General features: G+C 38.0%; 9 protein-coding genes and 1 long non-coding RNA gene across 17 annotated transcripts; 6 read left to right on the forward strand and 4 right to left on the reverse strand.

Annotated features, from left to right (window-relative positions):
- The first annotated feature begins 830 nt into the window (after positions 1–830).
- Positions 831–27386, forward strand: LOC122668011 (probable anion transporter 6, chloroplastic). 2 transcript variants are annotated; one of them, XM_043864531.1, is made up of 16 exons: positions 831–1266; positions 1407–1552; positions 1969–2068; positions 2315–2367; positions 3330–3404; positions 6903–6983; positions 7188–7249; positions 7824–7912; positions 10014–10129; positions 11690–11726; positions 17452–17547; positions 26266–26407; positions 26525–26577; positions 26762–26848; positions 26961–26998; positions 27077–27386. In XM_043864531.1, the coding sequence occupies exons 1-16, from the start codon at positions 874–876 to the stop codon at positions 27096–27098; spliced, it is 1590 nt and encodes a 529-aa protein (XP_043720466.1). In that variant the 5' UTR covers positions 831–873; the 3' UTR covers positions 27099–27386. The 2 variants fall into 2 exon arrangements, with proteins under 2 accessions (XP_043720466.1, XP_043720465.1); XM_043864530.1 differs by having other exon boundaries at positions 833–1266; positions 26961–27386.
- LOC122668012 lies at positions 4843–14780 on the reverse strand. The gene is made up of 3 exons (XR_006333888.1): positions 14721–14780; positions 12530–12671; positions 4843–4853 (listed from the first exon to the last, which is right to left on the reverse strand). It is a non-coding gene; the product is annotated as an uncharacterized LOC122668012 (long non-coding RNA).
- Positions 27387–36860: 9474 nt separating the features above from the next.
- LOC122668221 (TPD1 protein homolog 1-like) lies at positions 36861–37352 on the forward strand. Its single transcript, XM_043864813.1, has 2 exons — positions 36861–36924; positions 37003–37352. The coding sequence occupies exons 1-2, from the start codon at positions 36861–36863 to the stop codon at positions 37350–37352; spliced, it is 414 nt and encodes a 137-aa protein (XP_043720748.1).
- A 2030-nt stretch (positions 37353–39382) lies between these two features.
- Positions 39383–55892, forward strand: LOC122669272 (triphosphate tunnel metalloenzyme 3). Of its 2 annotated transcripts, XM_043866000.1 has the most exons (3): positions 39383–40057; positions 45584–45588; positions 55880–55892. In XM_043866000.1, the coding sequence occupies exon 1, from the start codon at positions 39438–39440 to the stop codon at positions 40041–40043; it is 606 nt and encodes a 201-aa protein (XP_043721935.1). In that variant the 5' UTR covers positions 39383–39437; the 3' UTR covers positions 40044–40057; positions 45584–45588; positions 55880–55892. The 2 variants fall into 2 exon arrangements, with proteins under 2 accessions (XP_043721935.1, XP_043721934.1); XM_043865999.1 differs by lacking the exons at positions 45584–45588; positions 55880–55892 and adding an exon at positions 43617–43717 and having other exon boundaries at positions 39383–40042.
- LOC122669269 (boron transporter 4-like) lies at positions 47716–49861 on the forward strand. The gene has a single exon (XM_043865995.1). The coding sequence runs from the start codon at positions 47723–47725 to the stop codon at positions 49772–49774; it is 2052 nt and encodes a 683-aa protein (XP_043721930.1). The 5' UTR covers positions 47716–47722; the 3' UTR covers positions 49775–49861.
- Positions 50671–53734, reverse strand: LOC122669273 (nucleolin-like). The gene is made up of 4 exons (XM_043866001.1): positions 53615–53734; positions 53280–53429; positions 51283–51341; positions 50671–51203 (listed from the first exon to the last, which is right to left on the reverse strand). The coding sequence occupies exons 2-4, from the start codon at positions 53403–53405 to the stop codon at positions 50864–50866; spliced, it is 525 nt and encodes a 174-aa protein (XP_043721936.1). The 5' UTR covers positions 53406–53429; positions 53615–53734; the 3' UTR covers positions 50671–50863.
- Positions 55893–56318: 426 nt separating the features above from the next.
- LOC122669271 (P-loop guanosine triphosphatase YjiA) lies at positions 56319–72209 on the reverse strand. Its single transcript, XM_043865997.1, has 11 exons — positions 72194–72209; positions 63375–63713; positions 62834–62899; positions 62415–62595; positions 61193–61389; positions 60846–60896; positions 60657–60748; positions 59828–59949; positions 57638–57723; positions 57272–57376; positions 56319–56666 (listed from the first exon to the last, which is right to left on the reverse strand). Exons 2-11 carry the CDS (start codon positions 63687–63689, stop codon positions 56529–56531), a joined length of 1353 nt encoding a protein of 450 aa, XP_043721932.1. The 5' UTR covers positions 63690–63713; positions 72194–72209; the 3' UTR covers positions 56319–56528.
- An 821-nt stretch (positions 72210–73030) lies between these two features.
- LOC122669270 (protein S-acyltransferase 24) lies at positions 73031–88703 on the forward strand. The gene is made up of 13 exons (XM_043865996.1): positions 73031–73528; positions 73907–74047; positions 78561–78673; positions 80505–80584; positions 80744–80907; positions 82328–82466; positions 82566–82665; positions 86254–86311; positions 86501–86578; positions 86688–86786; positions 87405–87483; positions 87616–87764; positions 88063–88703. The coding sequence occupies exons 1-13, from the start codon at positions 73259–73261 to the stop codon at positions 88450–88452; spliced, it is 1860 nt and encodes a 619-aa protein (XP_043721931.1). The 5' UTR covers positions 73031–73258; the 3' UTR covers positions 88453–88703.
- A 5929-nt stretch (positions 88704–94632) lies between these two features.
- Positions 94633–121314, forward strand: LOC122669243 (dynein regulatory complex subunit 6-like). 5 transcript variants are annotated; one of them, XM_043865959.1, is made up of 16 exons: positions 94633–94707; positions 95917–96232; positions 96317–96445; positions 96551–96758; positions 100612–100758; positions 101477–101551; positions 102074–102145; positions 104839–104910; positions 106810–106881; positions 107021–107092; positions 107878–107949; positions 108273–108344; positions 114703–114846; positions 119259–119330; positions 120256–120402; positions 120819–121314. In XM_043865959.1, the coding sequence occupies exons 2-16, from the start codon at positions 96035–96037 to the stop codon at positions 121001–121003; spliced, it is 1737 nt and encodes a 578-aa protein (XP_043721894.1). In that variant the 5' UTR covers positions 94633–94707; positions 95917–96034; the 3' UTR covers positions 121004–121314. The 5 variants fall into 5 exon arrangements, with proteins under 5 accessions (XP_043721894.1, XP_043721899.1, XP_043721895.1 ...); XM_043865960.1 differs by having other exon boundaries at positions 94675–94703; positions 95916–96232; XM_043865961.1 differs by having other exon boundaries at positions 94692–94729; positions 95929–96232.
- Positions 121315–126289: 4975 nt separating this feature from the next.
- LOC122669242 (protein TOPLESS-like) lies at positions 126290–135224 on the reverse strand. Of its 2 annotated transcripts, XM_043865958.1 has the most exons (27): positions 135113–135224; positions 134825–135004; positions 134608–134721; positions 134358–134516; positions 133887–134064; positions 133672–133795; positions 133424–133539; positions 133128–133293; positions 132845–132954; positions 132668–132737; positions 132492–132565; positions 132306–132401; positions 132134–132229; positions 131865–131992; positions 131524–131758; positions 131260–131424; positions 131087–131176; positions 130751–130897; positions 128719–128829; positions 128441–128620; positions 128233–128361; positions 128049–128144; positions 127733–127921; positions 127477–127643; positions 126813–127019; positions 126530–126592; positions 126290–126490 (listed from the first exon to the last, which is right to left on the reverse strand). In XM_043865958.1, the coding sequence occupies exons 1-26, from the start codon at positions 135190–135192 to the stop codon at positions 126532–126534; spliced, it is 3468 nt and encodes a 1155-aa protein (XP_043721893.1). In that variant the 5' UTR covers positions 135193–135224; the 3' UTR covers positions 126290–126490; positions 126530–126531. The 2 variants fall into 2 exon arrangements, 1 of the variants encoding a protein (XP_043721893.1); XR_006333985.1 differs by lacking the exon at positions 126290–126490 and having other exon boundaries at positions 126544–126592; positions 126711–127019.
- Between the last annotated feature and the right edge of the window lie 8955 nt (positions 135225–144179).

The following is a 144179-nucleotide window of genomic DNA, read 5'->3' on the forward strand; positions in this document are numbered from 1 at the left end:
CTGACAAAACATACTGGATTTTCATGATATTATTATCATGTGGCTAAGTTCTAGCCGAACTGGATTTTTCCATGTAGAACATCAGAATCAATATCTTTGAAAGCAGTCCAAAGCTGAAAATAAGAATAGATAAATCCAAAGCAAAAAGAGCATACCGAGTGCACTAGGTTTTTGCCACTGTGAGGTCTGGGAAGGGTCATAATGTATGCAATCACCTTACCCTCTTTTTTGCTGAGAGGCTCTTTGCCAACTCAAACCTACCACTAGTTCGCAATGGAACAATCCATTGCCATTCCATATGATACTATTCATCAATTAGTGATGTTTTCTTGATAAAACTGCCCAGTGATAGACCTCTTATTTGAGGAGTTGATGTTTTGCCAACTGAGCTGACCCCTTGGGGGTAGATGATTGATATTTCGTGAACTACACATGGCAATTTTCTGCTGGGCATGCTGTTAGGCTGTCCAACACGTATCTTCCTCTCTCCTCTACCCTTTTGGAAAAGACCCCCTTGCCCTTTATGTACGGCATTATGATTGATGTATGCTGTTAACCTACTGCTCTCCCTATTCTATTTTGGGGTGAGGGTTTCTCTGTTTATTGATTGGTTTCTCATCAGCATTCGGTAGCCATTGTTGCTCTCCACCTGGCTCAAATGATTCCAATCGAAAGGTGTTTACAAGGGCATCCGAAACCTGTTCTATACAAAATATTCCAATTGAATGGGAACCACACCAGAGTACAAACTCACGTGTCTCGCTCTGCTCCTCTAGGACACTTAACGAGTTTCCACAACTCGGTATCCAATGTCCTCAAAATATTTCAGGCAAAACCGAACTTCTTGTCCACTCAGCTCCGAAAAAGGAAAAAATGGCCAACTTCTCTCTTCGAACAGAGAACTACTGGTGTACTCTCCCTCACCATACGAAGTTCCAAAGTCCCATCATTAACACTTCTCTGAAACTGCCGCAGTTACATCTTCTGCCTTCAAAGCGAGGCTTCAAATTCACAGTTTCTTGTAGTATCAAGGAACAGAGAGATGTTGCAGAGAACGAAAGGATCGGAGTTGTTGGTGGTCTACGTCCAGTTGGAGAATCAGCTGAGAAGGTTGCCTCTTTGGTTTCTGAGGATCAAAACAGTACTGTTGGTAGTTCTGGAGGGGAAAGTTTTTACTGGAGATGGCCTCCGTGGAAAGACCTTCCTCTACGGTATAAGCTCATTGGCACTACGTCCTTGGCTTTTGTTATTTGTAACATGGATAAGGTACTGTTTATAGTTACCCTCTAGCGAAATTCGAAATTTTGCAAACTACTCTATGCTCATAACTATTAATTTTATGGTCGTCGTGTTTCAATTCCTGTTATCCTCATGTTCTTCTTCATCTTTAATGAATAATCGTTTAGGTGAATTTGAGTATCGCCATTATTCCAATGTCGCACCAGTTTGGGTGGAACTCGTCAATGGCTGGATTGGTGCAATCTTCTTTCTTTTGGGGTTATGCTCTAAGTCAATTGCCTGGTGGATGGTGTGCTAAGATATTTGGTGGAAGGTAAGTTTCTGATTGGCCTATCCTTATGTTTGCTCTTAATTTATTGGGTACTCAATGTTTCAATTTTTGAAGAAAATAAAAATTTATTCACCCAGAAAACAAAGATTATTGGGTAAATGATGATGCTTCGAAGGTTACACAATCTAAACCTGGCTTAGGTGGTTTCCTACTTAGTTGAAGTTCTGAGTAGAATGCGAAAAAGGTTCGGAGTTAAGGCCTACTTTGGAAAGCCTAACCGAACAGTAATTGTTTTGGTTAAAAACTGTTAAAGTGTAACCGAGTTTGGGTTTTATCCATCTTGATTTACATTTCAATTTCACACGCTGAAACCTAACTATCATTTTATTGGGGTCAATCAACAACTAAGTAGAGGGCTACCTGCTTCATGATTGTCACGTACCCTCTTTTTCATGCAGGCAAGTTCTTGAGATTGGAGTCTTCTCTTGGTCTTTGGCGACAATGCTTGTTCCTTCCGTAGCAGGATTTATGCCTGGACTTGTCTTGTCAAGGATTTTGGTATGTTGGTTTGCATCCAAGTCATTCATGTCGGAATATTTCTATGTAGGTTCTGATGTGGTTGTATGCTGGGTACTTTTTAGTAGTATATCTTCCCTTGCATGCATGAAGATTTGACACGTTCTGATCCTTGTATGATTTTCATGTACTTTGTATCTGTCTTTTTGCTTGTGTTTATGTTGCTTTTGCATGGTCTATGCTATATAAGGATCTGTGCTAACATTTACTTTCTTTTGAGAAGTCCAGGTTGGAATTGGAGAAGGTGTTTCTCCTTCAGCTGCAACTGACCTCATAGCCAGGTAAAGAAACGAGGATAACAGAATGGAGTTATGGGAACATTTTAATTTTTTGAATTATTTCAGGTTTAGCTTTTGCAAAACCCAGGTTGTAAGTTTTTTTGGTGTTTCCTCTGTTTCTCTCTTCTTCCAAGGTGATTTGAGCATTTTCAATGTTGTTGATAACTATTTAACTGATTTCCAACTCTAAATGGTGATGAAGAAAACATCACTTTTATGAATGGAGCTCTTACAGTCTCGTCTTCTCTCCCCTTTCTTGTCCTCTTTAGGAACTCATTTCCTTTATGTGTGTGCTAGTGCAAACTTCGCCTTTGGGTATTTTCCTGGTTTAATGCTTCACAGCTCAGAAAATTCTTTAATCCTTAATTTCTGAGTGTTGATTGCAGTAAATTTTTTTTTGCTACAGCTTCTTGCTTCTTCTTGTAGTTCCACTGTTCTTGTTTCTTAAGCTTCTTTATTTTCATCAGGACTACTGTTTCTGGTCCCTTTTCCCCCTTGTAATTGATATAAAAAAATTATTTAAATTGAATAAATAGAAGTCACCTTGCAAGAGAGGCAAGAACCCCACAAAGTCAGAAAAAAGCAGATGAAAATAACGGTCTCGAATCAACTGAACTCACTAAGCCTTATCTCAACTACTAGGGGTTTGCCACATGAATCTTCTCCTACCAATACACTCAATTTAATGCAATGCTGCGACTTTGGAAAAATAGTGGCGATGCTAAGGTGATCATTGAATAGATTATAAAGAAATCGATGGTTCAAATCCATGTGCAAGCATCTCTTTTGTTAAAAATCTACACCAGATATAAGGTTTTTGACTTTCACCTGGTTATTATGTGATCTTACTGGTCATGCTTTTGCCTTTTGATATTACATGCTGGGGGTAATGTTTTGTGTTATAGGGAGGCGATTATATATACCTTTTCTGTTCCCTTGACTTGACTGGTGCTTCATTTATGCAGGACAATTCCATTAGAAGAGAGATCACGTGCAGTAGCATTTGTTTTTGGTGGTTTGAGCGTAGGAAGTGTTTTAGGGTGAGTTTCTTACAAATATGATGGTGGAGGTGGTGCATGATGACACTTTTTTTGTCTTTTTGTACTGCATGGATGTCACCACTTGTACTTGATCCAAAATGTCCATGGTAAATGTATGAGAATGTTGGTGCTTCATACTGTTCACTACATGATTTTGTCTATAATGAAATCTGCTAACAAGGAAAGCAAGTGTAAGGGAATTATTTATGTATAGCATCCAAGTTACTATTGGTGCCATTTTTTGGCTAGTGAGTGTACTCATTTTTTTTTACTTCCCTATAATATGATCAAATGGGGGTGTCCATTCTGTGATCGGCTTCCTTAAATTAATCAACCAATATTTATAAGCTCTTTAAATCCGTTCATGGATTGCCTTCAAGAAGTTATTTCAATCACCATAGTGCTCATGAATTGGCCCTTAATTTTATTCCTCCTTGTAGTGGGCAGTATACTTTTTCTTTGTTTTAATCTGACACATTGATTGGAGTGAATACACAACAATTTTATTGAACGCTGAAAACTGCATTGATGGCCAGACCCAAGGAATCCTTTGGATGTTCATGAAAATTGAGCTAATATGAACTATTAATGGTTGCCTTGACTTTATAATCACTTCGGATGCTTGGTTTGCCATGAAAGTGTTTTAATCATGCAACTTGATAGCACATTATTTTGGTTGGAAGGTACAGTTGGCATATTTGTGGATTGGAAAATTTTCTGGAGTGCAAGTAGTTCATGTATAACTTGGTATGATCATTGAAGAATCTGCCAAATGATTCCTGTCTATATTGAAGTTTAATGTTACATACTGCTAAATTACATTTCTGATAGGGTTACTTGACTGGAGTTTGTATTTCCATGAATTAAAAATTTTGAATTCTTATATATTTATATAATAAATAAATAAATTAAAAAAAAAAAGCAATACTACTATTTTCTGACTTTTGAAGGTTATTAAATGTTCTTCTCCCTTTTAAAGCATGTATTTAGCATTGATGCGCTTTCGAGTTCTCTCATGTGCCCATTAGGTAAACCTTTCTTGACTGACCAGGAGGACATCAAGAGTTTATTTACAAGCAAATATTTGCTTGATGGTGTTGATGAAAGATTTGAATGAGATAATGCTTTAACAGGAGATACGGCCCTGAATAGACAGAAATTATTGAAACGGTTTCCTGTAGCCAACTGCTAATATTTTGCATGGGGCTGTTGACTGATGATGAACTTGGCTTGATAGAGGTTTTTGTTTCTGAGACTTGTTGCTTTTGTATCAAGGCATTTGCACTTTTCCCCTTCCTTTCAAGTACCTGTTTCTCTTGATATATATTACTTATTAATAACCTCACAGTGAGGAAGTAACCCTCACCTTACCCTTTTTTTTTTTTCTTCTATTAGTTGTTTCCTTGATTCAATATGGCTGTTGTCAAGAGCTGCACACCACAACAAATTCTAAAACTGAAGTCCCCCCCTCATTGCTCTCTTTAAAACCATATCCTCTATAAACTCTTTCATAACTTCTACAATCTCTTCCAACATGTCCATTTAAATCTCCCCTATAATAATCTTTTCTCCTTCACTAATTCCTTAAACTAATCTATCCATGTGTTTCCAAAATTGTTTCTTTATATTTTCATCCAATCTGACCCCATTAAGTTGGGATAAGACTGAGTTTGTTGTTGTTTTGGTAAGAACTAATTATACTGATTACTTCTTTTTTCTAAAACTAGTTTGATGGATATTATCCTATCACCAATTCTATTAACATCCACAACATCATTTTTTAAATCCTTATCTACTATTATTCCCACGCCACTTCTATTATATTAATTCCTAGTATACCAAAGTTTATAGTCATCTAATTCCTTAGCTTTTTTATCCTTCCATCTAGTCTCTTGTATATAAGTTATGTTAATTCCTCTTCTTCTCAGTATATCTAACAATTCTAAACTCTTTCCCATTAAAGTTCCTATGTTCCAAGATGCATAGTTGTCACGGTGACCAGGCGACCCTAGACATTGGAGGGAAAAAAATAAATCAAGGCGACACCAACAAGGCACCTAGGCGTCACCTATGCGAGTCCGCGACCAAGGCACCCTTCCAGCAAAGGATGCCTGGAGGCCTTGACAACAATGCCAAGATGCTAATCTAATCCTACGCTTTTGTACTAGCCTCCTTTACCCGCACTTGTCCGTGGTGTGAGAATCCTTGTCACTGCAACTGAGTGCCGAAGCGGTGCAGTGCTTACAGGGGATGCCCTAGCTAACCCTTGCTCACAATTCACGACACCCGGGTCATAGTGCAGCGTGTCGCTTCCGGGAGTACCCCCTAGCATAAGGTCGAAAATATAAAGTTCTAAGATCCATGTAAAAGGGTTTAGCTAATGTTTTTATAGTGCCAGCTGCCGACCTGTCTCATGGGTAAGTATCTATTAGGGACAAGCTTTAAACTTTTTTCCTTTAGCATCACACTTGACACTGGCCAAAATTTAAATAAAAGGCGTACCCAGTGCACGAGGCTACCGTCACTGCGGGGTCTGGGGAGGGTCATAATGTACGCAGCCTTACCCCTACTTTCGCAAAGAGGGGTAGGGCTAATGTTTTTATAGTACCCCTGCTGGCCAAAATTTAAATGAAATCCTTAAATTTTGAACTTCTCTCATATAATGATAATAACTTGGTCTTTTTTCAAACTTAAAAAAATCTCATTGTAGCTGCAGTCTTGAAAGATCGTTGAAATTTAAAAAAATTAAGAAGTGAGCATCCGGCCAGGACTAATAAGATGAACAAGAAACGGAAGTGGCATAGAGTAAAAATGCTAACAAATTTGAAAAGTCTATAGAACATAACATAAATATACAACAGGGTGAGGAGATATTGAGAAGTCTGGAAATGGGCAGTCCTATTTTTCTTTTTCCCTACCAACAATGATACTTTTATAAATAAAGAATAGAAGAATGCAGTCCTACTTATTGCATCGTTATCGACTTCAGAGAGATGAGTCTAGTTGTATTCTAATCAGTGTAATTTAAATTGATAAGATACTTTCTTTGACATTTTTGGTAGGTAAGTCAATAAAACATGTTAAGAAAAGGTTGATCCAATTAAATTGGAAGACAATTTCCTAGTTTGAGAAATACTTTGATGTTAATACAATCACTATCTTATTTGATTTGTATGGTCTAGTAAGTGTTGTATAAACATGGTGTTTGAAGTATTAAAGCTTAAATTCTGAAATTTGTCTTTCAAGCTGTCATATTGAACTCAGGTGCTCAATGGAAATGGCCTGCTAAGAATATGACAAGATTAATTCGTTGATCTCAAGACATTGTTATGTTCACTGTACTGCTGCTGAGTTTTCCTCTCTATTTTGAGTGCATAGTCCCAGACGTTTTCAATGTATTTGTTTCCTACAAGAGGAAAGTTGTGCTTATGTGTGTATGGATTTAATAAGATGATATTTTCCTCTTATGCTGATTTTTTGACACTTCAATTCTTGTAGGCTTCTCTTGGCTCCTCCTCTTATCCAAAATTTTGGCTGGGAATCTGTCTTTTACATATTTGGCATTTTGGGGTTACTTTGGTGAGTATTATTTCCATATAGTGCTTCTACCTGATGTTCTAGTATAGTCTGAGTCGCGATTATTCAAGCAGGAGGGATCCTTGCATCTGTAGAATTAAAAAGAGAAAATTAAGCGGTTTATGTGGAAAGCAGTGAACATTTTTGAAGTGTTGGAATTTAAATAGAATGAGTTTTAATTCATGTTGTTTCCAAACAATCATGAAGGTGTTTGGGATTTCAGTTTGTTAAAGAAGGGCAATCTTCATTTACTGGTCAAAACATATCACGTAAGTAACTGCTTCCTTATAGTTTTTCTGTTCTACTGTTGTAGCATTAGTGCTTTATCTCAGTCATTTGTGAGTGATTTCTGCTTAATCAGAAGGGGCCACATGAATAGTTTTGAACAGCGTTCAGTCACTGAATCTGCCATTGGAAATGCTAGTTTGAAATTCTCTGACTTTGTTAAATAAAACAAAGACTATTGCAGATACTATACTAGTAGTCACCTTACTATTGAGAAACACAATAAAATTGATATAGGATGGCTAGCAATTGCTCCACTCGAGAATTTGTAATTTTCTTGACGTATTTCTTTTTCTTCTTTCCCTCCCCATAGTTCATGCCTTAAATGATTTTCTTGCAATTCTATTTATCTTTAGTAACTTCTGCAGAGCTTATTATTATTAAAAAACAATATACATGCAGATTCTTATGGTAATGTTAATCTGTTTATGGCATGATTATTGACAGAAATTCATGGTTTGTTAGTTTAGGTTTTATCGGTGTACTTCTATTTCAAGATCCTTGTCCTCCTTGCAATAATTGATTCAGTTCATGGAACATGACTTGTATGTTTGGCAGGAAACTTCACAAGTATTGCTAGTTTTCCTTCTAACTGGGGGACAAAACCATGGAATGCATCCTTGAAAGAGTTGAGTGTCTCACTAAAGGTACACCACAATTTTCTGTACTCTTCTTGAAAAAAAAAAAAAACTGGTCATGATTGTTTATGATCTAGTGTGTTAGAAATGTATGATGAAATTTCTTACTGGATAACAGATACTTTGATTCCTTAAAATCCTTGAGGAAGCGATTGTTCACCCGAGAAGATGGGTCTAGGTAAGAGATCCAGTGTGGAAGACGGTTCCGTTGTACCTGAATAACATAATTATTTTATTTAATGGGTCATGATTCATGTAATAAAACTTGTTTTGGCAAACATGGGTAGCTCCATTCAATAGAGGATCCCACATCTATATCACTAATCAAATTTCAGCTAAAAAAAAAAAAGGGTTGGGGAAGCATAGTTGTCACAGCGTCTAGGCAACCCAAGGCGTTGAAAGGGGCCTGGATGCAAGGCAACACCAACAAGGCGACCAAGGGTCCAAGGCGCCCACCTAGACGACCAAGATGCTCGGATGCCTTGACAGCTATGACGAGAAGTGCCTTAAAAGTGATTTCAAAGTTGCACAATATTGCAGATATGCCATTAGATTCCATCAGTGAAATGGCATCCTTGTAACTTTATGAAACTTTAGCCCGCTCTTTGACAACTTTCAGTGATTGTTTTAGGTTGGCATTTGGTATTTGAGATGGGTGCAAGGTCCTCTACCAGAAGGACCCTCTTGCACCAACCTCAGTGTGTCATATGTGAGGGAAGAAAAAAAGGGTGACCTTGTGACTTGAGGCTTCCACAAAGTTTTGTGACATATAGTTTTCCTCTTAATTTCGACATATTCGAAAAAATTAGAGTTCTAATGTTGCAAAACTTCTTGTGAATTGTAATATTAAAACAAAATTTAATATTCTTGATCTTGTTTAAAGGTTGAAAAAAATTCGGAAAAAAAAAGAGTCATTTCTCACCTAATTCCTGTATCACCTCTTTTGTAACATACTTAAGGAATTCATGTAAACTAACTTTAGAAATGTTGTGGAAAATGGAAATATGAATCTGATTGTTTTGACTGGGTTTCTCTTTCTAAAAGGAACACATTATGTCATGCATTAAGTTGAACAATTCTCTTAATAGCCTGGTGCATATACTGTGTTTTCTGAGATGTGTGGCTTTGCAGACACATCATTATACCCCAAACCCACATTATGGTTTTATTAACCTTCTGGATTTCTTTAATAGAGTGCTAAAATAGTGATTTTAGTTTCCTTTAATACTCTCAATTGTTTGGATAGCCAAAAGGAAAGGTGGATGACAGTTGTAATGAAGTGGTAAGATGTATTGTTTCAAGTTAAGGCACTAATTGGAAGTTTGGGGTCCAAACAATCATTGGAACATATTCTTTTCCACAAAATTTGTAACACTTAAATTTGACCACCGATGTCAATGATAGTTCAACCATCCTGGTTCTCCAGTTCGACCATATGGGTCAGACAAGCCATTGGGAAATCAATGGTTTACTTGAAAAACAGGTTTGATGGCTGAACAACCCACTTTAAGGACCAGGTGTTGGGTCAATTGCTTTGACTGGCCAGGCCAGGTCATGGAACATGCTAGAGATGTATGAATATCACTGTTACATGGGTTTTGGGTGTGGTTCTGTCTTTTGGAGTTGGTTCCCTCTTACTGATAAATTTTTGGATATGGATGGATCTGCCTACTATGTTTTTTGGTAAATTCATACGGCACAAATTTTTTTTATATATATAAATCATACCTACCAATCGTATACAATTTCTAGGAAATTATTCTAGATGCACTTGATATTTATGTCCGAAATGAGAACAAATATATAAAAAGAAAAGTGTGCAATTGTAAAATGTTATCGTGTACTCAAAATTGTAGTGTTCAGGTAAAAAGAGCTTGGAACTTGCTTAACCTGCATGTGGCAGATATGGTACTGACTTGCCAAGCATGGAAAGGCTGCCAGTCTTGCCACCCACCCCTTCCCCTCTGAATACTCTCAAACTAGAATTTTTTGTAGAACACAAGAGTTTCCCATGCTGTCAAGAATTTATCTTCCGACCCCCCCCCCCAAGTTTTTGTGTATATAGTGTTTTATGGTAACCTCAATTGTCAAACTGGCTTATTATTTGCAGGATGTTCCTTGGAAGGAATTTTTCCAAAGCCGTGCTGTATGGGCGATGATATATGTTCATTTTTGTGGGAGTTGGGGCCACTATACTTGTCTTTCCTGGCTTCCTACTTATTTCAGGTATCTCTATATTATTAGCTATTTCTTACCATACAGTATTTAGTATAAGAAGTCTGTGTCCCGTTTGCTGGTGCAGAATTTCTCAAACCAGGCAGCAAACTCCCAATAAAAAGATTAAGGGGAAAGCAATATATTTAAAATTAGTAAATGCTTTAAATGGGAAAAGATTGGGAAACAATAAAGTAGTATATCTAGCTCAAAATAAGGCAAAAAGACATTGAAAAGAAAAGAATAGAGAATTTTAAATAATTAAACACGCTAAATTTATAACCATGGGGGCAGGACTTGCAATAGAAGAGACAGAGATTAGAAAGCCAGTATCAGAGAGCAAGTGAGCAAAAAGTATCAGAACATGGGATTTTTGGGGAAGGGAGAGCAATGCTTTACAAAAGGGGTGTCTCCCATATATCATTAGAAAACATGCTCAAATCATTACCTGTTTTATAGCTCTTTCATTGTTTCTTCTTTGGCTGTTTGCTCTTCATCTCTGCTGTTCATCATGGAGAACCCTTGTGGGTGTAAGCATCGTCTCCCACCTTTAAGGATCAAAGAAAGACCCTCAACTCCTATCCTTTATGGATGAGGAGAAAGAGGACGATCAATCTCCCCTTTCAAGATGACGTCTCTTGGGAATTTTTTCTATTATCTTTTTTACTCTGCATATTCTCCCCCATCTTTCTCTCTTTCCCTTCTGTGGATGGTTGCTGTGGCGGATCAGCTGGAGAAGGAGAGAAAAAAAAACCAAACATAATATCTAGGGAAATATTGAAAATATGAAAAAGAAGGTACCCCAAACATAACATTTATGAGACAGGAGGTACCTTAAAATAATATTTATGAAACCTGAGGTACCCCAAATATAATAAATCAAACGTGATGTACCCCAAACATAGTTTCTCTAAACATTAGGTACCCCAGGTGTAATTTACCTAAAATAAAAATAATCAACTCTGAAGTACAGAAATAGACCTGTAGCTTTTAGTCTTCATCTTGTACTATGGTCTATGGACGCCCAATTAGATTCTTTAAAGAGTTTCAGGGGGGTAAAATGTGTAAATGTTTTAGTTTTGAAATCCCTAATTTATGTAATCAGCACTTCTGGTTCTCTCTTTTATTAGGGGACTGGGCATGTCTCTTTTGTGTGTCTTGTCTGTCTCATAAAGTGATGGTCATCTGACATCCATTATATTTATATATATATATATATATATATATATATAAGGAAAGAAGGATGTAAGTTGAATTTATTAAGTCCACCAAAAATTTAAGTTATTCATTCCCAACTTTTGTGCATTAATATCAGCAGTAAATAGCTGAAAACTGTTCCTCAAATGGTGCTATCTTGTTCAATCAAAGTTGTCTGGATTGCTAGTTGTTCAAATATTTATGTATGGTTATTGGCGGTATAATCAGAACTTCTTAGTTCAACCTTTGGAACTCTTCTTACTAATGCATGTTTGAACACTTGACTGATCTTTTACTTGCAACACTTGGAATCTTTCGTTGATGTATTTTCCAGTGTCCTTGTTTTTTATTTAAGTTTCAATTGACATTCTGCAGTGAGGAGCTGGATCTAAATTTGACGGAAGCTGCAGGAGTAAGCCTTTGATATATCTTTTTTTTTTTTTTTTTTTTTTTGACATCTTGGTTCCTTGTAGCTTTTGGGTGAAGAATAAAATAATGCTTTATGCTCTTAGATACATATGAGGTGAAGCACGAGATGATCTTGTAATAGATCTGAGGAGTTGACATAATCTAGAAACAATCCAATCAGCAAAGAAGCGTGAGATAGTTATTCATTAAATTCCGAGTTATGCTGGATTAATGGTATTTTATGTACCTGGCTTTATTATAATTTATGAAATGTTACTTTGAGCAACACCTCACTTTGTCTGAATGTTCAACTTTTATCCAAATGGAATGCTGGAGATTTTGTGGACAACATAGCAATTATGGTGTTGATATGAATTAGTAGTTCATAGAATTTCAAAATACAGATCTTCTAGGAAGCAGAACTGTTGTAGGCCAGAAAAGGTTTTGATATAGATCTAAAACAAAATACATTGGATTTGGTATACAACCTTGCGATCTAGGATTTGAAGGGAATTAGAGCAAGGATGTCGTATAAGGACAGCAGTGGATTATAGTGTAATTAAAGAAAACATCAAAAGTAGTAGAAGAAGAAGAAGATAAACCTTAGGAAGTGACACCTTGGATAATCCTAAAATAGACACCCAGAGGTGAAATCATGGTTAGAATTTGAAAGCATCCCAGACTCATACCCCCACTGGTTATTGTACCATAACTTTCCCAAGAATTCAACTGAGAAATTGCAAAATCTTGGTCTCTGTGGAAGCATGACTAAATAACCTCCCTAATGAAACCAAAATCTATCAAAACAAGCAGGTTTTGTGATGCGGATCATAGGGAGGAGAGTTGGAGGATATTCTAGAAGATCTAGAGGAGATTTGAGTGGGGAATATTCTGTTAAAGATATTCCAGATACTATGAGAAATTTTGGGTTTCACTTTGTGGCTTCTTACTTTTTAGATATGCTACCATCTAGCCATAGTTTCTATTTTGTAATGTTCTCGATAGTTTCTATCTTGAAGGAAGACTTAAGTTGTAAGGGATCCTCCTACCATCATAGTTGTCACGGCGGCATGGCAGTCCAAGGCGGTGGAGGCCTGTCTAAGCGCTTAGGCGGTAGAGCGGCTCTCTACCGCCTAAGCGGAGCTTACGCGGTAAAGGCGGTCTAGTGTTAGTTTTCCCCCTCCCCCCCCCCCCCCCCAAACACTCAATACATGATGCATCATAGTATCATTCCTTCTTTTTTCTTCGTAATTTAATATTTATTCATCCAAAAAAAAAAAGTCATCAAAATGAAAAATCATACATGACACATAAAAATTCAGAATAATCAAACATCATAAATTAATTAAGAAACTAAAAGACATAGCACAAAATCACAAATGACTAATCAACATTCTCTTATTTAGTATAGATAGAGAAGAAGCATAGATAGAAGTTACCAAGCAAAAACAAAAAAAAACAGAGAAGAAGTTACCGTTACAGACTACACTAGTACACTCTACAGAGAAGAAGCATAGAACTATAGAAGTTAACAAGCAAAAAAAAAAAGAGAAGATCAGAAGAAGTTACCGTTACAGAGTGAGAGTACAGAGTCTACAGACTACAGAGAAGAAGCATAGGGAGTAGAAGACTTACCTTGCCGGAAAGGTAGGAGGAAGAGGAAGCTGACTTGCTGTTGCCGGAACTGGAACTCTGGAAGAGTCGAGTTGCTGTTGGGGGGAAGCAGTAGCAGTCGTTAAAATTTAAAAAAAAAAAAAAGGGGGGAGGGGGAACAGAGTTACAGAGAAGTAGAAGAAGAAGACTAGGTAGGGAGTACCGGAGTAGGGACTTACCTTGCTGGAAGACGGGAAGATTCGAGTTGCTGTTGCTGCCTTGCCGGAACTGGAAGAGACGAAGAGTTGCAGACTTGGAGTTGCGCAGAGGGAAGAGACGAAGAGTCGAGGATTTTCGTTTCACTTTTTAGGGATTTGACAATTTCACCTTTTACTTTTTAGGGATTAGATTTTTAAGTTTTTAGTTTTAAAGCTAATTTATCCCATGTAGCAGTGTACATTAGAATCCTTATACACAAACCAATAGAAATCAAACAAAAAGAATAAAAGAAAGAGCATGACAAAAAAAAAAAAACCATTAGTCATCAATGGCGGTCGACTTGACCATATGGCGTACCAAGGCGTCGCTTTAACTGCCTTGGCGACGCCTAGATGGTCAGAGCGAACGCCATTCATGACTCATAGTAAGCGTAGTCCCACTCAGTGCTCATAATTCTGCCAGGACGCCAAGGCGGTGCCTAGGCGACGCCTTGTTAACTATGCCTACCATATTAGAGGTTTCTTATTTTGTTGGTTTCTATGAAGTTATAAGAAAAGGAGAAAGGGTTTAAACTCTCTAACGATTGAAAAAAGTGAGTTTTGGCTTCAGCCTTGGTGGTGCAGTGGTGATGCTGTCCTTTGGACTATGGTGATGCAATTCTAGCCCTCTTGGTGATGTTTCCAAGAGCCTGAGATGGTGCTTCCAATAAGACCCTACTATGGTGATTAAGTAGGTTGGGTATGATGGTGATTCCATTCCGGCAGCCAGGTGTTGAACCTTGGTCATATCCTTTCTTGTTTCTTCTTTCATATGTTAAAAAAATAAATAAATAAAAGAATTGAATAAAATTTCAGTTGTCGATTTATGTTTGTCCCATATTGCTATCTTGTTGTGATTGATCTCTCACTGGTTCTTCCTTGGCTCGAGATTGATTCTGCATTATTTGGTCTCAGAGCCATGGAGGGATCACAGATGCAGGCGACAGTTGTTGAGTTATACTTTTGACTGAAGGTTGATCGTGCGGATCTGATTCCTCAACTTTTCAAAACTCGAGGATGAGTTCTTCCAAGCCAAGAAGAATTTATGCAGATCATAGGGAGGAGATTTGGAGGATATTCTAGAAGATGTAGAGGAGATTTGAGTGGGGGAATATTCTGTTAAGGATATTCACTTTGTGGCTTCTTACTTTCTATTTTGTAATGTTGGATAGATATGCTACAATCCAGCTGTAGTTTCTATTTTGTAATGTTCTAGACACAGTTTTCTAGGCAACGCCTAGGCGTCCAGGTGCCTTGGTCGCCTAGTAGGTGTCGTCTTGATTTTGGACCCTCTCCAACGCCTTGGGTCGCCTAGATGCCGTGACAACTATGGTTCTAGATAGTTTCTATCTGGAAGGAAGACTTAAGTTGTAAGGGATCTTCCTACCATGCTAGAGGTTTCCTGTTCTGTTGGTTTCTATGAAGTTATAAATAAAGGAGTAGGGGCTTAGACCCTCTAACAATTGAAAAAAAAGTGAGTTTTGGCTTCAGCCTTTTTGGTACAGTGGTGATGTTGTCCTTTTGGACTGTGGTGATGCAGTTCTAGGCCTCTTGGTGGTGATTCCAATCAGACCCTACTGTAGTAATTCAGCAGGTTGGGCATGGTGGTGATTCCATTTCCACATGCTAGATGGTGAAACCTTAGTCATATCTTTCTTGTTTCTTCTTTTATATGTAAAAAAGATAATAGAAATAGAGTTATACAAAAAATTCTTTATCTATTTATGTTTGTCCCGTATTACGATCTTGTTGTGATTGATGTCCCACTGGTTCTTCCCTAGTTCAAGATCAATTATGCATTATTTTGACTTGTCAAAATTAAGGTTTGAAGAAAAGTTAAGGGATTACTAATGACCCCCCCTGAAATGTCTAAGTTGAAAAGTCAAACTTCTGCTGAAATTAATGGGTGATGCAACTAAACTAGAATAAGACTTCCAAAATACCCTTCACCCCAAAATTCTGAAAACCAATGAAACCAAACTAGAAATATATGTGACCACTTCAGTGATATTGGTGAAGCCTGATCTCAGTTTAATCCAGAAGTACTGTTGATTCTTCCCCAATAATGGCACGAGACGCTATATATAGAGGTTTATACTGGGGGGCAGTTTTGTACTTTTGGGGATTAGGGTTTCTCTATATTGTACTGCGGGAGACGCTATATATAGGGGTTATCTTGTAATGAGGTAGTAGTGAGGGTTTTGTAATTTCTTCATCAAAATAGTGAAGCTCAGGTTATCGCTTGGCCGTGGACATAGCCTATCTTGGGTGAAACACGTAGATCTGTGTTCTCTGTCTGTGTGTGTGTGTGGGTTATCTCGTAATGGCGTAGTAGTGAGGGTTTTGTAATTTCTTTATCAAAATAGTGAAGCTCTGGTTATCGCTCGGCCGTGGATGTAGCCCATCCTTGTGTGTGTGTGTGAACATTCATAGTGGTCGTCTGGCTATTTTTTATTGTCAGCTCGGGTGTGTGAGAAAAGACAAATGAAGATGGCTGTTATAACATAACATACCAAGGATTTGATTAGGCAATATAAAACTCATACCCCAGATGTAGGGTTGCATTTTAGTGATCTGCCAATCTGTGCAAATGAGTGGTGCAACCATAAAAACTTGGTGGAAGTTTGAAGCCCTTCTTCTTTGACATTCTCAGGATGAATACTTTCTCAGTTTCTCTTCATTCTTGTTTGTAGTTGGCTACACCCTAGAGATTGATAGGTCAAGCTATGTACTTGATTTTGAAAACACCATCTACCTTCATAACACTTTAGAACAGCTTCCTTCGTACCATAGACAACTTCAAATCTCTAGTTAACATCTTCACTAAGATAACTGTTGTTTTAAAGATCGGCATGGGATCCTCTAATCAGTATTGGTATTGGACAGGACCCATTCTCGGTCCTAGTGGATTGGCCAATCAAGTGGTATTGTAATTATTTGGTCAGTGGATCCACCAATCCTTGTTCTGAGTGTCTGATCCAGATCAGAATTGGTGAGGGACAATCTGTTCTCATGGCACAAATCTTTAAATTCTTTAATACCACATAACTGTTTGCCCCAAGAATAATCTTGTACTTAGCAACATCAACATATTTTTCATTGTTTAAGTCAAGTTACAAATTGCTGTTTTGAAATTATATGACATTCTTAAGCTGGAATTTCCTTAACGTCCGAACAAGTCAACCAGTATTGTTATTTCTATCACAATGATTATCAATAACAACTTGCACCTTCTTTTCTGGTGACTGATGTAAAAACTATTTGGAATTCATGTGTGCCCTTCGACCTTTTGCAGGTATATGCAGTAGAACTAGGACAAATTTCCATAGTTTCTGTAATGAGATGGAACCAGAGAAAACTGGAACTGCCATAATTTTTTGTTCATTTTTTTTTTTCTCTTCTTTTTCCCGGTTTTCTCCTCAAAACCGGTAAAAAAAAGGGGGATAAAACCAGAACGAGTGTCTTTTCATTTGACCCTCCAGTCCAGTTTTTAAAACTATGCTAATTTCTTCTCCTCGACTCCCTGTTTGATGGATTCATATTTAGCATCTCTTAAGTGTTGCTACATTAGATACCCAATAATCTAGAAGTGCAGAACCTACAACATTGTGAAAAAAATTATGATGGAACCATGCTTCTGTACTAAATTTGACATAGGATAGCTAATGTTCTGTTATGGACTTAAACCAAAATATATTGGATGTGGCTGAGCTTTTGTGGTCATGACATTGCAATGAAGGGTTATCTTCTGCTTAAAATGTTTTCCTTCAATGTTGTCAGTAGTAATTTCATTGGCAATCAATTTCAATTTCTTTAATACATCTTAGTTTAAAGATTTTGTGAACTCTACTTAATGATCTTTTGAAATTCTCACTGCAGGTTTCTGTCCTTCCCCCACTGGCTTCAATTCTTGTGAGTGGTGTTGCAGCCCAGTTTGCAGACAACTTAATTGCCAGTGGCGTTGAAACCACAATGGTATGGACAGCATGCACAGGAGTCCTAAAATTGTTTTCCTACTTTCATATGAAAAGATCATGCAACTATTATTTTCTCGTTAGTTCCTGAACCCTAACATGTAGTCTTTAGGTTCTATGTCTATAAGATCCTCACCCATGGCTTATCATTACTGAACACTTCAACCTGTATCTATTTTCTGTAGCCACATTGAATCTATGAAATCAACCTTACTATGAGTTGAGAGGGAGAGAGAAGATTTTGGCTTGTCAAGATGACAGAGGCCACCCCTTTATTTATATTGTAGGATTATTACAAATATGGAAGATATACTCAGCACAATTAACATGTGCATAATGAATCTAGACACTCTAGTGTACTTAGTTACATTACACACTTCAACAAGGGATCTAAAGAGAACCGGACCGGACCAGACCGGGTCAATCCCAAATCATTCAACACTATGCAAGGCCAGTTAGAAGCCCATACAAAATATTTTCCTTCATTTTGGACCAACTTTGAATGTTAAGATGAGTCAAAATAACTAATGATAAAGAACGACATTTTAAATAATATGTTAAGGAAAAAGAGCAAAGTACATCACAAAAGCCAAAGTGGCAGGCCTGGGGCGACCCCAATCAAAGGATAAAAAACATCTATCAAAAAGGATGATACATCTAAAGCCGGGGAAGGGAAAAACAACTAACCAAAAGGATGATACATTAAAAAAGGAGAAAGGGGGGGGTAGTTGAAACTCAAAGGTAGATCGAATCTGGTAAGAGAAGAGTATACAGAAGAAGAAGAAGAAGGAGAGAAGAGATGAGAAGAAGAGAAGAGAATGGGAGAATCGATTGTGTGTGTTGAGAGTGATTCTCAACACACATATTAGCTTCATTCATTAAGTCTTCCAAATTACACAAGCCTCCCTAGGGAGGTAAGGAGAAATAAGACAATAAAGTAAAAATACAACTTAGTCATGTCTTATAACTAGACAATGACAGAACTACCCCTATACAAGATATTCTAACAACTCTAACACTCCCCCTCATGGAGAATAAATGTCATACATTCCACTTACAATAGAGTACTAAATAGACTAGAAGAGAGACCCTTGGTGAAGATATCGCTACTTGATCACTTGTTTTCACAAAGGGAGTACAAATGCACCCTTAATCCAACTCCTCTTTGATGAAGTGACGATCGACCTCAATATGCTTGGTTCGATCATGTTGAACCGGATTATGGGCAATGCTTATGCGCTTTGTTGTCACAATAAAGTCTCATTGGCCCTTCGTTTAAAGCTCAAATCGTGAAGAAGTCGTTTTAGCCATATAAGCTCACATACTCCATGGGCCATGGCCCTAAACTCGGCCTCAAGACTAGATCGAGCAACAACTGGTTGTTTCTTGCTCCTCCAGGTAACTAGATTACCACCCAAGAAGGTACAATACCCAGTAGATCTCTGTCGAGACTGAACCAGCCCAATCGCATCGTGTAGCCTTCAACTGTAAATGGTCATGCCTGGCAAATAAAGGCCCTTTCTGGACAGGATTTCAAGTATTTGATGATGCGATATCGCATCCAGGATGTCCACCCCGGGAGCATGCATGAACCGACTCACCACTCCAACGCATAAGAGATGTCGGTCGAGTTAGGGAGAGATAGATTAGTTTCCCAACTAACCTCCGGTACTTGCTTGCATCTATAAGAGAAGAACCACATTCATCACCAAGTTTATGATTCGGATCAATGGGGGAAGTAGTGGTTTGCACCCCATCATCCCTGTCTCTTTCGAAGATCCAAGACAAATTTCCTTTGGCAAATGTTGATCCCTTTCCTTGATCTAGATACCTCAATACCCAAGAAGTATTTTAAGATTCCAAGGTCTTTGATCTCAAACTGTTTAGCGAGATAAGACTTCAATCTATCTATCTCAAGAACATCATTCCCAGTCACCACAATGTCATCAACATAGACAATGAGCTGTAGAATCGTACCATTACCTCTCCCGATAAACAAGGTGTGGTCAGCTTGACTGGGAATACCCATTCTTCAGAATGGCTTGTCTAAATCTCTCAAACCAGGCCTTAGGAAACGCTTTAGGCCATAAAGAGCTTTCTTCAACAAACACACTTTCCCTTCGGTGAGGACACTTAAAACCAAGTGGAGGCTGCATGTACACAACTTCTGCTAAATCTCCATGAAGAAATGCATTCTTCACATCTAATTGGTACATAGGCCAATCTTTATTGGCTGCTCAAAGAAGAACCCTGATGGAGTTATGCTTGGCTACAGGGGCAAAAGTCTCTGGTAGTCAATGCCATACACGACTATACCTTTAGCAACCAGCCGAGCTTTGTACCTTTCCACTGTACCATCGGATCTATACTTGATTGTATAAACCCATCTACATCCAATCGAGTTCTCCCCTTGGGAAGATCAACAAGTGTCCAAGTATTGTTCTTCTCTAGAGCCACCATTTCGTCATTGCTTGCATCCATTTTGGATTGGATAAGGCCTCTGTGACATTTTTGGGAATAGAAGAAGACTCAAGAGCAGTGGAAAAGCAACACTGTAGGAGAAATGGAGTTATAGGAAACAAATGGGCTATGGGATTAGTACGAGGTTCTCTTCCCCTTTCTAATAGCAATGGGAAGATCTAATTCGAAGGAGAGGAATTACCGATGAAGAGGATGAGGCGAGGATGTGGATCCAAAGAGGGGTTTTGGCAGGTCGCTTGTACCATGGTTGCTTCCTTTTTCCTTCAACAAGCATTCACCTCTTGTGAATACACCATCTTCTTTAAATCTTATCCCCTTGTATTCCTTTTGTCGCTAGCATCACCATCACCAATACCATCAACATCGCATCATCCACAACATCCACTTCTTTATACTTTCCAATATCAAATAGAAATGGGGAAGTAGAGGTAGGTAAAGGAGATAGGAAGGGAATGACATCCGCATTCTTCATGCTAATACTCTCCCCCGAATGGAATGGCGAGGGAAGAAGAAAAAAAGGAATAGACTCAAAGAAGGTGACATCTTTGGAGAGAAATCGCCTTCGGGAAGAAGGATGGTAGCACTTATACCCTTTAGTGGAATCGAGTAGCCTAAGAAGATGCACTTGAGAGCTTTGGGATCAAGCTTGGTGCGGGCTGATTTGTTGACATGTACATAACAAACACAACCAAAGAGCGCGTGGAGACAAGGAAAAAGCGAGGATTGAGGAGAAAGAAGAGCGAGGGGATTTGGAGCCAAGGAGTGGACTTGGCATCCGGTTAATAAGAAAGGCAGCGGTAAGAAGGGCATCGGACGGAAGGTCTTAGGCAGCGTGCATACCAAAGAGAAGGCCCCTAGTGATTTCCGCAAATGGCGGTTTTTGCGTTCACCACCCCATTTTCTTTGTGGGGTGTCAACACAAGCGATTGATGGATGATGCCCTTATCGAGAAAGAATTGTTGGAGCCCCCATACATGTACTCACCCCCTTATCGGATCTAACAATTTTGATGTGAGTACCAAACTGAGATCGATAAAGTGATAAAACTCCTTAAAAGCATCACAAACATCACTCTTTTGTTTTAACAAAATAGTCCAAGTAGACCGAGAATAGTCATCCACAAATGAAACAAAATAACGAAAACCCGATAAGGAAGTAGTAGGAGAAGGCCCCCAAACATCAAGTATGAACAAGGGAAAAAGGTGCGGAGATCTATTACCACGATAAGGATAAGATGTGCGACAATGTTTAGCAAAAATACAAGATTCACACTGAAAAACATAAGATGCGGGAAAGGAAGTAAACAAGTGGGGTAAGTGTCTCCTCATAACAACAAAAGAGGGATGACCCAAACGTTGATGCCAAAGCATAAGAGACTCAAAGTACTCCGGTCGTGCCGACCACAAACATAAGCTGGCGAGAGATTGAGCGGTGGCGTGGCTCAAGAAGATAGAGTCCTCCTTTCTCGGCCCCACGCCAATAACCCTCTTTGTCTCCAAATCCCGAAAGACACAATAAGAAGGAAAGAAAGTGACACAACAATGTAAGGATTTGGTTAGGTGACTCATGATAATAGGTTAGTAGCAAAGTCGGGAACATGAAGGACGGACTCAAGGGAAATAGAAGGAGTAACCCGCACATTACCCTTACCAGAGACAGAGGAGAAAGGAACCATCAAGAACCCTTACCTTGTCCGGCGAGAACAAATGGAATAGGAATCATAGAACGGGACATACCGGTCATGTGATCGGAAGCTCGAGTCAATGATCCAAGTGGATGCGTAGGGGTAGCGAGATGAGACTGCAGAGTGAGGCGAAGTAGTCAACCCTCCGAGCTAGAACCGATGGTGACCCTCCAAGGTGAGACATCAACCGACGTAGGGCTGCAATATCATCCCGTGAGAGGGAATCGGGAGCGGTGCGGTCCAGTGGCTCGGACTCGGATGTCACGAGAATGAGCCTTAGCTCCCCCTCGCTTGCCTCCACGGGCATGAGATGAACTACCACGCATACCAGGGGCTGTCCATGAAGATCCCAAGACCGGTCCTTGGTATGTCCAAGCTTGCCACAATGGTCACATTTGTATCTCTCACGGCCTTTCCCCACTTTTCCGGTCTTTTTGGGAAGCTGGAAACAAGAGCAGAACCTCTCTATTGATGGTACAATATCCATAGTGGTCCTCCGGGTTTCCTCACTTTGCAAATAACACACATCATCCAGAGATGGAAATGGAGACCTCCCTAAGATTTCTTTGCGAAGGGGCTCATATTCGAGTTAAGACCACCAAGCAAAATAAGGATCCTTTCCTTTTCTTGGCTCCTGTAGACTTTTGCCTGATCCTCGCATTGGACAAGCGGAGATTGGTATAATGATCATACTCCTCCCACAAGCTAATAACGAGTTGTAGTACTCGGATATACTCCTATCACCCTGTTTCATATGAATGATTTTTGGAGAATTTGATACACTTTCGTGGAATCTCCAACTCTATCAAAAATTCTGGATACACCATCCCAAATATCTTTAGCAGTCTCCTTACTCATAAATCTCCGACCTATCTCAGGTTTCATGGAAAAAATCAGCCAAGTCATGACAGTGGAGTTTTCAGTCTCCCACTTGAGATAACTGCATCGATGTAGCGGGAGCCGTGATAGACCCGAATGTACCCCAACTTCCCCTACTACGTAGAGACAACTTCACGGAGCAGGACCAATCCAAATAGTTGGTATTGTCCAACTTCACAAGCGAGATCGGGTGTTGGGGTTATCAAAGGAAACCATGGTTGGGAAACCACCACTTGGGCTGCCGGATGTAATTGGTCCACGACCTCGAATCTTGTCCGACACAGTGGACATAATAGGCAAATACTTCAACAATCAATATAAATTGTTTTGCGCAAGTGGGAGTATACTCAACCCAAAACAAGGAGACAGACCAATACAAAATATGGTCCCAAATCAACCAAACCACAAGGCTGAGGCCAAGCCTAAAAAACAGCAAGCATATGAAGAGCAAAAACTTGTATAACTCAAACCAAATTCTGCTAGTAGCCAAGAACCTTTAGTCCATAATACCCAATAAGTGTATCAAGATGTAATACTATCACATTCAGCCATCCAATACAGCAGACCTCGGAGAAGACAAAAAACAGAGCAGCCGATACCTGTGTTAGCAGTAGAAAAAAACAGTAGCAGTCCTCGACCCTCCACCTTCAAGGGCAGGCTCTTAGGGCTTCAAAAAGCACTCCCATACGACACAAATGGGACAAGTTCCAAGGTCACCAGCTGCCAAAGGCAGAATCGAAACGAGACACTCCTAGGCTGGCGGAAAACAGAGCCTGGTTTCAAGTCTTCAAAAACATCTAGCAGCAAGGCAGCATTTCTTTTTCAACAACCAAGAGCTTTGGGGTCTGAAACAACACCCTAGGCGATGCAACTCCAATAGGTCTCATGCCAAGATGTGGAGAAGAGAAGGAGAACCAAGAAGAAGCTTCACAAGCTGGCGGTAACTTGCGATCTTCCTCCATTGCTTCAAGGCACCTTCACAGCTCGAAACTCTCTCCAACTTAGGAATACCACTCCCAAGACTGTAAGGAGTATAGGTTTCACATATACAGCCTCAATGGAACCCCTTTACATTTATAGGGTTCCAAAGAGAGGAGAAGATGAGGACGAGCTCAGCCGACTCTCAAACCAGAGATGTTGGCTTTGATACCAAGTTGAAACTCAAAGGTAGATCGAATCTGGTAAGAGAAGAGTATACAAGAAGAAGAAGAAGAAGGAGAGAAGAGATGAGAAGAAGAGAAGAGAATGGGAGAATCGATTGTGTGTGTTGAGAGTGATTCTCAACACACATATTAGCTTCATTCATTAAGTCTTCCAAATTACACAAGCCTCCCTAGGGAGGTAAGGAGAAATAAGACAATAAAGTAAAAATACAACTTAGTCATGTCTTATAACTAGACAATGACAGAACTACCCCTATACAAGATATTCTAACAACTCTAACAGGGGTGGGGAGTGGGAAGAAACAGAATAGAAAAGGATGATACATCAAGAATCCGGGGATGGGGAGGAAATAAAAGAGAGGTTCCTAATCTACTATTAGTAAGATTCCATCAACACAGGACTAGGACTCTGATCAAGTCCACCACACAAGAATCGTGGGAAAAACTGAAAATGTTGGGACAGAGGAGCTTCCTGCTGTTTCCCTGAGTGCCAGCCATCCTGGCTGGTCTGAAGGGCTTGCCTCTCTCCTCCTGCTTTCCCTGGTGGGATGCCGTCATCCCCTAGGGTCTCTTCCTCTCCTTCACCTGCCCACCCATCTTCCTCTCCTTCAACCTCCCATGCTGCTCCACCTCCTCCCCGGTGGAGTGCTCTATTCAGTCCTGCCCCTGCTTCTTCGATTGAAAGTCTTCCTCTGCAATTCATTGCTCCCTCCATTGTTGGTTCCTCTAAAGTAGCTCTCTGTCCTCCAGGCTTCCTTGAAGATGAAGCAAAAATCTGGGAGAATTCTGTGGTAGGGCACTTTCTTGGTTCAAGACCCCCCTTCCATATTGTCAAACTCTCCCTCTTTAAACACTGAAGAGCCAATATTTTTCTTCTGGACAATGGGTTCTTTATCTTCAAATTCTCTGATGAGCTTGAGAAGGTTCGCGCTCTTGAAGGTGGCCCTTGTAAGTTGGGAAGACACCCATCTCTCTCCGTCAATGGCACCGCCAACTCCTACTCCGGCGAGTAGATCTATCCACCATCCCACTCTAGATTTCCTTACCAGGACTCCCTCTCCACTATTGAGTACGAATCATGGTGTGAAAAGATTGAAAACAATAAAAAGGCTCAGACTTAGTGCGAAGAAGAAACACCCAAGTCACGGGTACAGTTGTCAATGAAAGTAATAAACCATCTAAACCCACCCCGAGCAACAGTCCTGGATGGAACCTATAAGTCAGAGTGTGTCATAGAAAATGGAACACTACTTTTATTATCACTGGGAAAATAAGAGGATCTAGTTTGCTTTGCAAGTTCACAAATATCATGATTAAACTAGTCCAGATTACAGTGTTCAACTAAAGAAGGCAACAAACAACTTAAAATGTAAAAAGAGGGGTGACCGAGGCGACGGTGCCATTGATACAGTTGACTAAGAGCACTATCTTCCCGAGAGATATGTGTTGAAACTGGAGACGGAGCAGTAGTGAGACCTGGATCCAAGTGGTAAAGGTCATCCCGTACTCTGCCATATCCAATTGTTTCTCCCGTCATTAGATCCTGGAAAACACAATGGGTAGAATAGAAGTTAACACAGCAATTCAGATCAACGGTTAGTCTGTAAATAGAAGTAAATTTGCACAGAGGTTGGGGACATGCAAAACAGAGGACAAAGAGATAGTAGGAGTACAAGAGATAGAATCTTTACTAGAAATGGAAGAGAGGGAAACATCGGCTGTCTGGACCTTGTCCTCACCCGAACAAGGGTCATAAGTGTGGAACAAGTCTGAGGAACTAGTCATATGATCAGAGGCTCCAGAATCAAGGAGCCAAGCCAGAGTGGGAAGAAGCAAGAAATATACCTGATTGGGAAAGATGGGAGGCAGGTGCAGTGGAAGATGCCATGGTAGGGTTTGTAGTACCAAGTTTAGTCATCATACTCTGGAGAACAACCAACTGTGTTTCAGCTCAAATAGAGTTTGCCTATTGGCAAGTTAAAGCTTTGAAAATCTTGGGACTACAAGAGGGTGCATGGACATTAATTTGGGTCTGAAATTTGACATGTGGCTAACCAATAATATATATAACTATTCCAATGTCAGTTGGCCAAAACCAACTGCCCACGTGGCCCAAAATGGTGGACCGTCTTGAAAAGATTATTAGGACGGACCTTCTAAATGAATTTTTGCCTAATGATAAAATAATAAAAAATTGATATGAAGGAAGTTGGGTTTGCTCTTTACACTAATGTTAGTTCTTTTTATTTGAAAAATTACCCTAATATTAAATTTTGCATGAATTAGAAATGCCAAACAAAAAAATACTTTCAATGCCATCTCTTCTTGATTACTCCCCCATCTCTGTCTAATATTACAATATATACAAATTCACCAATAACTGAAAGATCAAATCTCTTTTGTTTGATTTTTCTGTTTGTTACCGACTTACTGTAGCAAATATTTAGTATACCTGGTTTGCTTTTAATTTCAGTTCTTACCAGTTCTAATTTTCTTATTTTTACCCATGTAGGTGCGAAAAATTTGCCAAACAATTGCCTTTTTGTCTCCTGCAGTTTGCATGACTCTTTCCTCTTTGAATCTAGGGTTGCCACACTGGGAAATTGTGGTGCTTCTGACAGGTGGCTTAGCCCTCTCAAGCTTTGCCTTATCAGGTAATGACCATTTCAACCATGATTCTATACTAATAGAGAAGTAGTTGAAGTTGCAAATCATTTGATCTTCTTACAATTAGAGGTTTTTACTTATGTCTACTCCTTGTTTCATGACAGGACTTTATTGTACACATCAGGATATATCTCCCGAGTATGCTAGTGTACTTTTAGTAAGTAACATTTCATTTTTTCGTACTCCTATTTTGAGCTTTTCTATTATGGGCATCTTATGCAGGGCTTCAATATTTTGCATAGAGTTAATTAATGTGGTGCTACTCTCCTCAAATCTTACTTCAGTTATAGCAAGGATCACGTCTCTTTAACTTTGCCTTCGTTCTTTTTTGCCCGGCGTAGGGTATTACCAACACGGTTGGGGCAGTACCTGGAATTGTTGGTGTTGCTCTCACAGGCTATCTTCTTGATTCAACCCATTCATGGAGTGTAAGTCATCTAACAAGCACGGTTTTTGATTCATTACATCTTTGTTTACCAGTAATATCCTACGAGTTTTGTCGAGATAATTCTATGATTTTTCTGTTTTAACATTATGTAGATATCATTATTTGCTCCATCAATCTTCTTCTACTTAACGGGTACGGCAGTATGGTTAAAGTTTGCAAGTAGTAAGCCTCAAAGCTTTTCCAAAAGAAATTGATTCTGTTCGCTTCTCGTGGACTTAAAACTACCATAAAAAATGACATTGAAGTTGGAGTGTTCTTCATTCTATTGCATTGGTGTCCCGAGTTCTTCAATGGAGCTGCAGAGGTTGACATCATTCACCTGTGACAATTGTTCTATGACCACATGGAGAAAAGCATATGTATATAATATGTACATTAGATCCTGTTGGATGATTGGAGTAGGTAGGAAAAGCCCAAATTTACCACTGTAATTGATTTGAAATGTTTGAAATTTCAAGAACACATTGTTGTAAGGATTTTAGTTCTTGTAAATTTATCCAGGGTAAGAATTTTCTACTGTAGTGATGTCTTTGGGATAGTTAGTGATACTCTTTCCCTTGTTTTTAACCAGCTGTCTCAGTTAGTAAAGACCTTAGCCTGTAACTGCCAGGTTTAGATTGAATCCTGCCTCATCAAGTACACTCCTCCACTAAGCACCAACCCCTCTCCCTCTGTGGCACTGGTAGAGTAAATCAATTACACCAGAGACCGTATTGATTTGGGTGATCCATATGCGTATCAGATATATTATATTAACTCTCTTTACTGTACTCACTCTTAATGCTATTATTATTAAGAAGAGAAATGAGAGTATGAAGTAGTGTTTCATGCTGTTCTAAATGCATTTCAAGTAAATCCTTTCATTGCTCCTGTTTACAAGCAAAGCCCTTTACCCTCTGCTGTGAAACAGTGGCTGATGCGAGTCCCTACAGAGGTTGGTGATGCCTCAATTGGATGTGGGATATGGGGCCACTTATGTGTTGATCCAGTTTGTTCTTGTCAACCGTTTACCAGATATTTGTTTTCTGAAATTCATGTCAAAAACCATATTTAGGGTGGGGGCTGGAGAATCACTTTAAATCTATAAATTTTTTAAGAGCAGAAGACTTCATAAATGACTCCATTAGTCCATTAAAATGTGCAGTCTGAGATTTTTTATTTTCTCCACATCATCTTTTCCAATTATTATTATCTTTTCATTTGAACACCTATAATCCTTGAGTGTTCTTTTTTTTTTTAACAGAAAATATATTAATCTAAGAAGACAAAACTTATTTTCTTAAAATACTGTACAAAATTTTGATAAACAACTTTCACTATAAATTCCTGGATATTGTTTTCCCAAAAAAAAGGCATCTTAGTCAAATAAAATTGCTACCCATAACTTTTTTCTTGTTTGATAAAGATTAATAGTTCCATTTGGTCCGACTACCTACAAGCCAAGAACATGAATATTAGGAAGGTGAGCAAATACAATTGAGAAAGGAGCAACTTGTATTGGCCCTGATGAATTTACACTTATAGGTTCCAAAGTAGGGAGATAAAAATTACAAGAATATATATTATTAATGGGATTAACAGTGTTAAATGGTGTTAAATTGTCCGGTTTCAGTTAAATTATTTAATTAAACCGTCTCAATTTTGAAATCATAATCAAATGGTTCGATTTCGATAAATGGTTTCTGTTTGTTTTTTGGCACATTTATGTACATTTAAGAGTGTTAAATGGTCTATTTCGGTTTAAACCGTTCAAGTAAACGGTCTCAATTTTAAAATCATAACTGAACCATTTATTAAACGTTTCGGATCAGTTTCGGTAAACGAATTTGATTTGATTTTGACACCCTTAGTTGGGATTGGACTGTGAGGCTTACATATCTATGAGGTTAGCATTTTCATATGAATTTTGTGAACCAGATCTTCCAATCAAACTCCCAATTCTTGCCTTATAATTACTCAAATTCCCAATTTCAGTCATCTCTGTGTATATGCACCCCCAACTCTTTTAGTCAATAGATTTTGACTTCTTAACTTTGCTACTCGAAAACTCTATTTGGACTGAAACTTAACACTTACGTTGGAAAGTGGTGGGTGCCTTGAGATTTACTTTTATCACCTGTGGTTCCCCTGTCCGGTACGGTTCCCTAATGCCTTTAATAAAAGGGGATAGAACTCACCCGAGCAATGTGTTCGGTCAAGGGGTAGAATGGTCATTTCAACTCTCCCTATGAGAGGAACCACACAATCGTACCGGTCAACGAACCTCAGGGGATAAAGGTCCCATCTAATCTACCACGTACCAAAAATTTTTAGGCCATCGTGACGAACTCAGTAATTTTTGGCCCAATTAAGAATTATTTTAAAGTAGTTTCACTAGTCCAGTTGTCCAAGCTAAACTGTGGCAGTTCAGAGCCCAATTAATAAATGTTTTTCCATAATTTGACTTGTTTGGTTGTCCTATTAGTAATGTTTAGCTATGAAATAAATGCTATCTAAATTTGTACTAGTAAGAGAACAATATAAATCAAAGAACTTCTTACATTTTCATGCAAGAGAAAGAAAAATTGAAAAGGTCATCCATTGATGAGGAGAGATTATCTGAAATGGAAGCCACCTTTTAAGACCTTCTTCTCTGCAATACTCCTCTTACTCCTACTTGCAAAGGGTGAGTTTTCTCCTTTGATGTCTTTAATTGGGTTCCTTATTTTGATTCTTTGTTTTATCTTGGTAGATTTTGTTTAATTTTTGTGTTTTTAAAAAAAAACAATTAAAATTACAGGTTCTATCCAGTGTTCATTGGATGACATCAAAGTTTCTCAATCTGAAGAAACAGGAGAAATAGTACAAGGGCTCTGTGTATGTGAGTAATAGGTGCATATGTCAACAGTCCAATCTGTACCTCAACTGCCCAGACTTCTAGACAGTGGAGAAGGTTGACCCTAAGATCTTAAGGGTAGATGGGAACATTTGCTTATTTAACAATGGTCAGCCATTTCATGGCTCAATCTATTTCACTTATGCCTGGGATACCCCTTCTTTCTTTGGTCCAAGGAGCTCTAATATTACATGTCCCTGAGAAGGAAGATTGACTATGGAGTTGGAAATGGAAATGCTTCAGTAGTATGTTCTTGTGGTGTTCTTATTTTCATTAAATAAAAACTGAAGATTGATGACAGTAGTTATTATATACTTTATAAAGGTGTTAAACGGTCCGGTTCGGTTTAAATCATTTAATTAAACGATCTTATTTTTTAAATCATTTGTTAATCAATTTTACGGTTTTGGTTTTAAATGGTTTGGTTCGATTTCGGTAAACGATTTCTGTTTGATTTTGACACATATATATGTACATTTTAGGGTGTTAAACGGTTTATTCGATTTAAACCGTTTAATTTAAAGGCCTCAATTTTGAAATCATAACTAAACAATTTATTAAACGGTTTCACGGTTTCGGTTTGATTTTGACACCCTTAATACCTTATATGGTGCTGGTAATCCTTATAAATTTTAAAAAAAAAAAACCGTTAACACGTGGAGGTGTTTAATTCCTGAAATGTTCATAATGCTTATCCATACATTCTTAGTTGATTTTGTATTTATTTCTTTTCTTTTTGTTTGTTGTTGTTGTTCTTTTCGTTTTGTTCTATGGGCTATGAATGTAATTGCAGATGCCTTGGCAAGGAAGGCCATGTCTATCATGTATATGACAGATTAGCCAATCTCTATTCTGTGACTTGACAATCTTTGTTTGTCTGAAGCCACCGGCTGTACATATGGTTCTCATCAGTAAATCATCGTCATACCAAAAAAAAAGAAAAAAGGTATAACTAAAAAATGAAATTTTAATTTTTGGGAAAAAGAAAGCTACTTGATCTCATGGACTACACTCAAACATATGAGTGTGCATATTTACTGCTAAGTACCTCTTGAAATAAAAAATTTCATCTGTGTTAATTAATGCCTATTGCATGCTCTCATTGGCCTCCACTCAGGGACAAGAGCTACATGACCAAGCAACAATCCCTTGCCTTTATTATTATTTTTTTTTAATAAGAAAACGTGTAAGATGGTAGATGGGTGTTGTAACACTAAAGAATTGAAATAAATAAATAATATATATATATATATATTGACTTGGCAATTGAGTCAAGATATGTGAGAACAAAGGGATGACGTTCGATCCCGAAGAAGGCCTAAAGTCTTAATGACAAAGAATCACTATCTAGATTATGGTCTACATTTGCTCTTCTATTGGGAGAAGATTCTGTTTCATTTGAATGGGATCCACAATGAAGTAGCTTCTATTGTCTACTATAATTCCTTATTGTCATATCAAGTTAAAGTATGTGAAATATAAAGAAAAAGGCAAGAGATCCTTGCTTAGTCGTATAGCCCCTGCACCAACATGGGGGCCAATGAGAACGTGTGCAAAGGCATAAACAAAGATAAAAATTTTTATTTCGAGAGGGGTTGGGCGCTAATTCCCTTTGCTCCTATGTTTGGGCGCAAGAGCCACATGACTAAGCAATATTCTTTTTTCCTAAGGCTCCGTTTGTTTTGACGTAAAATTTTATTTACATGACAAATTTTACATGTTGAAATTTTTTCTAATTATAATGTCAAAAGGGTTAGTTCTCTTTATAAACTACTCTTATTCCATTTTCCATGTGGGTTTTTTCATTGAGTACAGAAGAAGACTTCCTCACTTGAAGTGCACAAGTCTATTTGCATGTTCTAGTCTGAAATGCCTGAGGTTTTACTATTTCCAGCTAAAAGGGCTACAGAATAATTCTAGCAACCGTGGTCCTAAAACCAGCACCGGTGAACTGAAAGCCAGAACCATTCCTTTTTTGTTTGGTTTTATCAATTTTTTGAATTCTATTTTTCATTATTTTTTCAGAATTTAGATTTGGTCAGTCAAAACCAGGTTGAACTAGAACCATATAAATTTTTCCTATACACCTTTCTATGATCCCATCTGAATCATGATTTGAGGAATCGGTAATGGCAGGGGCCAATATTGATTCTTGATCGATTCCATATCAATGGATCGGTATGGATCAAGGGAAAAATGATAAAATAAAAAATAAAAAACAGGTTTTTAAATGAACCCAGAAGTCATCTGTGTGTGCGTATGCACCCAACTCTCACTTTTCAACATTTAAATGGTGAAATAGGATTCATGTAGCTGAAACATAACATAAGTTGGGGAATGGGTACCTTGAGATTTACCTTTGACATTTACCCATCATGACAAACTGGTTAACTTAGCCCAATTAAGGATTATTTTTAAATAGTTTGACTTGTCAAGTTGTCCATCTAAATTGTTTAAGGTTAGAGCCCAATTAAGAATTGTTTTTCCAATACCTCCATTTTCAACCCAAAAGTAGCAATGAAAAAAGGAACTTGGACTTGGAACAGTATTGCTTCGGTGCTGCTTGACCTCAAAAAACTGGTGTGGAGGAGAGTTGGGAACGGTAGGACAACTCACTGTTGGTTCGACCCTTGGGTACCAACAATACCGGGCCGTTGTATTCCATCATGTTTTCACAACCAATCCTTCAGCCTGGTAAAGGATCTAACTCTTAATTATAGGTGGAACTGTGATACCCTTGCACGATTTTTACCAAATCATCTGAATGTTGAAATTTCAAAGTTAAGCCTCTCTGAGTCTGAGGACCAATGGAGATGCTCCCTAACAAAAGATGGCAGCTTCTCTACCCGAAATACTGCCAACCTTTTAAATCCACTGAGGCAATTCAAGCCCCTTGAATCCAAATGGTGGCGCTTCTTCTGGAAATTAAATATTCATCCGAAGTTTAAATTGTTTTTTTGGCGAGTATTGCATGCAAGTTTACCTGTCAAGAATACTCTCTCAAAGTGGACATTGATCGAGCCTACATGTGTTTTCTGTGGTGCTCATGACGAATCCCACTGGCATCTCTTTCTATCTTGTGAATGGACTAAACGTATCTGGGCCTGCGGACCCCTCGGACTCAGAACTGAGCACCTAAGAAGTTCTTGTTTGGCACACCTTTGTGCCACAATCCTCCAATCCAAGACTTTTGATAATCCGACTGCCAGATGGTTTTTTTCAGTGTTTATTATTACCTGCTACTTCATTTGGAATGTAAGAAATAAAGTTATTCATATGGTGGAGGTACCCAATCCCATCATTGTACTCAAACTTGTTACCAAATGGATTCATGATCTCCAGTTAAAACCTCCACTTATGCACAACCCCCCTCTTGACAATAGTATGCGTATAGATCATGAATTTGACGCAACTAACAGCAATCATACAATGAACTTACCTATTTTGTGTTGTGCAGGTCTCTCTGAACCAAATGTAGGCCTAGTAGGATGGGCTTACTGCATTTTGCTAGACAACCAGAATGTTCTAACATCTTCAGGGTTTGCACCTTCAACTGATGACATGCAGGCTGAACTAACTGGAATCTTACAGGGATGGACACATGCTACAAAAGATGGACTCCAACTAAAGGAGATTTGGATCACTAACCACAGCCTCTATGACGTTTTGAATGCTACAACCAAGCAAAACTTACCTATTCCATGGCATCTTATACCAAACTTTTTTGAACTAGCAGAAAAAACATCAAACTTTATAAATGTACAGTTTAAACCTAAGAATAACATATAGACTAGTAGACTACGTTCCCTTGCCTCTTTCTTTATAACTAACAGGACTGTAATGCCCCCTTTCCTATATGATGTAAATATGTTTTTCTCTATCTAATAGTAATATAAAAATGCTTCCCATCAAAAAAAAAAAAAGAATTGTTTTTACATAGTTTGACTTATTTAGTTGTCCTATTAATAATGTTTCAAATGTTTAGCTGTGAAATAAAGAACGAAATTTTATTGCTACACTTGTAGCAGGAATGTTCATGCTACAAGGCTAGCAGTCAGGGAAATAGGATCTTACAGGGTATTTTAGAAAATACGAAAACCTAGGAGGGTATTTATAAACCCAAAGGAGAAGTGAATTATTCTATTTCCTTGGCTACTAGCCTTGTAGCAGGAACATCCCTACTACAAGTGTAGAAGCGAAATTTTGTCCTGAAATAAATGCTATCTAAATTTGTACTAGTAAGAGCACAATATAAATCAAAGAACTTCTTACATTTTCATGCAAGAGAAAGAAAAATTGAAAAGGTCATCCATTGGTGAGGAGAGATTATCTGAAATGGAAGCCACCTTCAAGGCCTTCTTCTCTGCAATACTCCTTCTCTTACTTCTACTTGCAAAGGGTGAGTTTTCTCCTTTGATATCTTTAATTGGGTTTCTTATTTTAATTCTTTGTTTTATCTTGTATTTGTCTTGTATAGAAACCATATCATATATTGGTTCATGATCAATCTTTACTTTCCTAGTTATGTAAAGAAGTTATCTTTTATTAAGAAACTATATATTGGATTTGTCTTGTATAGAAACCATATCACCTATTGGTACATGGTCAATCTTTATTTTTCATAGTTATGTAGAGAGGTAAGAAACTATATATTGGATTTGCCTCGTATAGAAACCATATCACATATCGGTTCATGATCAATCTTTACTTTCCTAGTTATGTAGAAAGGTTCTTTTTTATTAGGAAACTATATATTGGATTTGTTGTTGGACAAGTGTGTGTCCATCAAACCCGGTTCGATCCGGTTCAACCCGGTTCACCTTTGTATTGAACATTTATACATTTTAGTTTAATATTGTCACATGCGATATAAATTTTTTGAGCATTATGCGTCCGTAAGTTATACTTAAAATGGTAGTCACGACTAGGGTTTGGGCTGGGCACCCTTATCATATGGTCGTCGCATTGGGTATGCCTAGACATGTGATGTCAGGGTACGAATGCGAGTGCTCACATGTTTGATGTGTGCATTGGCGAAGAATCTACTTTGTCGATTCCCTCATGTATTCGCGGATGTAGGAAGGGATAGACATGTGTCACCGACCCTGCATCGGGGAACCCCGTCCACGCAAAGTGTGATCGTATTCTTTGGTTCATCAATGACCGAGACTCAAGCGAGTCAAAGCCGGTGTTCGGGAATGCGTGAACACTTTGTGAGTGAAGGAGTTATCCAACACGGTCACCACTCGCTCGATTGGGGAACACCAAGATAGAGACTGTCGTGCATGGTCGGATCGGAATCGGATCCGATGCACGTTTTGGAAATGGTTTTGCAAAATTTATTTTACATAAAATGATACATTATTTATAGTTATTTCAAATAAAGTGTTTTATCGAGTTTTGCGGGACCCAATCGGATGCACAGACGCTCTTATATGGACATGTACTATGGATTGGGGTTTGGCAAGTACATGTGTACATGCCCTAGATTCCATAATGATGGTGTTGATTAGTGGGGGGTTGTATATGATAAATTGTTATCATATAGGGAGTTATTTGGAATTTGTTAATTTAATTGGCTCTTTATTTAATTAATGGATTTGGTGCTAATTATAATTATCCATTAATAATTAAATAAAGAATCTAATTAATACTTTCCTATTAGATTCTCGCTTCTTCACCTGTAGCACTTTGAGTTTAAACAGAATCGCAGACGAGAGAGAGAGAGTCGGACTCTCACTAAGGCTCTATTAAATCTATCTAGGATTTAATTAAACCCTATTATTATAAATAGGGGACCAAAAATACGCAGAAAAAAAAGTTCTCCACGTTTTTGGAGCAGACACTCTCTCTCCTACGTTTTTGGTTTCTCTCTCTCCCTCTTGTGATCTCTCTTCTTCTTCTTGCTTCTCTCACTGTGTTTGAGAGTTAGGGTTTGTGAAACCCTAGATCTGGCTTGAGGAGTTTGAGGGCATCCGGGATTGGCGTGTAGAACCTTGGTAGCACCATTGGAGGTTCGGATCGTTTGTTTGGAGCGCTCATTGGAGGAAGAACCACTATCTATTGGAGGAGCAACACTTGAGGCTCACCAGGTTAGCAGTTCTTTATTAATTCCTTCTGTTCATTGATTATTAATATTTATGGGATGCGAAAGAAACTCGAATCGATTATTTTTCGCTGCGCATTCGAGTATGGGATGGATCCCTCTTGCCATGTGATGGACTAGAGACGAGTTTCTCCGTCCCTATTGTGATAATTAATTTTATGGAATGCAATAGGGAAGGAGAAACCCTAATAGGGATGCACCAGGGTTCCCATGGGCGACCATGGGAAACACTAAAATTAAAATGGGGCACCCATGGGACACCATGGCTGATTGCACCCAAGCGCAAAACCCTAAAGATAAATATCTTGGTCTCTCTAGGGATCCATGGTTTGACCCCGGACCGTTGTTTGGCAACATTTGTGTTGTATAGAAACCATATCACCTATTGGTACATGATCAAACTTTATTTTCCTAGTTATGTAGAGAGGTAGGAAACTATATATTGGATTTGCCTCGTATAGAAACTATATCACGTATCGATTCATGATCAATCTTTACTTTCCTAGTTATGTAGAGAGGTTCCTTTTTATTAGGAAACTATATATTGGATTTGTCTTGTATAGAAACCATATCACCTATTGGTACATGGTCAATCTTTATTTTTCATAGTTATGTAGAAAGGTAGGCAACTATATATTGGATTTGCCTCGTATAGAAACTATATCATGTATCGATACATGGTCAATCTTTACTTTTCTAATAATGTAGAGAGGAGGAAACTATATATTGGATTTGTCTCAAATAGAAACCATATCACATATCGATTCATGGTAAATCTTTACTTTCCTAATTATGTATTGAGGTTCTAGGAAACTATATATATATTGGATCTGTCTTGTATAGAAACCATATCAACAATCTCTACATTCCTAGTTATGTAGAGATTGATTTTCCGTCGATTTCACATGTGATATAGTTTCTATAAATCTTCAACCAAACAAGCTAGACAAAGTAATTCTTCAGAAAGTAAGACCCTTCAAAGCCCACAGGTTGTCAGAAATTCTCTGGAATATGGCAGCCCCTGCTGCTCTCAGAACATTATTCTGTGCAACTCTTATTCTCCTTCTTGCAAAGGGTGGGTTTTCTTCTCTTTTTTGACTTCAATGATATATTTTTGTCAATTCTTATACTAAAATTAGGTTTTGAATTGCAGGTTCTGTCCAGTGTACTTTGGATGATATTGATATTTCACAAGATGAAACAGGAAAACAGGTGGAAGGGAAACCAGAGTACAAGGTAACTGTGAATAACGAATGCGAATGTACACATTGGAATCTGACACTTTCATGCCCAGGATTTAATACAGTGGAGAAGGTTGACCCTTTGATCTTACGCCCAAATGGTAGTGGCTCTTGCCTCCTCAAGAATGGTACAGCTTTTTATGGTTTTGCCTCGCTCAGTTTCACTTATGCATGGGAGACTCCCACCTCTTTTACTCCAGAATCGTCTAATAATACATGTCCAGGAACGAATAGGTTTGGTTTTAGAGATGGGCATTATTAGTGTTACTAGAGATCGAGATCATCTCATGATGTGAAACCACTGAAATAAAACAAAGACATTTGATTTACAATTCTTTGAATATTGATTGATGTTGGATTCATGGTCTTCTGCAATTAGGGATATGTTATCCCTTAGGTTGGTAGCCAAATAAATGGGTATTTTGGATGAGATTTTTTTATTTCATGGGGACAGAGTGATAATTTTACGCTCTAGGCATACGACATGGTGGTGTTCTTGTTCCGTTAATAATTATTAGAACCCACTATATATATAACCTTATTATTCTTTAAAAAGTGGACCATCAATTGCATTATCACAATAAATCTTCAATGGTTTTGAGATGTTATCTCCCACTTGAAGACCTAAAATGAAATTCCTCATCAACATAGCTTAAGATGTGGCATCATAGCAAACCACAAATTTTTATTTTCATGGTTGTGGTTGCACCGACTAGTAGAAAAATTCCCAAACTTACCACGCAACGAAATGTTGATCCCCTTTTTCTTATATGCAACGAGAGAGATAACTTGAAGTTAAGTTTCTGTTATCAAGGAATCCTATAAAATCTATATTTGAAAACCCGATCATCTCAAAGTGGCTAGTCTGCCTATATGTGAGCATATGATCCTTGGTACCCGACAAGTTCCTCAAAATCTTCTTGATACCCTTCCATTAATGCTCAATTCCAAAGATCACTTTGGTATCTATCAAACATACCAACAGCAAAGAGATATCTAGATGAGTGCAATTACAAGCATTAATTAAGCTAACCACAACAACATCATATGAAATATTCTTCAACATAATACACTCAAAAGGACACAAAAACTTTTTAATTTTTCTCCATTAACAATAATGCTGATCTTGGAGAACAAACTTTCATTTAAAAATATTTTCAACACCTTCTCTATGTATTTTTTTTATTATTTTTTATTTTGAGGTTATTAAAATTATTCGCTTTTTGTCAGTTTCAATTTGTAGATAATTGAAAAAATGAAATCGAATCAATTGACACCCTTAATTTTGAATGATCAAAATACATTGTTAAAGTTGAAATTACATGAGATATTCTAATTGGGTTAAAATTTATTAAGATAATAAATGATGATGCAGTCAACACATCCACAAATTTTGAGTGTCAATGGATATACCATGTGGCAAACATTTGGGCCAAAATGAGAAGCTTCTCAAGATAGGCCATCTTGGATATCTTTGTCATTTCAATAATTATTTTTTGCTAAACAATCTCAAAAAAATTCCAAAGCATTACTAATAGAGAAAATGAAGTGCATGAAGCCAGTGAAAAAAGAAAGAAACATGACAAGGCAAGCTCTGGGCTGCTCGTTGAAGCTAGTTTAATGTCACCCTCATGATTTTAAAAGGCCTCGTGAAGGAGTGGAGACTCCAATCCTTATATGGATCGCAGTCTCCTTCACTCATCAATGTGGGACTATCTTAGTCGCCCTTGAGGCTAGGTTTTAACTACAACACTAGCGCAGCTCATAACAATAATGACATTGTGTCATGGATGTGTATGTGCTAGATTGGGTTCTGAATTTGCAGATTTAGGAACCCTACATCGTTGGGCCTATTGGGCTTGAGCTTGGGCTCGGAAGAGTGGTTTTCGTGGAATACTTATTATCAAAAAGAGGAAACCAGGTAAGGCAGTGTTCTCGTTCATTCATCTTCATTGGAGTAAGGGTAACGGATCAAGTGTTCGAGTCTCAGTCACCAAACCCCATAGGTGGTGTGACTGTGATTGCTGAGTGCTTAAGCAATAACCACCACACCACCCAAATCCAAAACCAAAATTGAAGTCGCCAAGTGAGATGCTGAGAAGAAAACCAAGCAAGATCGAGGTCAAGATCGAAGATAAAGAAGAACTTGAAGAAGCCCGCAAGCGATCGGCCCCCAACTCCATCACCTCCACAGCCACCACTACCGCCGCCGCCGCTCTCCTCGATCACCTAGACCGCAACAAAGACCCCAACACCAAAGCCCACCGTATCGGCCTCTCTAACTAACCCTTTTTTTGTTTTTTCCCAAACCCTTCAACCACCAGGTAGCACTCGGTAGATCAGATAGATGGAAGTAGAGGTGAAGCTACGCCTCCCTGACTCTGCCTCTCACCAGAAGCTTTCCGACCTCCTTAAACCCTTCCACATCATCACCCACCTCCAAGAGAACGTCTTCTTCGACGGTGCCGCCGCTGAGCTCTCATCCAAGCGCGCTGTCCTCCGTATCCGCTTCTACAACAGCGATTCCCGTTGCGTCGTCTCTCTCAAAGCTAAAGCCGTTCTCGTTGATGGCATCAGCCGTGTTGAAGAGGACGAGGAAGATATCGATCCCTCCATTGGTCGTGCTTGTGTTGCCGAGCCATGGCGGCTTGGTTCTGTTGATTCTTCGAGGATCTTGAGGAGGGTCAAGGAGGAATTCCAACTCGCTAATAACAATTTCGTGTGTTTGGGTGGGTTTAGGAATGTTAGGTCGGTGTATGATTGGAAAGGATTGAAGTTGGAATTGGATGAGACCCAGTACGATTTTGGAACGTGTTATGAGATTGAGTGCGAGAGCGATGATCCTGAAAACGTCAAGAAGTTGCTTGAAGGGTTCTTGACTGATAATGGGATAAGCTATTCTTATTCGGAGGTCTCCAAGTTTGCCATTTTCCGATCGGGAAAGCTGCCATAGAAAGTAAAGCAATGGTACATTGTTGAATTCGAATTGGTTTTCTTATGATTCTTGTTTGATTAGGGTATTTCCAAAAAAAAAAACCTGCTTTTCCCAAAGTGCTGATGAATTGTTTGTTCCGTTGTTCGTATACTTATCAAAGAGGGGAAAATTTGTTGTTCACTTGTTGGAATTTACACTTGTTCGTCAATAATTACTTTAGTCTTGATATGTTATGTGCTTGTTCCAATTTGAGAGCTCACCTGAGGAGCTTAATTCCAACTCTATTCAGGAACCTTCTTTTCAAGTTGTTGGAAAAATGTTGAGGATCTTGAGGTGGTTTTACTATAGTTGTCAAAGCGTCACCCAGCATTTAGGTGGGTTTCCAAGGGCATGGCGGTCCCCCACCTTATTCTAACTTAACAAGGCAGGCGCCTTGGGAACTCCTTGGTGTCGCTTAGGACTCTTTAGGACACGGTCATTTTTTTTATTTTTATTTTTTACATTCCCCCCCCCCCCCCCTCCCCTCTAAATAATGTATGTTTCTAATATTTTTATTGGCTTGTGTGAAAGTTTGTGTGTAGGTGAGAAGCATGGGATCATTTAGTACCCAAAAAATTAAGAAAGAAATCAAACTTCACTAGGTCACTTCTCTTGTTTAGTTACGTTTTTCCTTCTAAATAATGTTGTTTCTAACATAATGTTATTGTTGTAATTTTGTAATGCTGTAATGATGTTGCTACATAATAAATATAGTAGAAAATTAGTGCATAGATTCAATCTGTATTGTTGTTGCTGTAATGCTGTAAGCAGGAGTATACTATTGTTATATTAGATATAATAACATATAATCGATACATAAAAAAAATGCTACAGCGCCTAGGGTGTCTAGGAGAAGCCTAGGCGGGCGCCTTATTCCCTAAGTGCTTAGGTGGCCATCCAACGCCTTGGGTCACCCAAGCGCCTTGATAACTATGTGTTTCTACTTTTGTACCTTTTTGGGGTACTAAGAATTAGTTCATTTCAAAGTGAAAAGGTTTTAATGTCGGATTTGTCTGAATGACACCTCCATAGGTGAAGTTTGGTCATGCTTTATTTACGCTTCATTTATTCAGCGTAGTATTTCAAGATAGAGGTAGAAATGATCATTTGACGCAAAAAAAACCAATACACCATTTACTACTGTCTCAAATCTACAGAAAAAACCTTTCCAGTCTCAGATTTGCAACCATTATCTCTGTAAAAAGGTCCTATCAATGCGTACTAAGAAGCATTCCACACTGGAAAGCCTTGGGCAATTATCCGACAATTTGATTGTCATCTTCATCTATTTCATCATGCCTTTCAAGCTCTTTCCCTCGAGATCCCAATCAATCTGACAGAATATTAGGGGCCACCGGCAAGGTTGGAGCAATTTTTAGGTCAGTGGTAGTGGTTTTTATGAGCCTTCAGAAAAACCATAAGAATGTAGTGGAGGGTGAAAAGTGATTGAGATGATATCATCGGAGTCTTGGTGGCAATGGTGTTGACCATTTTCTTTCTCAAGTAAAACTATTAGAAGATAATTAGAGGAGAATGAGGGAAATGATAACCTCAGTTTGTTTGGATCGTTAATTAGTTGCAGAGATCCAGTCAATAACGCGATATTAACCTGATATTTCCATCATTCTAAGTGTTCTAATCTCTGTTGCGGTCATCCCTGTTGCCGTTACTCTCGCAGACATTGAGAGGTGAGTTGAGGAGAGAGATGGATGAAAGAAGAGTTGAGATGAAGAGGAATTGCAGAGAAAAAAAATGCACCATCGAGGAAAGGGTCCACACATCTGTGGAAGAGATAACGGGGATAATGGAATTACTATGTTAACCCTCTTAAGCAATTACTGTACACTAGAATGAAGGGTAAAAAGAAGATACAATGAAAACTAATTTAAGACCTCGCAAGTTGTCAACAAGAAAAATCCTTCGATTTATCTCTGCAAAAAAGAGTAAATATTGTAACATCAATGTAGCACCCTTTTGCAGGCTATTTAGTTCATCTCTGTTACCACAGTGAAAGTTCAGGAAGTTTAGAATGATCTGAAATACCACAAATTTGGTATGCTCAGAATGAGACCCCTACTGTAGCATACATAGCATCTGTTGAAGACAGGATGAAGAAATATGTCCCTATACTTATGAAAGCACCCCATGAGGAGGATAGATGTGTCCCAATAAAACTCAAAAGTAAAATCCTATAAGAACTGTAAGACTAACAATATTGTATGAAGCTAAATGTTTGGTAACAACACAAACATAATAAATGTAGCTGAGATGGATGAGTGGAAAAACTAGCAGAGACAAAATGAGAAATGAAAAAATTTGGGATTTATTAGGAGTGGCTCCAATAGAGGTTGAAAGAGAGAAATTTTATGTGGCATGGGAATTTGCAATGGAGGTTTTGAGTGCACTGGTAAGAGGACTTGATATAATGCAAGATTGGAGGAGTTAAAAGACCACAAGTGTGGGTTAAACAAAGTTGAATGGTGAAATAGGATTCATTTAGCTGATCCCATTTAGTTGGGAAAATGATTAGTTGAGTCGAGTTATACTTACAAAAGCACTATCTGCCCTTCAGTTTTTTAATTCTGACTTGTTCCTATGCATTCTGCTCTAATTTTGTGACTTTAGTTCATTGTAAAGTATCATGAAATTAGGACATGTTTGAAGACAAAGGCCCACCTCCAATGATTTCCAGCGAACATAGTGTTTAAAGACTGATTAATTACCAAACCATCATGGTACATGCTTCCAATTTTACCCAGTGCAACCCAATTGACCAGTCAATAATATCTGCAGAAAATAAAAGAAATTTAATGTAATGAAAGAAAAAAAAAAAAAACCAAAGGTGTCTTTAGAGATGGTACAGAGGGTGGGTAGTATTTAGTTTTTGACGAGGCTGATGGTGTGATTCTCTTCACTCATGCTGAGCTCCTTGCTTTTAGCCAGGGGCTGAGATTCAAGTTATCATCAAGAGGCTGAGTTGAGTAATAGAGATCATGGTGATTGGTGCATATCACCAATCCGAAATCATAGGTGCTTGCAAAATAAAATTTGAAGGTATGGTCTCTCACTGTTTGTCTATCCCTGCAGCATTACAAGGAGGAAATGCATATTACATATTCAATAATTTGGTCAATATATGTGATTATGATCCCACCACTAGTTTTTCTACAAGTTACTGTAACATTTTCTGATTTATGCAATTTTCTACATGATTAGCATTCACCATGATCAATAAATTTCCTCTTCTGTCTCCCTCCCCCAAAGAGAAAAAAATGTAGTTTTGCTTTGAGATAAAAATAATTTCAACTGCCAATTATGTTTGATCAGTTTGGATCGAAGGATGTATGTAAATTGACTCGGCTTTTTACATTTCATTGGTTGATTCGATGTTTATCAGATACTGTGAAGAAAGCTTCCCTTTTGATTACGTTGCATTTTTATCTTCCCTCAAACGAGATCAATTAACCTCTTCCTAAAGTTCGAGTTAGATTCTTTCTATCATTTATTATTTTGACATAAACTTACAACCTTCTTCTTACCCTCTTTTGGCAGGGTCTGTTATTCATTCTGCTGGATTATTGTGGATTCCTGTTAGCGTGGAACTGATAAGTTTTATTGGTGATGAGATGTGATAGCCAATAAGTTTAATAAATTGTGATCTTTCTTGTGCTGGCAATTCAATACACACAAATTTCTTTATGTTTTCCGCTTCCTAGCGGCTCTGTGTTGACCGTCAAAACATGTCTTCAATTCTACAGTTGCTATTTTATTGATTTCAATTATTTTTAAGATGGTGCTGATCATCCTTTTGGCATGGGGTTACTTACGTTGGTTTAATTGGATGGGAAAATATAATAGCTGGAGGTGGAGGTGTCTTTTCTTTCTTGACCATGTTTTCCTTTAGTCATGGTCAAAGGAGATCGATGCCTTCGGATGGTGTCCATAGGGTATAGAGGAACAGTGGGGGTTATTATCGATCATTTGTAAATATGAGGCAGATGTTAACACCATTGAACTTTGTAAGAGAGAAGAGGGAGGGTGGAAGTTGTTTTGAGTTATGCAATCTAACAGGCCTAACAAGCAAGCACCGTTTGCACCTCCCCACTGAGGGATGAAGGCCATAGGGATGAATGTGAAAGTCCAGAAGAGAACATGGTTCAAGGAATCAATATCGAATTGGTCGATTCGTATTAGTTAGGGGTGTCAAACGGTCGGTTTGGTTTGGTTTTGGTCGGGCTGAATTGGTTTCGGTCTTAGAATGGTTAGACCAAAACCAAACTGTTAAGAAATTTTGGTTTTTGGTCGGTTTTGGTTTTGATCCGGCGCCGTTTCAGTTTATTTCGATTTTTCAATATCGGGTTATTACCGGTTTAGATTGGTTTGTTTTTGGGTTTGAGGCACAATGAAATATTGAATTCATAGTGAGGAAAGATTCGATAAAAACACCTTAATTCACCTTCTCCAAGTCAAAACAAGTATGCAACCATAAACAAGAAAATTGATTTAATATGTTCCTGTTGTAATTCAAATAAAAAAAAAATAAATTATATAGGGAAGAATGGAAGATATATTCAAATCAATGGATAATTATTGTTACAAATAATATAATTATTTATCATTAATTGTAAGGGGAAGATAATTAAAATTGAAATCAAAGAATAGTCATGGAGAAGATAATTAATATTAAAATCACAGAATGAACCTACTTTCAAATCATTTATTTGGCAACCAACTAATTTTGCATAGTAAACAAGGAAATTAATGGAAGAAGCATTGTTAAAATGAAATTTCTTTTTTTCATAACCTGTTGATTTGTAACAATTCCCCTTACAACTAGAAATTTGTTCACTAACTCAATGATTTTTCTTTATCAATTCATCTATTCATAACCTTGTACTCAATGATTTTTTTTATTGTTTTCATTCGGTTCGGGTTTCGGTTAGCTATCGGTTGGTCCGGTGCGGTCTGATTTTCAGTCGATCCCATCATACCCCAATCCAAAACCAATCCAATAAGGATCGGTTCGATTCGATCCAGGTTTTTTTGATTGGTTTCGATCAATCTTAACGGTTCGGCCTAGGTTTTGACACCCTTAGTATTAGTATCAGTAGAGACTGATATCAACTCCTGAGTGATACAATACCATCCAGGGATATTGACCAAGGGTAAAAAAGTAAATAAATTTGATTTTTATTAATTTAAGGGTAAAAACTGTTCGATCCGGATTGGTATTGTATCGGTACCGGCTGAGATTGCTATTTATCTGGATCGATATCAGTTGAGACTGAAAACAATCTTGATCCCGGTACCGCTTGCTAAAACCTTGAAAAAGAGAGGAGGTGCTGAACAAAGACTCCAGCTGGCCTCCAAGTCACAATGTGTTTTAATTCCTGGTTATCAATAGCCAAATATTTCTCTTTTGTATTTTGGGTTGAAGTTCACAAGTCATTGATAAATGCATTGTAGATTTGTAGGTTTTTGAGTGTGCTAGTATAGAAGGAGAATTTGATTCAGATCGAAGGAGCTATAAAAAGGGTCTAGGATAAACCCTAAATAATTCTAAGAGAAATGATGAGAAAAGATATGCATTCCTTAGGACCAATAATAATATAGCTCTGAATTGAACTGATTACAGAAAATCAGTCCACATAGATGATCCCATTTTGTTGGGAAAATGCTGAATTATTATTATTGAAATTTATTAGCCAAAAATTAGTAATGCTTATCAGATTCTCTCTTTCTCTCTCTCTCTAAAAAAAAATAATGTTTTAAAGACGGGGTAAGATGCTAGTGAGTTTGTAACCTCCATTAATGGTCCATGCCAACAGCTCTTCTCAATCCCTTGAAATGACAAAACGTTTAGTGATTAATGGTTCTAAAATCTCTCTATTAGAGCTGAGAATAAGGTTTCAAATACGCAAAAATTCCAATTAGACAAGACTATCTCTCTCTCTCTCTCTCTGTCTGTGTGGCTGTTTTGACCAATCAACAATCGTCATCATCTCCTTTCTTCTTCACTAATATTGGAGTGTACAGTTCTGGTATTTTGAGTTTTATGAGCTGTTCTTAGTTAACTCGAGAAATGACAAATATACCCTTCCTTAACACGTTTTTCTGTTAGTAAATTGTAATTTCTGTCTGCCACACTTTCATGTGTCTCTATCTCTCGTTGTCAAATCAAGGGGGCAAATATGTCTTTTCATGTGAGAAAAAAAAAGATAGACTCATGGGAGTATTGGTGTAAGCCACACTTTCGAACAGAGATCTTTTTCTGTAATTATAACTATATACTCTCCCGCTGTCCCTTAATCTCAAACAATAATAACTAAGTCACTCTCTCTCTCTCTCTCTCTCTCTCTCTCTGTTTGCCATCCATTTCCACGGCATTTCATTGTCTCGCTTCCCCTCCAACTTCTTTTGTTTTATATAGTTTCCCCTGTGACGCAGTTCTATAAATTTTTTCTTGCTTTTCGGAGAGAAACCACGAACCCTTATGCTCTTAACAATTTCCCATCCATTTCTTCTTTTCTTTAACATCAGTAACAATCTCCTGGCGAGACATTATTCGTTCCAAGACTCAACTGTGTGATTTCCTTCCTTCTAAGCTTTCTGCCCATTTCTCAATATGGCTTTTGGTTTCTCTCCGTAGTTTTTTTTTTTTTTTTTTCAAGTTTTACGAGCATAAGGGTTCCTGTTTTTTTTCCTTCCTTCTCAGCCTCTCTCAACTCTTCAACATGGCTTGTGCTTTCTTCCGCTAAATTTCTAGCTTTAAGCCAAGCCCAACTGCTCCTTTCTCAGGCTCTCACCACCTCCTTCCTCTTCAACATGGCTTGTGCTTTCTTCCGCTAAATTTCTAGCTTTAAGCGTAAGAGGATTGATTTATCCCTTTCTTCCTTCTGATCAGGCTCTCACCTCTTTCCTCTTCAACATGGCTTGTGGTTTTTTCCGCTAAATTTCTAGTTTTAGGCGCTAAGGGATCCTATTTTTCCTCCATCTCAAGCCCTTAGCTCGTTACTCTTAAATATGGCTTTTGGTTTATTCCGCTAAATCTTTAGCTTTAGGCACTATGAGATCCTGTTTTTCTTCCTTCGCAGGCTCTTAGCTCGCTCCTCTTCAATATGGCTTTTGGTTTATCCCGCTAAATTTCTAGCTTTATGCACTAAGGGATCTTGTTTGTCTTCCTTCTCCAGGCTCTCAGCTCGTTCCTCTTCAATATCATGGCTTTTGGTCTATTGAGCTAATTTTTTTGCTTTAAGCGCCAAGAGATCCTGTTTTTCTTCCTCCTCAGGCTCTTAGCTCATTCCTTTTCAATATGGGTTGTGCTTTCTTCTTCCCATAAGTTCCTTACGGTGACGAGGGAAGGGACAAGGCTCGTGGTTTCTTCCGCTAAATTTCTTTCGCTGACAAGCAAAGAGCTCTTGTGCCTATTCCCTTGCTGACAACGCACCAACACTCTGTAATTCTGCATTGGAGGTACTGATAAAGGTCTTGTTCATTCCTTTTCTCTAATTTTTTTTGTTGGTCTGCTGAACTTAATCAGGAATCTAATTTGTTTTGGCTAATGCTTAGAGGTTTCTGTTGATTCTGAATTTATTTATTTATTTATGTTTTAATCTGATTATTTATTCTATTCCTTGCATTTCTGTGTTGAATCATGGATGTGTGTGGGCATTGATTTTCTCAGATTCTTATTGAAAATGGAAAGCTTCCACGAACCATTCGAAGGGGTCATTAATGATTTCGAGGGAAGAATGTCAGTCTACAAGAAAGATTGGAGTTCTGGACTTGGTTCATTCAAGATATTGGCTCCGACTACCTACATTTTCTTTGCTTCTTGTCTTCCTGTTATTGCCTTTGGAGAGCAGCTAAGTAGGGAAACAGAAGGAAGATTGAGCACTGTTGAAACCCTGGGTTCTACTGCTATCTGTGGTCTCATACACTCAATTTTTGGTGGACAGCCCCTGTTGATAGTAGGAGTTGCAGAGCCCACCGTTATAATGTACACCTATCTTTACAATTTCACCAAAGGAAGAAAAGATTTGGGAGGAGATCTCTTCTTGGCTTGGGCTGGATGGGTCTGTGCCTGGACTGCTCTCATGTTGTTCACCCTTGCAATAATCAATGCTTGCAATATCATTGCTAAATTTACAAGGGTTGCCGGGGAACTGTTTGGCATGTTGATTACAGTCCTCTTCCTTCAACAAGCCATCAAGGGTGTCATCAGTGAATTCCACGTCCCCGCGCACGAAGATCCAAAACAGGTCGAATTTCAGTTCCCATGGCCATATGCAAACGGATTGTTGGCTGTTGTGTTCTCCTGCGGCGTACTTTACACTTCTCTAGCAAGCAGGAGGGCAAGGTCATGGTGGTATGGGGCAGGGTGGGTTAGAAGTTTGATTGCAGATTACGGTGTTCCTTTGATGATCATGTTGTGGACCGGATTGTCATTCTGCGTACCAAGCCAAGTTCCTTCTGGGGTTCCTAGGAGACTTAACAGTCACAATGGATCACTTTTCCATTTTACAGTAATTTCCGATATGGCTAATGTCCCACCTGTATATATTTTTGGTGCTATCATACCAGCAAGTATGATAGCTGGTCTGTATTTCTTCGATCATAGCGTAGCTTCACAGATGGCACAGCAGAAGGAGTTCAATCTCAAGAAACCATCTGCTTACCATTACGACATTATATTGCTTGGGGTTATGACATTGCTCTGTGGTCTAATGGGTCTCCCTCCTTCAAATGGGGTTCTCCCACAATCCCCGATGCATTCCAAGAGTCTTGCAGTTCTAAAGAAGCAATTGCTTCGAAAGAAGATGGTAAAGGAGGCCAAAGAATGCATTAAGCAACATGCCAGCAGCTCAGAAATATACAGCACATTGCAGGACCTCTTTGTTAGAATGGACAAAGCTCCTCCATGCAATGATTTGGTGCAAAACGAGCTGAAGGGATTGAAGGATGCAGTTATGATGGGGGTTGAAGACGGAGATCCAAAGAAGAATAAATTTGATCCAGAGAAGCACATTGATGCCCATCTGCCTGTGCGGGTCAATGAGCAGAGGGTGAGCAACCTGTTACAGTCTATGATGGTGGGTGCAACAGTATGTGTTGCTATGCCTGTCATTAAGATGATTCCTTCATCAGTTCTTTGGGGTTATTTTGCATATATGGCCATTGACAGCCTCCCCGGAAACCAGTTCGGGGAAAGGATGATGTATCTTTTAATCACTCCTCGCCGCCGATTTAAGGTTCTGGAAGGTGATCATGCCACCTTTCTAGAAACAGTGCCATTCAAGCATATTGCCAGGTTTACAATTTTTCAATTCCTGTATTTTGTGTTATGCTATGGGATGACATGGATACCTGTATTTGGCATACTGTTTCCAGTGCCATTCTTCTTGCTAATAACCATAAGAGAGCACATCCTTCCCAAATTCATAGAACCGTGTCACCTTCGTGAATTGGATGCTGCAGAGTACGAGGAGTTTGAGGGTGCTCCGTATCAGATGTTTAAGGAACAGCAGGACGAAACTCAATCCGAGATTAACCAAGTTGCTGTGGATATGTGCGATGATGAGATATTGGATCAGATGACCACCCGTCGAGGAGAGTTGAAGATTCGAACTATGAGCAGAGAGAGAACTCTGACCAGAGAGCACCGCTCCCAGGCAAGAATTTACCCTGTAGTGTTTTCAATCCAAGAGTAGTATGGCTGAGGGACCTGGAGAAGGAAGATGAGAATGATGATTTTATTATTATGACTTATAATAAAGTAATTGAGAGATTGATTTATCTTTATGGATATATGTAGATGAAATTGTAATTTTACTTCCATTGTATGTGAATTTAAACAACACCACCTTGTTAATGTGTTTTGCGCCACCAGAATCTTTCACTCAATATATCAGGTATGGTTGCTCACTCACTCTATTTAAGATTGTAGACACCCACACCCTACCCCTTATAATGATGCACCAGACGTATGCAACCCTTAGCCTTCAATATAAAAACAATGCTGCAGCATGCTCCTCCTCCAGTAGAGCACTTTAGCTTAACGATGTGATCATCAATTAAAGAAACAAAAAAATTGGTAGACTTGAAAAACTGGCAAAGCAGAAAATAGGAAGACAGACGGAACACAGGAGTAGCAAAGAGAGACTGGTCTGACTGGTTGAGATGCAGCATGACCAACACATCTCCCTATTTGTAGAGGAAAAGAAAAGTGTCCCTTCGGACATGCCTGCCTGGCTAGAAAAGTACAACCGTTTTGCCTTTCTATCCAAACATCAAGCATGGACATCCCTAGGTTATAAATACAGGAGGCCAAGAAACCTGCTAATCTCACACACCACAATCTCTTCCTTGCGACACAGAAAGAAGGGTTCCAGTCTCTATGTGGGAAGTTTTCCTTTCCCACATATACATATTGACCTGTGCTCCCCATATTATGGATATGGAAATGACTGTTCGGCATTCCCTTTGTTGGATGGATAAAGAATCCTCATTCCTTGGATCAGAAGCACACCTCAAACACAATAAATCCCTAGAATAAAACCAATACAGGTCAAACGGGCAAGATCAACAGATGGTCTGCAATCCTGTGTAAATTAAGAGGCTAATATGTAAGATAATGCAAATTGTAACACAAGATATAGCCAAAAACAAGTTCATTAGCAACAAGGATGGCAAATTTTCCTACCCTAAGAAGATGGACAAGTTCTTAATCCAACCCCCTCCTACACCAATTACCTACCCAAAGGATAAAAACAGAAGAAGCTATCATTTATTAATTGATCTCACTTCCTCTTCTTAGAAGGTGGCTGGGGAAGCTCTTCATCCTCATCTTCCTCATCCTCTTCATCATCCTCATCCTCATCTTCCTCGTCATCCTCTTCTCCGTCATCATCATCATCATCATCATCATCTTCTTCACTTCCTCCATCACCATTGGCCTCAGCATCATCTTCAGGCTCCCCTCCATCGTCATTCCCCTCATCACCCGACTCTTCTTCCCCATCATCATCCTCATCATTGACATCTTCATCATCCTCATCGTCATCATCATCCTCAGTTTCACTAGCATCCTTGTTCTCAGGATCTGCTCGTTTCACTCTATGAAGCTCAGCCATTGGAAATCTGCAAAGTAGACACATGAGTGACAATCCTGCTAGTCAATAATGCAAGATCACAGTCCAACAACAAATATAGTTCTTACCTTTCTTCTGTGTTGGGCACATTTGGCATCATATACATATCATTTGACAGAGCTCCTATCTGAAACAACATTTAACAGTGGGTAAGAAAATAGACGGACCAGATATAACAATAAACAGAAAGAAAAGCTGTATTCATCAATCACGACACAACATTGGGAACAAAAGATTCCATTACCTAACAAATGTGAACAAAATGTACGGTAATTAAGGACGCGAATCAAATCAGAAAATATGTGCAAAGCAAGCAGTAAACTATTTCAACTTCTAGAATCAACCCGAAACTTCAAGAAACCATACTTCATCAGCTCACGTTAGTGACATACATAATTATGGCCAACAAAAGTTCTTAGCCTACCGCACCCCACCTATTAAATGTATAGTAAACAGAGAGAAAATCAAGCAATATGGAATCAGAGACAGATAAACTTCACATAATCAACTTGAACGAGTTACCCATCAATTAGAAGGAAGCACACAAAAATGGAGACAACTCCCAAAGAAGTGCAAAACTGATACATTCCCAAACCCAAAGTATGTGTAAGATGACTTCCAGCCGTAAATAATCGGTATGGGGCTGACCGTACAGCTGGCATCCTTGCTTGCTCCATCAACCATAAAAATATTAAGCATGCATTGGAATAATACTCCCCTTTTCCTCTATAAAAAATAAAATTCCTATTATGTATCGATTTAAAAAAAGTAGTACAGCAGTAATGCCCATGCGACATCAAAGTAGAACAGCTACGGAAAATATAAGAGCAAGCAAAATAAGAAATATATCTCCACTTTTAGAAACCTAATGGACCCCTCTGAGGCGGCATTCAGGTTAGCTCCTTGAAAACCTTAAATCAGAGATAAATTTTACCATGAGAAACTCTTAAGCCAACTTTCAAAGGGAGCAGTAAAAGCTAAATTGAAGCACGACTGAGAGTTCCCAAAAGATCCTTGGATCTTTGAAACAGCAAAGAACCGGTACAAAATTTGAAGACCAGCAAAGCATGAAATACACAACCATTTGATTTAATTAATTGCTTGCAACAACACTATGCCGTAACTCGAGCAAGCTATCCTTCGACAGTCACAAATATCACATGCCACACCAACCCTTTAACTCAAAAAGAATCCAATCATCTACAAAGCTGAGCAATGTGGGACAAATATCATATATGCCTTTTCTGAAGACACAAAAATCAAAATAACAAGGTAGCAGCAAGAGGGGAAAGAGAAGACAATGTCTTAGCACTTTGAATAGCTGCTATATCCTGATTCCTGAGTTGAAGGTCCTGTAGAAGTGGGTATTGGACAAGAAAAGCCAGCACAGCAGTGTTTTTGAGAAAAGAAGAAATAAAAAATCATTCCACAGTTCAAGCAAAATTCCATATTCCGTCACACTAAATCCAGTGAAGCAATATTCCCAAAACCCATAAAACATTACAGACTCGAGCAAGCAAACAACCAGGAACAGAACCTCAATACCAACCAACAAAAAAAGCAGGGGGGAAAAAACAATGAGACATACATCTAGAAAAACCCTAGAAACTTAAGAAGCTAAACCCTTTCTTTCAGAAGAAAAACAGATCATAGATTAAAAAAATAAGACAAAACCCGAAACTTTTTTAAGCAAAAATTAGAAGAAAAAAAAAAGTGAATTTTTCGTCCTAATAATATCTCAGATTCAATCATTCAAACAGCCAAACAACACAATGGAACTATTTCTCAAAAAGAAAAAGTACAGTAGTGTTTTTTTTTAAAACCCTAGAAGCTTAAGTGTGTTAAACTCCATCTATGTTAAGCATATAAAAAAGGGGGAAACATAACAGAAACCCTACTAACAGAACTAGACCCCTAGTTCCGTAAAAGCAGTACAAAAACATATTCTTTCTGTTAAGAGATCCCGGGGGGAAAACTAAAGCACATCACAAAAAAATAGAATCTTTACGGTTAAAAAACAAAAGAAGAGAGAATTTTTTTTGTTCTTCATGAGAGAAACTTATACCGCTAGGAGAAGACAGGCCAAAGATTTCCCAGCAACTACATACGTCTCCACTACCACATCTTCCAAAAGAGAAGAGACCATCCTCTCCAAAACAAGCACATCAGGGCAAAAAGTCTCCATCTCCATTGCAGCAAAAAATTTATGTACTTACTTAAAATACAGAGACAGAAGGTTATAAAATTTAAACCTAAGAACAAAACCAGAAAGAAGTGAGTAAGAACAGAGAAAAGCTGACTATGAAAAGAAAGCCAAGAAAAATCTCAGCGAGTCCATGACTAAAGATTACAGAGGGGAGAGAGTTGCAGAGAATTTTACACGACAGTGTAAAAACGTACTTTTTGATTTGGGGGGGAGGGGACGGGTGAACTCGGGTTAGGGTTCTTTGGGTGGACTCGGGTGAATGTAGGGAGAGAGAGAGTTAGGGTTTTTTTTTTTTTTGGCTTTTCTGGAGACATCCCCCAGTTGTCTCCGCCCCCACCAGCCCTTTTAGTAGGATTCTTCACACCTCACCCTTTAACTCGTACTAAGATTTAGGGTTTTGGGGGTCATTAGACACTAATTGCATATCACCGTATTATTTTATTAATAAGTATCTAAACAGGCTTTTGACTTTAAATGTTGTTTTTAATGTATGGGCTTTTTCTACCGAAAAAATCTGTGGGCTTCATGCCCATTTACATTTAAGACTTTCTTTTCTTTTTCCATCTAATAGGAAAAAGCTGGGTACACTTCCTGCGTACTATGAGTTATCATCCGCTTTGTCTATCTCTCTCCCTCCTTTGAAATGACCCCATGCCTGCATGATGTCCCATTCCAGACGGATCTAGATCCTCTACTGTTGAGCTGCCTTGCAAGACCATGCTGCCCAGACACTATGAGACACCCAATGACCACCTTAGCCCCACTCAAGCAAAGCGTTTGGGCAGGGGTAAGGCAGTCATTGCACGTCTCGCCATGTCTAGACAGCACGGTCTTGTCAGGGAGCTTGGCAGTGGAAGATCCAAATTGTCCCATGACCCCATTGGTGTCACCCGTTAGCTTACCTCACGTGGACAATGTGTCTATCCCTCCCCCCTAATTAATATTCTCTATGGGTCATCTTTGCTTGGCATGAAATGAATAAAAAAAATAAGTTATTTGTTTATTAATGAAAAAAATCTGAAAAGTTTGTGAATGAATATGATTCAACTCAGCCATTGAATAGGAATACTCAATCCTCGTGCGCCTTTCAAACGGTTGAAATATTGATCGTAAGATCATATATGAAAATCAATTCAAAAAAAATTAATAATAATAAAAGATAAAGAATGCTAACTGGTTGTTGGGTGCGGCATGTACCTATGCCCAGACACAATCGTGTGCGAAATGATTAGTGCACCTCCTAGAAATGCAGAAAAAACTAGGGGTGTGCCACCATTTCACGCGCAATTGTGTCTAGGTGCAAGTACACACCACGCCCAGTGACCAATTAGCGTTCCTTTTCGATATTCTTTCTAGTAATTAGTGAACTTCTGGGAGATATTTAGAATCAGTTCATTTCTTTCCTATCTCTCTTATCTTGCATCATCATTAACTCTCATTCCCTATTGTACATGATCGAAACTACCCATCTTCATACCAATCCAACATTGATGTCCATGGTGAAGAGAAACTTGATCCTAAAATCATGGTTTGATCATTAGAGGTTAATAAGATCAAGCACTTCGGGAGTTTGAATGGGAATCAAGGAGTTCAATTGGAGTGTGACGATAAATGGTTAAATTGCTTAGGATGATACTACCAGAGGCTTCTCTTGCCACTTCAGGGAAGGGGGGAAACAAAAGTAAATAAAAAATGGACCAAAGACACGAATTATTATTGTCTCGAAGGTTTGTTATTTTCTCTAATTAAGAATGTTTTCTGTAAGGTAGCATGGCATTTGTGCCCAAACACAAAAGAGGGTGAGATGACTGCCCCTGCTACCATGACATTAAGGTAGAAATGCCGCCCCGCCTAATGCTTCCACCCACCCTCCCATTGGCCTCCACACCCGTGTAAGGGCCGGGCCACACGGCCCACACCCCCCCCCCCCCTTTTCAAATGTCACAAAACATCTACTCTTCTAGAATAACCACGTGACAAATTTTAGAATTTAATTCAATCAAATATGCCCATTTGTAATGGTACATACCCCGTGTTCGTCCATGCATGTGTATCAATATTTCAAACATTACCGTACACTCTCCAACCCTGAGTGGGAACAAACAGTACAAATAAAATAAAAATAAAAAAACATAAAATGGATGGCTCGTGATTTTCAGAAACATCATATTTCATTGTTACATGGATAACTACCAAAAAGAAAGGACAAAATGAAAAAAGATTCTATATAACATATGGACTCATGTTCTCTGTGCTGTAGCGCAGGCTGTGCCCAGACACATGGGCCTGCCACTTAAGAGGAACAGGATGGTCATTGCACCCACCCCCATGTGTTTGGGGGCAACCTGTGCCCCCAGCACAGAGAACATTCTCCCATAACATATTCCTTTCAAAAGAATTTTTGGTTTTGATTCTTTTGTAGGTCTTTTGACTCAGGAATCAACTCGAAATCTCACTACAGATTAAGATTGTGATCTTCTTACCACCTATTTTCATTAACTTGAAAATCAAGAAAACATCTGATCAGATACAGCCTAGCTAGCATACGAATTGATATTCCTTCCATTACTAATACTCCCTGTTTTTTTAACTTCCCCTATTAGTTTTTTTTTTTTGTTGGTAAAACTTCCCCTATTAGTTAGATCAATATAAATTTACTTCTATATGGAAAAGATTTATCTAAGGTCTACATAGTATAATGGCAATAAAGATATGAAACATTACATTAGCAGTATCAAACATTTATGTAATTTTCTCAACTCCAAAACCCTTATGTTGAGAATTTTCCAATAACTAGTTTATGTGACAATTACATGCACCTAAGAACAAGAACGTAAAGACCGGAGAAATAATATGCCTCAACTTTTCTCGAAAAATTACCAAAAAATATATATATAATTCTTGAGAAAGATATGCATTCCAATAACCTTCACTGTGACATACTCTACAGCACAAAAGAGTCACCCAAAGAGCAAGAGGATGAATGGCAAATAAAGAGCAAACATTCCTTTCAATGTCCAAAAAGAGCACAGCTCTTCCTACATCCCAAACTAATCTTTACCTCTCACTATATTGAACACTCAAGGTCATGTGGATGTCTTCACCATCTCACGATAAACAAGCTTTGAATCCTTTCTCCAAAGCCATCGCATCCAAGTTCTTCCCTATGAAAACAATTTTGTTTAGTCTCGGTTCACCTGGGCCCCATAATCGATCTGGAGAACCTTGGAATATGTCATGAACTCCCTGTACAACAAAACCACAGGGAACAAACCATAATCAATCCAACCTCCCAAAAGAGCAGCGATGAACTAATTGGATAGTCAGAATCGAGATACAGACGATGCTGATAGCATTAAAGATGATAAAGATAATGATGGAACAATGACGACAGCTAAACATTAATTAACATGCTCTGACTAGACTATCCATTAAATCCCTAAACACATAAACGTCCTAATAATCTAGAGTCTTGTATGGACCATAAACCTAAATGCAGATATCTTACTTCTCATTGATTCTGACAATCTGAATGATTAACATTACATCTATAGGTGAGAAGAAGGTGAAATAGCAGGTAGAAACATAGGCCTTAGGTGTCAATCTATGTGAATTTGTCACCTGTTATTTTGGTGTACATGCACAGCTTAATAAGAATCTATTACAGGAGCCACAATTTTCATTGTTACAGTTATTTGTAGTTTTAGGGATTTAGGGATTAGGAACCAACAACATAATCTGGATGAAAAATACGTACAGTACCAGCTTTATCAAGCAAGAATGAGGCATATTCCAAAACACATACATACAATATCAGAGTACATATATAACTTCAAAAAGAATGTACTTACTTGAAAGACGAATCTCTCATCCATACCCTCAACAGATAGGAGACCTTTCATTCGATAAATATCATCACTCCGTTCCAACAGTAGTGTACCCAACCACATATTGGCCTGCAATAGGTTTGGGAAAAGCTTAGCAGTCTGATGTATCAGTTTCCAGTACTTTTACTCATGCCAACTATATGAAACTAAGAACCATTCCTACAAGGTGCAGTTAGACGAAAACAATCCATGAAATGCTTTCAAAACACATAAGCTACAATGATTGGCTCAAAGCTTTATACTTGGAAATCAGAAGTTTTAAAAATATTTTCAAAGGAATATACAAAGTACATACACAAACAAACAATACATAAGAATCTTAAAACCAACCTTCTCAAGATCCAAATTGCCTTCACAAACTATGCTGACAGAAGAAACCCCAGGATCATGAGTGTGATGATGGTGATCAGCATGTTCTGCATCCACAATATCAAAGAGATCATGCATTTGAAATTACATAGAGGTACAAGTGCATTAGGTCAGGAGCAGATCCCAAATGAGCATATGAGACACCAACATATGATACACATAAGAACTAGATGAAAGTACGCAGCACAGAGTAGTCGTGATCAATAAAACTATCAAGGACCATCATAAGTGTGACAAATACAACACAAATTAACAGTAATCTTTTACAAAAGTCTATACATTTCTCCAGCTAACTTCCAAAAACAACTATAAGATCCCTGGTTACTTTCTACTATGTATACCCCTAATATTGTGTGACCACATACATGGAATGCCAGACACAACCACCACCCAAAATCAAGGACATGGATAAACAAACAGATACATTATTTATACACCGTTATAAATATGTGGATGTGTTCGATACAATACAGGATTTGTATATTCATAAAAAAACATAGGAAGGCAAACACACACGTGTCAAATCATATGGGTACATGTGCAATAAACCCAATATAAATGCTTTCCACAAATTCTGCCCCAACATTGGGGCTTCATTTGTTTTGATATCTAAACCCTTATTTCCATTCAGAGCAATTTTAAACAGCATTCGCACACACCAAATTAAGTTTAACCGGAAAATGCAAAGCTTTTAAACAAATCCAAGATTGCTTAAATCTGATTTCTTGAAGGAGTTATGTTCCGGTCAAACCTTATTCGATACCATGTCCAAGAACAATATACACTATCAAACTTGGGTCAAAATCAAAAGTATTATTTTGAGTGTTCTCTATGTGAAACTAATACATGGATTGGGTTCAAAATGTCAAAAATAGGCAGCACAACAAGAATCAGGACAAAAAAAAACTTCTGGCCCTCGAAACCAAGGTTTCAAATTGGCTTGGAAAAAGTACCAGGTTTCAACCGAGGTATGGTCGAAACCTGGGAAATCTCGGTTTTTGGCTGGTTGAAACCAGTGTCGGTAGCAAGTTCTTGATCCTTGATAAGCACACAGGTGCAAAAAGCTGTAAACTACACTAAACCCTAGCATTACGCCAAATATTAGTTCAAGATTAATAGAAACTAAATAAAGACTTAATTTGGACTTAGAAAATTAAAAGAGCCAAAAGAAATAATAAAAACTAATTTATTGGAATCCTAAAATAAGTACAATGAACATATGCAGCTGTACTTGGTCCAAGGAAGAAAAAAGAAACCAGTCCAAGACTCTTCAGCATTTCACGATGAAAACTCAAGAGATGTCAGATGTCATCAGGGCTCAAGCTATTTATGAGCCATATGTAAGTGCTGATATATAGAAAATCTATATTGGATAGTCACCATTCTGGAAGCTTGTGGAGCCTAATGCTCGCCTAATCTTAGCCTTCTTGGGCCTACAGCTATACCATATGTCTTAATCTCAACTGCCTCTTGATTTGGACATAAACAGACAACATTGCAAACACGTGTTCTATACTCCACAAGTGGACCTTTTATGCCCTAGTCTAGTCTCAGTTAAATGTTATCGATGTCTCCTAATGAATGAAACAGATAGTGAGACTTGAAGTAACTACAACAAAATAATGAGTTAGTTGCAGCTTCACCTATTATTTAATCAGTGCAAGTGACAATGGAATCAATTAGAAATTTATTATCAAGTTGATACCAGATTTTGAACACTAAAAGAGATGATCTCACCATAACAAGAAGCAAGGAATGGCCATAATGATAATAAGTGGCAACTATAAATTAATTAGCTAGGTCTGGAAAAGGTTACATGTTTTCGTCTAACAGCCAGAACAATAAAACTCTACCATATTCCTGGAGAAATAAAAGCCAACAGATCACAGCTATTTCAGTTGAAAACAACACGAACCAAAATCCACTGGTTACTACCGTGGAAGAGGGTTGGGTTGCTGCTAACAACTTTGTCCAGTTAAATTATGATATAAGATACCACTCAAACATATCATGACCGTGTCAAATCACATAGTATTCACACAGTCACACCCATGTAAAAGCACCAACAAACTGAAATCAAGAGAATATAATTTCCACATATCATAGAGAAACCAATGCTTTTATACAAGGAATTGATAGTAAGCAACTTACCATGTTTATGGTCATGTTCCTCGTGATGATGATGGTCATGGTCATGGTCATGATCGTGATCATGAATTGCATGATCTTTGTGACCCTCCTTTGAATCCTCTGCATTAACTACACTCTCAATCCTGGCAATTTTCCAATAATGTTAGTTATCAGCATCCATGCATACAGATAAGCTCAAAAAATAGATGAACTGATAGATGAAAAAAGCAACAAGCAACCATACGTTAAAGCATTAAGAATCACCTTGGCTAGAAAATATTCACATTTACAACATTTTAGTGGGTCAACTGTTGACATAGATAATAACTTCATTCAAGGATGCTGCTAGATACAGACCCATAAAAGAAAGTCCAGTAGAGCAGGGGAACTTAGAATAGCCCTGAGATGAAGCCTATAACACACTATTCAAAATTCACAAGATCTTCCAGGCTTAAAGAAATAAAAGATGAGGAAATACAGTCCCTCCAACCATTGACTAAATTTTGTGAAGAATATTCAACACAATAATTGAAACAAATATTGCAGCATCAAAACATAAAATAAATGCAGATGCATACATTTATGCAAACTCAAACTCCTATATATCACATGCACGATCACAGAAACACAACATACATACACAACAAGTGTCCAGAACTGGATGGAATATTTGTTCAGAAATAAGTAATATCAAAGAAATTGGTTTTCAACAAAAAAACGGAAAAGTGTATATTTTTAGAAGTCTGTGATATACATTTAAATCAACAAGTAAAGGCGAAAAATGATTAGCAGTTCACTGGCAAATGGAACCCACAAATCAAGGCAACATTAAAAGGGAAAGAAATATAACCTCTCCAGATCGAAGCCTCCAATCCCAAGAACATAATCCAAATCAACTTTGCCAAATTGAGTACGTTTTAGATGAGCCATGCCATTTATGTTCTACACCAAGTAGCAGTGTCAACAAAACAGATTAAAACATTAAATAAGCAGAGCCTCAAGACACATGAGAAATTAAAACAGAAGGGTAATTTCTAACCTTCACACGCTGGATCAAGGAAGCGGTTTCCAGTTCAGTGACAAGGTCAGTCTAGAGGAAATGCAGAATGCAGATAAGTACATCAGTCTCAGTTCAAAGCAAATTGCTTCATATTTCTCAGAAAAAGAAGGGAAGGGGCACACAAGCATATAATTTACTGTAACGGTTCCAAAAGTGTAACATCACTAGAGAGAAAACACTCATGATTGCCATCCACCATTTTCTTTTAATGCAGTGGTCCAGTTTCAGGTTTCCAACAATTCTAATTGCCTGAGCTAGGCTAACCAATGCTTGGCTGACAGAAACCAAATCCAAAAGTAGAACAAATATATTACAATAACCCCTACCTTGTTCACTATAATGCGATCAGCATAAGCAATTTGTTCAACTGCCTCATTAACGACACCTTTGGGCTTAATCTCGTCGAGGTGAAAACCAGCATGTTTTGCATCAACCAGGGTTACAACACCATCCAGTTTGACATCATTGAAAATTCTATCCTCTGCATAAAATGTCTGGATGATTGGCGATGGATTCGCTAATCCTGCAGAGTTTGCAAGGGGGGGGGGGGGGGAATCACCAATCCATATATAGGAAAAGATCAAATAAGCATCTGATCTAACTTGGAGACTTGGAGCTTGAAGCAAGCTGAATTGGAAGTTCAAAATCAAAATAAGATAGAAAACCTTAACAGAATTATTACTCTCCAGTTCCTTCATTAAACTTATGACAATTAAAGAACAAAGTTAAGAGAATATACTACCCGCAACTAGGTTTATGGACTGAACATTTCTATGAGGTTAGAATCTTTCTTACAAATGCTAAACAATTTCATAATGTCTTAGTGCCCAGAACTAGCCAGGAGTGAAGAAAAAAGATATGACATGTACACAGATAAGTTTAACCATATGCATACTGAGTTGTATAGCTCACTGGCGTCTTACCTACCATAATATCTGTGATGAAGCACAAACATACACATTACATTTGAGCTGAATGAGGAGCCGATAGAACGAAGTAGCCCTGCTATCATAACTATTTCCTGTTTTTTTCCCTTTTCCTTATTGATTGGTAAAGTTATAGACTGGACAGAACAATCGTTGGCTTTTCTTTTGCCACAAAGTCGGACCAAATATGTTATGTATGAGCATAACATAAATCCTAAAAAAGAAGCTGCAAATATTTAAAACATACGAAACTGATAAAACTTGGGGAAAAGGTTCTCTGAGCAGCCAGCAGAGTACGCTAGCATCTGTGTCTATCTCTCTCCTTCTCACAGGAAATGACCTCACTGCCTCCTATATATGATGCCGTTTTATTGCACCTCATTGGTGCGGTCCCATGTGCCGCTTGTTCAAAGAACCCTCTCCCTAAAACTTATTATCTTCATCAAAAAAACTGATAACTCATTTTCCTTGAAGCGTATCTTAATACACCTAGAAGGGTCTTAGGAATGCCCTCACTCATAGAAGATCTTAGAGAAAGGAAAAGCCGTAAGTCATAACAAGAATTTGAGGTCTCCATAATATATCTTAACCAGATAAACTACAAGTGAAATGCATTGCATACCTGTAGTCTCTATCACTATGTGATCAAATTTTCCTTTCTTTTTTTCAACCAACTCTGAAATCATCCGAACAAGATCACCCCTCACAGTGCAGCAGAGACAACCATTATTGAGCATGACTATGTCCTCAGCCCCAGTGGTTTTGGAAGCAACTAAAGAACCATCAATGTCCACTTCACCAAACTGGAAATCAAATGAAACAAAATTAAAATGTGTTTCAAATTATAGCTAGGTAATCTTTATAACTCCTAGTTTAATTGTCAATAATCAAAAGTACTATCTTAGCTTTGATCCCACAATGTTGAGCACAAGAGCGAAGAATCGCAAAACTATCATGTCAATCCACCCCCCCCCCCACCCTCCCCTCCCCAAAGGAAAGGGAATAAACATAATAAAAATCAGTGGCAAACTCAACCCTTACCTCATTCTCAATCACTGCTATACGCTTTCCATGATCAGCAGTCAAAATATGGTTAAGCAAAGTAGTCTGCATAAAACAAGAGCAAATTCAAGCGGGTTAAAAATGTAATATCTCCAATTGAATATGACACAAGAAAGTATTCGTTCTAATACTTCAAATGAAGACAACTTCAGTTTTGCATAAAGACTACATCAGATACAAAAAAAGATATACGGCAAGGGAAAACCTACTGAGCTTCTCCCTAAGAGCTCAAAGAAAATTATTCTAAGAATGCTTCATCTAGAACTTTCTGTACTTATAAAACTTTTAAACTGAAAGTGGACGCTGGAAGGGAACAGAAAACAAAACGAAGAATTGACCCAACGGGACCACCAGTCGGTTTTCTCGTCATCAGTACAAGGGTTATCTCTGATAAGTCTCGGAAACCAAACGACCATAAAGGACTCTTAAGAACAATACCATGTGTGCTTGAATTCTTGCCAAGTATAACAAAATTTAAACCAGGCAAAAGGGACTAAAATATAAAAATAGATTAAAGTACCTTCCCAGACCCTAAGAACCCAGTGATTATTGTAGCAGGAATTCGATCATCAGGAGGAATCTTAGTCAAAATATCCGAGTTCTCATTCTCAGTTGTGGTAGCTGCTGCGGCCGTAAACATGCGAACACGTCTCTTCGAATTTGAAAAAACGGAGACTATTTTCAGGTCGGCTGACGATGTTTGGAAGCTCCGAGATAGATGAAGGTTGGATCTCCATGGAAGTGAGATGACTGTGGTCCGAAGTCTGAGTGTATTCGCCTGTCGCTTTGCTAATCCAATGAAGGTAGTCGCTAAGTCCATCGATATTGTAGCCATGGCTGCTTGTTCCAGTTGCAGGTGGAGATAAGAGAGGTTTTGGGTTTAAAATGTTTTGCTATTGAGAAATGAGAAGAGGGTCTTATCCGGAATTTCAGGCCCCAATTATAATTCCCAATTGGAGAATATCTCCCACAGACAGTTATGATAGTATAAATCACGTCTCCTTTAGCAAATAATGGAACCCTAAACAAAAACCACTGGATTGGAATCTTATATTCCTTGAAGGCAACCATTTTTTTTTTATAGGGATAATTTTTTAGATCCGCTGGATAAGAACTGAAATTATAAGATAAATAGGTTTAAAATTTATTTTATACCCACTACTTTCTATTTTAAGAAGATTTACTTAATCCCCATAGTTAATTATCGATCATGCCACCAAAGAAGAAAATAAAAGTGAACTTTGAAAATTGCCCTCAATATGATCTATCAAAAATAAATAAAAATTAGTCACCGGTGTAAATAGAGAGTTTCTTGGATAAATCAGATGTTGTATTTGATGTCCATTTTTAATTTATGATCTATCATGTATACTCATTGAATTTTGTCACTATGGAGAACCCTAGAGGCGATGATGAATTGCACTTAACATTACTCTCAACAATTGCATGGTAGAAATGATCTGATTGCCCTTGATGTAATTTGGATAACCTAATATTTTTTAACTTGACCAAAACTCTTAGAATGGCTGTGTTTTGTCATTTTAAGTCTGAATCTATAAAATGGTGCGAAGATGATGTCGTTTGGTCATTATTTTATGTGAAGTACTATTTGCATACCCCTTATTTTGGACTCACCTTGAATTATGTTTTTGGACAAATTTGCATGTGATCTCTAAAGCATTGGATATTACCCAGAGAGACCTTTCCAAAGATATATAGCTCGTCAAAATCGGACAATTGGATTATGAGATATCGTTGTTTATTGTCGGAAAAACTATTTTTTTTAGGGTTTTTTGGGTTGTTTGGTGCCGAACTGCTTAAGCTTAAAAAAAATTATTTTTTATGTTTTAGAAAAGCCTATATTCCCTAATTCAAAAATAGATGGAAAAAATACAATTTAAAAATAGAAATGTAATATATACTGAAAAAAATATGTTGAAAATATCAGAAAAGTGGGAAAAACTAAAATACCCCCAGGATCAAAATCTAACCGATAGATCAAAGTGAGTGTCGGAACTATGCAAAACTCCAGTCTACGTTGCCTCCTTGGTCAAAACAGTTATTTTTCTCTCCTCTTTTTATTTAATTAATTTAATAACTTTTATTAATTATTCATTATATTTGTGAGCTTTAGCTTAATTATATTAATTAATTGTTAACTATATAATTTTAATTAATTAATTACTAATTTAATTTTTTTTTTTAAATTAATTATTTTAGCTTAATTAGCTTAATTAAAATAATTTGTTTTAAATTTTAGAATTTTAACTAAACAAATATTTTAAAATAATTTAATTAGCGTAAATTAATTATAAATCGTTTCTTTTCCTCTATCCTCCAATAAATCATTTTTAATTAAAGGGATAATCTTCGGTTACAACTAATTATTGTAACTATTTTTTATTTTCCTTTATTACCCTTGATTTTCTCTTTCTCTAAATAATAATTGGGGAAGAGAACGCTACCTGGTCGCAAAGATATGTATGCCCCTAATTCATTTCACCTGCCCTTGTGTCTAAATCCAGGGGTTGTGCACCAAACATGCCCAAGTAGTGCTTTTTGTGTCATAATAATTTTTTTATAATTCTAGTCTTCCTCTCCCTTTCGGCCCAATCTCCGCACGAACTAATAGTTGGGCTCGAAAATCACCACTCCTACCCATTTCATGTCCCCATCAAATTAGACTTGATGAGTTGATGAAATGGCCTTTGGAGTAGTGCAAATGGTGCATACCCACAGGTGGTTGGACCAGTGCAAAGGAAATTAGTGAGGGTCCTCGATGTCACATTGTGGAGGGAGGAGGGGAGAGGAGATGTAACAATGAAGGGGTTGGTTTGTTGGCCTGGTCAGGCCATGAGGGCCTTTAGCGGTGGTTATGATACCTTTGAGGATAGAGGTGATGGAGGGACTTAAGCAAATGAGGGTAGGGGAGAACAAATATATAATAAATTTTCTTTCTAGTTCAACTGTGGGAAATTTGATATCACATAACTCAAGAGTTCTGTAATTCGCAATAAATTCAGTGTTTATCCTACTAAGGTCATGTTTGGTTGCGTATGTCCATTGGTGCATGTATCAACTCAGGATGACATTCTTGTGACAACATGTTTGATGAATTATAAGTTTGACAGAAAAACTGTTTGGTTACCCTGAGTTTGTCAATCTTAGGCAATCTCCCCTCACAGACTAAGGCTGAATCTCAAAGCTACGGAATGGATCCAAATTTCAACCCATAAGCTTCTCCAAATCAAAATTACTCAACCCATTATGATGCTTGACATCTCACCCAAGCCCCATGGTAGCCATCGTGTAACAACGGCTATGGCTTGACCAATGATACACAAGGAACAACTCTTAAAGAGCAAGTGCAACTAGTGCAACAGTAATTGTAGAACCCACACAATTGTTTCCACGTTCTGGAACAATTGTGTTTGAGTTTAAAATAATAACGCAAGCGCACGGTCAATCGTAGCTACGTCGAACACGAGAGGTCAACCTTGAATAAATTTCCACTTTTAATTAACGCGAAGTGTACAACTTACCAAATATGGAAACAGTCTATATATAGAAACTACCAATTATGGAAACTAGCAAATATAGAAGCAACTAAATTACCAAAGATAACAAATTAAAAATAGAAACTAGGGCAACCACTAAGGTAATGGATGAATTAAAAATAAGAAAGTCACTTGGGAATGAGTTCCACCATGAGAATTAGGGCAGATCAATGACTAGCATATTAGGGCAAAGCATGCATACGGCCTAAGTTCTATAAGATATGCGGCACGGCTCATATACGGCTAACATATCCTATGAAAAGCAGTGCTCATACAACATACAATGTAAACAAAAAAAAATACATGAACATAATGGTGTCACGTGGATACGGCTAACGAACATGTATATAGTTCCCCTTGGAATGACATACAAGCTGTGGCGTCATCCATCGTAAGTCCAATATTGATCATGTCCATTAATCACATAGACAATGCTAGCCATCAATTCTTCCTTCTCTCATGGTTTCACCCACTCCCAAAAGGAGAGGTTTAGCTAGCCATGAAAGCAATGAAGAGGGAAGAAAGGATTGATGGAGAAAAAGACATAGAAATTATTAAAACTAAAATTTATAAGAAAAAGAACTTAGCTGATTCGAATAACTCCAATGAAGATGATTCCGTCACTTGAATCCCATCACTTGAAGCCGCATCCAATATTGAAGAACAAATTACCAAAGTGTATAATGAAGATTACACATATGATCGAAGGGATGGGAAAATAAAATTTATCCTAACAATGATTCTAAAAAAATAAAATTACATATGATAACCTAATTACATAAGATCTAAAAACTAAAAATAAAAAGAAGAGGATGAAAGATCGGGTATAACGAAGAGGAACGGCACTACTGCTGCTATTATCATTCTAGAATAGAAAATTAAAACTGAAAAAGAAAAAACGAAGGACTGAAGGGAGAGACCCGCTGGAGTGCGGTCAAGATGGGTTTTATATGGGGGAGAGAGCTCGTGAAAGGGAGATGGGAAGGAGATAGGAGAGATGAGGGAATTTAAGAGGAAGTGGGAGAGAGAAGATATAGAAATCGAATTTACCAAAATAAAAGAAATACAATCCGAGAGAATCCGAGAGAGTTAGGAGAAAGATTAGAGAGAAAAGATATTTTTCTCATTCTTTTTTTTTATTATATTTATTTATCCTAAATTCCAACTTCATTAAGAATCGTTTTGGGCTATATCTTTTTATCCTAGGTCCAGATGGAACTAACCCGAGAATTAAAGTTACACCATTTTAAATTCCGGACAATATGAGCCCAATATCCGATATCTTTTGAAAGATTCTTGATTCTCCAAAATTACCGTTATGTCCCTATGCTTGATTTTTCTCTCTTCTTCTTCTTCTAAACTCGAATCGGCTCTAATCAAATGACTTCCGATGTTGCGCATTAGAAAGCTAACCCGATCAAGTCTTCAACCTCGTAATCGGCGTTTGGCGGTCCAATTAGACATGTATTCTCCACTTTGACCAAAATGCCCCTAAACCGAAAAATGATAAAAAGTACCCGAGTAGCGCCTGTTCAATGTGGTAAAATGAATGCTTTATATCCTAAGATTTCACACATAAATGTGCTCATCAAATTGCAGGATCACTGGTATCCAACAAGGCTTTGATAAACTCATTATGAACAATGGCAGATCTATTACTAGAACATCATCAATGGCGAATATAATTGAAATAGAGCGGCAGAAGAAGAACCATGAAATTTGTAGAGATCTCGTTGAAGATCGAGGATTGTGAAAGACAAATGAGACTAGGTGAAGAGACGATATTGTCTTCAAGGCAAGAGATTAAGGTCGACGACACAACAACGACAGACTCGACCAGTGGAGATGAAGATGCCACACCAACCATGCCTTTGGTTCTCAACACCGGTGTTGGATTCATTCCAATACTTACTTTTCTCTCTTTCTTGCTTTTTTTTTTTTTTTTTGGTTAAAAGGAGCCTTTAATTAATAGAAATATAGAGATTACATTCGTAATAAGCCATACCGAGGCATCATTCCTTACTAAGATGGAAAGAGCCTCGTGCAGGCATGAAGTATTAAAATCAAGATCATGAACACCTCGAACAAACCCCGCCAAATAGTCAGCACAACTATTGATCTCCCTAACATGGTGAATAAAGCTACAGCTGCGAAAACCATCACGCAATCCACGTATCTCTTCAAGCAACCAAATCACCTCCCACCGGGGTTGAAAGGCCCCCACAATCATTTGCACCGCCACCCTTGAATCTGAACGCACCTGCACTTGTTGCACTTGCATTGCTCTTGCTTTCAACAATCCCATCCAATCAGCATAAAGCTCCATATGGAGTACATCATCCTGAGTCTCCAATAAACCAAAAACAACAAGCTGATTCTTTACTGCCCACTCTAACACTGCCCTTCGCTTACCTAGATCATTTAGACCCCTGTATTCCAAGCAACAATCTTCATCATTGCAGAGAGGGGGTTGGAGGGTTAGGTACTGTATTCCCTCGATTCGGACTACGATCACGTAATCGAGGGACATCAGCACTAACATTATCAGTCACACATGCACCTGTAATATCTTCTTCTTGCAATAGAGCAAACTTGTTCTCAACCAAGGACTGCTCTACATGCTTCACACCTGGCTTATTACCCGAGTCAGAAGAAGAGGACTTAGAAGAGACAGTCACTGCACCTTTCTTCAAATTACCCACGTTAGTTGCATTCTGTTTCAAGGAAGCACTTGAGATAGACTGCAGGCACGTGTCACCACAATCCCCCTTCTCCTTTGCCATGGTTGTCAAGGACGCCACACCCTTCCCATAATGTGCCATTGGTTCCTTTGATGCCAATTTATCCACCTTAACATTCCTTACGCCACTTACCTCTTCACGAATAACCACCCCTTTGGGACGCATTTGTTGTCCTGCAGTTAAAACCGCTTTCTTTGGAGAGCCAGGTGGCGCTTCCACATCCATATTGGTAGTTACACCAACTTCAACAGCAGGTACTGGTTTCGCCACCAAGGACGACGGCACCGGCGGCGTGATGGCCCCTGGCAGAGTAGGTCTCTTACTCCTTCCCCGTCTTCGTCCAACAGGTCTCCATGGTTCCTCAATTTGCATACTCTCTTGCTGCACTGCTCCGGTTGCCTGATCATGATTCATATTTGCCACCGAACACTCCTTATCCCTATGGTCGAACAACTTACATACACTACATAATGGTGGAACCCAGTCGTAATGCACAGTCTGTTCCACCAAGGTTCCATCTTCCATGGTAATGTGAATAGTGTTTGGTAAGCCATCCGCAGCATTAATAGAGATACAACATCTCGTAAACGACAGCCTCTCCCATCGAACAATCCTTCCATTGGCACAAATAGGGCGACCCAACACACTAGTGATTCCACCCAGAGTACGACTGCCCCAATATTGAAGGTTTAAACCATATAAGCGGATCCCTAATGGCAACTCAGATTCCTCTCTTCGAGAGAGAGAAACATCAGTAGACCAAGGCCTCAAAACTAATGGCCTGGTACCAAAACTCCTAGGTCCCTCCTCTAGAATTTGGTGGCTTAAATCTGATCCTTGAAAATAAAAAACAAAGACACCACTTTCAAGCCCAAAAACTTCTACTGCACCCACATGACTCCACTTCTCCTGTACAAACCTTTTCATGGAAGAGAAGGTGGGAATGGGACCAAACACATAGCCCACAAGTACCGCTTCCCACCGATCTGACTCTTTAACCGGGTCTTCTTTGCTACATACTGCAACCTTCTTCCCTGCCACCACCGTAGGTTCAACAAATGGTACTTCACTTGCACCGTCCTTAACTTTCCCTCCTGGGAACAAACTTACCCAAGAACGTTGGGAACCCACTCCCTGTCCAACGCCATTAACAGTAACGGGGTTAGAACCAGGAGCAGTGGGCACTGTAGAGCCACTCCCGGTGACCATACACCCAACAACCAAACCCTGCACCGAGAAAAATTACGTGACTGAAACCTGCACTTTGTTCGCCCTTGTCCCTCAAGGAAGAAAGGGAATCTGTTCGTCAGCCACTTGCTTTTCTCTGTTGCTTTTGTTTCTCTCTCTTACACACACTCTTTAAGAAATTACCTCGTTGGACATTTTATTGTATTGCCAAATCATTAAATGGAGGCTAAAATAGTATGGTTATAAAGTTTGTACGCTCCCATAACCATAAGTTAATATGGGCCTGCATGATAACACTTTCGAGCCCGCTTGATAATCTTACAGGAAATAGTTTTTGGTGTTTTTTCGTTCCAAGAAACAGGAAAACACCCTAAAAAACGCTTGATAACGGCCTCTCTTTTTTTTTTTTTGGAGTGTTTTTAAGAATAAAAATTGAAATTTATGGTGCATGGAAGGGTTTTGACAGAACATTAAATACATGTTCTGACGTTTCTCTACTTCTTTGATATTTTGTTCCGGGGAACATAAAAAGAACAAAAATCCATTTGCTAACACCAACTCATTTTTTTGTTCTTGGGAATGAACCGAGACAAAAAAAAAATTGATAAGGAATAGAAAAAAAGAAGTTTCAATTTGAAGCTTCTCTGGCCCATAAATATAAAGAAGAAATAAGGGGCCGGGGGAGGGAGTTGCAGTTTAATGAGCACATGGTTAATTTGATGTGCAAAGTGGTATTTCAAGTCCAAAATAAAACACTACTTCCAACGCAACTTCAACCACCACCACCACCACCTCCACCTCCATCTCCACCGCCACCATCTCTACTGGCATTGTCACCTCCACAACCACAACCTTCACCATCGCCATCGGCCCACCACCACCTCCACCAAAGTTTTGGATATTCAATGGCATTTTTTACAATTTATACAAGTTCTAGAAACAAAAACTATTGTGCATAACAAATAGGTTTTTATTTTCTTTTCTGGGTTAGAAATAGAAACGACATTTTATTGTCTAGAAATTTGATCCAATAACAAAAATACAAAAAAGTCATTTCCGAAATAGAAACATAGTTCAAAAACAAAAGTGTTATCATGCAGACCCATAATATGACTTGGAATATCTTCTTTTTTTTTTTCCTTTGGTACATAATAGTCCTTTTTTTTTTTTGCTTAAACACGTTAATAGTCATTAAAAAAAAAAAAATTGCAAAGAAATATCTAACAGTCCATTGTCATAATAGCAAGAAAAAAAAAAAAAAAAAAAAAAATCTACCAAAAAATAAATAAAAAATTACAAGATTAAACACCATTGGGTTTAACATTACAAAATTATACATTTACTGTTTTAGTTAACAAAATTACCTAAACTCAAGTTTGGGTTTACAAAACTAACCAAAATAGTGAACCCATCACACTTTTTGACATTTTTACCCCCATTTCTCTGTGCTTGGCCCGCCACCATCTTCGATGTATCTCGAGTCACCCACATTTCTTTTGCATTCCATTCAAATAAGACGAACTCAAAAGACCAAACATTTCATCCCTTGATCTGCAGGTAAAGGGTCTCGATCTCCTTTGGAAGCAACATCTGTTTACCAGAATTCAACCTTGACCCAACCCCTCTTAAGTCTTAACCCGTAGGAGCGAGATGGGGTAGGGATGCGTACGGGGAGGGCAAATGGAGGCTTGCAGCGGCAGCCTCAAAAACCCATTTTTTCCTACACAACAGAGCCGCATTTAACTTTCAAAAATTGCAGCACCAGAGGCAATCGTTTCATTCATTACAATCGATGAAAGGGAAGCAGCCCCACCGATTTCAACGTCTCAGGGAACTTGGATTTAAGAAGGATAAGAGAGAGAGAGAGAGAGTGAAGGAGGGTTTGAGAGTTAGTGTGCCTGATTCCGACGAATACCAATTGATTCCAATCGGAATCAATGGAGATTGATCAGTGCCCACCCCTGAGTTTCAAAACATTGCTTTCAATTCAGAACCTTTGGATTGGTCGAATTAGAATTGTTGAACGACTGCTTTTCACGGTTAGAATCTTCACTGGGGACTGATGCTCTGGCACAGCTTTTTTCGATTTATGTTCATTGGGGTTAGCCAAATACAGGGGTAGGGGTAGGGGTAGGGGTAGGATTGCAGGAAGGAAGAAGGACGAAGGAAGAAGGGATAGGTAGGGCTTCTGTGGCGGCGGAAGGAAGAAGACGACCACCCCCCTTCATTGTCCTCAAGGGTAAAATTGTCTTAAAAGAGAGAAAAACGCTGAATTGACTAGTTTTGTAAAATCAAACTCAATTTTATATAATTTTGTTAAACCAAACAATGAGTGGTTAATTTGGTAAATAGAAACCCAAAAGTGGCTAATCTTGTTATTTTCTCATAAATAAATGGAATATAGGAGAAGGTGCACCACTGCACCCTTTCAACTCCATCCGAGGGCTATGTGTATGGTCGTGCACCATGCACGATCGTGGACACAACCTTTTACCATATTTATAATCTTGTATGAATCATTTCATCTACACGAAAACCCCACTTTGCAGATTTATCAATTTTTAACTTTTCTTTATCAAAAAAAAAAAATCAAATTTTAACTTTTATTAACTGGTTGGGCGGCTTGGGCCTCTGATTTTCTGGTTTTCCGTTTGGCTTAAAAAAATCTGGTGAGAGAGGAGAAAGGAGAAAAGGAAGAGGAGAGAGACTCAACCCACCCCAGTCAACACGGAAGGCGGCTTACATCCATCTCTCTCTTCTCCGTTCCTTTCTTCAGTTCTTCCCTCCTTCGATGAAACCCTAGAGCCTGTAAATTTGAATATACAGAGGTGGTGTGAGAGACGAATCAAAGCATTCTCTCTCGAATTGCACAAATGTTCGACCTCCTCTGATGAATTGGCGTAATTCCCGGAATAGAGATGACATCCGAGATCGAGGTCGTTGATGAAGGAGAAAACCCGACGGGTTCGAACTGTGGACTTTCAACGGAGACGACTGCCATCGGTGCAGGCGATGAGATTCTTCGGAACGATGTGTACACTGCAGCGGCGTACGGTGACTTAGAGAAGTTGCAGAGGTTGGTGGAGCGTGAAGGGTGTTCAGTATGTGAGCCAGATGGGCTTGGGTATTATGCGTTGCAGTGGGCGGCTTTGAACAATAGGACCGCGGCCGCGCAGTATATTATTGAGGTTTTGGATCCGATTCTCCTTTGATATTTTCTTCACATTGGGCCTCTATTGATTGGATATTCGAATTTGCAGCTAAATTCACTTGTCTTCTTCTTCATTCTTTATTCTGTATTATTGTTTTCAAGTCCCAGATTATTCTTTCTTAACTTTTGGAAGATTTTAGCTAGTTGACTTTTTTGCCTCTTTTTCCTTGGCTCGTGAACTTACAGAGGGGGATTTTACTTCTTCCCTTTTTGGGCCCATAGTAATCACTAGTTGAACTTTAGATACGGCAGATTATTTTCTTCTTCTTCTTCTTCTTCTTTTTTTTTTTTATTTTTTTTATTTTTGGCCATTCACTGTCAATGTTTTTATAGTTTTTCCCCATTCATTTTCCAGCGAGGAGGAGATGTGAATGCAGCCGATCACACTGGGCAAACAGCATTGCATTGGAGTGCTGTGCGGGGAGCGATCCAGGTCGCTGAGCTATTACTCCAGGAGGGTGCTCGTGTGGATGCTGCTGATTTATATGGTTATCAGGTTAGTCTCCCCCTCGCCTCTCCAATCGTTATTGGACTTGAATTTGGTGATGGATAGTTCATTGAAGATATATTCTGTACAAGGTCAAGGAGTAAGTGTCTTGCTTGAACACAGCCAATGAATAGGGCTACTGGTATTCCAGTTTTTTATGACTTGTGAGCTTGTGTGCATCCATTAGCCATGGTGTTTTGCAAAACAGTGGAGGATGTTTTTTTGATCAAACAGTGGAGCATAGTTCTAAATCTTGCCGAGATCTCGGAAAACTCGAAAAACTCGCTGGTCGAAACGAGAACTGGCGACAATGTTTCAAAAATCTTGATCGAAATTTCGGCGAGATTTTGGTACTTTTGTACCATCTCGCCAAAATGGTACAAAGTACCTTATAAAAAGACACAATCTTGACCCATACTTCGAAATTTCGAAGTAAACTTGACAGAATCGTGGGTTTGGACCTAGATAAGGGGGAAAAACCTTGGGATTCATATGTCATGCAGACAAAGGGCAATGCACGTCATCTCCATTGAACAATGAGTAGACTCGTTCCAGCACGTCATAGTTCATATCCGTAGGCAGTCACATACTCAGTATTGTATTGTTGGGAGTTGGGATGTGGAAGACTAGGGTGTCTGACTCATGTATTGTTCACTGTACTTGGGTTGGGTGTCTATGTAATAAGCATTGTTCACACTTCACTATAATTTGTAGTTTGTAGTAGAAACTTTAAGTCTTTAACTACTACTTAAATAATTATTCAATATTATGTGTCTTCATCCATTATTGCATAATTTACTTGTTTTACTTATCAATTATGTCTCATAGTACTCAAACAATGTGTAGAATAGGCAATATTACATTAAGGGTTCGACGTTTATTGCCAACCAAGGATGCAATTCCAAAACACCAAATTAGTTTTATTTAAAATAAAAATAAAAATACAATTTAAAGATTTAAATATGTTTATTAAGCCTAAAACAAGCTTCCCTTAATTTTTCGGAGCCAACTACGACCATTTGCCCACTGAAACATCATACCGAAAAATATTGATATTAATATATAAATATAAATATATCAATATCAATAGAAGATTTAAAAAAAGAATCACATTATTGACCTTATAAAATTATAAATAAAAGATAAAAATCCAATAAGGTAACTTAATCCGATAGACGGATACGGATATATATTTCGGATATTTTATTACCATCAGATAGCTAAACGAATCGGATGATAATCGGTCGAAAACTGGGATTACCATATTCATATCCGATTAGTTTTCGGACGGATTCGGATAGTTTCAAGATAGTAATTTTTCGAATACGGATTCTCTTAACGAATACGAACACGAATCGAATACGGATTTTCGACTATCCGTTTACATCTCTAATGTCTGGGTTATGTTTATACCAGCTTTTGTGGTCAAATGTCATTACTCATTATCTATTCGTAATGAAAGAATTCCCATTTCTAGTGAAGTGGTCTCTTTCAGGCTTCAGGACAAAACTTGGGTCATTTAGTTACACAGAGAAAAATAGAAACCTATCTTTATAACCTGCTAGTAGGCTATTCTTTTACTGTCGCTCGAGAATTCTCTCCCTCTGGTCTCATTCAGCAGGACAATCATGTCTGGCCAGTATAGTAATAGTCTGCGACTCTGCCACTTTGAAGTCCCATCACTAATTGGATGGGGTGGTTTGGTTCAAGGAACTGATGATGGATGGCTCAGATAGCCTTTGAAGAATTTTTAGGGATCAGGAAGAGTATTTTATTTTCTTTAATTGTTAATGAATATATCTGTATGTAGTTTTTTAATCATTAAAAACTCCAAGGGAGTTTCTGGTATTGGTGTCATCACAGGTGCTGAAGCTAAATTGTAAATTCTATGCACCTTATACCTGTACATTTTGGGCTATGTGATGAGGACACTCAACCTTTGGAAGATGAATACATCCCAGGCACATTTGTTGGAGCGATGGGGGTGCCAATGTACAAGGAAAACTCTTAATGCATCTTCTTCCTCATTTGCAGAGAAGGCTCCCTTTGGTATCATTTTTACTTTTGATTTTTGCCTATTTAACAAAAATCATTGATGAAAACCATTTTTGATCAAAAACTAAAAATCGTATGGTAAACATTAGACATAATAGAGTATAGAATGAGAAATGGTTTGGTATGGTCATGTGTAGAATAGTTTTTTGAAGAAATGATGGGTGAAGAGATTCCCTCTTCAACCATCTTCCTTCTTGGGAAAACGGAAAGGGATAAGAAGAAGCCCAAATTAATCAAATTGATGTAGTTAATTCGATTAATAAAAGAAGAGAAAAATAGTTGGAATAAACTAAAAATAACGAATAATAAAAAGCAGGAAAGAATCTTACCTGCTCGACGCTTGAATGTGCCGATCGTGAAAGAGAACGATCAATCCTAGAAAGCATTATCATTCGTTCAATCCGAGCATGAAGCAGTAGATGATTACATGGAGAAAATGCCCTGAAGAAGGAGATTCAATGATCAAGAAGCCAAAAGGAAAAAAAAATGAATAATTCGTGGGAAAGCAGTGACTAGGTAGATGTCCAGGAATGTTGGTGGTTCGTCCCAAGTTCGGATTTTTTAGCAGAGATATCAAATCGAATGGCTCCGTGCAAAGCTGCTTCCCTACACTGCAATAACATGAAATCGGGTGGTTTTATGGCGTTTGGGATCTTTTTGTTTTTCGTGGGGGCGGAGAGCAAAGGCTATGGGGTTGCAGGAGGAAGGAGGAGCAGGAGCAGGAAGAGGGTCAATCCTTCTAATTAAATGAGGAAATGATGCTTCTAACCTTTTATTTTGAGACTTATGAGCACGTGCTCATTGTAGTCCCCGCATAAATGATCGAGACTGATTTTTGGCCAAAACACATAAATGGGTCAGGACCTATTTGTGGGTTTTGTGTTTTTTCAAATTTAAAAAAAAAAAAAAAAAAAAAAGAAACAAGCTCCATAAATGATACCAAATACAACCAAAATTTTGGACAAAAATAAAAAATACCAATGATACCAAAGAGGCACTAATACTGTTGCACAAGCTGTATTATTTTTATTTAATAGTTTTTCATTATAATGTATCTAAAAAGGCAAGCATGTCAACTAACTCTTTATGAATGTGTCACTGCATCAAAATTGGCATTTTCAATGGCTACTTTTGTGTTTCAAAAGCCAAACACATGAGTGTTTAAGTAAATAGGTTTTTACCCTGACTGTTGCTTTAACTCAGAACCTCACTCAATGTTTGCTGCTAGATACCGGGTTTCTTGTTCATATGATCTTTAAATATATGAACTTTGCAGTAGCTATTCTCGCTTATTCTGGAAGGTTGTTTGCTTTGGAGAAGGGGAGGCCACTTGTCCATTCTATAGACCTTATTCTTGACCTGTCTCACTCAATTCAACTAAACTCAGCTCAACTAAGCCTTATCCCAGCTAAACAGAATCAATTACATGGATTCTCTTTTTTCCATTTAACTCTATTCAAGGCTATAGTTTTTGTCAACCCTAATCTGTGCATGCCTGGTCTTTGAAAAAGAAAAAACTGGCCTATTTCTTGCCTTAAGGTCCAACAAAGCAGCTTTTGTATATTTTTCTTTTTTGTGGGATCTGGCATTTTCTGGTATAGGTAGGGATTGTGGAGACTTGACAAGAGATGTTCTTTTCACTATGTTGATGCTCACTGTGGTGCAAGATTTCATCAGTAAAAGAAATTACTACTTATCTCATCTTAGGGTTTTTGAGAGATTCACTTGAAGGGATTCTTTTTGACAGTTTGAATTCGATTAGTTGGGTTCAGTCTGAACATACTTTCATTTGGAGGCTAACACAATACTGCAACGAGGCTAGCAACTAAGGTCTTGGCTTAAGGATTAGACTTTTTTCTCCCTCAGTGGAGGCCCTGTGTACTAACGACATTGTGGATTCTTTAGCTAATTGTGTGATTCATGATTGGTTCTTTAGTAGAAACATTATACACTTGAGGAGTTCTTGACTCTAATCTTCTTGGTTTGTTTTGCTTGGGTGTATTTTAATACTGCTGGATACTTGTTACAAATATGTGCATTTTATTTCCATACATGAACATCGGAAGCATATTTTAACAGGATATTTGTATTCTTCATTTTACTATGCCAAATATAGTCCACCCCATACAGCCACTTTTAGGATGGTTTTTGGCTTAAGTCCTAACTTGTGTGACTTACCCCAAAGGCAACATTTCAGTGATCACGATCAATTCACTGCCAGCAAAGGTAACAATGTGTATTTTTGGGGTGGGGGGGGGGGAAGTGGGACAATTTTCTTTTAGGAACTTCTAAATCTAATTGTACTTTCCATAGCCCATTGTTTGTTAAATTATATATTATCAGAAGAGTGAGTCCTTCTGTCTTTCTTGTCCAATGACTTTGCTTTCATTTTCTCTTTATTCTCGAGGCATTTTACTGCTTAAAGTCTCTGAGCACCAGTTGCATCTTTAATTTCACTTTGATGCAGACAACTCATGTTGCAGCTCAATATGGTCAAACAGCTTACCTTTATCATGTTGTTACAAAATGGAACGCTGATCCTGATGTTCCTGATAACGATGGAAGAAGTCCTCTACACTGGTAATTTACAGTTTGGACTACACTCCTTTTCTTATTCTTTTAATGAATAAGAATATTTTGACTTGGCCACTTTCAATTATGTTTTTCAATTTGTATGTCTCTGCCTGCGACACTTTAGTATGGGAAAAGGGTTTCCCAGCTGGGTTGTCTAAGTCTCTTAAGTAGACGACCTGTCCTATTTCTTTGGAGTGATGACAGGGATGATTCATATTGTCTATTGGACAGATCTTCTGGATTTCTTGTGTGATCTTTTTGTGCCCGTTCACATCAGTGTTGCTAATTGTGTATTGAATCATGCCCCAGTAATAGAAATTAGGGTCTCTTTTGCGGAGTTGAAACTGAAAATTTTAACATAAGTTGTTTATGTTATGGCTAAAATCTAGAGCCCGTTGGGCTTCCATCTTTGTTGTACATGTACACTTCCAATGTACTGTTTATAACTTTGTTAGAAAACTTGGTCAGCAAACATATTCCATTTAAATATCTGTAATTTTATAGATTCTTCTTAACAAACACGTACCTTTGTGGAAATATTGGATCCAAAGTTCGGTTGCTCATGCAACATATTAGGAAAAAAACGCTGACCAACATGTTATTGATGAGGCTTGAAAGAATCTGATATCATGCGGTTGAAATACCTAGCCAGTCTAAAAGATAGACCTCCTGATAATCAAGTTTAAGGTTTTCTTAAAAAAACTGTCTGGACCTGCAACTGTCATGGACAATGTCATGAGCTATGAACTACACATTGTCCAAAATTATCTTTTTATTTTTATTATTATTTTTTTAATATTTGTGAAATATATTTTTGGCTCTCTCACAAGATTTTAGAATTCAGAATATATTGGAACATGAATTATAATGTATCTCCTAAAATAAAACAAGCATATTCTAAGGCTTGAAATGGATAGGTGGTTGCCTGGCCCAAATCAATGCCGAGGCTGTCCTTAAAAATTCAGTTTATCTTCTACCTTTAAATCCCTTAGGCTTCCATGGTCCTCACATCATGGTTCACCTTCTGATTTCCTCTAGTAGAACTGTTGTAACATGAAAGCTGCACTGTAGTAGCTTGGGAGACAAAGGAAAAATGTGTACGCTGTAGTGCATTTGCAGAGAATTATGCCATTCGGAAGAAGTCTTCTACAGAGGGAAAGCCTGTTACGAGTAAGTGGAGAGGCTCTTTCAAAACCAGAGATTTGAGTGTAGTTGGTTTTGGACAATGAAAAAATCAGTGACTATTTCAGACATAGTTATCAAGGCGTCGCCGTGGCAACGCCATGGCGTCCATGCTCCTTGGTCGCCTTGGACGCCTTGGGCGCCATGGCGGGCGACTTGTCGCCATGGCGGTGTCGCCTTGAATTTTGCCCCTCTAAAACGCCATGGTCGCTTTTTCCCAACTTGATAACTATGATTTCAGAACATACATAGTATCTATATATTAGTATATTGATATTGTGGAAATTGGTATTGTGGAAATTGGTATAATATATGGCTAAGGTAAACAATAGACATCTCTTTTCCTCTGGTATTTTGGTACTAATGGGAAGACATACTGTTCTTTAGAAATTGGTAGTATGCACATTAATATGCGTATCATATGAATGCTAACTCTATTCGGTGCTTTAATTCTTTTCTGGGAAAGTCATATTTTATCTTGGGTGCTATCACATGCCTATCATACCCAAATATTTTATAATCATTAAATTTCGGTTTAAACTACTCGTTAACATTTCAGTTGTCCATAATCATGGGCATCAATGATTGCCTTCATTAGATTTGTGCATTATGTTATAGCTGAAATGATTTTTTTCTTTTCTTTTGAGCTTCACAGGGCTGCCTATAAAGGTTTTGCCGATTGTATACGACTTCTTCTTTTTCTGGATGCGTATAGGGGACGACAGGATAAAGAGGGTAATATTGCATTCTCTGTTTTCTCATTAGCTAACCTGTTATTTCCTGAGCAGTCATTACTGTATTCTGTTGCTTTGGAGAAGATAGATTCTACTTTCTATGTTAATTCATCTTGCCTGTTGAATAGTGTTACTTACTCTTGTTTCCACCTTTCATTAGGTTGTACCCCCCTACATTGGGCTGCTATTCGGGGGAATCTAGAGGCATGCACAGTCTTAGTGCAGGCAGGGAAGAAAGAAGACTTGATGGTGACTGATAACACTGGCTTTACACCAGCACAGCTTGCTTCTGATAAGAATCACCGACAAATTGCTTTTTTTCTTGTAGGTATTCTAGAACCAAAGCAGTTCAATATTTACTAGTAGTGTTGTGTTGTTTTTGTTGTTGTTGTGTTAAGAGTTAAGACTTTCAGTAATTCATTGTTGGGATCAAATATTTCTTGATTCTGAAAACCATGCCTGCATGCAGTATCTGCTGACCCATTGTATAAGATTGGCAGAAACTCCTTAAGAAGTACATTTACAAAGAAAATAATTTTCTATGCCATTTATCTTTACAACTCAACTCAGCCTAAACCCAACTAAATGGGGTCGGCTACATGGATCCTTTTACAAGAAAAGGAAAAAAGGTGAAGGAAAAAAAGTACAACAACAAAAGAGAACTTTTAAAGAAGATATCATTTTATGGTCTTCTACTAGTAAAGCTTTCTGTATTTTGATTGTTTCTGATATCAGAGTAATGGCATCCAACCCAAAAACCTGAGCTTCAGGGTGGAGAGTCCCTTCCAAGGTCATAAGCGAAACTGCTGTACACTACCCAACCAAAGTTGGACTAAACTCCCCTCCCACTCCTGGCCGTGGAGCACATTCACTGCATCACAGAGCCTATTGGGCTTTCTTTATTATTAGTAGTTTTTCTTACCTAGCCTGTTGTATAGGATAGCTGTATATGGAATAGTAGCAGCTGACCTTTCTTCTTTTGGTATGGCTCCTTGTGTGACTTGTGCCCCTTTTGACAAAATAATTCTTATAGAAGAGAAAAGGACCTTATTGATGCTTCCTGATTTTCAGAGTTACTTCCAGATAAAAGAGTCCTGTTTGGACTTTAGAATGCACAGTATTTAAATTTTTTTCACCTGTGAGTATTTAGAAAATAAAATTTCAAACATATACTGCAAATTGCTATAGACATTGAAGCGCATACAAGTCATTGTCTAACAATTTTAACCTAACAACTCCCCTCCCACTCCTGGCCGTGGAGCACATTCACTGCATCACAGAGCCTATTGGGCTTTCTTTAATATTGTAGTTTTTCTTACCTAGCCTGTTGTATAGGATAGCTGTATATGGAATAGTAGCAGCTGACCTTTCTTCTTTTGGTACGGCTCCTTGTGTGACTTGTGCCCCTTTTGACAAAATAATTCCTATAGAAGAGAAAAGGACCTTATTGATGCTTCCTGATTTTCAGAGTTACTTCCAGATAAAGGAGTCCTGTTTGGACTTTAGAATGCACAGTATTTAAATTTTTTTCACCTGTGAGTATTTAGAAAATAAAATTTCAAACATATACTGCAAATTGGTATAGACATTGAAGCGCATACAAGTCATTGTCTAACAATTTTAACCTAACTCAAAACTCAGAAGTGGATTGAAATATCTTATGATTCAGAATTAAGAGGATCTTTCAATTTCTCTTTTCATATATTCTGTCTAATGAAATTTTCTTATATGCCCAATTTTGCAGGGGAATGCCAGAAGGTTGTTTGATAAACGCTGTGATGGAAACAGCCGCCTGGGGAAAATTTCAAAGCTAGGACTTGCACCTGTACTTTGGTGTATAATACCTATGTTACTAGTGACCTATATTCATTCTGTCATCATTGGTATGGTGCTTCGATGTTGCATGTAAGATTTTACCATATGCATTTAAATGTCAATCTGGTGAACTTACCATAGTTATTCCTTTCTTGCTTTGGCCACAGCATCAAACCTGCCGAAGTTAACACCTGGATTTGGGCTTTTTGCATGGTTGGGTGTTTTTCTTGCGACTGCTGGTCTAGTGATGTTTTACAGGTGTAGCAGGTATCTTCTCGACCATTTGATATTATTCCTTGACTTGGGGGTGGCGGGTGGGGAGGAATTATTGACCATTGTTAGAATACCTTGCAAGATAATTCTTTGAAGTGATTGCAATGTGACAATAGATTGATTTTGTTTGTATTTATTTTCCTGTTTCTTTGTCTCCTCTTCTATTTATTTACTTAAATAGATTGAGGTTCCTATACTGCCATTAAATAAAGATAACTGGATTTCAGTCATTACTGATATGTAATAACTAATCTAGTTTTAGTTGTTGTTGAATAAGATGGTACCTTGCTTCATCAAAGATGTAACACAGTCATGTGTGCTATTATCCAAGAATTTGGCTGTAGCAGAATTAAAAACAGTTACTTAATTTACTATTCAAGGTCTGAACGACCCCATCGGATATATGTTTTAGTGACCTCCGTGGAAACACCCCCCCCCCGCGTAAATGCTTCAAACATATTTGTCAAGGTGTCCAGACACCTTGGTCGCCTAGGCACCTTGAAAACTATGGCTTCAAACTTCATCAACTTCAGATTTTCTAGATATTCTTTTCTATAAATGGTGAAAATTTTTACAGGACATAACTTTGGTTACAAAAACTTTTTAACATAGTATCTATAAGTATGCTTTCTAGTAAACAAAATTTGTGTTTTGAGCTATCTAAACATCCCCAAGTAATGCTATCTGAAAATCTAGATTATGGATCTCAGATGCAAGTAGGCCCAATAATCAATTTGTAATCAGATCTGAGATAAAAGAAACAATTTCGTTGTTAAGGGAAGAACTCAAATCGATGGAAGGGAAGGAAAAAGAGATGAGATTGAACTTCTTGGGAGGAAGAAGAGAGGGGAAGAGAAGAGAAGAAAATCGTTTGGGATACCAATCCCGTGTACACTGCTCAATAGCACCAAAACTCTTAAAAGAACTCATATTCTTTACTCAAATCATATCTTATTGATGGAGTGTGTATTCCATATATAAAGACCTTCTAAAATTCCTAATTTGACTCATAAAAGGATTCCTAATCATTCTAATACACTCTATAATAAATTAAATAAAACTCACAACAGATCTCTTTTTAGCTATTCGGTATTCTAATCTTAACTCAAACACTCAACTAATAATCCCATGTACTAATTTTATCCCCACTTTATGGGCTTATAAAATTAGGCCAATTACAATGAAGGGCATACCTAGTGCGCGAGGCTCCTGCTACTGCGGGGTCTGGGGAGGGTCATAATATCATAGCCGTACCCCCGCTTTACGGAGAGGCTGTTTCTGTGTTTCCTGACTCAAACTTGAGATCACTAGGTCGCACTGGAGCAACCTTACCGTTGTGTCGAGGCCTGCCCTCAGGCCCATTACAATGAAATCCAAGAAAATAAAAGGCCCAACTTATAATATAGCTATCCATTGGAATGCCAAGTGCCACCAGCCCCTTATGGGTCTCCCAATCTTGGATATATGCATCCATGTGGGATTAATTCCTAATGATGTAATTCAACTGCATCAACTCCTGTTATTGAGACCGCCCTCAAGTTTGGTAGATCTGTAGGAATAAGAACACTTAATGGGTGCTTTTAGACGTAGTTCTCGAACAAAATCCAAAATATGAACATGATATTGCATCCGTGTCTTGAAGTATGTGGGGAATAACAAATGCTCAACATCTTTTGTTGAGTGTAGTATGTTGTTACTTCACCCTTAATAATCATCTCGTTTCCCTTGACCGTTATTTGTTGTCCCACATCAGAGCGGTCTTCCTCTTGCTTTGACCCTTTCGACTCTTCCTGTGGATGCATTGTGGGTGTCACTTCGACTATCTTTAAAGAGTTATCACATTGCAACCCCTTCAAAACAAAATAGTTTTGTAGATGAGAGGACTCTAACATACATACATTTGCGTCAAGATAAAAAACACCATGTCGAGCTTTCAACCACTGCTGACCAACTCTGCTGATGTGTTTCAAAGAATCAAACACCTAGCAATAAGCATCATCAAAATATGAAGAAATAAAAAATTCAACAAAAACATCATCTTCAGATTCAATGATAACCTTCGTTGGTCTTTGATAACATCTCCATCACAGACAGCGAGATGAAATTTTCGCTTTGCCCTTCATCAATGAATAAAATTAGCAAGTTTTCCGCTACTCTGGTATTGAATATGTAGGTATCCATGGTCAGGTTCGGTTCTAATACCAAATAATGCAATCTGAAAATCTAGATTAGGGATCTCAGATGCAAGCAGGCCTAGTAATCAAATTGTAATCTTATATAAGATAAAGGAAACAACTGCATTATTAAGGGAAGAAATCAGATCGATGGAAGGGAAGGAACAAGAGATGATATTGCTCCTTCTTGAGTGGAAGAAGAGAGAAAACATGCGGAAGAAGCGAGGAGAAGAACAGAAGAGAAGAAAATACTTTTGGGATACTAATCCCGTATGTACTACTCAATGGCACCAAAACTCTTTACCAAAAAAAAAAAAGTCATTCTTTACTCAAATCATCTCTAATTGATGGGGGGGGGGGGTGTTTGTATTGCATATATAAAGAACCTTCTAAAATTCCTAATTTGACTCATAATAGGACTTGTAATCACTCTAATACGCTCAATAAGTTAATAAACTCAAAATAGAACTCTATCTAGCTATTAGGCATTCTTATCTAATTCAAACGCTCAACTACTAATCCTGTGTACTAATTTTATCCCCATTTTATGGGCTTATAAAATAGGTCCATTGTAATGAAACCTAAGAAAATAAAAGGCCCAACCTATAACCACCCAAAGGTCAATTTCAGCATCTTATGGGTCTCCCAAGCTTGGATATTTGCATCCATACGGGGTTAATGCCTAATTAAACCGCATCACTAAGTCATGAATGCATGCTGGATCTTTTGTTGCATATTATTGGATTAAATGCTTTCTTCTATTAATGGTGAAGAGAATTCTTACAAGTGCCATTTCATTTTTTTCTAATATTTTGGACTTGTGGTTTTTGTTTAGGACATTTTATGATAACTTTTCTTAATATCTACCTGTTCTTTCCATGTCAAATTATATTGATTGCGTACACTTTGACCCAATGGTGAAATGTAGTTCACTTTTATACTATTACATTTAAATGTTAGATCTATAGAATTGGCACATGTATGCTGTTCAGTACATGTTTTCAAGGATCCGCAGATCCAGACCCCAATCCAGACTGCACTGATCCAGATTAATGTTGAATGTGATTGAATGGCTGATCCGAACTGTATCACCTGATGAATTGAATTGTTTCACAGTGGCTCATCCAGTCCTTTCAGTGTCTATCCGTCATTGATTAGATTGGTATTGGCTGAGATTTATTCAAATCCCTATCCAATTCCTGATCCCAAGAACCATGGTTCTGTAAGACTAGAAAGAACGAAAGAAAAAGAAAAATCAAACATGTGTTACATGGGAAAGTTATGCTTTGCTGCTTAAATTTGTAGTTCAATGTTGCACATAGGAGCAATTTAACTTTACTCTGATAATGTGCACAGATCATGCTTACACTTGCAGGGACTCATTTTGTCTGATTGTGTTTGTTTATAGGAAGGATCCCGGTTACATCAGAATGAATGCACATGATTCCCAGAATCTGAAAGATGATGTGAGTTTTATTCATTTCCCATTTCCTGTCACTGTTGTGATTTCTTGGCAGCGGACTTCATTTATGTTTTAAATAGACTGGCATTTTCTTTTCTCCGTGTCTTCTTGCTTCTATGTCTTGGTTACTGTTTCTTCCTCCTATCCCCTTCAGAACAATTTACAGTCTCTTTCTCCTTTGTGATTCCAATAGGAACCTTTGCTGAAGATTGAGGTTGGTCATCCTGCTTTGCTAGCTGGGAATTGGTCTCAGCTCTGTGCCACATGCAAGGTGCCATATCTTACTGCTTCTAATACTTCGCCTGTGGCTGATTCTCTGATAAATATTTGTTTTCCACCTGGCTAATATTTAGTTACTTTCTCTTCGTTTTGTTGTTTAGATTGTCAGGCCTCTTCGTGCAAAACACTGCTCCACCTGTGATCGTTGTGTTGAACAATTTGATCATCACTGCCCTTGGGTTTCAAATTGTATTGGCAAGGTATTTTGACACTTATAATTTGCATTTTCAATTTAACTACTTTTTCTCATGCACCACATCAATCTTCTAGAATTGTTGGAACACATTTCTCCAAAAAAGAGGGGGGGTGGAGGGAGAGAATTTGATGGAACATAAGGTGACCATAAGATCACAAGGAGAGTGTACCATGAGCACACCATCATGAAATACATTTGGGAGGTGGGGGCCATTAAGGATATTGGTGTTCTTCTGTTAACAGAACTTAATAAATTATCCTAACCATTTGGGGAAAAGAAAAGCTTATATTAAATCAAAAGAAGTAACCGAGTTTACAGAAGCTCAATCTACACACACTGGAATCCTTCTCCACATAATGTTAAAATGGAGTTGGAAGAATGTTCGACTTAGATGGTTCATGGTTGGCTGGTGGGTGAAATATTGGCATTAGGAGCTTTCTTGGTGTTTGTTGAATGGTTGGTTCCTCCTCATTGCTTAGTTACCATGTCTATTTTTGTGCTGTGGGTAGACTGTCCTAAGGATCTACTTGATGGTTCCCTTTTCTTATTTTGAATATGTATAATGACGAAATTGTGCTCTGATCCGTAGTCTGACCTTTTTGGTATCTATTTGTCATTGCAGAAAAATAAATGGGATTTCTTCATGTTTCTTTTTCTAGAAATATCCGCAATGCTGATTACTGGTGTAGTTGCTTTTACAAGTATGTGACCTCTTGAACTACTTCCTCATATTAAGCATCCTTGCCCCCATATTTCTTTTATCCCTGATGCAAATTTAAGCAATACTGTCATCTTTCCCACTTGAATGCATTGAAAACTTGTTTCTTATGCAGGAGTCTTGAAGGATCCAACAGCTCCATCTTCTTTTGGAGCATTTATTAATCATGCTGGCACTCACCATGTGGGGTCTTTGTCATTTCTGATTGTGGACTTCTTCCTCTTCTTTGGTGTTGCAGTCTTGACTGTTGTGCAGGCTTCACAGGTATGGAGACACCATCTAGTAGTACATAGATATTTCTCTTTTTATTTTGTATTGACATCTACATGTAGCTTAAGAATCAAGAATGCAAAAGCTGCTTTATTGCTTTAGGCTCTTTTGTTTTTGGTGGGGGGGGGGGGGATTGGGGTTAACAACCATTTGAAAGGAAATGCTCCTTAATTGCTTGCTGACCACTAATTTTAAAAGCTGAAATCATTTTTGGTATCTAAGCTAATCAAGGTATGTTATTTGCACCAGTGATTACTTGTGTGATATTAAGTCACTTTTTCTCCGGTTGTAGATATCCCGAAACATCACAACAAATGAAATGGCAAATGCTATGCGTTATAGCTACCTAAGGGGGTCCAATGGTCGATTCAGAAATCCATATGATCATGGCATACGGAAGAATTGTTCAGATTTCTTGATCAATGGCTACAATGAGGATGTGGAATGCATAGAAGAACCTAACCATGAGGAGATTGGAATGATGCAGATGGCTAGGAATTCGAATGTGCAAAATGGAGAGGCACATTCTCACCATGGCAATACGAATGGCCATGTTTCTGTTGATGTAGATTCTTCTAAGAACCCAACAACTCATCGTGGACACACACACTCCTCCCAGTGCAACCATAATAGCCATGGAAAGGCCAATGGTGTTCCATTAGGGTTGGGTATTGGCCTATGACAGAACAATGCCTGTTCTGTTGTAGCCTCATGATTTGTGTCACTCAATCTCCACTAGGTGGTCAAATTGTCCTCTTGTAGCAGTTACTGTTCATATGCATACACCTAGTTAGTTTTTAGTTAATTTCTTATTTCAGTTTTCTGTGTTTACAGTACTCTCTGCAAATTTGTATCTCTATTCTTTTGTATAATTTGATGTGATAAAGCATTAGCATTGAACAGAAATGTAAAACTGCTTTGGTTTTGAGTGCAGTGATAAGTCAGCACTAGAATTATATAAATGAACACAATGAGATGGGCCTAAACATCAAATGCAAGCCTTCTTTAGTTAATTGATGGGTTCAACTCAGTTAAACACTCTGCAATTAGCTGTCTGAAGCTTTGAAAAATTTCCATGTCTGGATTTGCATCCTTCCATCATTTTTGGACTCCAACAAGCCTACACATTCAAAGAAATAGTTGATCATTAGCAATTGAGAATCTAATATGCCTAATCGGAAAATGAAATTATAGCACTACCAAGCAAAATAGTCCCTCAAGAAATTCAGAATTCAAATGAATGCAAGCCACTATTGTGTGGTTAGTTTAATGTCAAGGCTTGCCCTCTTTCTCTACTAGCCAACAATTACAGATCTGGTTTTGGTAGTGATTTGTCATTTGTATGACAAACATAATTACTTCACAAAACTATGGGAATGTAAGTCATTACAGTTTCATCATTTAGCTGTGAAAGCTTCGTTGCATGGTGCTTTCTAAAGCTAATAAATGAGCAGCATTTCGACCCCTCCCCCCAAAAAAAAGTGCAGCAGAAACCATACTGAAAATTAAAAGATATAAATTTTCTGAAAGATGGATGATAACATAAAAGATTTAAAGAGGCTCAGGCAGTGGTTAACCCATCTCGATCATGTCCCATTAAAATCCACAAGAGTTACAAGCAGTTCTCCACAAGGATTCTCTTATTTCTGGTCCTCACCTACCAACTGAAGGCTAAAATGAATTAAGGGAAAAAGAAACATGAAAGGCACTGCAGCGCCCAGACACAGAAAGGGGAAATGACTGTCCTGCTCCTGTTGATGCGTCCACACGTGCTTTCATTCTACCTTTCAAGAACCCTTCCTAATGAATAATTTAAAGGGAAAAAGAACATTGCCCGGTTGCGTTCCCCTCCGTCCATACATAAGAGTTGAAATGACCACCCTGCCCCTATTATTGGATGCCCTTGTGTGCCCCCTTATTTGCCCTTCGTGTTGGTGCAAGGACCTTACATCTGGGCAGCGTTCTTCTTTTCTAAATAAAATATGGAGAAAGAACGTTGCCAAGTTGTGTAGGGTATGCTAACACGTGACTGTGTGTATCTCTCTCCTCCCTTCTATGAAATGACATATTTTCCCTCTATTGTAAGAGGAGAGATGGATACAAGAAGGCACTAGCGTACACTATACAGTCGGATAAGGAATTCAATCCCATAAAATTATTAGGGGCAAGAAATCATTGTTTGGCCATGTAGCTCCTGCACTAGCATGAGGCCCAATGAGAGCACGAGCATAGGCATTAGTATGGATGAGGTTTTGGTTTCCAAGGGGAGGGGTGATAATTTCATGTGCTATTGTGTATGGGCACAGGGCCACGCGATCAGCCATCATTCTTTTTCCCCAATTATCCACAATGGACTTTCTTGAGAAATAAAAAAACAGCAACAACTCTGACTATAAAGCATGAAAAGTAACGACGTTGCTCAGGATTTAGGTGGGGGTAACGGAATAAACACTAATGAAAGGACTGAAATGATCATGCTTGGTAGTGTGGCAGTTGCACTCTTCAATTCAACATTGCTATTGAATGCAACTTTGGTGAGTTTCATGAGACATATTATGAATTCTATATCAAGTCAATGGGTCTACCTAACCGGCCGGTCCCCCTCCTTAAGATTATACAATGATCAAGTGTGACTCAATGGCAAATGGAAGTGGTAGTAGGCTAGTAGCCAAAAATATAAATAAATAAAAAATAAATAAAATTTGAAAATGGAGTAGCTTATTAGCATAACTAAAAAGAAAATTGATGGGATTTTCGATTTAAGGAAGGATTAGAAATTAATTTCACACTTTTTTGTATGTTTTGATGCAAGAACCACATGATCAGACAACATTCTTTTTCTCTAATATCATATAACACCACAAATAACTCCCACAACCAAATTTCATTTCATCTAATTTTTCTTCTTTTCCATACATACTTAATTGCAACTTGCAAATTATTTTGTGACAAAATATTCCTTACGTTCCACCATCATCATCCTCATATTCCATGGTCATGTTTGATCAGGTGTATAAGAATTACAAGTGAAAATTTAAAAACTCGAATATAAGTAATCTACACATAATAGGTCGGGATGAATGCTAATTAGCGGCTATGGCAGATTACTTTTTTTATATTTAATAAATCCAATATTTAGTTTGTTATTTAAATTTTAAACTTTCATGTTTGGAACTAAAAATGACCTAAACTTATATTATGAGTTATGCAGCTTAGGAAGGATATTCCATTAGGGTAATAAAAAAAAGGGAGAATGTTCTTTGTGCCAGGGGCGCAGGCTATGCCCAGACACATGGGAGTGGGCGCAATGACCACCCTGCCCCCCTGAGTGGCAGACCCATGTGTCTGGGCATAGCCTGCGCTGCGGCACAGAGAACATGAGCCCTAAAAAATATTCCATGTACATGTCATCTATATTTAGCTTCCCAATTTGCATTTGGGGCCTACTAAGGGAAAGTGAAGTTTCTAAAGTCTTTCTCTCTTCTTATTACTTATTACTTAAGTTGAACGTAAGAGCGGATCATTTGTGGTGTTTCTAAAAAAATATGAGTAATTCCATCCCATGCAGTTCCCTTTTGCGTAAGAGAGACAATGGAGTATAATTGTTAATGAAGTTTCCCTCAAGAAATTCTCAATAAAAAATAATATAAAACTATTCAAACCAAATGTGATTTAAATCCATTTATGATACAAAATGATGATCCATATACTTGTCTTGTAAAGATGACCTAGGGAATGGAAAAAAAAAATCCACTTATGCTAATGGTTGGAATTGTTGGAAGATTTGAATGAGATTATTAACAAGCTTTTATGAACTCTGGTTAATTTCCTAAAGTCGGATGATTGGCAAAAGTATTGGTATAAATTTGTGTTACGACACATGAGTGATTAATACACATAAAATTAATAATATTGGTAGGATGATTTGATTAATCATCCTTTAAATTAGGGAAATCAAGGCAAATTTTCCAAAATCTTTCTTGACTTTGATATGAAAATCATTATCTATTATAAGCAACAACTAGAATATAATAGTCTATATACTATATACTCCATAACACAAGCAAACAATTCTATTTTCTGATACTGGTTGGAGAATTGTTATTCAAGTCAATCAACAATTCTCCTACCTAAGTAACTTAATTACTTATTTGTCTCTTTTTCTTTTGACAATAGCTGAGTATGAGCAATATAAACATAGAAAAGGTGGATATTTTCTAACTAAACTTTTGTTGACAATATCTAATGTAAATCCTATTGACCAATAAAAAAGAAAGAAAGAAAAAATCTCCATTTCCAGTGGCTGAGGTTGGCTAAGTTGAGTTGCTACAAAACATGCCACTCTTGTAGGCGACTATCTCGCATTACATCTTCTCCATTATAATTAAGGGTGCATTCTATTGTCGCCAAGTTGGTGAACTAAAATACTTGAGTATTTTATTCTCAAAAGTTACTCAATGCACTATTTAATGTAGGGGGTAAATCCTATCATTTCACATATAAACTGTATTAAATGTTACATTAAGTGATTTCTAACTTTTGAAAAAACCTTATTTTACATTTGCATTTAAATTACTGTTGGGAACAAGACAAGCCATAAAAGGTTAGGTTACAGTCTTGTGTAACCCTTTATCAAAGAGAAAAAAAAAAAAAAAAAAAGGTTGTTGACCAACTTTGGTTTGTGCGAAATTCTTTTTATTGTTGGATTAGATGATTAGTTATTATACAAAAAAAACAAAGATTAGATGATTAGTATGCGAAAACAAGTTTGCAAGAATGAAAATGTTAAAAATTCTTAAAAAATAAACAAATTTGATCTATATAATCGAGACAAATGTCATTTCACAGCCCCATCAAGAATAGTTTTCTTTGATGGTCTATAAAATTTTCCAACCTCGCAAATGGTTGCCAATTCTAATTGATGGATGGACATTGGATAGTCTATATAGGTCATTTAGTCAAATTTTATACTCACACTCAATCATACATTCCCTTGTTTATTGGTATGCATCCCTATATATGTTCATGCACACCTATAGGACTTCGACCACTACTATACACTCCCATACTCATGGTTCAAGTAATTCGAATTGATCATTGATTTTCTATTATCTTCTTGATTTAAACAAGGAAATAATGGCAAAAAATGGAGAGCAAACATAAAAAATTAATGCAGGAATTGGATCGGCCTCAGTCGATTCGACCAATTTCGATCCAAATCAGCTAATTTGATCAATTCGATTCTAATTACTTGAACCGTGTCTATAGTCCTAGATTCTCAAAATTTTATTCTCCATTTTGCAATTTATATTTGGATTATGAAACTTGAATGTGAACAGAGGACTTAGGGTTTACCTGTCCAAAAGATATGGGCCCCATTTGACATGAGACACAAATTTTTTTTTGGATATATCTAGTCGGGGCAGGGCTGGTTAGTACCACTTTCTAATAATTACTTATAATTTTTTTCCTATCATTGTTCATAGTTTTTGTTTTAATGAAAAACCTAAAATCACATCAAAATAGAGAGCCTTCTATACATTGTCTTATACACGAGCACTTAACTTAGCATTACGGGCCTTATAAGGACCTATAATGAATCACAGTTTCAGGGAAGGTAGAACAATGAAGGTCACCTGTCCATTTATGAATAATTTAAACCACCATGAACATGTTAAAATCATTCATCACTGTTCATAGTTAAAAAGAGCCTAGACTATCTAAACAATAGTTACAAAAGAGCCATTGTGGGGAAACTAGAGCCATCCATTTGAGGTTGAAAGTAGCTTATGACAATGGCATTTGAAGGGTTGTTCTCCATTTTGATTGGTAGGTTCTTATCCACTGTTTATTGGACCCCTTTTCCCCCCGACCCCTTCTTAGTTGTGGTCTCAATCGTTCTGATAGATATTTGCCTTCTTTTGTTTTTGTTTGATTTTATCGATTAATCTTTTGTAAAAAGAGAAGAATGCTTGTGCCCATGCTTTCTCTTAATGAGTTTTGTACTATTCTTATTTGGGTTTGTGGAAGGACTCTTATTCGAAGGATTTTCTTAAAATTATATTTTCCCTTTTGCTCTCTATACAATCTTATAAATTTGTCTCGTATTATTTAGTTGATTTTGTATGAACAAATAAAGATTATTGTGTTGGTCCAAAGTTTGTGTTTCAACCCTTGGCTATCTTTGTTCTTGGCCTCTCTACGCATTTTTCCATCATAAGTTTTTCTATGAAAGAAAAACAAAAACAAAATCTAGACACTATTTGGTAAACACTTAATAATTGGCCCTTGTCTTGTCACTACTCATTAGTAGTTAGTTCTAATTAGTTTCATTTAGTTCTTAATCATTTTAAAAGCAAAGGTTTTGCCGTGTAGTGATGGCTAAGCCAGTGTCTTATCTGATTAACTTTGAAGTGAACTTCACCAAATAGAGAGTCACACCATTATTAGATCTCTCGAGGTCTGAGTTCAAAACTGAAGGAGTGGGATTATCGATTAAAAATGGATTAAATGATGATTAAATTAAGACTTAAACCAAGAAATAAAATACTCCAATTTGAAAAGAACAATACGTATCGTTGCGTGTACAGTTTGTCAGAAGCATTTAGCGGCCAAAGTGGGACCCACCGATATCTCTTTCTTATCCCAACTTCCGAAGCAGTAGATCCGCTGTTCTATCTGAACCTCCTTCGCTGACTCTCTTTGACACGTGGCTTCGATCAGATGCTTCGGAGTGTGGTTCGGGCTTCCCCACCTCCACCGCACTCGTGACTTCTGGTTGTTTAGCTCTCTTTCCTTCTTCGCCTCCTTTCGTGCTGCTTCAGTTATCTCTCTCTCTCTCTCCAATGCAGTAAGAGAGATTTTAATATATTTGGAAATCTAATCTTTCTCTTCCACTTAGAACAATCGATTCGACGAGGTTTTCTTGATTTGTTCCGCTTTTATCTTCTTCTGCTAAGGTATTTTTTCTTGCAAATCATCGACTCCATTAATGTAATAAGCTTAAAATGATGGGCGAGTGGTTTCAAGGTGGCTGTTTTCTTCCCTTCTAGGGTTACATACTCGACGATCATCTCATTCCCTGCTTTTTCTCTGTCTTTTATTTGATTCCCCTTTTTCTTCTCTTGAGTTCTCTTAGAAACAAGAAAGAGGTCTTTATACTGTTAGAATCTTCATTTGTTTATCCATGAAGATATTTAACTGGATTGTAAGTCTTTTAAAATTGAGTGCTGTTATAGTGTTAGCTCGTCGATGGAAACTATGGTTCACAATGTTACTTAACTGATCTCTCTCTTCTACCAAATAAGCTTTTTTCCTCCGTTATTTTTTTGTTCTGCCCGAGGTTTTGGTACTTGGGCCAATTTGTTTCAAATAACTACTACTATGAGGACTTGAATCTGAATGTTCCTGTACTAGTGAACTTTAAGGACAATGAGTTGGTCATGGATGGAGAGATTTTCTTTCACCCCTGATGTTCTTAAATAAGTGACTTTGCAACTGATTACAGAACCGGGCTCTAGATTGCCGATATATATTATTCACGGACGATATGATATTTTGGTCTGTTATTGCTTGACCACTTGGTCCCCTTACTGTTATCAAGGGGCATTGCATCCGTCTTTGATGTGATGCGGGTTTAATAACTTTTACTATGTGAATTATTTTAAGCATTTTGGCTTTGAACGAGTACATCTGATCCTTAAGCTCTGATTCTGTACAATTTTGAGCACTCAGTGGTGCTGATCATTGCTTTATATTCACTATTTTTACATCTGAATAGAGCTATGAGGTATGAGAATTGAGAATTGAGCATGTTAAGTTGGTGTTTTGAAGTACAGAAAGATAAGCCTAGCTTTTAATGGCATGCTGATAGATGATGGTTGAAATTTGGTGTTCTAAGCTTTTTTTGGGTGCTTCCCATGAGTTTGATGGGGCCGTTATCTACGATAAATGATTCTGCATTGAAGTTAGTAGTTTGTACACCCATCAGTCCCTGCACTTGGATGCACAGGACATGTGTTTGAAGCATTTAGTCTGACATTTTTTTGTTGGATTCTTAGTCTTTGACATGATTAAGTTTACTTTTTTTGCATTATTAGAGAAACACACAGGTGAAGCATGAAATAACTTTTTGTTTTTAACTCTTTCCTTTTTTAAGGTGAAGCAGACTAAATGCAGCATATTTTTGGGTATCAAAGAGTGGGCTGTATTGTTCTGCTGCATTTTCATGACAGTTCTTGAACTATTTACAAAATCATTTCTCAATGGGAGGAGCTTGTTCAAGGAAGAGAGACCAACAGGTCAATGAAGACACTGTGCAAAGAGGGGTCTCTGGAATATATTCCAAAAGTGGCAGCTCAAAATGGATGGGAACCTTGTTTCATCGGTCTAGTGTAGATATTCTGCAGGGAAGAGGCAAATGCCCGTCCCTTATGGAACTATGTATTCATAAAATATGTGAGGTATTTGTTTTCCGTAGGTCATGCTTATCATCAATGTGAATTTTTTCTGTCTTGATCACTCTTTTATTATCCTTTATGTAACAGGATATCAATAATTATAGCACTTTCTCTATACTACCAAGGGATATAAGTCAGCAGATCTTTAATGAGTTGGTATATTCCAACCGTTTGACTGATGTTTCTCTTGAAGCTTTTAGAGATTGTGCTCTCCAGGTAATATCTCGGTTGGATGTTATACTTTTGTGTTCTTGATTGCTGTTTTACTTATCCATTAGTCTCAGAACTTAGAAATAATGATCTTTAGCTGCTATGTTGCAGGATATTTGTTTGGGAGAATACCCTGAAGCAAAAGACTGTTGGATGGATGTAATTTCTTCCCAGGGTTCATCTTTGTTATCAGTAGATCTTTCTGGTTCTGATGTAACTGATTCTGGGTTGGTTCTTCTCAAAGATTGCACAAACCTCCAAGCCTTGACTTTCAATTATTGTGACCAGATTTCAGACCATGGGCTAGAACATATTAGTGGTATTTTCTTCTCTATTTCATTTTGTATGAGGATGGGGATTTGTTCCAGTACTACAAAATCCTGCATCATGTTACTTTGGTTGTTCTGACTACAGAAATCTTTTCTTACATGCCAATAATTTATTTGAATATTTAGAACTGATTTTTTTTGAATGATTTAATTCTGTTGTTTAGATACTGTTTGACATAAAATGTGCTGATTTGTTTTATTAGTTGCTTAAAGTGGTTTCTTTATTGTTTTTAGGGGGAATATCATCCCCCTCCACTCTAAGGATCCATAATATCAAACCCCACCCCCAAGTTTTGAATAATGATAATGCCCTCCCCTACTTTTGAAAGATTCTATCAACCGTACCGTAAGTGGCTAATGGTGTTTAAATAGCAGTTCAAAAGACGATATTACCCTTTAATTGGAGTTAAAAAAGATGGTATTACTCTTGATGAGGTAAATGACACTAATGCCCTCTGCTGCTTCTTTTACAAATGTAGATACCCAATACTACCGCCACCACCACCGCCACCTACCATCACTGCCCTCTGCCTGCAGAATCACTGCCCTCTGTTCCTATTTTACCACACCACCGCTTCACCCATGTTCTTGTTTGCCTGCGCAGCCCAAGTAATTGCTTGAGAAATCTCAGAGAAACAGCTCAGGAAATCAACACGAACTACTCAAGAAATTGCTTGATTCTGGCTCTGTGGGCTCCTCCAAGAACAACACAAACTACTCTTGTGATTTGGGTTTAACGAATTTCTGGGTTTTAGGGAAATGGGTTTCAGCTTAACAACACAATTTAGGATGAGTTGCAGGTTAGGGTTCTAGCCCCAATCTATAAAAACCCTAACCTTAAGAGAAACCTATCCCAAATCAGGATTCGATTTCTGAAAATTCAGTTACAGCGATGGACTACTGCTTAAAGAACTCCATTTCTTTGTTTGCGTCCTTCTTGTACCTAGATTCATCCAAGCCCCAACTAAACCACCGCCATTTCTTCTTACTGGCACTCATCTTTTTCATCTGGCAGTCGATATTCTTCTCTTCATTCTATTTCTTAATTGAAGTGGAAATTTTGAAAAATCCCTCTCAAAGATATTAAAATCTGATTTTGCCTTGGTTTATCAGAATTAATTCAGAAAGCTTTAGTGAAGTCACGGTACTCTGTTTTGAAGCTATTTTCCGGATTTGAAGATTCTACAATTGCTATTGGTCTGACCAACAAATCAGGGATATTTTGGGAACTTAATCGAATTCTGTGAAGTCCTATTCGATCCAAGTGTGAAGCCCATCTGCCCACCTGAAGTGGGTTATTTGATTTTCTCCATATTCCATCTACGATAATCCTGTTTTGTCTCTACTTCTTTTTGAGATCTGATTTTCGACCCATATGCTGTTTGGGTATGATGCACAACCAGAATCAAGCAGAGAACGCCTCTGAAACCCACAAAGCTAGTCGTGGACTTGGGTGCTTCTTTCAACTGGGTCAACTACGAGAACAACTATCAGTCCTCTACTTACAAACCCATCTTCTGCAACTCGTCCTCTACTTACAAACCCATCTTTACCCATTTGAACATACCCGTGATGGGGATGATATTCACTGTAATTAGCTCTTCTGATAAGAAGCAAGAGGAAGCATTGGAGCATCTTGTCAATCATGTCTTCCATTATCACCATTCACATTCAAAATACCTGCCATTATCATTCCGAAACTTAGAAGAGAAGAAGAAGAAATGCAGAGGGGTTTTTGGGGGGGGGGGGGGGAAGAAGAAGCAAATGGGGTTTTGGGGTTGAAGAGGGCAAAATTGGAATAAAATTATATTAAGGGTATTATGGGGTTTTAGAAATTTTGTAAATGCCACATCATCAAAATTACATTAAGGGTATTATGGGCTTTTAGAAAATTTGTAAATGGCCACGTCATCACTTAATGGCATTTTTTAACAATTAGGGTACAGTTGATAGAATCTTTCAAAAGTAGGGGAGGGCATTATCATTATTCAAAACTTGGGGGTGGGGTTTGATATTATGGATACTTAGAGGGGAGGGGGATGATATTTCCCCTAGTTTTTAACTTCCTACCGCTGTATATGTCCAGCTCCTAATTATTTGATCTGCTTTCCTGTTCCCAATAGCAACTAACTTCATATAGTCCTGGGATCCAACTTGATGGGATTTTTTTATGATAAGCAGAATTTTTTTTTATTGATAATCAGAAAAGTTGAAAACGCAAGTTGTGACATACCACATGATAAAAACCGAGAGACCCATAGCATTGGACAAATCCAAAAGTCCCAAATTCCATGTGGGACCCATAAATAAAAAAGCTACATTTACTATTCCAGATCCCTATTGCCAACTTAATGGGATATTTCTTTCTGCAACTGGCTCCTAGAAGAACTGCTCTTGACAGCTCCAAAAAAAGTTTCAGCTGCTACTCAATTTTTACAAACTTGAATGAAAAGAAAACCATCCGTCCTTGCTGCAACACAAATTCTTAGCAAATAGAACATAGTGTTGAAATATAAGATTGGGAATTGAGCACCTTCCGGTATGGGGTTTCATTTTAGTAAACTGAGATTTTGTAATATTGGATTGAATTGAGCCCTCCTCACTATATTTATGTTTTCTGCTCCTTGATTTAAGGAGTGGTGAGATCACTTGCCTACCCATTTCATATGTGCTAATTAGTTTGTAACTATCAGTTTTCCTTTCAATTTTTTTCGTTCATGTTATTATGGGATTCCAAGACTTGGTGAACTATGGAGACATATTCCATCTGGTTAAAACTTCTTGATTTTGTAGGTTACGTTTTCTCCCCCAACTTATTTAGCATTCATGCATTGTGTTAAGAACGTGTTATCTAGGGCTCGCTTCTATCAATTTCAAATTATTGCCATAGCAAACTACTCAGTTTGAATTTCATGCATGTGTTTTGGGTTGCTTCAAATTGCAATCTGTTTTTCACTTTTCCGGAAATCAACCAGTTGAATGCCATGTATTTACATGTTAACTGTGGCATATGAGGACTTTAAGAGTGATTGGCATCCTGATTTGATGCATCTATGCTTAGTTTGTGAAGAACCATTTTCTAGTTTTATGTCAATTGCAAAATATAACTTTGTTACTGAGCCCTGAAAAAATGTTTGCCTGCTAGAGCCTGTAAGCTTCATCGCCATCTATGTGGCAGTTCATTTTCTGTTAAAGTCGTGCCTTTGAATTGAGGAATCTCTAGGGGTATCCCTTGTTTTATGACTGCACAAAAGGGTGTACCCAGTGCACGAGGCTCCCACCACTGCGGGGTCTGGGGAGGGTCATAATGTACGCAGCCTTACTCCTGCTTTTGCAGAGAGGCTGTTTCCAGACTCGAACCCGTGACCACTTGGTCACAATGGAGCAACCTTACCATTGCACCAAGGCCCGCCCTCATGACTGCCCAACAGGATAAAATTTCAGATGGCAAATGAAGTGTCCTTTCTGTAAATTACTTTGGGAACTAATATAAACTGTTTGCTGTACTTGAGGACTTCAGAATGGCCTGATCGTTGATGTTTTTTTCTCTTCTATCTTTTTTTTTTGATAAATTGTTCGAATGCCAGATTTGTTTCATGAATGAACGTCTTATTTTGGTTGCACTAGTTTTCACAAACTGCCTGGTGTATGGTTATTTTTTGAAAATGATGTAGATGATTTGAACATTGTTGCCTTCAGCTGTGAGATATAATCTTACCCAAAGTTTTGACTTAATATAGTCCCTCATGCTTAAATGTTTTTACATTCTTTTTTTTTTTGGGTTTAAACTGTTTTTTGGCCTTAATGACTTTCACTATCATAATGTATGTCTTGTTCTTTCAGGTCTTTCAAACTTGACATCTTTGAGTTTTAAAAAAAGCAGTGCCATCACTGCTCAAGGAATGAGTGCTTTTGCTGGCTTGGTTAACTTGGTAAAGTTGGACCTAGAGCGATGTTCAGGTATTCATGGTGGACTCATTCATCTTAAAGGTATGTTGTCACTTGTCAGTATTGTGGCTTTGACTGGAATATGAACTTGTCATGCTCTTTGTAGACATGGTTTTGGTTATTTTGAAAGTGTCATGCAAGGTTTACATATTTCCAAGTTCCAACAAAGTATAGCATTTGAGAAAATTTGAAAATTTAAGCATGTTTTGCTTTATTTCGTCTACAATGGTACAAACCGGTTGCCTTATAGCCATGGTTCAAAAACTTGCTGAAATCTCGGTAAAATTTCACTTTTATTGCTGATTTCAACGAGGTCGAGACGACATAGGAGGCGAATTACAGAATCGCACAATTTCAGTCTAAATTTCTCTGTTTCGCCGAGATTTCGGTAAATTTCAGTTACGTTTATATTGTAGATGAAAATGCACAGTTTCAGCTGAAAGTATTGGTCATTTTGGCCATTTGCCCCCTAAAATGGCCAAACCGAAACTCACGGCAAAAAATGCACTGTTTCGGTGAAATTGCGGTCATTTCAGTCAGGCCAAAAAGAGACCGAAACCCAAGTTTACGAACTATGCTTATAATCATAGTGTGATTAGTGACTCAGACTTTTTCAGCTGTGCACCAAATTCTCAAATATGCTTGCTTAGTTTGCTTTATTTCTTCTACAATTATACAAACTAGTTGCCTTATTTTTTTGGACCATTGCCTCCTTCTGATAATGCCCTTTTTTCCCCCCTCTCCTTCTGAGTTCTGACAGGTTTATTGAAGCTTGAGTCTCTTAATGTCAGATGTTGTAAATGCATTACGGATGCTGACATGAAGCCTCTCTCAGGTAGCTTCTTCTTACATTTTTCGTCCCTGGTGTTGGTGTATGCATTCAGAATCAACACTTGCATGGCATTGAAAAATAGTAGTTGTATGATCACTTGTTGGTATGCTTTCATTAGTCTTCTGCCAGTTATGATTGCCAATGGTTTTAATGCTACGAAACAATGGAGACAGTTTAATGTAACAATCTCTCACGCTGCATATTTATTATTTTCTCATCTAAGGTATATATTACTTGTTTTGTGTGTGTATTTCCTTTGCAAACATTTATTCATCTAAACCTATTTGAAGATTTTCTGTGTATGGATTAATCATCTCACCAAGATTCACTTTAGTAAAGCTACAGATTGGGTAGTCAATTTTGTATCAATTTATACTGGGGATTATGTATTTCCTGTTATGTTTATGGGCTTACAAACTAGGAAGAATTGCAGATTTCATGCAGCAAAGTTACAGATTTTGGAAAACCTTGTTCTTTTCCTAAAAATATATTGGTTTGTTTAATTTTTCTTCTATTTTGTTTCAGGGCTTACAAACTTGAAAGAATTGCAAATTTCATGCAGTAAAGTTACAGATTTTGGAGTCGCTTACTTAAAAGGTATTTTATTCTTTTAATGCCAAAGATTTCATGCACGGCCATGCAAGCTTGCACAGTTTCACATGGAATCAGAAAAGAAATAAACTCCTCCTCCCTATTGAAGCCTTGAAGCTCCCACCCTCTCACATGCACGGCTTGCACAGCTGTGCATGAGAACTTTCCCTTTTTTAATATTAATCACTTTGTTTAATGTTTTAGATACTCATCTCATCAATTTAGAGCTGTCTTTTGGTTGATGGAACATTTTGACCCTTTTTGTTTTTTTATAAAATTTTCTTATGATGAAACATTAGTATTAAAATATTATCAGGAAATTTTATGTGCCGAAAAAGAATGAGATGCTATGAATAATAATGAGCAATTGTGATTATACAAAGAGGAGGGCAGGCCTCGGTGCAATGGTAAGGTTGTTCCATTGTGACTTAGTGGTCGTGGGTTGGAGTCGGGAAACAACTTCTCCGTGAAGTGGGGTAAGGCTGCATACATTATGGCTCTCCCTAGATGCCCAGTGGCAGGAGCCTCATGCACTGGGTGCACCCTTATTGATTATACAAAGAGGATTTATCAAATATGATCTTGCCTTCCTTTCGGGTGGTGGTACTCTCTGTCTCATATAGACCTTGGAGCTTTAACCTCAAGGTTTAGCTAGATCAATACACTACAGACCAAAGGATTCCTAAAGCATCAGGGACTTTGGAGGCTCGTTTCTGCGTGATGAGATCCACTGGGTAGAAATTGTCAGAACAGTACCTTGCTAGCTAGAGCTTCAGGAGGTCAGTCTTATGGGAAGCTCCATGATCTTGGGTATTATATACGTTTATGAGATGTAGTCAAAATGGAGAGAGTTACTGATGTGCCAATTCTGTGGAGCTATTGCACATAACACACATTGTTTTCAGCATCCATCTTGACACTAGATGGTCCACTATGAAGATGTCAAGGTAGGCTATCCACATCAAGTATGGGATATTAATTGGCTCCAGACATATTTGACCATATCATCTCCTGCTTTAGAGTTAGCTAAGAAGGGTTTTGGGGTTGGGGTGGGGCGGGAGAAGACTCCTTGATGAAGAACCATCCCTTTTGCATCTGTCGTTCACAATCTTCTAGTCGTTCTTGATTAACTCTAGTAGGCTACAGTGAAGCCAACAAAAAAGCTTAATGACTTATCTCCAAAATGTTTATTTGGGTCTATCAACCTCCAGCATGGATATCAAATTGAATTACAGGCCTTGTGATGCAGAGCTACAGCCCTACATCTGCAAGAGGAAGAAGAATAAGCTGCTGTCCAAGTGATATATTCAGTAGTGTTAGGTGGATCCATACTTAGTTTATTTTTGCAAGTGTTTCTTTATGTTTTAAGTTGAACCAGTCCAAACTGGTTCAACCTTTGGTCCAGTTTAAGTGACTTGAGTCACCCTTTAATTAATTATGTAATTTTCTGTTTATTTGGGTCCACACCACACTCCCACGATTTAGAGAGGAGTGTGGATTAGATAGGTTGGCCAGGAGTAATTTAGACTCCTAGGCTGATTATGTTTTAGGCTGCTAAGCCCTATTTAAAATAATGAAATTGTGGAGCTCCATTATCTTCACTTTTATGAAATTAAACCTGCTGTTAGCAATTGCTGCTTCTCTCCTTGTGAGTTTGCTTTGTGTTGGATCAAAGCAAGGTGGGATTGGTGTGTGTTCCAATTGACACCTTGCGGTGCGATGCCTGGGTGGTTCGAACAAGCTCTCCTTCAAGTTCTCTTTTTCAAGATTCGAATTTTATCCAAGGTTCTGCTGCTGCCGATTGCCCCCTGCAATTACAAGTAAGTTTGAGCCATCCCCAACCCCATATCTTCTCTTCTAAACCATCTACAGCCCACCCTAACCTCCCCCTTTTATTTTCTTCAATTTCCTCAACTCTTGTTCACTCACATTCACTCACATTCACTCACAAACCTATCCCTCCATCAAAACCCTAACTTCCATCGATTCCCATTAAAACCCCCAAACCCTAATTTCCCCACAGCAACATCCAGCCATCACCTGCCCCTCAAACTTTGGCCTAGTGTCCCTCTCTACCCCTAGGGAACTCGATCTGAACCCCCTGCCTTAAGTCCATCTCTAAACCCTAAATTTCCTCACTCTCGTCTTTTCAAAAACCCGAAACCTTAATTTGCTGCAATTTGAATTAACACACGTCCACACATTATTTTAACCCTAGACCTTCACTGTTAGCTTCCCCTGCACCTACCTATCATAACCAACGATCCAAATCCTAACCTAACCCTAACCCTAACCCTAATTTGGACCAAAATCCCAATTTCTGCCCAATCGGACTGCCTTGCCTGTTCATAGCAGATCCTGTTGCTTGGCTCCGAGCTGGTTTCCTTGCCACGTAGGACTACATTACCTTGTAGTTAGGGAATAGGTTTCTACCTGTTTGTAGTAGTCAATAAACAAATCAAGCACTTTCTGCATCAACTTTGATGATGGTGCCTCCCACCTTTATTTTATCGTGGTTTTGAATATCCCTCACCTAATGTTAGAATTGGAATTAAAAGGCATGTCAGACATGCCAGAGTGCTCGGTCTGCTCTTTCTTGCGTGCACTGTCTTCTGATTTACTGAATTGTTTCAATTTGCTTATCAGGAAATTGCTTATGATTAGCAGAGTTGGTGAAGTTTCAATTTCTGTCATTGCAGGTTTGCATAAGCTTGTTCTGTTGAATATGGAAGGATGCCCTCTTACCGCAGGATGCTTGGAGTCTATTTCAGGTCCACACTTTTTTGGACTGCTTGGGATTTTTTGCTTACATGGATATACAAATTATTTTTGCTGAAACATATGATGCTTTATATTAGGGAACTTGTATAAAGAGAAGCCTTTCCTACTTAGTTGCTTTGGGTCGTAAAATAAAACAATTGGGAAGTTCAGATTGTTAGGAATACAAATATGACATTTAAGTAGTCTCATCGTTTTAATCATTTGAAGCTTCAGTTGGCTTCATGGTCGCAACTTGATTTATGGTTGTCCTTTTGGATGTCTATTGACCATAGGTTTGATTAATTTTGGTTTCTATGGTGGTTTACATCGGAAAGATAATTTTCCATAATTAAATTTATTTCAATTTTTTTAGAAGTAAAAGTCAGATAATTTTTGAAAGAGCCTATAGGAGATTGAGATATCAACCCAAGCTGTTTTATTTCTTAGCTATAAAAAAAATCAGTTATTAAAAAAAAGGCAGAGGGATTGCTACGACGCCAAAATGCAGTTTCTCATCAATGAGGTGGGAAATCGAATCGTCTAGTAGGGGTGGGTTTTAATGAGGAGAGAGAGTGTGGGGTCCACAGAGGGATGTGAGAGGGCGTGCGCAGAAATCTGCATACTGGCATTGCCCCAATCTTTTTCCCTTAAAAAGAATATACATACAAAATACCTCTGATGAGGTACTAATAAGGGGTGTCTGGCTCAATAATTTCTTCAAACACGACGGGGGGGATGAATTATGAAAATATTCTAGCAAAGGGCTGGATTGCCTTCCGAACCCCAGAAAGCTACTGTGAATACTCAAAAATCGAGAGCTCAACATGTAATAGCTCAAAGTCCCACTTAATCCAGAACGGAGGAAAAAGAAAATAAAAACTAATGAAAAAAAAAATTCAAATATAAGTCTAATTCTTCTAGAAGGTGCCATGGCTGGATTTGAGAATGTGATCTAAGGAACCCCATGGCTAGGGTTTCTAGCCCTTTTCTTCTTCCCCTTGGCTTCTGTATGTCTTTTGGTGGTTTCATGGTTAGAGGTTGAAGATGATCAAATCCGTATCTATGATTTATAAAATGAGTTCACACAATAGATATCTATATCCGTAAAATTTCCAAAATTTGCTGATCTTAACTAGGGATGTAAATGGATAGTCGAAAATCTGAATGCTATTCGTGTTGTATCCGTTTAGGGGAATCCGTATTTGAAATTTTGGTTTTGTGAAGAATTCATTTGAAAGCTAACTCAATGCGGATATGGATATCAATTTCTTTCCGGATATTATCTGATCCATTTAGGTCTGATTATAAAATATGATTAAATAATATTTATAATTCTAAAATATCCTTATCAATTCACAGGATATTACAAGTAATTAAACAAGAAATTAAATGAAAAAAAGATTCATGAGGACATCTATGTAATGTAGATATGACACTTCAACATCAACCCTAGTGGGGTAGCGGATTCAGCTCTTCACTTTATCCTCTTCTCGAATTTTTGTTTTCTCCAATTCTCTGCCGCTCAACACAGACAGTGAGACTGCACTCGCAACTCCAGTAGGGATGTAAATGGATAGTCAAAAATCTATATTCGATTTATGTTTGTTTCCGGGTAGGGAATCCCTACTCAAAAAATCGGTTTCCAAAAACTATCCGAATCCATTCAAAATCTAATCGAATGCGGATATGGATAGTCTTCTATTCAATAGCGATATATCTTTTTAAAACTGTATTGCATTCTTTCAGTGGTAATATCATAACGTGCTTAGAAATATTAAGTTACCTTGTGGATGTAGAAAAATTGTGTTAACATCTTGCAAAAACATTCATTGTTCCCTGGAAATTAGGGTTATAACTGAATAGTTTAATTTTTATCTCTGAACTTTGGAATTATATTTGTTTATACGCAGCTCTGGTTGCCCTGTCATATTTGAATCTAAACAGATGTGGTCTATCTGATGCTGGATGTGAGAAGTTTTCTGGTGAGTGATGTTCGAGTATCATTTGTTACATTTGTTTGGTTCAAGGAATCATTGAATATATGCATCTATGCCTCAAATGTTTATTACATGTTGCAATGTGCATATTATGCTCCTTACGGTGACCAATTGCATTTTGCAGTACTTGAGAATTTGAAGGTATTGAACTTGGGGTTCAATAATTTCACAGACAAATGTTTGGTAAACCTGAAAGGTGCTCTCTCTCTCTCTCTCGTCTTCCTCCCAACTTCTTATTTATAATTGAATATCAACCCTGCAATGTTGCTCCAATCCCTCCCCTTTATGAAGGTGCTAAAGTTCAATTTTCAGTATATATGTACGTTTGAAAGCCATTATCAAATTTCATCCTGTGATGTTGCTCCCAGAAATCCCCCCTTATTTATCAGGAATTTGATTTTCTTGTAATTTGTTTCCTTAAAACTGTAAAGAAGAGCAGTTGTTTGATGAAGATTACTATGTTGATAAAACTCTTGCAGCAATGCTGCAAGCAAGTGCATGCATAGTCCATGACCATATTAACATTTTATACATTTTAAAATAATGGATGGTTGGGAGTTTTAAAGGATGGGATTTGCATTTTTTCTCAAAGAATAGTAACTAAAAATGCCCTGTACTGTTAATAAGGCCTATTCGTAAGCTAGCTAGTCAAATCAATGTACAATTCTCATGGCAGCCTAGAAGTGCTAAAGAGGCTCAGATGAGTTAGTCTGCGAGGAGTTGTTAGACCTTGAATTTGTTTTGGGAATTCTATTTCATTGTGATTGGTCTATGAGAGTTCTCCTTTGTATTTGTTGGGGGTTCTTCTTGGCTGATTTTCTGGTCAAGGTTATTTTCATGTGTATTGGGTTGGTCTTCTTGTAAAGGGCTGGTTGTGTTGTTGTACTTCTATGTATTTTTATCACTTTACTTTTATGATCTTTTCTATCAATAAAATCCTGTTATTTAATAAACAAAATGTTCTGCACTGTTTCTTTGCAGGTTTAACTAATTTGGAGAGCTTGAACTTGGATTCGTGTAAGATTGGTGATGAGGGTCTAGTTAATTTGGCAGGTTACTTTTGTACTGCTTTCCCTCTTGATTGTGTTTCTCTCAGTTTGTTCTATTACATTTTCATTAGTGATTCTGATCTCACTTGGGAATTTTATGTAAAACATGCTTTTCAAATATGATATTTCTTATCACTTGATTAAATGTCTCTAAAAGAGTCACCGACTCTACATACTTCACAGTCTCACTGCGATGAGTGTGTTGTTGCATTGTATTTCTTTTTACCCTAAATTTGCAAGAGAGTCACTTGCAATTTATATTCTGGTAGTCTTGTACTCTGAAAGCGGTGGATGGAGAGATTGATTATTAATTATTTATAAGTGCAGGTCTTCTGCACTTGAAAAGTTTGGAGTTGTCTGATACTGAAGTTGGAAGCGCTGGGCTCCGTCATCTCTCTGGTCTGGCACACCTTCTATTTGACCCTTCAAGATGGTTCCTTTTGATAACAATGTTCACATATTCAGTGCAACTTGGATTCAATTTCTCTTCCTAGCTTAAAGTGTATTATATTGAATTGATGTTGGAATATTTGACTTCTTTTACACTGACAATTTCCCTCTTATGTAAATTTTGCTGCTTTTTTGCTTTTATATGTGAGTATATGTTATGTAAAGCTTGTTATTTGAAACTCTCAATCAATTTCCCTTTTTTAGCATCAGGTAGTTTGCCCACTTAAGTCCATATCTTCTTAGATAGAGATGAAGGTGCTAGTGAAGGCAGATAGTTGCAGTAATCAGTAGATAATGGTGGAGGTTTCAAGGGTAGAACTTAGAAGTGTATTGGTTGAATTCCTTGTAGGTTCCTAGGATGGCATGGAACCTCTTTTATGCTGGTCATATATTTTTGGCTGTCTGATTTACATATTTATTTACTTAATATCAGGTAGTGAACAAACAACATTTAGAATGAGCATTGCGAAGATTAAGAACTCTAAGAATATCGAGTGAGGCTATGAGTTGTCTGATACTCTGGTGTTCTATATTCAATACTAATAGAATATTAAACAATCTTAATGGTTTTGCACTGTTATTGTTTAACTAGATGAACTGATTGAGAAGTCAAATTGAATGGATTGTTGGCTGGCCTTATTAATTGTAGATGTTGCTTTATGGGGGGGGTTGTGATTTTACATGGGCTTTTCAGGGTTCTGAGACAGGCAGAAGAGATGAGAAAGGGAGAGTTCCATCAAGTATTAGAATGTTGAAAGTCTTTGGTGGAATTTGGGGGAGGGGGGTAATTGATCTACTTCTGCAAAAGTAGAGTTTCATCTATTGGGTGGATCTTGGTTGGATGATGGTGACTCCTTTTGAACATAGTTCGAGAACTCGTTTCGTTTCGGTATTTCGAGCTGGCCGAAATATCCGAAATATTTGAAATTTCGGATATTTCAGTTGAAATATTGTATTTTTTCTGGTATGTTTCGATAGGTCATTTCGGTGGGTTTTAGGCCAAGTTAAGGCCTGAAACTTCATGGAAACCCTATTTTAGGCTATATAAACATATTTAAATGTTCAAATTGCAAAAATAGTCACCCAAAATGGTGTTTTGGATGTGCACCATTGATTGGCAACGTACGGTCGAATCCTAATGTATAACTTAGTTAATTACACATTTACACATACACATTGACACATTGTACATTAAACAAGTAAATTGACTTGGAACTAAATTGGAAACATAATGACTCATAAGTTAAGTCATAAATCATAATATTAAGTACATAAGACATCAAGTCAATAACAAGTTAACAAATAACAACTTAAGAGTTAAGATTTAAGAAGATGATATCAAACATTCCAAATCACAATATGTCAATATCCCCAATTGTCCCCTACAAGGCTACAAGTCAAGTAGTCAACTAGTCATCATTCATCTCAAATGTTTACAAATTTGCTAATAATAACTACTCCGCCGTCCAGGATCAACCCCACTCATGGTCCGCTGGAGCCGACGTGTATTGCTCTCCGACTGTAGGACAAATGCATGCCATGTCATAGTCTGGGAGAAGAAGCGAGTGTAGTCATCCACAGTGGCCATGTAAACTGCATCATCAACATGCTGAAGGTAACCTATCCTAGGATATAGGTTACCAAACTGTGAAGAAGTACTACCCACTGATCCACTGTGATATGAGTCATATGACGGCTTTGGGAGCATGTACGGGTTGTACGGCTGCGGCTGGTGGGTTGGGTAGCCAGTATAGGAAAAGAAGTCATGCACAAAAGACGATCCACTATATCCTTGTGAGAAAACTGGGAATGGATGGAGAAGATATAGGCTGCTGCCCCCAAGGGTACTGCCCAGAATGCCCTTCGCCACATGGATGTGAATGAGATGAACCATGCTCTGATTGTGCTGGAGATGGGCTGCTGACTACATGAAAAGATGGGGCACGGAAATGCCCACTCGATCTACTGTCCTCCCATCACAATACACCATAAAGTTGATGATGGACTTTCTTGTAGGACCAGTCCAACCATCACACATTATGGTCACCCCATAGTTCTCCCACAGTCCCCTCATTTCATTGATGTAGTCTTCAAGTTCTCTCTTCTGTTGGGGCAAATACACATTCATAATCTCATATGGGGTGGGCCCCTTATACCCTGGGCCAGCCTCAACAATGGAATATATCATAGTCTGATAAAAGGTGCTTTGTGCTGTGTTTGCTGGGATGGTATGGTATAACATCCACTTAGCTATAGATTCCTTCACCATCCCCTTTAGATTTTTCCATGCTCCCTTGATTTTTGGTTGTTTGTTGCCTTTCTTTCTATAAACACCAGGTGCTTGGTGAAGTGCTGGGTCATCTTGTGGTGGTGGAGGCGGAGGGGGAGCTGCCCTCGTACTTTGTGATCTCCTAAAGGGATTAGGCAACCCACCTCCTCCACTTGTACCTGCTCCTCCACTACTACTAGCACCAGCTCTAGAGGTACTAGCTCCTCCACTACCACCTACTCTCTGTCTCTCGACTCTCTCCTGATCCTCATGATAACTGGCTCTGCTCATCATCTGTGCTTGTCTCCAATCCCTAGCCTCTTGCTCAGTCTCTATATCATCAGGAACATAGACATCATCACTGTCATCATCATCATCATCACGATGGCTTGATTGGCCTCCCGCTGTACACCTCACTGCTTCCTCAAGATCTACTTTTGCCTTCTCCCTCTGAGCCTTCCTCTTACTCCCTCCCTTCATATAATCAATGACAGCCCTAGATACCTCCACAAGGACCATATGACATGCGACCACTTCAGGAGAATTCCTAGCTAGATGTTGTTTGAGTCTAGTGGCACCACCTCCCAAAAACTGCATGTGACAATAGTTGCATTGGGATTTTCTTTTATCCCCATCAATTGGAGTGCCATGCAACCATGCAATGTCACCCCTAGTGCGCCTGGGTGTGCTCCCCTCCCCCTGGGTCTGGGCTGGCTGCCTCTGCCCCTCTTGCCTCTGGCTTTGTCGTTTACCACGGTTCATCATAATCAGACTAGTTTACTGTTGCATGAATAAAAGACAATTCATTAATCACTGAAGCACATCAATTCTTTTAGTTTAAAATTTTAAATGTTTAAGAATTAAGATTTAAAAGCACTAACACAAGTATACAAGTATATAACTATTTAGTATTTTTCCCCTTACCCTCATATTTTTCTCATATTTAAACACAATTTTTAAAAATATTTTTCAAATAAATATTGGCCTAGCACAACAAAATCGAAAAGATATGTAAATGGGCAGCAAATAAGAAGTATGTACAATTTACTTTTATATTTTTCAGTAATTTTAAAACAAAAACCTCATATTATTTCTTATTTTTTGCTATTTTTTTGAATTTTTGAAAATTAAAATAATTAATTATTGGCAGAAAAATATTTTTGACACCATGAGGCCATAGATCGGCCAATGGTGTCTAACATATATTTAATTCATCACCATACAATATACATAACCCCTATTATTTTTTGATTTTTGTTGTAAATAAATCCAATTTTTGAAGTAGAAAAATAAATAAATAATATATATACCAAAAAAAATTTCGACACCGTGAAGTCGTAGATCGGCTTCCGGTGTCTAACATATATTTATTTCATCACAAACAAACATGTTGATCAAGCATTTCCCTAAAAAAAATCAATTTTGAGAATATGGTTTTACCTGAAATAGTGGAAAGGCTTCACAGATGTGCTAAGAAGTTTGTTCTCCAAGTGATTCCAGCGTAGATGCAGCAAGGATTCAAGTGGGAAGTGGTAGATTGAAGAAGAAAAAAACAAAAACCTTCAAAAACCAAGCAAAAGAGGAAAAATGCTATGTTTCTCAGTCTCGATCGAGATTTCGCGAGATTTTGAACTATGCTTTTGAAAGGGCATGATTCAGGGGGTTAAGGTGGAGAAAGCTACTATTTTCTTCGTATTTTGCATTTTATGTCTAATTTGATAATGAATCTTCTAAAATCTTATTTAGGCGGTTAATGTGGACCCCATGGTGGGTTGCTTTGTCGCCGAGGTTATGGGGTGTAAGGTGGAGCAGATCCCTTCATTTATTTGCCTTTTTTTTGGGGGGGGGGGGAGGGGATGTCTATAGGGGTAAAATCAAAGAAGTGATGAGTCAAGAAATCTGATGCAATGGAGGGCCTCTGCTTGGAGGAAGAAGTATTTATTGCTGGGAGGTAGATTAACTTAATCAGGAGCACGTTGAACAGCGTCCCATTCTATCTTATTTCAGTTTTGCTGGCTCTGCTAGCTCTAGCTTCAGTTTCAAAGATGGAGAGAATCATAGGAATTTCCTAGAGGATTGGGCGGATATTAGGGAGAAGACGCGTAAATCTAAATTAGTTAGATGAATTTTTTTGCAAACTGAAAAGATTGGGGAGTTTGGTAATGAGGTTTTTGCAGAAGGTATACAACGCCTTGCTCAATGTGGGTTTGGAGGTCTAACAAAGAGGGGTTATTTCCATGGGAGGAGGTGATTGTCTGCTAGTATGGGGTGGCGACTGGTGGGGGTGGGATTCAAACAAATTGAGGGGTTTTATGGGCATAGTTCGAGAACTCACGAGATCTCAGATCGCCGAGTTTCTCGGTTTTTGGAAAAGCCGAGACGAGATTGCCTACGAGTCCCAAAAGTGCAATATTTCGGCGACATCTCGGATCTCGGTTTCGAACCATTTTTTTAACCCACCTACCACTTAAATACCTTACCTAACTCGACAAAACTCGACATATCTCGGCGAGATCTCGGATCTCGGGTTGACCCAAAGTTGAGGCTTCGAGTTGGGAAAAAAAAAATGCACCAACTCGGCAAGGGTGAGATCTAGACTTGTCTCGGTTTTTCCAAGAGCCAAGTTGGTACCGAGACCTGAGTTTTAGTACCTTGTTTATGGGTCTCAGTTTTTGGAATATGAGATTTCACAAGGAGCTCGGCAAGAACTGCAGGTTATGGAGCAAGAGTTCTTTCTTGCGAGGATGAATGGCTGATAGAGAGGAAATTTTGTGTACATCCCTGGCTATATAATATTGTGCCTTTAAAGGGTCAATGGTGGCTATGGTCTTTGAGGTAAATGGTGGTTCATTATTTGGATTCTGGAATTCAAAAAGATCGATATGGAGCATGAGATTGATCAATATGCTGATCTCCAAACATTATGGATCTTTTCCTTTTCTTATTTTGATGATATGAGATGGAATAAAGAATCTGAAGTTGGGGACACGGCTTGCACTTGGAAAAGTGCACACCTTCTAGAGTTCATTTTTTTTGGTTGGATGTTATTCCTAAAGGAACTTTTAAAACTTGATAAATTTAAAAGCAAAGTTTTTCAAGTTTGACGAATAGTCTGTCGTTTGTTTTACATAGAGGATAAATATTTTAGGCATCTTCAGAAGTAGATGGGTCTTGTTTCGCCATCTGAAGCATATTTTTCGTCCAGTGGACTGAGATTGGTTCCTCCCTGGGAGTTGTCATGGTGTGGGGACTTATAGCCTTATACCTTCTGCCATTTGTTGGGTCCTGTGAAATGAAGCGAACCTGAGGTTTTTGAGAACAAAAAGAGGAGAATGGTTTTTGATCTTGCATTTTAAATTAATGTAGGGTATATATTTTAATTGTAAAGAAGCAAAAAGAAAGAAAGGTGTGAAGTTCTTATATGTAAAGTGTCTCTCTAAATCTTACCCCATGATGGCCTTCTTACCTACTCATATTTTTCTTGCCTTGCAAAATTTATTTTTTGTTATGGCCTAAAGAAATTTGTCTGATGTTGTACTGTAGTAGTATTGCTATTAATGGCCTTTGTTCTCCATCAGTAGCACCAAATTTAAACTGTATTCTCATTTCTGGATGCAAAAATATTTTCTTCTACAGTGACATGAAGATTATTTGGATATTTTTTTTTATTAATTTTGTATTGTATTTCCTACTTGTAAAGGTGAAGTGAAACTAAAAACATATCCTGTTACTGATTTCTGGTAATGCTTCTATCTGATTAGTTTATATTCGTCTACATTCAGACTTCACTTTTCAGGAGAAAAACAATAATTTGATCATTGCCTGATTGTTATTGCTCTGTTATACTTTTTGTCGGCATTTTTGATCAAGCAGAGAATCTCTACTATCACCCAGGATTTTTTGATGGAGCAAATAATATTTCTTCACATAGACATTAGATATCATTAATGAACTTTGGGCATCTTTTAGTAGTTAGGTCTATCACATACCCCTATGTTAAACTATACCCTGATTTTTCTATTGGCCTTCTAACTATAGGTTTGATTAATCTGGAGAGTATAAATTTGTCATTCACCATGGTCAGTGACGGTGGTCTAAGAAAATTGTCTGGTTTGACGTCACTCAAATCACTAAATCTGGATGCTCGCCAAATCACAGATACTGGGATTGCAGCTCTTACAAGTAAGGACTCATATACATTAGATGCAATCTTGCTTGTGTTAGTATTTTTCATAAATTTTTTATTTTCTGTGGACTAAACCAGCTGTAGTGTCTGCTTACTGCATAGCTTCTGCACGTTTGTCTTTGTTGAAGTTAATGCTTGATGATTTTTTTATGGGCGGATGGGTATGGTCGGTTGTTACTGTACGTGCTTGTTTCCCGCTTAAATCTTGTTCAACTGGTGGACTGAAGATCTTTATGTTATTACTGTATTACAGATGTATATTCCCCCCATTTGAATCTAAAAAAAGGAAAAGGAAAATGAAGAAACAGAGAGAAGAGGGGACAGGGAACTGTTTTAAGGAAATGACGTAGTAGATTGTATGTATTTGGAGCCAATGACATGCCACATTTTCTCATATATCTCCAAACAAGGGATACATCCTAATCCAAAAGGGGCTAACAAGGTCTCTACACTCAGAAGCAAACCTTTGATATTATATTTAGCAGTTAAGAACAAAAGGAATTGAGGGGGTCAACTTCAGACACCAGTAACTGTAAGCCCTAAAACAATATCGGGATATCCGGATAAAATCCTTGCATGGTGCTATTCCCTTTTCTTGTTATTTATAAAATTAAAACTTTAGTGCGAATGCAGGGGACTTGTTATCCCATGGAGGGGGCTTGTTATCCCATTTTTCATTAGTATGTGTCTCTGTTGCTTGTGGAGGTAGGTTGAAGTTTGGCCTGTTTATTCCATAGTTACCAAGGTGGGAAGGCAACCATGGCATTGGAGAGGGTCTAAAATCAAGGCCACACTGCCTAGGCGGCCAGGTGCCCGCCTAGGCGGCCAAGGCAACCAAGGAGTCATGGCGTTGCCTTGATAACTATGGTTTATTCTTACATGAATGCATGGGATAAAATCACGAGGCAAACCTGTTACCTGTAGGAGTTCTGTTTCAAAAGATAATATCGTGTTTCTTCTGTTACTGACAAGTGAACTCTTATATCTAAAACTTTTGTCCAATATTTATGATGAAGAACAACAACCTGTAGGACATATTATTGGATATCAAACTACACAGGACAGAATCACAGTGAGACAAAAAGAATTCTGAGATATCAGAATTCTTTTTAACGGTTGGATGAGGCTGAAATTAGAGTCGGGTAGACCTCTAAATAGATTGTTTAAGCCCTACAAATATCAAGCTCATCCACTGGTCGGATCTGCTGGAACAGTAGGTAACAGAAATTAGAAACTATAGGAAAACAGTTTAGAAGCTGTAAGCAAACAGGAATAACTCACAGACCAGAGGTCAGATGGACCTCCAGTTCTGTACTTTTGGTTGAAGGAAGAACTTATAGGGGAGAGTACTTGGTCAAAGTTTAAGCCCTATCAGATGGCTGACTGGGAGAAACAATTTGACAAAGCAACAGTTTGTAAAGGATAGAAACCAGAAACTGGAGGGAATAACAGTAGAATCTGGAAAAAAAAATTACTAACAAATAAATATAATAAAGGTATAATTAGAAGACATAAGGAGGGATAGAGATTACCAAATGATGGCCGCGATAGAGGACAAGGTAGTTGCTGGAATTTGACAGAACAGTATTGTGGAAGAAGAAAGAGAAACAGAGAAGATGGGAGAAGGTAGGGAGGGATATGACTTGGTATAACCGTATAACCACCAAGCCTAGGTCAGCTTCACCACCAACCAGCCTAGGATTCACCACCTAGGAGCTTGCATCTGATTCACCACAGCAGCCATAACTCACAATAGAACAATTGTTGAACAGAAAAAACCGTGGGATAGGTTTCCCTTCTCTTCTATATATTAATTTGAGTAGTTGTGGTACAAGAATAGAAGCCTTGGTTACCAAGTAGCCTACATTGAAGTAAAATAGAAACTTTCTAGGAGATCTAATGACTAAAACCAAATAGGAAACGAATAACATAATAAATAGAAAGTAACTGAGTAGTAAATTTCATGTCCAGAATCTCCACCAGTTGATGGCCCATTAGGAGACAAAATATGGGCTTCAATGTAGTAAACCAATGGCCTATGATGGGACATAAGCATGGTTGTCAAGGCGTCGCCTAGGCGTCCAGGCGGATTTTATGGGGTCTAAGCGATTGTCGCCTTAGTGGTATTGAACCTGGTTTGACCCTTATTTATGCCAAATATCATTTAACTAAATGATTATCATTTCATTTACTTAAGATATTATTCATAAACTATTTGAATGCAATAAAAATAGTCAAAAAATCAAATTCCAAAAGGATAAAAAGTTAACCCCCTAGTTTAAGAACAAAAGCTGGATTTTCGGCTATAGGTGAAAATTTCAACTTTCTAATGCTGGGATTTTTCTCAAATCTAAAAATTCCATAAATCTTAATATAGTAAAACATTGCTAAAAACCAAAAGAGCGGTAAATATTATTTGTTTTGATATCTAAAAAAATAATTTCATTCAAAGCAATTTTAACGGCATTCGCGCACATCAAATAAGGTTTGACTGAAACATAACTCCTTCAATATAAATCAGATTTAAACAATCTTGGATTTGTTGGAAAGCTGGTTTTATGCTCTACCTAATACAAAAATTCTCATGTAAATATAAAATCATTTGACTAGTCAAACTTCTTAGAGAATAAGAATATTTTTCTAAATTGAGAGCAGTTTAATTACTTATAGATAATATCATATTTTCTAAGAACAGTATAAACCAAATGTGAGATTAGGTATACCAGGACAATGACCAATTCCAAGAAGAGTATAAACCAAATGTATGCTTTGATTGTGTTTGAAACTTCCAATAGCTTGCTTCTTTAGTTCTGCTGTCTTCTAGTTCTATGTTGATTTTTAATGACTTGATATGGCTTAATATTGATTTTTTATGACTTTATATGACTTAATATTGATTTTTGATGATTTGATGTGACTTAATGTTGATTTTTGATGATTTTATGGGCTTATTTTTTATTTTTGATGATTTGAGATTATATATTGTAGCATAGTAGTATACTAAATAATGTGAGAAAAGAGGGGAAATAAAAAATAACACTTGGGCGCACTTAGGCACCCCTCCACTGCCTTAGGTCACCTTGCCACCTTGACAACTATGGACGTAAGTGATGGCCTATGATGGGCTTAAGTTTTAACCAGATTATGGGCCTAAGTGTGGGTCTGAACACAACTTGAACTGATGAGGAGAGAAACAGGCTGGTTATAGCTTGAACCAGTGGGCCTCAAATAGGGGCCTGATTCTTCTTCCTACGATGGTATACTCTTAGCTCTGGCTGAGGATCTTCTTTGGATTCTCCTATTCTACATAGCGAGTTTAAGCTATTCCTTTGAAAGCCCTTGTTTTGGTCATCTTTTTTCTGTAGGAACTATGTAGATCTATAATTTTAACTGGCTTATGTTCACAAAAAGTAAAGCATGAAGGAAAAAGCAGCAGGAGGAGGATTCTTTGTAAGCCTTTCTGTACCTAATAGCCAACAGGAAGAGGTAAAGCTACTCTGAGCAATGGTGACCATAAATATAGTACATGGCCATCGGTTCTGGTTCAGTGACATAGTACATGGTATCTTTAGAGGGATATGTAGAGTACAAAAGATGGAGTCCAAGACCCATTATTGAACTAGGTCGTGAATTTTCATTCCAAGTTAGAAATATCTCACCAGCATCCATGTGAAAGCCTTGCTGGATATCAGAGTCTACTTACCCCAAGGAATGCAAGTTAATAGATAAAGACGGCTTGCAAATGATCAATTTCTTTTCTATCTCGGGACTCGGGAGTCATGAACATATGCTATAACGGATGGATGCCTCAATCCCAAGTTTGAAGGCCTTGTTGAGTGTACGTCGATATCCTAGGTTAGCTGGGGAAAAAAAATCAATAGAAAGAGGGCAACATTTTCTGACTATGAGTACATCTTATCTTGTGTGTGACTGGGCACTGGTGGGATGTTTGAAATGAAAGCGTGGGGGCCTAATTCAGCTATATTACATTGGCTTAAAATAATTGAATGGCTGTGCAGCCTGGCTGGAAGAATTTCCACTTCTGAGTGTTGAGCCTACCTTTGAATTCATTTTCGACACTTTTGATGCAAGGCTTGTGCGTTTGTTGAATGTTATCCAGCTTCAGGGCATATTGATTAGGAGCCATGACTGTTATCTTTGTCTGTCTACTACCAATCTATCATCTCAAGTCATTATATCTGTGGTTTTCTTTATTTTGCCTGTCCTAAAATTTAATACTTGCCTGCCTTGGAATTAGTGAATCGAATGGTATTTCATACAAAATAATGTTCCTTGGGGGGAACGAGACAGAATTATCTGTGGTTTTCTTTTTATTGGCTACTCTTTTCTAGACCTTGATTTGGTTTGGGCTTTTTAAGTGACCTATTTGCATCTATCTTTGCGGCAGGTCTTACTGGGTTGACTCATCTTGATCTTTTTGGTGCTCGTATAACAGATTTTGGAACAAATTGTTTGCGATGTAAGTTAAAATCAGCTCTAATATGTCAATTTAGCTAGCCTATTTTCTTGGTAGTTTGAGATGGGTAGATGGTTGATGGATATGTTTGTGTAAATGATAAATGGTTGGCCAACCCAGATTTCCCTCCTAAAAGTTAGGAATCACTTATCTTGCTTGTTTTCCTGTTGTATCTTAAAGCATAATGTCAGCAAGCTGTCTTTATTATAGGCTAGTGTGAAATCCAGTTACAGAAAGAACAGGTGATCTGATTAATAGAACAGTTATCATTTTGGTTTTGGGACTTCTTGGGGATGGTTTGATTTGGTTCATCCTGTAGAGATGTATGGAGAGAAGCTTTTGTTCCAACCTATGTGGATGAAGCAGGAGACTTTTCTAGGGAAGTAATAAGCATGTGGGAAATAAGTAGGAATGCAAATTTTTCAACCAAATGCCTATTCCTGCCCAATTAATTGTGTCTGATCTTGTTTAGGTCCAAACAAGAAAATTAGTCTGGAATTCATGTTTGGACAAGTATTTTTGGCCTGGATCTAAAATGAGGTGGGATTCGGGTTTTGCATTGCAATGTAGGTTGAATTAACCCTAATTTCTCATCCCCACCAACAAATCCATTGGAAAATATTAAATCTGAGAGATGTTGGCATAGGCTCCTTTGTAGTTGGTCGGAAGAATCCTTTGGGTGAACAGCTTAAATTGCTCCAAGTTCTATTGCCAATTTCTAATGGTTTGGTCTGCTCTGAAATATATTTGTCAAAAAATAAAAAATCTAAATCTGAAAAAAATTAAATCAACAAGGGGAAGAATACCCCTCTACATTTAAGTCAATACGAGTGGATTCTGCTGTAAAGTTTATATTACACATCAGAAAGTGAACATGTTGATATAACTATTGTTCTGATGTGTAACATATTTATTGTTTCTTGTTCAGGCTTCAAGAATCTTCGCTCTCTAGAGATATGTGGTGGAGGTTTGACTGATGCTGGTGTGAGGAATATCAAAGATATGGCTTCTTTGACGCTACTAAATCTGTCTCAAAACTGCAGCCTCACAGATAAAACCTTGGAATCGATTTCTGGTATCTGTACCTCACTTCAATCTGAAGAAATAGTCTTGCCCCCATTAACTGCTTTAATTCCATGTGTTAACTGATTCATATGACCCATCAATGTGTTTTACATTAGGGCGTTCCCTGGGCCAAAGGTCCAACTAAGTGTTTCATCCCCAAAAAAAAGAAGAATAAAGGTCCAACTAAGTGATACTGATGAACTTTTGTATGTTTTTTGCACCACTCGGGTGTATTGGATTTTCTTGACAACTTCCTATAGTCTCTTTTAAATCTGGGTGATTTTGGATTAACAGATCTGTCACCTATCAATTAGTGAGGCTAGATGATTAGTGGGCTTTCAGAGTTCTTGCTTTCTTGCTTGTGAGTGCTGTGCTCAATTCGCTTAGCTCCATATTTCTAAATTTATGTTGTACTTTGAAATACAGGATTGACTGCATTGGTGTCTCTGAATGTTTCAAATTCCCGTATCACTAATGCGGGGTTGCCCCATTTGAAGCCTTTAAAGAATTTAAGATCATTAACATTGGAGTCCTGCAAGGTGACTGCAAGTGAAATTAAGAAGCTTCAGTCCACTGCTCTTCCTAATCTGGTTAGTGTTCGACCTGAATAATTCCAGAAACATCAGAAGTATGTAAATAGCATGGAAGGACAATATATGTATATAGTTTTGATTATAAACATATCTTAGTACAATAACCAAAGTTGAAGATGCTTGATCAAGTTGTACATATGGAAGACTGGGTTAAGAGGTGTAAATATCACTCACTGGGTTATGGGAGGAAGAGGGATGCTGCTCTGTGCTTGTATGTGAAGCTTTCTTCTATTGTGATCCACAGAAAAGAAAGTGTAGATATGCTTCCTTGGCATGATGTGCAAATGCCCCTTTGGAACAAAGGAAATTGTATATATTTACTGATGTTTATTATATGCTTTTGTATTTTTAAGTTGCATCTTTGTCATATCTTCCTTTGTTCGATCTCTAGTGTATTTTTTCATATCATCTTTGCATGAGATCATGAATATCTACCCTGGGCGAAAATGCACAAACAAAAGGCCCCATTGGATTTTCCTTTCATCAGAGATTAAATTGTGAAAATACAATCCAAACTACTCTATTGGAATCTGCTTGAATTCCTCTGGTGATCCATAATCAAAGAACAAGTTCTCTTTATCAGCAGCCTCCATTGTTGAACTTTATTGTTTCACTTGCAGAAAACAAATGACTTCCATCCTTGTCAATCCGTATCAATATTCAATATCAGCTGATCCAGTCAAACTATGTAATATGGGCATCATTTTGGGAACCAAACGATTGGTACGCATATAAGTGGATGTGAATGCGACTTATGTCCTCCTTATTGCATGTCTTGCTTTTCATATAATCCAACGTTTTTGGCAAGTTTGTCCAATTTCTTCTCCATCTCCTGCTTCAGTTGCTCACTCAAGCCCAATTCAAGTAATGTTCTGTTTGGTCAGATTCTCCTGCAAAGACTTACAATTTTCAAACTGCATATTGGAAAGGAAAGAAAAGGTTGTTCATAATGGAACACAAGTTATTGGCTTCTTTCCTTTCTTTTTACCGTGTTTCACTGTTTCCTGAAGCGAAGCTTGGGCTTCTACAAGTTCCCTTTCTTGAAACTCTTTCATCAGTCAAGTCATACTTGGATTTGAAATTTTTACTTCACTTCCCGTTAATTTCCCTTGCAACAAATTAACGAGACATAATAATTGGAATATTTTACCAAAAAAAAATATTTTATAAGAATACTTCTGTTTCATCTCAACAAACCCCCTCCCCAGCCCCCACCCCTTCCATGTTTTTTTTCCCCTTTTGCAACAGAAGAGAGCATAAGAGGGATCAACCTCAAAATAGGCTCAACTCACGCAGTAAAGTTGCAAAACCTGGATTTTAGGCCAGCAACTATTATGGGGGACTCAGCGGTAAGGATGGGAGAAAGCATAGAAGAAAAGAACGATGACGATCAAAGATGATGGCAGAGCGTCGGATTCTACTTTGGCAGAGCTGCGCTTAAGGCTATCAAGAATGATGGCGATAAAGAACGTAGGGGATGCCCTCTCTCTCTCTCCTTACCCTTCTCTGTTCCTGACTCCCTCTCTGCATTGGCGGAGCGTCAGATTCTGTTTTGTCGGAGTTACGCTTGATACTGCGAGGCTTGGGGTTGGGGTGGGGGATTTGCCAAATGCAGAAGACGCTAGGTGATGTGAAGATGATGAAACAAACGTAGCCATTGCAATGTTATTCCAGTGAACAGTGCAAAGTCGGAAATGGCCAACTCCTATTTTTGGGATGGTTTTGGACTGCTGAACCCTCCAGCTCTCGCCATGGCTGGAGGAGAGCCAGATCCGCAAAAATCGCGTAAATTTCCTTTCTTTTACATTTGATGACCAACCTCCTGTTCCCTGCTAGTATGGCTACTCACCTCTATACAGTACACATTTCCCACCCCGAGTGTTCCAAACAACCACAAAACCCACGAAGGAAAAGAAATGATCATATGTGAATGTGAAGGAAAGGAAATGGCCACATGAGTGTTGGTCAAAGAATTGAAGCCTTACCTAATGATTTTGAGTGTGTCTGGATTATTTTTCATGGGCCTATTTTGATAAAAACAAATTCTCTTTTATCTAATTTCAAGTTTTTTTTTTTTTTTTTTTTTTTGGTGGGGTGGGGGGGGGGTGGGTGGGGTTTGGTGGGGGGATGACGGGGGAGTGAGTTGAAACCATAACTTGTTAAAATTACTGACGGGTGAGGGTTCTGCACTGCTTTTGTGCAGTTTCAAGCAAATGAGAAAACTTCCTTTGGAATCTGAGAGTAGTGTGAGGAGCATTTATGATATAACACATTATCATATATGTGAGAATTTACATTTTCATTTTTGAGCTGATGTTGAACATAACTTTTTCCCAGTACTTATTTACAGTTTAATCACTTTTAAGAATGGAAGAAAAGGTTCCAAATAATCATTTTAGAAAATCAGGGGATATGCCATTGTTCCCTGCTAGTATGGTTACTCACCTCTCTACTCAAGGACCTTTAAGTTTAGTTTCATGACTGTCTAATCAAGGAGGACTAAATTCTCTCACCCAAACAGTAGAAAAGTGTTAAGATTTTCTCCACATTAAATCTAAAAGGGATTTTTTTTATTAACACCCTTGAAGATGTCAAATAATTTGTAACCTTTACTTTTTGACATTTTACTATGATATATTAGTTTTCCAATGAATGTATTAGTCATTTCACAAGTGTAATCGAAAACTACATATGACAAAAAGACCTTTTAATAAAGACTAAGTTTCTCTCCACCCATAGAGGATGGTTCACCCACCATCCTAGGGTTTATAAATCCCTCTTAGATTTTTGGTATGTTCCAAAATATCCTCCCGATACCCTTTCCCACTCTTTCCCGCTACGCGGTGAATGTGATCCCATTTACCGTAGGTGGAGGAAAATTCAATCCTTTTAATAACAACATAATGATATGTCACTTTTTGAAAACCCTTTTATACCTCTATTTTAAACAACTTATGGAAGGGAGACAAAGGACAATTCAAAGAATGTGTCAAATTTTTAATACACAAACAGAGAGTCTTTCATACACTCCCAGACTTTAAAAAAAGAATAAATTTTTTTATTGTTGATAATATCAAAGTGCATTTAAATGCGGATTTGGTTAAGGCAATTTGCCTACTTGTATCACTTGTTCCAAGGGGAAAAAATGTTCCTTAATAAGACATGGCAGACTGTACTTTCTGGAATTCAAAATTAAGGGAAAATAAATGTTAACCGGTGCTGTGTGTGGGCGTGTACCTCTGCCCAAACAGCCCGACACGAAAAGACCAATTTCTTTTCACTTTTTCAGGAGGGTGTGGCAGTCTTTTGGCACCTGGCTGTGTCTAGACGCAGGTACACACCCACACATAGCATCGGTTAGGTTAGCGTTCTCTCTCCCCAAAATTAATTACCAATTTTTTAGGTAGAAACAAGAATAAAGATACAAGACATGGAATCAGAGAAAATGTTGAATTTCTCACCAAAAAGGCATCATATCTCGTCTCTTTTACTATGTTTCATCCAAGTTCTAATATTATACTAGGAGACTAGGAGTTGAGTTGAGAAGAGAGGATTTTGCTTCGACAGTTCAGTGTAGTGAAAGCGAGATGAATTTATAGAATGATCAGTGATGAAAAATATATATTAAGTGGGGTAAGGTTGAAAGGTTGGTATGATCGAGCCACAGTGGTCAGAATATTATGTATATATATATTCCTCCTTTCCCTCTACATTACACTATCATCACCCATTGGTCAGACCCAAAAGCATGAAGTGGTGGGTGGGATTTGGTACCCACGAGTCACTGACAAAGGACTAAGTCTCTTCCTCATATCCACCCTCTTCCCCACTTTATTGTTTCAGAGAAACCAGCAAAAGAAGTCACTCATTGATTTGAGTTATATAGAAGGATGTGGGTTTATATTATTACAATGTGGGGAGGGGGGGCGCGGGGGAGGTTGTGATAATAAGTAATATAAAGACCATTGTGATAGAGATGTAATAACTTATCTCTTTGTAGGTAAGTGTCACCTCCAAATGTAGAACGAATCAGAATCAAAATGTTGAAGACTGAGGCATATCAATGGGTACTTTCCTTAAGATTATAAACGTCTCCTATTGGTGCAACTGGGTATATGCGAATTTGCCACCAATATACAACAGCCTAATGGACAGTAATAGTGTTTTGTTACTATAAAACCTTTCGAGTTTTATAGGGTTGTACTCAAACTCGTAAGAAAAACAGAAAAGAGACGTAGTTAACCAAGGAGACAAGAGTGTGATTGTATGAAATAAAAAAAGACAAACAGAAAGCTTAAGTGAGAGAATATCACTTGATAATCATGTTTTAAAAATTAAAAGGCCAAGAACATACTCTATTTATAGAGGTGAGAAACTCCTTGGGAGGCACTTTTCCTAACAGAGGTGACTTTCAAAGAAACTTCTTGTTATCGGCACTCGATGAAGTGTTTGACGGCTCCGAAATAGAAGTGGCCAACGTGCCGGATTATATATGCCAGACCATCCTGAACTCTGAATAGAAAGCAAATGATGCCAATATGCCATTATGGTCCAACGTTGGCAAAGGGGAGGTTTATATACTAAAACCTCACCCCACCTTGGGTGCATATGAAAAACACCCCAAACATGAGGGAGGAGAAATACCTCTCTTTAAGAAGGAACGTACCCTTACATGCTCATTCCTATTAACCTCTGAACATTCTCATCCACTTCCAATGTCCGACAAAATATCTTTCTCAAAAACAATTCCAAAAGAAATTCAAAACTTGTGAGATAACATATAAATCCAAGTTATCAAAAGCAAACAAATATTTTGAAACTTAACTATTTTAAAAGACATTGGTTTTGTAAATACAGTGAAAATTGTAGAGTACTTAAGTAAGAAAAAAAAGTCTTTTGAGTTGGTTGCGTAGACTACGCCAGCATTCATTCTCTCTCTCTCTCTCTCATACTCTTTCCTCTCTGCCCCTTATTGACAAACCATCTCCCACCCACCCCCACCAACTCAGAGTCTCAGGGTCAGAGATCACTATCCCATTCAAGTATTAGAATTAGACAAGTCCAACCACTGAAAGCCGTAAGGGGTCTGTCTGGTCGTTATCCAATAGAAGGGGCAGTCAATCAGCACAGAATCTGAGTGGCCCCGGAGTCCAACACTCCAATCAATCCAAACAAAGTAAAATTTCAACATTTCTTATATATGGTGGTTGTGTTCACTCGTGCCCAGTATAGACAGGTGCATTCGAGGCAAAACAATATACACGTCTAACACTCTCAACCAATTTGCATGAATAATGATGATAGGAAGAAAAAGCGGCCCCAACAGCAAACTTCACTATTAAAAATTACAAACTACTCAATTTCTTTACATCAACAGGCTTACTGCAGAAAGACAAATAAATAAATTAAAATGGACCGGTAGAATTAAGATTTCCAGATAAAAGTAAGAGAGAGATCCACCATTGTCAACTAGCACATACACCATAAGTGAACCTTGTCCTACATGTTTTTACCAAAGAAAAATGAAAAAAACTTGTCCTACATGTTCAGTCTAACATTTCTATATGTCCAATCTTGAGTAAATTATATAACCTGAACTCTTCAAACCTGCACAGAAAAAATGGTAAAAGAACGTGAACAGTGAATAAGGAAGAGCCAACACATGAGGCGGCAAATTGACCATAAACTGGACAGAGCTTCAGTGAACATAAGTCAAAGAACATACCTCAAAATGCAGTTGTTAAAAGGACCAAGAGTGAGTCCAGCTGAGCACAGAAGTTCAAAAAACAAAAAAAAAAAAGAACTCATGCTCACGCACATCCATCACCTCTGCGGTTGATCTGAACCAGAAGCTCCAACTGAGGGTGCTGTGGGCATGCTGCTTGCTGACCCATTCTCAACAGGTGGGGGTGAACCCCATTTCCCTTCAGATTCCAGAGGTTCGAAGACATGGACCCCACCATCTGTCAATCCCAATGCAAACTGGTTTGGTTCTGATGGATGGGCAGCAATCACAAGTGGGTATACGTTGGAGCTGCAAGGCAGGGCAGCACAAAATATTAGTAATTATTCATACCACAATACACAGTGAAAGTAAATTCAATCACAAAGCATATGCATGACATATTTTACCCATCATTGAAGTATCTCACAAGAGAGAATTTAAAACTTCTACCAACTCATCAAGTGGACTGTAAAAAGCTTACATCAGGATGCATAACCTTTTCCCACTTGTTCATTTTCTGGGTTGCTAAACTGCTAACATTGTAACTGGGTTGCATTTGGACTTCTACCACTAGGTTACCATACATACCACAGACACTAAATGTGAGACCACCGTGAAGCCAATACAGCAGCAAAACATGTGAAGGCTATGTTTTTCCTATTGCAATACATAGCCCTTCCTATTAACAGCACAAATTTGCAAAGTCAAGCTGGAATAGGTGATGACTGTCTAACATCATTTTATAAGCAACGATTTTGAGATATACCTCACATTGGCTGGCAGGTAGGCAGTTGGATTAATTCGACATCGTAATCTTAGATGTGCAGCACTAAATATGCAAACAGCTGCATCCAGAAAGCTAGCATATACCAACTGGCTGTCACAGGAGAATGTTGCATGGGATATTGGTGCAGAAGATTCACGTGGGACCCACTATAAAGAAAATAAAAAACATATGAGCATTAAGACAAATGAAAAGGCTTGGGCACAATCAAAGCACCCTAATATCTCTCCACATTTACCTGCTTGACACATTCTAATTTCGTTGTTTCATAAATAGCAAGCTGAGTCTCATGGACAACCAAGAAGTGTACTTGATCCTGGTGGAACTGTACACGTGTGTCTGATAGAGCTGTTGGTGCCCTCCCTGCAGGAAGGGGCAAGAATCTGCTCTTTTGCTTTTCCCATCCTTCAGAGTTCCACACACAAATCTGTTTCAAGAGGGATAATAAGTCATTTTTACCCCCAATAGAGCTGCTTCTATCAGAAAAAAACTAGAATTGGTAAATGAAAAATTGGTGGTTCCTGGTACACAGGGAACAAAGATTAGATATTAACCTGCGCATCTGCTCCAGATGAAACTAGTACATTTAATACATGGGAAAAGGCGAGCCCGGTGATTCTTTTGGAGTGGCCTTTAAGCTTGCTTTTAACCTACATGAAACAAGAGAATGATCAACCTCTCAGTACCACTTCGAAAACAAATACTGTGCAGGTGGTTTGCTCAGCAACACTACCATACCTCATCTACACGGACGTTATATATCTGGATTGTGGAATCATCCATGCCAATAGCAATTATATTGTTGTCTTGAGGGTGGAAAGCGAGAAATGTTGCCGCAGGCGGGGGAGGCATGAAAGTCGTCATTGTCTGCACACAAAATTGAGAGAGTCAGTGAAATCTTTGATACAGTGAATCCACACCTCAAATGCTAGTGTTCAATGATCACCTTAAATGTCATCATGTTGAACAGGGAGATCTTTCCTCCTGATGCAGACATAACGTAAGAATCATTCTTAGACAAAGCAAAGCAAGGAACAGCCTCTTCAGGATTGGTGTCGGTTATGTCATTAGTCATTAGTATGCCACTTGCTGGGTGCCATAATTGAGGAGGAGCACTGGCTGTAGCCTACAGAATGATTCATTCAATTATAAAGAATCAGTAACACATTTTTGAATTTGTAGAGAAAAAGGATGCAGAAGCAATTCAATAGACATCCTTTTCACCTTGCCGCTTGAATTGCGGTCACTCCGCTGCCATTTCCAGAGTAGATGAATAGCATTTGATGCTAATGCCAAAATGGAAGTTCCTGAATTTGTATAGATCAACCTCGATATCTGCAGCAGCCACATAAAAAAAAGGGCTAATGAGAACCATCTTATTTATTCTTGTTCTGGCTTTTGACGAAACAAAGAGTGAAAACCCTGCCCCTACACCAGAGTCTGTACATATTTATGTATCCATGCATCTTAAGTGGTGACTTGCCTTCACCAGAACAATACCAACCATTAAGGGCCAAAAAGTTCTACATATTGGCATTATCCAACAAGTCAAACAAAGAATAACTGGAAAACTGCATGGAATCATCACTTCCACTAGAATAATTCAAAGACTACTGATCAAGGCTAATAAACTTGGAGTTTGAAACCTCATTCATAGTAATGTCAACATTCTAGGGATCCCAACACATTTGTTTCTCTGGGAACCACTAAATCAGGTATAGGGAGTTAGGGAGTTCAGACAATCTCATTCTTGTAGGTGAGAGTAAATCGGTGGATAATGGTGGTCAGAATATCAGTCTTAGCAATATATTGATGCATTTAGTAGCATAGAGGATCACTGGAAGTGTATTTATGGGATCCGCTCATGATGAGCTACTATGAATTTATAGCGACAAAGGATTTGGCTACTTAATCAATAGAACAAAGTTTAGGGTTTTTCTTTGATTTCAATTGGGAGATTCTTCTGGTATTCTAATGCCTACACTACAATCAGGAGTAAAGCAAGAGGAACATAATCTCACATATAGGAGTTGAACACCATACTGTCACATGTATAGTAAAAGAATGTAACCATAACAAGTGCTGTAACTGTTAGAGCAGTGACTACAATAAGAAAAACTGTTGGGGCAAGAATGGTAATCCACTGCATTGGTGAATGGTGACTTCAACTCATGCAACTAATAGAGTCATTAACCTTGACACACAAACATTTAAAACAGTCAGGGTCTACAGCTAACCTCATCAAATATTCATCAGTTGCCAAGTACAAGTTCTTGAAGCAGGAACTTGCACAGCTAAGGACATCAAAGCCCCAGCCTTCTATGTATCATCTGTTCCTCACAATTGCCCAAACCATCAATTCAGGGGCTACCAAATACACGACTGCTAAGATTATAATGTTCTACCTTCAATCCCTACAGAAGAACTTCTAAATGTAGTACGTTGGCTGTCAAACTTACATCATACTTAGCAGTCAAGTATAAGATCTCGCAAGAATAAACAAGAAAAGGCAAAGCTCAGATGATCAAATTAGAAACTTTTACGCCAGGAAAATTGTCAAGTACACATAATATATTATAATGCTACTGGCTATTCTGCAACTCTGAGGAACAAGTAGCTAAATTACAACAGACTAGAGCCAAGATGAGACGTACAAACAGTAGCAGAGCAAACATAAGATCCAACACCCATTCTTCTGAAGCATGTGAAGAGTAATGTAACTCGAACCACAACTCCATTGGATAGATTTCAACAAATACTCCATACAGATTTCAATTATATAATAATAATAAAAGAAACCAGATATATAAGTACCAGTGCACTTGCAAAGATAGTGCTCAGACTCCATATTGTCACATAAGAAATAACTAAAAAAATTTATGGGATTTATCACTGAGCTTTGAACTTAACTGTAATAAGAAATAATCCTTCTAATAATGCTATGCTATACCCAAAACAAAAGACAAAATCAGAAAAAAATGTGTCTTTACAGTGAATATGGACATCTCTAAACAACACTCTTCAGGCACCATAGAATATGAGCAAGTGCGCATGTTCTATCGTGAAGAAATGGTCTATTTGCTCTTAAGAAAAGTACATCCAAATTCAATCAAATGTTCAAACACACAGAACATTGCTGACAGTCCAGATGCAAAAAGTCACAATGTCCAGTGAGTGCTACCAAGCAGACAATCAGTCAGTCAATAACTACGTTGATTCCACACAGAAATGCTGGCCATTAGTGAAACCACCATACCTTGTTTGTTCTGAGGTTATCAGGAAGTCTCAAAGCTCGACAATGGGCTGATTCATTAATTTCCATGATTTTCCAAATCTTTGATTTGTCATTGGCTTCTTCACTCAATCTAGGCTTTACATCTGCCAAATTTCGTGCATCTCCATTCTAGAAAACAAGTAGCATGTTGCTTCAGAAGAAGTTTATAAGACACAAGTAAAGAAATAATGACACAATGTTTTACCCTATATTTGAATTTTGTTTATGAACAGAAATGGACAGAGGAATGAAAACCATAGAATGCTATTTAGATATAGAATTATGAATGATGAATGAAAACAAGAATCTCCAACAAACCATTCCAGCTATGGAAACCACAGGAGCTCCTCTGTCTGCTATTCCAGCACTAGTTGCAGCTGCACCAGTTGTAATTGGGCTTATTGCAGTCTGCATGAGTAATAGCATGCATCAGCATATATCAACATTTCCAACCAGACTAGACATATCATGAGCAGAACTAATAAGCTAACCTTTGTTACAGTTTCAGAGATGACTCTTGATGCATCAAAAGAACGACTGTCGAATGTTCGGAGCAACCGAAGACCTTCTGCATTCCCCAAGATTTTAATTCCATTGTCATTTGTAGAAACAGCCAATAAAGTCCCCTCCTTATTGAAGCGGATACGTGGGCTTGCCTTGATATTGTAAGAGGTGAAAATTAGCAAGAAAAATCACAGATCTTATTCTTCAGAATCTGTCATCACAGTTCATCTAGAAACACTCTAAGAACTTACTGGTAAGCCTCCATCAGCTTCAATAGTTGTCAAAAGATTAACATTATCCATATCCCAAAATTTGATTGCAAATTCGTCTCCAGCGGCCAAATATCGGTTCCTAGTGGTATCAAACTGCACAACACCCAAAGAACGTTTCCGGAATCCTAGATAAGTCCTCTTCACGGCCCCTTCACTTTCATTCCATTCAACGATGTATGACTCTCCATCCTTACTGGTCCCGCATGAGAAGAGCCTACAAAAATTTCAAGGAAAACATTAGCATATCAGTTTGTCCCAAAAACAATTACAATAATATCAAGTGAACTGAAACATCAAAACAATAAAGCAGTTAAATCAACCTTGTCCCATCAGCACTATATGCCATTGTTGTGCACCAGTGACCAGGAGCATCATAATCAACCCTTGATCCTAAATTGTCATATAACCATGCCTTAATCTTTCCATCTAGTGCTGTTGAAAAGATAAACTGGATACATGAAAGAATAACGAGTGTTAGGGAACACCATTGACTGGTCATAAAACAACAAAAGTAGCATGAATGAAGGGAAAATTCTGCAATGTAACTTTATAACTTGGAAAAAAAATTTGTACACACAGGAGTTCTGACCTGGATGTTTTCCTTGTAATGAGGGCAGACAGAATAGACAGGAGCTTCATGACCTTCAAAAGTATATTGTTTGGCACCATTAGCAGCATCCCACACCTGAACTAACAAATTTCAATGTAAGGATTCGGTTTTGTACTATTTGGAAATTAGCTATCTCATGCAATAAACTAACCTTAATTGTCTTGTCATCACCACAGGTTATAACACTGAGTTGTTTATTGGGGTGAGAGAATGCAAGGTCATTTACACCACCAATATGAGCATCAATCTGGACATTGAGAAAATGTTACAAGTCAAACAGCAAGCTCAAATAAAGAAGCAGATAAAAGAATCAAACAAGATTCAACATCAAGTATACCTCCAAGTGCTGCCGTACATCATCAGCACCATGGTAAGAATATATCTGCACAATGTGCCTCGAGAATGCAACGCCTGTTTAATGGCAGGGGAGAATTAAACAATGATTGAGTTAGACCTAAATCAGAAACTATGACTATAATTCAACAAATGCAGAAAAAAAAATCTGTAACTTACCAAATAAAGTGCCATCAGGGCTCCATATCACACGGTTAACTGATACACCAGAATCTTTAACTAAAGCTGCCTGAAATAAGTTGGTTGAGTTTCAGATCAATCAAACAGAACAACCAATGATAAGGAAGCATCATGGTGCACACTCTTGAATAAACACAGTTATGAAGACAAACTTACTTGGAGAGGCATTGAACATGCTCCAAGATCCCAAACCTTGAAAATTTTCAGAACTAATCTCTCCCTAGAACCAACTTCCCACAGACCTATGTCCCCCACATTGGTACCAACTGGAACATCAATAATATCATTTGTGAGCCAACAGGCAGCTTTAATATAAAGCACATAATAACAAAAATTAATTAGAGCAGAAACACTGGTATCCAAATAAGAAAGAAACTTATATAACATCAGAAATACAAAGTGGAGAACGAGAAACATAAGTTCAGATAAAAGCAGAGACCTAAAAGTAGAGTCTGTTGGATAGGGTGAAAATCCATGCTCATGGGAGATGACCCCTGATTGAGGTTTCGCATAACAGTCTTGGGCAGTTCATCAGGAGTGTTGAAAGGTTGACTGTGACTCTGACCAGGATAACTTACTGGCAGTATATTAGCAGGCAGATTTACCTACACAAAATGAAGGAATATTAACAAATGGAGGTAACAAGTCATAAACATAAGAAAGTTTAGATTATAAAAAACTTCGAATAGGAAATACGGTTGAAAGGCAGGCCCACCAAAAGTAAACCCAGTATACCTCATCAGAAATCCCAATTGGCCTTGTTCTTTTGGACACATGATCTGAGTCCCCAGATGGGTAATCTACAGTCGCATTGTTAGTTGGAGGAGTCCGAGGATGCTTCAAAATTGCAGCTACCACAAGGCATTGGAACAACTTAAGAGTTAATTTAATTTAAAAAAAAGAAAAAGAAGAAAGAAACTATGTAAACACGACAAATGTAACATCAGCAAGAATAAGACTAAGCCTTGATTTAAAACTACTACCTGGATTTGCAGGAGCACCAAGACCAATGGGTCCCCCAGACACTGCTGGGTGATTAACAGTTGATGTATTCGACATCCACCCAGCAAGGGATGTTTGAACTGGTGCTGGACCAGGTTGGAAAGGCTGAAGACAAAGTTCAATTCTGGTAAGTAAAACAGACAAGCACATGAAAAGATAACTGATTTCATGATACAGTTGACCATATGTCACCTACCCCATGTGCACCAATTGGAGGAAAACCTCCAGCTTTTTGTATGGATCCCAGGATTGGATTGTTTGCTGGCGAAGGGGCACGAGCGCCATTCGGTTGCCCACAAGTATGATCAACAAAGAGGGTCTTTATATCGGGATTAGGCCGTGGGTTTTTACAAAGCTGATGCTGCCAATTCAAACTGCCAGGCAATATCCAAATCAATTTATCTAACATAAATGAATAATATCAAAGTGAACATTAGTTGTCAAAACTACTTAATATGCTCCACCAGGCATTTTAACCATTTTTGCAATAACGCTGTAGTCTATCCAATTTAATTAGTGTGTACTGACATAATAATAATAATAATAATAATAATAATACAGAAAAAAAAAAATCACTTTCAGCATGAAGGACATGAAGACACCATTGCAATTTTCAGTGACAAAAAGTAGAGCCACCATAAAACAAAAAGAAACATACTGAAATTACCTTTGATTAATGAGTGTCCGTAACCTTGAGTTTTTAAGGCTAGGAAACTGCAATTTGTCACGAAAGAGGGGATTGGCTTCAATAAGCTTCTTGAGCTCAACTAGCATGATTGTTCTCGCAGACTTGGTATCTCCATATTTGGAGAGTTGCTCGTTTTCCCTACAGAATTCATTTGATCACAATAAATATTCTTTTGAGGATATCTATCCTACAATTATAGACAAGATTTTCGAGAATAAATGAATCATACCTGAAATTCTCTAATGTCAAGAGCTGTGTGATTTCCTTAAACAACTCTTCATTAAATGAGGCAAAAACCTTCAGATCCTTTACAAGGATTTCTACAGCCTTTGCGCGGTCATGCCTATTAAATTTTCAATCGTAATCAGTCACAGAGCTAATAAAGTAAGATTTTCATGACAATAATTTGCTCGAAAAAGGAAGGTTTTAAAAAACCACGAACTTACTTATCAAGTGCCTCGAGATACTTCTGCTTCCTGATTTCGAAAAATATCTTCATGGAATACCGGTTGTCATCCACTTTGGTGAAGCCTGAGAGATATCTCTCGACCTCATCCCAATTTCCATTATGCACCTCATCCTCGAAATACTTCATGTTAAAGTAGAACCCCGACTCCTGTTCAAGCCTATTTAAAAGCAACCCATCACCAGAGTAAAATTAACTAAAATGAGGGCCCAAAAAAAATTTTATTTAAAATAAAAACTTACATAAGAAAATAAGTTAAAAAACCTACTTGTGAACAGTCTCCTTAAATTTCTCCTCATCGAGGAACTGCAAAATTAAGAACACAAGCTCCCTACTGAGAGAAGACATCAGGACGAAACAAAATTCAACGAAAAGAGCCCCAGATCTTCTGCAGAAACAAAACAACAAAGAGTTAAACACAACAGAAACCTACAATTTAAAATCAATAAAGCAAGTGTTAAACTACAGAGAACAAAAGCACGAAACAAGAACCAGAAGATTGAGCTAATCTTAGCTAAAACATGCAAAAACCAGAGTTTTCCGTCACAAACATCAAAGAAACGGAGAAATCGAAGCGGCTGAAACTAAAAATGTAGAACTAAGATGAAAAATTAGGGCTTTAAACGATCGGAAATACAAAAGCAACTTTAAAGCATTGGAATCGAAGATGCAGAATAAAAGGGGGCGATATGAAAAAAGCAGGTCAAGGGAAAAGAAAAAGCCAACTTCAAAAGCAAAGATTCGAACAGAGGAAGGGCTAACCAGAAGCTTACCTTCAACAGAGACGAAGTCCAGAGATCTACTAGAAAACCAGTGAAAGAAAAACACAGAAGAGACGAGCGAGCGAACAAGATTGAACTGCTTCTCTTCTATCTCTACCTCTCTATCTTTCTCTCTTGCCAAGAAAAATAAAGAAAAGCAATCTGGAGAAAAAGGAAGATTTATAGGGGGAGGCGACATGCAGCACAAGATACGCTGAACAACGTATTTCGTTGAAGCCCACACTACTTATCATTTGATAAGTCATATTACTTATATAAGTACAGTGATAACCCTGTCCCACAGTTTCGGCTACGTTTTGTCGACTTTACCAGCGCGGAATCTTGAGCAGACAGCTGTCCTTAGCCTTTAATGCTTTAGACAGAGAAAACGTCCAGTCTCCGAGTATTTTTTTTTTAATTTTGCCTAAAAAACTAGCTATAAATTACGAGATATGCCACTGGCACTGATGGCATGTTAAAAAGATCACGTGATCTGGAACCGGAACTTGATTTCGTAACGAGATGAACAAACGACAAAGTAATATATCTCGAGAAAATGAGGAGATCTCAGGTTCCGATATAGGAAACTGTTCGCCTGGAATTATTAGGGTAATAATATACTTCAATTATGGATAAAAGAGGAAATAAAGAAAGCGGAAAAAAATCGTAATCCACGAAAAGTGGAATTGTTTTCCTCTCTCTTACTCTCATAGGGTATTTGGCATCTATGGAACAATTTAAAATCCAGGTGTGACCTTATTTCTACACTGTGTGGGGCCCAGTAAACCGTACCTTAGGGAATTGTTTTTTTGGAATATTATATGAGTGACGACTTTGCTATCATCACGAGTTTGTGTTTGCTGTTGGATGGGATAGGCATTGGGTCATGGATGTGTGTAATCAGGTCCGTTGATTGAGCATCTCCATCTTACTTTGGACCTTAAGACCAAATTTCAAGTGGGACTATAGGAAGTGTTTGACAAGTGACTTTCAAGCTTCATTAAAATAAAATAAAATAAATTCTTTCCCACTATAATAGATTCTAACACGAATTTAAAACTTTTACCCAAAAAAAAAAAAAAAACACGAATTTAAAACTTGGATCATGATCTGTTGACTGACTCATTTGACTCGAAATCGATCAGCGTTGGTTCTGAATAAACCAGACTCTAATGCAGATTGAGTTTGTCTGTGTTAGGCAACATCGGATCAATTCCGATCGAGTTTGGCCGATTCCAAATCAATTCTGTAAATGCTTCAAAATTGAAATTGATTTTTTTTAATAAGGAAAATTGAAATTGTTGGAGATAACATGGAGCACATGAAAAAAAAATGATCACCCACAAAATAAGTAAGAGATTTACGTAGTTTAGTAAAATTGCCTACAATCATAAAGTGAATTTAAACTTCCATTAGGATTAAGAGAATAGTACAATCTTTGTGATTTGATTCTCGTATTCAATCTTATTTATATACACACCTCTCATCTCCCTTCCGTATATTTTGGATTCTAACTTTGATTTGCACTGCCTCTTTTGGTAGACACCTCTCCTCTTTTATAAGACAATATTTCATTATTGAAAAACTCTACTCGCTTGGAAAAACTTTACGTATCTTCTTTTAGGAGATTCCACGTGTCTTTCTTTAGGAGATTCCAAGTTTATTCCTTCCATTCATTGGTGACCGTTGAATCCGACTTTCATAATTATCTCAAAAAATTAGTCCAATTTCTTTAAAAAAAGAAAAGTTTAATCAATTTTTATAATGATATCTATGAATAAGAGTGAAAATTGAAGTGGCTATCCTCCAGCGCAAATCATTAGTAATCTGATTTAAAAAGAATGTTTTATCTATATCATGGTTTTAGGTATCAATTTGGGATTTATCATATTGCTTAGAATCCATAAAATATCGAGTGAGGTTGATACTTATTCCTATCTAATCCCATATTGGTTTCTAGGAAGACCTATCCCAAAACTTAAAATAGCATAAACTTAAAACATGATTAATATTCTCGCATGGATACTATTTGCATTAGATTAAAATTAATGGGAAGAGTTTTTTTGCCCGGGAATGTGGCCTCGGTGCCAACACAGGGTTAATAAGAATGCAAACGCATTGATAGGAACATGATTTTTGCCTTTCATGGGGTAGGATGATAATTTGGGCCCCTCAAGCTATGGTCCCGAATAAAGTTGTTTTTTTCTCTAAAATTAGTCTTGATGATAAACGTCTTGGTTCTTTTGAGTGGTGGGGGAATGAATGAAAACTATAAAGTGAATAAAATTATTTTTTTTTGGGTGGAAAAAGTGAATAAATTGGAACATTAATAAATGGGCAATTATTGTTCAAAGGAGAGCCGTTTCACAATCTTTTTCACACAACCAAACATATCCAAAAGGTTCTGTGGTTCTTACATTTCCATACACGTGGCAACTCATGACTGAAAGAGCTGTAACAAAATAATTCTTATCTACTCCACAAAATAAAGAGTCAGCCCTTTAACCGGACCCATCGTTGTCAACAAAGTGAAACGAACCCTCTTTCTCTCTCTCTCCCTCCCTCTGCCCTCAGTATCTCACTCGCTAGGAAATTGCAACCGGCGACTTTTCCTTTACCGATTTGTGCTTTTTTGTTTGCTTCAAATTATTTGTAATATTCTATTCTTAGATATACCGTTTGGGAAAGTGACTTAAGTTTGATTATTTGGATGATAAGGATGATTAAAATACATTTAAATTTGTAATTAGTGTTGCACACGTATCCCCACAATATTTTATACATGCATAGGGGAAAATTATGGTCTCCATTTATCTGCCCTTCCATTTCTTTCATTACATCTAATAGGAGGGGGGGAGTGGGTCCCACCCAAGCAGTGTGTTCAGGCAGGGGGTAGGGTGTTCATTTTCGCCCCCTATGAGATGTAATGGACGAAATGGAGGGGCAGATAAATGGAGACCATAAAGATCTTGCATGCGGATGTGTTTGCAATTATGTGTGCCAGTATGTTTATTTTAGGCAAAACACAAAAAAAAAGAGGGAAAGAGATCATTGCTTGGGCCACACTATAGCTTGTTGGCCAATGAGAGCGAGTGTGCAAGTATTAACTTAGGTGAGATTTTTACCTTTCCATGAAATCAAGCGTGATACTGTGTAAGTAGCATTTTTCTCTTTAAAAAAAAACACTAAATGGTCTCATGGAATGAAATAGAAAAAAATCAAAATCAAAATTGAAATAGAAAAATATATATTTAACGTATCTAATAACAATTTAAGAAGTTAAAAAATAATTCCATTTTCATTTAGAAATCAGAATTGATTTCATTCCCACTCGAACACTGTCCAGGAGGGGGGGAAATGGAGCGGGCAGGAAATGAAATAGATAAAAATAGACAGTTTCTGTATAGTGTTTGAGGTTTCAGTTACGTATTTTTTTAGTGCTGATTCTGGGTGGTGAGTGTATGGTCAGTAAGACTGACACTACAGTGCCCATTGCTCCTGATCCTAGCCCCATTACAGTTAATGGAGTTGGACAGGGGAGGGGTTCCCAACATTCTTGGGTGAGTCTATTCCCAGGGGGGAAGGTTAAAGATGGTGCTGGTGAGATACCGTTTGTTGAACCAGTGATTGTAGTAGGCAAGAAGGTGGCAGTTTATAGCAAAGAAGACTTGGCTGAAGAGTCTGATCGATGGGAAGCAGCATTAGTGGGCTATGTATTTGGTCCAATACCCACCTTCTCTTCTATGAAAAGGTTTGTACAAGAGAAGTGGAGCCATGTAGGAGCAGTGGAGGTTTTTGGGCTTGACAGTGGTGTTTTTGTTTTTGATTTCCAAGGATCAGATTTAAGTCACCAAATTCTAGAGGAGGGTCCATGGAGTTTTGGCACAAGGCCTTTAGTCTTAAGGCCTTGGTCTCCTGATATCTCACTCTCGAAGAGAGAGGAATCTGAATTGCCATTGTGGATTCGACTCTACGGTCTTAATCTCCATTACTGGGGTAGTCATACTCTGGGAAGGATCACAAGTGTGTTGGGTCACCCTATTTGCGCAGATGGGATAACCGTTAGTCGCAAGAGACTATCATTTGCCAGATGTTGTGTGTCTATCGCTGCTGCGGATGGTTTACCAGGTACTATCCATATAGCAATGAAAGATGGATCTTTGGTTGAATAGTCGGTTCACTACGACTGGGTTCCACCATTATGCAATACCTGTAAGCTGTTCGGCCATGTGGAGGAGTGCTCAGTAACCAAGATGAATTGTGATCGATCTTCAGATGCAGTGCAAGGGGAGAGTATGCGAACTGAGGAAGAATGGAAACCGGCTGGCCGGTGACGAGGAAGAGGTAAGAGGCCTGTGCCGTTGGAGTCTACCTCAACGCCGGTGGTGCCGCCTACGGTGTCGGCGGTTGCGAAAGCAGTTGGTCACGGTATAACTTCCATCATGGATATGGAAGTGCCATCTGGACCACCAATGAAGGCGGTTACAACTGAAGGGAAGAGAAAACTTTCAAATTCAGTGGTTATTCGTGATGTGGATAATGATGTAACAAGAGTTAAGATAGATGTTTCATCATTGAAGAAACCAATGGAAATAAGTGGAAAGAATAAGGGAGTTATCACAATTGCACCTAAGGAATGGCAGTGACGTGTGTGGGCGGACCCATGCTACCCATCCTTTAGATCTAGTGGAGCGTGCTGTGGATCGGGCTGTAGTTCATTTGCGAGGAGATGCAGTGACCAGTGTTACAAAAACTCTTGTAACAGACTTGGGTAATAGATCGATTGTGAAGGGTGAAGGACAGTCATCCAGTGTGAATAGATTTGCTCCATTACAAAATAATGGCATTGTAGCTGCAGATGTTGAGAGTGTTGATGTTCCTCGTGTGCGCGAGCGTAGTCCAGACCGTAGGAACGCGGTGTTTAACCCACCCCCCTCTCTGTAATGATGAACATAGCTGCTTGGATTACTAGGGGTAGACGGAGGCTGTGTGGGATTGGGCAGCAAAGGATCAACTTGTTGTAGGAGCCTTTCAAGCCTGGTGGGATGTACTTTGGTTGTTAGAGGAGATACGTGAGTTACGCAATGGTTTTCGTAGTTGTAGCATCATTCATCACGTTAGGAAGATCAATAATTGTACTGACTTTTTGGCGGGGTTTGCTCAATGTGTTCATGTTTTAGATTTAAGTATAAGTTGTCTACCTGAGGCACTTTCCAATTTAATAAGGAATGATGCGTCGGGTATGACATACTACAAAATGTAATTTTTATATTTTTATTAAATATGAATTCCTTTTAACCAAAAAAAGAAAAAAAGAAATGGATAAAAATACTTCCTCCTACCTATAACGTACAGTACTTTGAGGTGCATATTACTTTTCTCTAAGCCACGACGACAGTACACATGGATGACGCGTGTCACGCGGTGGTCCCAGTGGGTAATAAAGATTAAGAGATATTTAAGTTTCTTTTTCAGTTATCTCTTCCACGCCCCCTCTCTACTACGCTACCTGCTGCCACGTGCGCCTGAGCCCGTGGGTCCCATATGGTCATTACAGAGAGGTTAAGACTTTGGACCACTGGGTTTCATCACCTCATCTTGACCCCGACCAAAGCTTTATTAGTCATTCATTGAAACGGCAGAACAGTCCCAAGTCCCCCAACTGCCATTTTGACGGGTTTGGTTGAAGGGTGATTTCGTCATTGCCGAAGCAAATGCTTTCTCTATCACACCTTACGAGATACCCGGATCTCTGCTTGTTTTTTCAAAAATCTATGTTCTTATGGGGATTGATTGTTAGGTCAAGTCAACCACTTTTGGTAAGCTTTTGTAGTAAGGAAAACGAAGCGAGAGATTATCGTGAGTTTTTGGAAATACAATTTATCTCCACGATATATCTCTCTAAAAGATATGATATGATATGATATGATATGATACGATACGATATATTGGAATTTGTTTGCAGTCCACGAGGCATCTTTCGCCTTCTTTTCCTGACATACAGTGTCAGTTGTCACACCATATCTTTTTCCATTTTTTGTCTTTTTTTAATCGGAAAGTGAGGTACGTTATTTATGACTTACCTTCTCAGTTCACACAAAACCGTCATACGTTACCAACGTATGGCCACCGTCTCTGACCGTCAGATCAGGATAACTGCTTTGGTGTGTCCTGCCACTTGTTCCAATTCGATGGTTTGTATTGCGTAGGTTTCCAATGGAAAATGATGAATTAATACGAGAAAGCCGTGAAAGTTCTGAGCTGCTCTGAGTTCTGTTCTGGCAACTGGCAAAGCAGACCTGCCAGTACCAGTCACTGCACTTTTGAGCCCAAAATAGAACCAGTTGGAGTATGGATGTTGGTCAGTATCTGGACCGTCCGTGACTTTGAAAGTGGATTCCATTTGGGCCAGATCAGTACACTGTACTCCCCAGGTGTGGGCTAGCTTAGGGTTACCGTACTTGTTTAACTTTTAAGCTTAAACAGTCCTACTATGAAAATGGCTTCTTGGTTCTAATTGGGTAAAAAAATTTCTTGGTTCATGTGGGTTGGGGGAGGGGGACCTAAATGGGTCCAATTAGGTCAGGCTACGTTAAAGAGAAAAAAAAGTAGGGTTGGGGGATGAACGCTACTTGGTCGCATGATTTGCGTGGTTTCAATACCTAAATAAAGAAGTGCACGTACCTCCATAAAAAGATGGAAATCCCACTCAAAGCGATGTTTGTGCACACGTTATTCGTACTAGTATGCATGTACAAGCTCTAGAAACTCAGAAAATGATCTCTTTATTGAAAAAATTCAAAAAGAGAAAAAAAAACAAATCAAACTGAATGTCTAAAACTTCAAATGAGGATTGAATATTTGAACATGATTTTAAAAAATCGGATCAAAAGCAATCGCCCGATTCTTGCAACCTATTTTGGAGTTGGCCATTAATACTCTTTGTTTTCGATCTTCATTTTTGCAAATTTTTTTTTCTTCTTTTAGTCAATTAAATAACAGAAAATCAGTGACACCTATTGTAGGAAATTCTATATATTTTAAAAACTCCAATAAATCAAAGATTTGTGAAAATCTTTGTTTCTTCTCTCCAATCTCAATTTTTTAATTCCAATCAATTTGAATCAGATTCGACGAAGGTCGATCCCTTTCCCAATTCCGGGTTCTCAAACCTTTGGACTAAAACAATTGATTTCAAGATTTGGGCCAGTGTTTGAAGTTTCGAGCTTGTAGAATGTAGGATTACTAATCTTGATGGTTGAGGTTGACTAGATATAAAAGGCTCAAAGTATATAATTAACTCAAAAATCAAATTACAATATGATTAATATCATTAAGTCAAACCTAACACCATTACGCTCATCATTAATCACCTCAGACCGATTTAGATAGTTAGACAGTTGAGCTAAAGACCTGTTCCCTTGGGCCTGAGCAGCATCAGCAACCGTTGATTGGGGACCATTGGACCAGATCTATATAAAATTAAAACTTGTATACCTTCAGACCAAACTTTTTTTTTTTTTTTAATAATCTTTTGATTCATTCAAGTAAATCTTTTACCTAAATCCTCACATGGGTCAGTCAGATTCGGTGCATGCTCCACTTACCATATCTACATATATATATATATATAATTTATTAATTAAAATTTATTAATGACATCATCAGTTCGTACAATTATCCATAGGTCTTGGTCGTCTTGGATGGATGGTTGAGAAATAAATGTGTGAAGAAAAATATTTAACTAAAAAAAAATGGGAGAATATCCATTAGGGGGTCATATGGCTAAGCTGGGCCACAAATTCACATGCAATTAAATCTAAGATGATTTGCTACTCATATCTACTTGTTACCGTTACTACAATATCTTTTTATTTAACTTAATTTAAGTACCCATAACCAAGTTAATGATGAGAGGGTGTTATTTGAGCAAGCGGCATAGGGAGCACACCAATGAAGAGCGGTAAAACAATTTCTAACATAGGGGATAGAGAGATCATTTCTTGTATATAAGAGAGAGAGGGTGCTAGTGTATTCCCCGCTCTCGATTCAGAGAATCTTTTCCTTTAGGGGTGGCTTCACATTAATCTAACAAAATTAAATTAATGAAGCATAAAAATAAATATAAATAAATAAAAAGAGGGGTCACCCAAATTTTTCTAGCTTTGTATAATAATTTTAGGAAGTAGTTCTCTATCCGGGAGTGTGGCCTACGCCATCACTCCCATGTGTCTATCTCTCTTTTCCTCAAAATGAGGGGGTAGATGTGTCTTTTCATATGTGGAGGAGAGAGATAGACACATGAGAGTGATGGCATAGGCCACACTCTGAGATAGTTCTTTTTCCCAATTTCTTTTTCCAAATCATCTGGTCCAGTTTTGGTGAGGCTGAATCGATTTTATGTATCCCTACTGTGTATGTTGTATTGCTGTGCAATAGACTAACACAAAATGGGTTGCATATAATTTGTTTGAAGTACTGCTATAAACTTTTCAGACTTTTCTAGCTCTTGTAGGATGTAGTACTCTTTTACGAGGAATATAATTCTAAAGAAAGTTTTTTGTGGGGAGTGTA

The sequence above is a fragment of the Telopea speciosissima genome, chromosome 7 (assembly GCF_018873765.1).
Source record: "Telopea speciosissima isolate NSW1024214 ecotype Mountain lineage chromosome 7, Tspe_v1, whole genome shotgun sequence".
In the NCBI taxonomy this organism is placed as follows: Eukaryota; Viridiplantae; Streptophyta; class Magnoliopsida; order Proteales; family Proteaceae; genus Telopea; species Telopea speciosissima.

Coding starts and splice junctions, on each gene's coding strand:
- LOC122669271 (XM_043865997.1), bottom strand. CDS start 63,689: ATGGCTACAATATCGATGGACTTAGCGACTACCTTCATTGGATTAGCA. Junction 60,897..61,192: donor ATCGCATTATAGTGAACAAG/GTAGGGGTTATT, acceptor CATTTCCTCTAG/ACTGACCTTGTCACTGAACT. Junction 57,377..57,637: donor GCAATTTGGATCTTGAGAAG/GTTGGTTTTAAG, acceptor AACCTATTGCAG/GCCAATATGTGGTTGGGTAC.
- LOC122669273 (XM_043866001.1), bottom strand. CDS start 53,405: ATGGAGATGGAGACTTTTTGCCCTGATGTGCTTGTTTTGGAGAGGATG. Junction 51,342..53,279: donor TGGCCTGTCTTCTCCTAGCG/GTATAAGTTTCT, acceptor ATGTTGTTTCAG/ATAGGAGCTCTGTCAAATGA. Junction 51,204..51,282: donor GTGCCCAACACAGAAGAAAG/GTAAGAACTATA, acceptor TCTACTTTGCAG/ATTTCCAATGGCTGAGCTTC.
- LOC122669270 (XM_043865996.1), top strand. CDS start 73,259: ATGACATCCGAGATCGAGGTCGTTGATGAAGGAGAAAACCCGACGGGT. Junction 80,908..82,327: donor GACAAATTGCTTTTTTTCTT/GTAGGTATTCTA, acceptor CCAATTTTGCAG/GGGAATGCCAGAAGGTTGTT. Junction 87,765..88,062: donor CTGTTGTGCAGGCTTCACAG/GTATGGAGACAC, acceptor CTCCGGTTGTAG/ATATCCCGAAACATCACAAC.
- LOC122668221 (XM_043864813.1), top strand. CDS start 36,861: ATGGCAGCCCCTGCTGCTCTCAGAACATTATTCTGTGCAACTCTTATT. Junction 36,925..37,002: donor TATTCTCCTTCTTGCAAAGG/GTGGGTTTTCTT, acceptor TTTGAATTGCAG/GTTCTGTCCAGTGTACTTTG.
- LOC122669269 (XM_043865995.1), top strand. CDS start 47,723: ATGTGTGTGGGCATTGATTTTCTCAGATTCTTATTGAAAATGGAAAGC.
- LOC122669272 (XM_043866000.1), top strand. CDS start 39,438: ATGGAAGTAGAGGTGAAGCTACGCCTCCCTGACTCTGCCTCTCACCAG.
- LOC122668011 (XM_043864530.1), top strand. CDS start 874: ATGGCCAACTTCTCTCTTCGAACAGAGAACTACTGGTGTACTCTCCCT. Junction 1,553..1,968: donor GCTAAGATATTTGGTGGAAG/GTAAGTTTCTGA, acceptor TTTTTCATGCAG/GCAAGTTCTTGAGATTGGAG. Junction 6,984..7,187: donor GGCATTTTGGGGTTACTTTG/GTGAGTATTATT, acceptor ACAATCATGAAG/GTGTTTGGGATTTCAGTTTG.
- LOC122669242 (XM_043865958.1), bottom strand. CDS start 135,192: ATGTCTTCTCTCAGTAGGGAGCTTGTGTTCTTAATTTTGCAGTTCCTC. Junction 135,005..135,112: donor TTTAAGGAGACTGTTCACAA/GTAGGTTTTTTA, acceptor GCTTTTAAATAG/GCTTGAACAGGAGTCGGGGT. Junction 128,362..128,440: donor TCAACATGATGACATTTAAG/GTGATCATTGAA, acceptor TTTTGTGTGCAG/ACAATGACGACTTTCATGCC.
- LOC122669243 (XM_043865959.1), top strand. CDS start 96,035: ATGGGAGGAGCTTGTTCAAGGAAGAGAGACCAACAGGTCAATGAAGAC. Junction 96,759..100,611: donor TGGGCTAGAACATATTAGTG/GTATTTTCTTCT, acceptor TTGTTCTTTCAG/GTCTTTCAAACTTGACATCT. Junction 107,093..107,877: donor ATGTTTGGTAAACCTGAAAG/GTGCTCTCTCTC, acceptor GTTTCTTTGCAG/GTTTAACTAATTTGGAGAGC.